This window comes from Balaenoptera borealis (genome assembly GCF_965194805.1).
Source record: "Balaenoptera borealis genome assembly, chromosome: 14".
Lineage (NCBI taxonomy): Eukaryota > Metazoa > Chordata > Mammalia > Artiodactyla > Balaenopteridae > Balaenoptera > Balaenoptera borealis.
Window position 1 is genome coordinate 13,605,602 of NC_138875.1, and position 112,026 is coordinate 13,717,627.

The window sequence follows — 112,026 nt, forward strand, 5'->3', positions numbered from 1 at the left end:
ATCCTCCCCTCCGCCAAAGCAGGACCCCGCCCTGCCTGGACCACATGAACTCTTAGGGGCAGCCAGAAAGTACCAGCGGTGACGCGGACCCAGGGCAGTTTCTGGAAACGTGACGATCTCGACTCCCCCCTCGCTCGGTCCCCAGGTCCCGAGCTGCAGACTGGTGCCCGCCGGCCTCTGCCCCTGCCTCAGCCCCGCACTCCTGCCGGCTGAGCTCGGCCTCCTTTCACACCTGATTCCAGCTCGGGTCCCACTCGCGCGCCGTGGAGGGGACAACGTCGAGGTCCCGGCCGAGGTCGGGCACTTGGAGGCAAGGCCGAGGGAGCGCGCGGGGGAGGGTGGGCGGCTCCTCAGCCCGTGGGTGGTTTGCGATTCAGGACGGACAGACAGAAGTCCTGGACCAGCGGGGAGGTGGGAGGGAAGGGGGGTGGGAGGTGGAGCCGCCGGGGAGGGGCGGTGCCGCGGGGAGCGGAGCCCGGCCTCTCGCCCCCACCCCTTTCGGTGCCCGAGTCTGGGCGGTGACACAAAAAGCTCCCGCTCCGAGCCGAGCGCCTGGCGGCGGTGTTCGACTGGGAGCGCGGAGGGCGGCCGGGCAGGTGGGGCGCCTCCCGAGGGTCCGAGCAGGGAGCTGAGGCTGCGGGCGCCGCCGCCGCCGCGCTCCCCGCGCCCGCCCCGCAGCCCTCGGCGCGCGTCTGGCCGAGCGGGTGGCGGGCGCGCCGGGACCCCCCGGCGATGCTGCTGCAGCCGCCGCCGCCGCCGCCGCCGTCGCCGCTTCTGTAGGGAGCGCCGGAGCCCGCCGCGGAGACAGGTCGGTGAGTTTCGGTTTCTCGGCTCTGTCCCTCCTGGGTCGCAGGCGGGAGAGGAGCGCGAAGGGATGTCTGCGCCCCCGCGGCGGCCGCGCCCGGAGCTAGGGAAGCTGGAAAGGGGAGGTGCCGCCTGGTGGGTGGAGGGGGCACCTTTTGGACTGTGGAGGAGGGTGGCGGGGCCGCAGGGGTCGCGGGGAGCGGGGCCCGGGGCGCGGCGAGGCAGCCCCGGGGCGCGAGGGAGGGGGTCCCTGGAGTTGCGTCTCTCGCGAACGCCGGCGGAGCTGCGCCCGCGGCTGGGGCTCGGGAGCGGCGCTGTCGGCGGCTCCGCCGAGTCCTCGGATGCCCTCTGGAGCTCCTGTCCGAGGGAGCCGGTCTCGTGCCCGCGCCGCGCGCGCCCCCCGGGATGGGGCCCCTGGCAGGGCCTCTGTCGAGCGCTTCCCCCTCCCCCTCCCCGGAAGTTGTCTCTGCGGTCCCCGGGCCCCTCCGGGGAGGAGAGGGCTTAGTGGAGGGCCAGATGTTGGGGGTCTTTTGTGCGCACCCACGCGTCCGGGGCGCTCGCTCCTGGGAGGGCAGCGGCAGCACAAAGCAGGCTGGACTCGTGGGACGCTGCTCCGGAGGCGGCGGTCCCCAGTCCCGCCTAGGCTGGGGGCAGCGCCGCAAGGTTTTGGAGAGAGTAGAGAAATCGGCAAAACAGAGTGACCGGGACTTGATGAGGTGGCGGACAGGGGCGTCGGAAAGAAGGATGCTCGCGGACGCAGCGCTGCTGTGTCTCTCCGGGCGCCCCGCGTTCCCACATAACCCGGTTTTCCTAGGGTATTTCGCCTGTGCTCCACGGTGCTATGCTGTGCCTTCTCGTTTTTCTTTCTGTCTGAGGGATTACCGTCGCCAGTGGAGGCTCCACAACCAGAGGATAACTTAGGGGCGGGGGAGACTGCGGAGGAGTCGGGGAGGTGGTGATTTGTCCCGTGGAGACGATTAGGAAGCGTTACGCCCCTCAGCGGCCCGCCAGCCCGCCACACCTCCGCCGCCTTCCTCCACCTCCCCGAGCGCACGCGCTCCGCCACCGCCGCGCTGCCCGGGAGGTCGTTTGGGTTTCTTCGCTGCGCGTATCTAACCCTCACTGCATGTATTTCACTGCAGGCTGAACAAAGCTCGGGCTCAGTTGTGCTGCCTGCTTGTCAGCCTCTTGCCTCCCAAACGCGTACCATTTCCACTTGATGTCATCACGCAGAAGGGGGTGAAAGGGACTCGGTGACAGACTCAGGTAACCACCGATCATCTGGGGAGCCTCCTGGGTGTCTCTGGGTCATTTAGGTCAACGGGCGTTTGCAGGGGGGCTGTTTGGGTGGTTTCTGCATCACACCATGCATTCCTATCTGTGTGGAGAAGGGGCTGCTGAAACTCCTGATTCAAAGAAAGAAATTGCAAATGACTTGAAACCTTCCTTGTGAAGAAGTCATTGAGGGCAGGCTGCGTTTGGGGTTGTATAAATTCCACCTGGTTCCCTTTGAGGGGAATTTTGATATAATCCACACATAGGCAGTTGTATCTGAATGTGGGGTTTGGATATGTGTCTGCTTTCTTATCTGTAGTAATACATTTTGGCTTCAGTCTGTAGGTGGGATACTATTTGTCGAAAAGGTATTGGTCAAATGTCCTAATTGTTCACCTTCTTATGAAACACTGTCTCTCCCCCCCTCTCTTTATTGTAATAGTGTTCACAGTATCAGGAGGGACGTGCAGAAGTAAGTTACTGGGAGGCGGGAGGGAGGACAGTTGGGGGAGCAGAAAATGGAGCTTCAGTTAAGCTTCCATTTATATAGCCATGAACCATTAGGCCCTCGGTCTGCATTTTATCTTTAGGTGTTGGTTCTTTTCCAAAAACTCTGGCCCATTATTCTTTTCTTTCCAAGGATAGTTCTGTTTTGATGGCAACCTAACCAGGTCTGGGGTTATCTTGATAAAGCTCAGTGAAAGCCTAACCTTCAGGTGGATCAGGACACCTGGTGTTGGTGTTGTCTCCTAGAGGACAGAGTCATGGTGTCCTACACGAGAAGCAGGGAAGAAGAATGTGTATGGACATAGACTCAAGTTTTATTTTGCAGGAAGAAGGGATGGCTGAGGACCAGAGGCCAGCGTGCTGTCTCTTGCACTATAGCAACAGCATGGTATCCGGGGCAGATTCTCCCTTCACCATTTTTTTCCCCAAATCCCTTAAAAAATAAAATTTAAAAACTTGAAAGATTTGTCATTCCCCTTTAGGGTAGTTTTGTTTGGAAACGTGACTTTTAACAAAACATCAGTGATGCTGGCATTTATTCTTCGACTCAGAGCATTCAAGTATCACTAGGAAAAGTAGATGAGTTATCAACCTGTCCCAGCTGAAACAAAGACCAGTGCTTTGGAAAGATCAGCTTTGTAGTGGGGCTAAGGTAGAGGTATTTTGACAAGTGGTTTTTATGTCAGCAATAATGCATGGTGTGTGCTGTGTTCCTGCAAGAGGGGAAGCCACGTGATGGGATAATAGGGAGTGTAATAATGCAATAGAAACAAAGGGTGTGTGTGTGTGTATGTTTTAAATAGAAAAAATAAATACCTCACTCACAAAATTCCACATGGGAAAACAGCTGCCTGCACATGTAAATGCACGTCCAAGAACAAAGATAGCCGTAGCGCAGGGCTAGCTTTCAATGTGGTTTTCAATTGTGTCTAGTAATAAATCCTAATCAAGTGTTGTATTGATGTTTAATTTGTTCTTTTAGGTGGATGCTCCCCACTCCCAGATGTCGGCAGTAGTGTGTTTTAGTTTTAGGTTGAAGGAGCCCTAGAGGTGATGAAACCGACTTTTTCCGCCAGAGCTGAGTCCTTTCTACAGTGTTCATTTAATTCATTTGGCAGATGTTTATGGAGCACCTGATAGACACTGGGTTCTCTGATAGCTGCCAAGGGGTGGGCTGGGGCGGGGTGTGGAGACACAAAGGCGAACCACCTTCCGAGAGCTTCTGGGGTGATGGAGAAATGAAGACCTGACTAATTAGGTGCAGTGGATGCTAGAGAGAGAGGAACAAAGAGGGGGTATTGGACTTCTGAGGAGGCAGCTTATGATCATCCCGCCTCTACTTGAATGCCTCTTTCATTAGGGTGCTCACTGCTTCACAAATGTCTGGACCTGTTGTCAGAAGGTGACCTTTTCTTCATAGTCTTTAAACTCCGCTGCTGAATTCCACATGAATGGGTAGATTTCACCGTTGTTGAGAGGTTATTCTGTTTTCATTCCTTATTCTCTCAGAGTTGTTTAGACCTGTCTATCCTGTTGGCGCCCTCTACATTTCAATGCATTATTCAGGCCCTGCTGCACTTGAATTTTGAAATAAATTCTGCTTTTCTGAATTAGAAAACAGATGGGAGGGGGACGTCTGCAGATTTCTCTCTTTTTTAAGCAGTGATGTATCAGCAAGATAGGTTAGGTTATACTGCCGTAACAAATAACCTCCGGGTCTCAGTGGCCCGGTTTCTTTCTTTCCCACACTGTGTGTCCAACACGGTCAGCAGGTGAGCCCTGCTCATCTTAGTCATGCAACGACCCAAATTGGTGGGGGTGTGATCTTGACGTGTGATCAAGGTCACAAGATCACTACAGCATGGGAGAGGAAGCTCCAGAGGATCTTGCTCCAAAATGACATGATCTGACCCGGAAGTGACTTATGTTGCTTCACTAGACTAGTCCTATGACCCCATTTAACCACAATCTGATATTTCTTGTACTGAAAAAGGGAAAACCGGATATAGGTGAGTAGCACTAATGACCTTCCACAAGTGATGTGGCCTAGTGTGTTCCTATGGGGTCTAGCTTAGCGCATTGAGTGTTATACGAGTATGGATTGAATGAACAAATGATACGTCTCTTAAAGAATCTTGTCCTACTCCAACCTGTTCGTTACTAATATGTTGGTATTATATTTGCTAATATGACCGCACACCTGTCATCAAATAAAAAATGATAATTATTTTCTCTTTTTGCCTGTTTTGAGTAGTTCTTTGTTCTGAAGTGATAGGCCAGGAGATGTTTCCAAGGCTGGTTCTAGGAGGTTCTGTGCTTAGCATTATATAATAGAGAGGTGTTGATTACACACTTCCTCTCCCTCACTGTCTGCCTCTTGTCTAAGACTTCCTGAGTTTGAGCAGCCCAGGGTAGAAAAAGAACAATGGTGGGCCTAGCGTCACCCAGGATGTGGCCTCCCTCAGCCAACACGGCAGATAAGACCTAGAGGGGGCAGGGGATGTGTGGGGTAGTCTGGGGTCATCCTCTTATTGCTTTGATATTAGAAAAAGGAATTTGGACAAGACGTATTTTCTGGTCATAGGGCTAATGGAACACCTGAGAGTTCTGGGACATTCAAACTTTCATCAGCAGCCAGGGTGGCTATGAGGGTGGTAAGTTTTAAAGCCTTCCTTGCCGCACCCTCCCTAAAAATAGTTGGGTTCTGTGGAATAGATGTTGTGAGGGGCTGTGGATTAAGCGGCTGGTGGCTTGTTGAGAGATTTTGCTGTGCAGAGTGCTGGTCACACAAATAATCTTTGTTGTGATAAATGCGTGCATGGATTAGAACGTTTAGGATTTGATATGTACCTTTAGCATAAGTATGGAATTGAACAAAAGAGTATGGCTTCTGGGTCAGTAATCACCTTGTTGAAGTCATTTTTACAGACAGCTCTCCGTAGGCAGGTGATATGGTAAACTGAATGCTAGCTTCTGAGTCAGTGACCAGAGGACCTCAGTGTTGGCCTAAGAGTCCAGAGGCTGCCCCCTAGTCCAGCTTTCTTTGAGTGACAAAGTATTGCACCCGTAGGAGTTCTGAGGTGGAGATGAGCAGCTGAGAAACCGGCAGAGAGATCAGATGCAGCCCATCCAAGACCTCCAGGTACTAATTCAGGGCAAGGCGCAGACTGAGAGAGGGAGAAAATTAAGCCCGGAGGGACTGGTCTTGAAATATCTTTGGGAAGCTCCAAAATACATGTCTATATTTTGTTTGGCCTCTGAGTTCTTACCATTTTACTTTCATAGTGAAGTTGGCCATCTAGATAGAAGACCCCTGTGGAGGGAACGTGGTTCCTGGCACTGCCGGTCGCTATGATGTGGTCGCAATGTCCTGGAAGCCGGAAGGAAGGAAGGAATGTGTTGGTTTTCCTGATCCTTCCCTCAGGGCTTTGGGAGCTACACTGTATGTTCCAGAATAAAACAAGTACTTGTTTTATGGTTAAGGATTTTCTATTTCCAGTTGACTTACTGTCATTGTGAGATTTCAGGGGGGAGGCCTCAAGTAGTGTATATGCGATTTGCATTTCCTTTGGGTAGCTCTTGAGGCCTGGGATTTCCTGGCGGAGACCTGATGTGGCTGTGCAGGCCTTGGAGCACATTCCTTGTGGAGTTGTGTGGGGGTGGGGCGTGGGGAGGGGGGCGGGCGGGTGTGGTACCTGCGAGCTGCTGGGAGTCAAGGGACTGAGTAGGAAAGGATGCCTTATTCACCACTTGATTTATTAATTCCTGCATGGATGAAACTCATTGCAACATCCTGCATGGTCAAGGTTATTATTGTAACATCACATGGGCTTCCTGGGGGAGCAGACTTCGTGCAAGGAAGGGATTGATCAAATGCAGATGTACTGCTGGTGGAGAGGAAGTCGTGAGGAAATGGAGTCTCCGAACACAGTGTTCTGTGCTTGTGTTTTCTCTTTCTGCTCCCCCATCCCCGTCTTACACCTACCTGTCAAGGAAGTGTAACTTTTCTGCCTCACTTTCCATTAATAAGTCCAGATAATCACACGCAACGTACTCCTCACTGAGGTTCTACAGGAACTGATGAGATTTTGGTAAAAGCTTTGAGAGATTCTGTGGAAATAGATACTGTGGAAATAGGGACCATTATTATTCACATTGGTGTTCCGCTTATTAACAGATTAACTGAGTATCTTTATTTTTTAAATTTTTATTTCTTTTAACATCTTTATTGGAGTATAATTGCTTTCCAATGGTGCGTTAGTGTCTGCTGTATAACAAAGTGAATCAGCTATATGTATACATATATCCCCATATTCCCTCCCTCTTATGTCTCCCTCCCATCCTCCCTATCCCACCCCTCTAGGTGGACACAAAGTACGGAGCAGATCTCCCTGTGCTATGCGGCTGCTTCCCACTAGCTATCTTTTACATTTGGTAGTGTATATATGTCCATGCCGCTCTCTCACTTCGTCCCAGCTTACCCTTCCCCCTCCCCATGTCCTCAAGTCCATTCTCTACGTCTGCGTCTTTATTCCTGTCTTGCCCCTAGGTTCTTCAGAACCATTTTTTTTTTTTTTAAGATTCCATATATATGTGTTAGTATGCGGTATTTGTTTTTCTGACTTACTTCACTCTGTATGATAGACTCTAGGTCCACCCACCTCACTACAAATAACTCAATTTCGTTTCTTTTTATGGAGAGTAATATTCCATCGTATATATGTGCCACATCTTCTTTATCCATTCATCTGTTGATGGACACTTAGGTTGTTTCCATGTCCTGGCTATTGTAAATAGTGAACTGAGCATCTTTAGTGACAGTTCCCACATCTTCCTTGATTTCCATCCCCACTGCCACATCTTAGCTGAGAACCTTATTTCTCTCATTCCTGGCTTTCCCAGCCCCAGCTTCCTGTCCAACTTTGACTTTTGCTCTGCGTGACTTTAAAACACAACATTAGCTGGGATGGTTAGCCCAGTAGTCCCCCAAAATGCTTTGCATGGCCCTGTTTCTTAATCCTGGAATATTCTGTGGCCTACAGTCTCCTGTGCCTCATGATACTCCATCATTAAAGGTGTGACTCAGCTCTTAACTCTCCTAAAAAACTTAACTCCATCATTTTAGCTCATAGCAATCCTTGATGCCTCCACAGTTCTCTGGCAAAATTACCTCTCTTATTTCGCTTAACATTCATTCATTCATTCATTCTACAAAGGGCACTTATCATAGATTGTCCTGTATTATCACCTAAGATTGAAGTGTCTTTTTCTTTCTGTTTAATTGCAAAGAATAGAAACCCACTAAAGCTAGTTCATGTAACAGGAGGTGTGTTGACAAGATGTCCCAGGGTGTCTTTTGCCATCAAGCCACATATCACAAGTCATTGCTCAGCTGGGGGAGAGGGTAAGGCGTACAGTTCTCTCCAAGGGGCCTGCAGGCTGGTAGATGTAGAGATTAAAACAGCAGGATCTCAGTTCTCTTGCAAGTTCCTTAAAGATGAAGACTGGAGGAGGTTTGACCTTATTCTGTATTCCCTACCACGTTTGTACAAATTAAGGGCTCCATACATACTCAATCATTGATAACACAGAAATGATTTTGACTTACTGTGGTAAGGGAATTATATATGCTTCTGGCCTGTAGAATTGAAGTTAAGAAGAGAGAAAATTATTTTTAAGAGCTTCCCCTACTCGCATTAATAATGAGTAAATGTTGAATCAGATTAGAGTTGCCAGGCTGCAGTGTGCATACCAGTGGTTGGGAGGTGAACGTTCTCATAGAGGGTCATCATTCTAACAAAATGAATTGTCACTGGTGGCCTGTTTTTCAACTTGAATTGGGCTGATTCTTCCAAAACAATAACAAAGCAAACAAAAAACCCCTCTTCTTGGTGACATACAGTAAGCAGCATCAGAACTGTACACTCCACCAAGCCAGCCAACAAACTCAAGGAGCAGATTGTGCTGTTTGGGTTTGACATGAGAGGGTGACAGTTTCCCACAACTGGCTACCACCCCTTCCTTCCTAATTAACTTCTGGCCATAAATGCCTTTGGGAGGGACATCTGGTTTACCTCACCTCTTTTGATTTTGGAATAATTCACATGATAGAAAGTCTTCTTTAGCCCTCGGAATGCTCGATCATTATGGATAGTGTTATTATGAAAGAGGAAATGTGTTCAGCTGCTTGGAGAAAATGGCCAGGAATACATTAACATTAAAATAATGTTCTCAGTTTGACGGATAATGAATGGAGCTGAGATAAATGTCTCAAAAACAAAGTATTTGGTGTGATGTTCTTTTGCAGTTGTGTTGCTCTGTAGGTTTGCAGATTGCTTCCTTTCAGGTTAAATGAAATTAAAAGTGGTTGGAGAGCAGGAGGATAGATCTCTACTATGCAGGTAGAGTGCCAGCCGTCCTTAACTGGGGTAAGTACCTGTCCATGTATTCCTGCTCCATCACACTAACCCTTCAGAAGCTTCAGGTAGGAGTTCATCTATTCACCTATGGTGGTGGGTAAAATAGCCTTTGAAACACTGAGCATCAATAACTTAAACCTCATATTAGGTATGCAATTGTATTTGTTACATTTATTCAAATATTGAGTGCCTACTGTTTGCCAGGCACAATTCTGCCCAATTCTAACTAAAATCCCTACCTTGCCTTAGCTTAATGTATGAGCTTAACTCATAATTGATTTGGTTTCTGCCTTTTTTTTTTTTCTCGCAATGGCAACACTAAAAGTGGAGAGAATAAAAGAAATGTATCTGATACTCTCCTCTCTCAGTTCTTGATGCCTTACTATATATGCTCACCTTACTTGAACCTAATTCAATTGAATGGTTGAAAACATGGAACTTTTGAAGCAAGATGGGTTGGGTTCAAACATGAGCTCTGTCATGATGACCTTGAGTAAATAAGGTCTGACTGAGCCTTGGTTTCTTCCTCTGGAAAATGGAGGTCAATCAACCTCAGTGAGTTATTGTGAGTGTGAGATCATTTATATAAAGTGCTTAGTGTGTTGTCTTACACATCGCAAGCCCTGCATAATGGCAGCTATTATTAACGTCCATTTTATGTAGTATTTTCCATCCACCAGTCTTGGTGCTGGATTCTGGAAATCTTGGGGTGAATAGTTATGGTCTAAACTGAAGGAGCTCTTAAACTAGCCCAGGAAATACCCACATCCAAATAACTCCAGCCTTCGGCATTTATGTGAAGATTTCTTCTGTATGTCGTGTCATTGGAGTCTTGTCATTGGAAAGTCTTTGTAAAGCTTAAATGGTGTGGCATTTTAAAAGGATAGGCCTTCTCAGGAGGAAGCTGTGAGGTTCTAAGACAGCCCACAGGCAACCCAGGCCTTCCTTAAAGGGCACCAGGCGCCTTTCTCCTATGGCCTCATTTCCCTCAGGCAAGTGAAGTAATGTACCTCCCTTTGCTGAGGTCTGGCTTCTTGGGGGTAGGGTGACCCACTGACTCAGCTTGTCCAGGACTAAGAGGGTACCTGGGTTGAGGGACTTGCCCTTTTAAAACCAGAACAGTCCCAGGAAACCCGGGACCAGTTGGTCACCCTACTTAGGGGCCCTGTCCTTGTTCTATGATTGTTGTTCGCATCCTGAAGCAGGCTTTGTAGACATTTCACATCGTTAGAGACACAGCCATCGTAAGACAGGAGGCAGGAGAGAATGGGGCAGGATAAGACTGGAGAAGGCAGTGTGGCTGTCAATCTATATTTGAATCTGCTTTTTGGATGGAATCTTTATTAGTATTAGTATTATTTTAAAGAAGAGAGCTCTTTAATAAAGGCACAAAAACTAGACTGTACAATGCAAAATGTAAAGTTAATGGAGTCTTTAAAAAGTTTCCCCTAGACAGTGGTATTTGCTATGCCTGGTAGGGCTGTTGAATGGAACTTGGTACATAGCAGACATTCAGTAAATATTTGTTGAAGAAGGCTGGAATCAATTTAATCTTCAGAAATAGCTTTGAGAGCTGGGTTCCAGTTCAGGCTGGATTTGAGCCTGGGCCTTTGATACCTAATTTGAAAGTGTGTAAACCCAGATCTGCTCTTGTTGCGAACAGATTCCTTGCTGTGCTGATATCCGGAGTGTATTTATGTAGGAGCTTAGGCCCTTCTCGACTTGTGTTTTTTTCTTCTCGGTGAAACCACACGACACCAGCAGACGGGTTGCCTTGTCTTTTGGTTGCAGCTAGGATGCTTCTGGAACGTGCCCGTGCTGTAAACGTGACGGTAGTGTGGGCTGTGATGGGGGCGCTTGTGTACACAGTGCTCAGTGTTTTCCTCCCAAAGGTATGGGAGGGATTTCCTGATGCGTCTGTGAATTCCAAGTGGGGGCTGGGAAGGGGACCAGGCCTGGCTCCATCCTGCTGGGTGGAGAGGTCCAGAGCCGGGCTCCCATTTGTCAGCGTTCCCTCTTCCTGAATCTTCGTTATTAACACGGAGGACTGATGGCAACCTATAAGGCTCTTAGATAAGCCACAGATTTTTCTAGTCTTTAGCTGAGGCTTCAAATGGTAATCCTTTGTCTTCTGTTTCTTCCTGAGAAGTGTTAACTGTTTATCCAGGGATGTTAGGACCTGCAACAAATTGCCAGAAACAGTAATTAGTTTGCTGGTTACCAGTTCTCTAAATCTCATGCACAGAGCACCTGAGGGCAATTGTCAGACATTTACATCACCCTTCGCATCAGATTCCCATGTCATCATTATGTATTTCTATACACAAAATACTAAATATTAGTTCAAAGAGAGTGTTTCTTTGCAGAGTCCATAGTTTACTTTTTTTTTTTTTTTCCAACAGTGGAGTCAGAGCTGTCAAATTTATTGTGCATACGCCTTGAGTTTATATCAAAATAATAACGTTTTTGAGAATTGCATCTCAGGGCGGTCGTACTTCCCTACAAGAAGTTCATTGACGTACAAGGAAAAATGTCTTTACTAAGAAGTTAAAAAGAACACGACAGATTTCATTCCAGACTTATTACACCTTTTACTTGTTGAAATCTGTCCATGCACATGCCAAACCCTCTCTTTAATGTGCTCCTTAAAATAACATTCTCTTGGGATCAAGTCCAGTCTGCAATGGAAATTGAAGAAGACACTGTCCAGACAATTTAGAATTCCTTGTAAATTAGGAGGGCAGTAATAATCAATTTTGAAGCCTAAGCGTGATTCAGCCTAGTTCTTCTGGTTGGCTTGACTTTTGTTTTATTCCTTGTTCTTGACTTATTGCAAAAGGCATTGCCATTCAATTTTGTTTCCACTTTTCATGAAGGTGGATGGGACTTGACTTAGCCTAAGACCCTAGATGTCTCCCCCTCACCATAGGAGGAAGCAGTTCGGAACAGGCTGACTCTTCTCCGGGTTCTGGAGGCTGCTTCCCTCTTTTTAACTTCTCCTTCGAGATTGACTTGTAAAGAAACAAATTTCTTCCTTTTATGAGGCTTTTTAGTGCTAGGTGATTAGTGTCGTTGGATACAATCTATAGTACTTAACAACTAGATACACTTTGTTTAACAACTAGATACACTTTGTTTTCCGGAAGCTGATCACAGTGAAAGTAAGAGTTAGAGAGAGAGAGAGGCAACAATTTGAGGGAGGAAGCGTGATTATGAGAATGATGGGGGTAAATAATTGTGTCGGAGTATGGTATTTTAAAAATTTTAATTTTAGCTTCAAAATTAAGAACCACCGTTGTTTACATGGTGATGTTGGTTTGTAATTAATAGCATCTGGCCCAAGCAAACTGAAGTCGCTATTAATAATATTCTACAAAACAACATGAAAGTTCATCAGATATTTTCCTTCCCTACTATGTCAGATTCCACAATGTATTTTATGACAATCGAAAGACAATTTTGGGGGGCAGAGGAGATGGCTATGGTACAAAGATAGAGATAGTGTTTATTATATGCTTCAGGTTCAGTGCTAAGAGCTTTAAGCACGTTATCTGGGAGGCAGTAGATCTTGGAAACTTAGGTAACTTCTTTAAGGTCACACACTGAATTTATGCCAGAGCCAGGATATGAACCCGGGCAGTCTGTGCTCACAACTGGAATTAAAGATCAGAAGAAGCAAAAACTTTTCTTTTTTAACCCAACAGGTTCAGTGTTACATAATTTAGGAAGAGATCTGACTTCTGCACTGTCCTGTCTTTGGGGAACAAAGATGGACGCGTTTGGTCAACCATCTGCCTGAATCAGTTTCATGTTGGCTTTGAGGTAGCATGGTTTGAAAGACTCTGTGACAGGTCCTGTTGGGAAATTTGCAGTGAGATTTCCAGCTATTACCTGGGCTTTGCCCTGTGCTAACAGGTTTCTATGAAGCCTGGTGGTGTGAATTGTTTCTCAGAGGGCCACTTGACTGAAAGCCAGTGTGTGTGGCTGGGAGCTTAAGACTTTCATGAATACACTGCTAAAAAATGTTTGAACCAAAAAGAGGTTTTTACTACCCCTCCTCCCCTAGTTCCTATTTCTTCCCCTAAACAAAAAGGGAATAAATCATATCCTTTCATATTGTTATTCCTTTTTACAGTTCCCTTTTCCTGGAACCACCTTTTTCTTCTCCACCGCCCTGCAAAAAAAAAACCCACAACATTTCGATGGAAAGCCATGACTATATGCTTCCTTCAAGACGTCTTTCCTATTCCACTTTCCCTATGGCTTCTCCAACTCTCTCAGCCGGAATTAATTGCCCTTCCATTTGTTCCTTTAAATCCCACTGACCCCCATGTCTGATAATTCTACATATGCTTGCCTCCCTTGCTCCACTGTGAAGTCTTTGACTTGTAAGACCTTGTCTTGTTTAGGAGCTTGGAGCTTGGATGAATGAATGGAGGAACGAACAAGCAAATGAACGAACAGACTATCGATACGTGGATTTGTTGGGATTGATTAGAGTGTATGGTAGTGGAAAATGGTGGTGGATCTGAGCATTGACATATGTGCGATTGTGGAGAGTGGCTAGATGCTTACCAAAGTCTCGGCAATATTGCCATTTGGGGCTGGTTAACTTTTTGTTGTGGGGAGACTGTCCTGTGCACTGGGGGACGTTTAGGAGCTTCCCTGGACTCTACCCACTAGATGCCAGTTACCCAGCCGTAACAATCAGAGATGTCTCCAGACATTGCCACCTGCCTCTTGAGAGTCAAAATTGCCCCCAGTTGACAACCACTGTATTGGACTACTTTCTGTATCTAGGTGGAGCCATGAGATTGGTTCTCACGAAAGGATGTGTGTGGAAATGAGAGGCAGTTAAGAGTGAGGGTCCTTTTGCACATCTGCTCTCTTTCTGGTCTGCTGGCCAGCTGCAGGGGGTGCCGGGGGAGAACTATGAAGCCCTGGGGTATGAGGGAGTCACAGGGTGGAAGGACCCCTGGTCCTGAATGACCGTGTGGAGCAGAGCCTCCCTTACCAAGTTGCATTGAGATGCAACGTGAAGAAATTAAACCACATGCGTTAGGCCAGTGAGATTTGGGGGTATGTATTTTGGCAGTCAGTCTACCTTCCCTAACCTTCCCTGATGCTTGGGAAGAAGGGACTTTGCTGAAGCAACCATGCCAGTATTCCAGGCAGTGAGTAAAATCAGACATTCTAGCCACGGCAAAAGAGAGAGTTTATTTGTTTATTTGTTTGTTCTTGTGTAGGTAGCATCAGTCTTATTGCTATAATTCTTTTAATTTCTAAAATTTATCAGAAAATAAGAGGATGATAAATGTGAATTTGCTGTTCCACCACTCTAATAATTCTGACCTGTGACTAACAGGCAGCTCTGAGCTATAAATACTTTTAGTAAAAAGTTAATAAAACATCGAATGTCCCAGCGGTTCTCATTTCACTGTGTATGAATATGAGTCTGCAATGCAAGTTCAAGTTGAGATACCTGTGGCAATTTATGTTTAATGCGTTTTCATATTTTGGGGGGAAAATGACAGATGTTGATACCCTACAGTCACAGCTGTTCCCCACACCATTAACAAATAAGTCACTCTATATGATGTGATGGGCTTTGAAACGGACTCCTATATGCTTAGTCCAGCTGAATGATGTGGATTAGTGTCCCTTAAAAAGCTGAACCCCAAAGCTTGCTATCAGACCAAATTCAATGCCTAGTGCTAGATTTCCTTTGCAGCAGTTAATTGGATTTGTGGTTAGGTCTACGCAGAGCCACTGTCTGCAACTCGTAAGTCAAACGGTTTCATTTGGCACTTCTCTGGATGACAACAGCGGGGTTGTTTGTGGGAGACAATGGCTGATTGTGGATGAGCCCTTCGTTGGCTGAAAGCTTTGTGTTTGAGTCAGTGGTCTCGGTGCCTGCCCCATTTGCACAGCGTTCAGTCCATTGTACAAAGAGCCACCCCCGGTGAATTTTACCTTACCTGTCAATGAAAGACTCCCTGTCAGCAAATAGAACAAATCTGGCCTGAGGATTTTAAGATGGTAAAATCTCTCTTTCTAGAAAAAATCCTGCTGGCATCTTAACTACCAAATATCTGATTCTTCTGTGTTTTTTTTTTTAATCCCCAGATAAAACATTTGCACAAGAATAAGAATAAGAGTAGCTAATATGGATGACACTAATTATGTGCCAGGCTCTAAGTGCTTTGCATACAGTATGTGCGTCATTATCACAATAGTCTTAAGGGGAAGGTACTACTAATATCTCTATTTTGATTTCTCCATTTACAAGAACTTGAGGCACAGAGAGGCTAAATGATTTGCCCAAGATCACAAAATAAGCAATGCCAGAGCTGGGATTAGAACCCAGCCATGAATGGCTCCGGAGTTTATGCTATAAGCCACTGCAGTATGCTGCCTCAGATTTTTCATTCTATTAAGGAGACTCGCTTTGTCTGAGATATCCTGTATTTTTATGACTTCGACTAACATCTGTATATGATGATTAAAGAGTTCATGATATTATTGCTTTATTTTTGCATGGGTTGAGGATAATTCCCTACTAAGCTGTCAGCTGATGGCCTTGTGTCTTCCATAACTCTTGACACAACGCTTCCTTGTAAGAAAGTGCTAATTTAGCACGTTGGTTTGATTATTTTTATATAGAGATACTCCTTTAGGAGGTTACCTCTGTAGGAATAAGAACACATGGACACAAGGAACTCAAGTGCCAGATGGTGTTGGATGAAGTGGCCTTGGAGTTCAGAGGGGGAAAGATGACTTCCTGCTAGAGGGTTTAGAATGGCTTCATGGAAGAAGTAGCAGTTGCCAATGCCCTGGAAAGGTAGGTAGTCATCTGGACATCTGGAGTGGCATTTCTGCAGCAGCAAGGTGGTAAGGGAGGGTGGATCTTGTCCTCTGGACAACAAAAAATGCTTTCTGACTGAAGCCTGGAGCATGTGAGAAGGACTTGTAGGAAAAGGATTAGAATGGTGGGTGGGAGGGGGACTTTGGCACTTATTTTGCAGGAAGCCATTGATGGTGTGGAGGCAGGAAAGATGTGGATGTGACGCTGTGCTTTCAGAAGCTTAGTCTGGCAGCAGTCGGTGTGGATCGGGGCAGGAAAGGACAAAGGTGGGGAGGCCAGTTGGGGTCCAGAGAAGATGTGGGGAAGACTTGGACTCCAGGGGAGGCCACAGGAATGGAAAGGGTGAATGAAAGCAAGATGCGTTTCCGAGACAAAGTTAGAATTTTGGAGACCGATTGAATGAGAGGTGAGAAGTAAACAGGTTTTCAAGTCTGAGCTACTGGGTGAATAGTGGTAACAAATATAAAATTGTAGAGGAAGGACCAGATTTGGGAGAAATCAAGAGTTCACTTTGGAAATGCATTTAGTAGCGAGGTCAGAGCTGTTCTTTCGAGAGTAATGCACATCCAGGTGGTCATTATAAGTCTGAGTTTTGAACCGTGTTACCCAGTGTGAGAGAGAACCTCTCAAGGGCTGGCTGTGAAAGGACATAGGTGAAAAGAATGGTAGGAACAAAGAAAAAAATTATCTGGAGCAGAGGAGACCTGCACGTATCGAAAACTCAAAGTGGTATGTGACCTCACATTATCGTGTAGCTTGATTTCTATTTATTGCTCCTAAATTGGTTATGATTTCTGCTAGATTTGAAATGTTTTACGGACCATGCATGAGAAGTGCTCCCTATGGGACCCTGCCTGGAATATTGGGAACCTGGTTGGAAGACCCTCTCCTCATCTGAGCCGGTTCACTCACCAGCCCCTAGATGTGCTCGGGACCGGCCAGCCTGCTCCCTCTTCCTCTGCCCTTCTGTTCAAATCATAACTCTTCCTTTTTTTTTTTTTTTTTTAAAGAAATTCACTTTCTTTTATTTATTTATTTATTTATTTATTTGACTGTGTTGGGTCTTCGTTTCTGCGTGAGGCTGTCTCTAGTTGCGGCAAGTGGGGACCACTCTTCATCGCGGTGCGCGGGCCCCTCACTGTCGCGGCCTCTCTTGTTGTGGAGCATAGGCTCCAGACGCGCAGGCTCAGTAATTGTGGCTCACGGGGCTAGTTGCTCCGTGGCATGTGGGATCTTCCCAGACCAGGGCTCGAACCCGTGTCGCCTGCATTGGCAGGCAGATTCTCAACCACTGCACCACCAGGGAAGCCCCATAACTCTTCCTTTAATTCCCTGCTCAGATCCCATCACTGAATCCCCGATAATCGCAGCTGAAAATGCCTTTGCTGCCTCCTCTGTCTCGCAGACCTTAATGTAGGTCCTGGGGACAGCCAGCTGCTGACCAAGGGCAGATCAGGGCTGAGGGCTGAGCCACCTATTCATCTTTGCACTCCAGGGACCTAGCTTATTATTTTTCTCACCAGTAAATGTTAGTGTGAACTGTTACGTCTCTAACTAGTTTTTAATCTCCTTGAGGACTGCAGAGATCTAATGCTTTTTTGTATTTCCCACACTCTTTTTTGGATATGGTATCTTGGTGGTACTGGTTGATTAAGGGCTGTAACATCAGAAAGTTTCCTTTCCTCGTTGGGGCCACTGCATCTTGACAGCTAAATCTTGTATCTGTAATCAGAAGTGTCATGTTAGTTACCACCTTTGACTTCGTTTATATTTGTCTACTATTCAAAAGACGTATTGACTATCTTGATTGATTCTTTTCTTAATGTGGTGTTAAGCAGTGGCTGCAAGGAGATAGTGTCGGGGCACATTGCCATGTAGTTTTGCCTTTGGTTTTTTTTTTTTTTTTTTAATTTATTTATTTGGCTGCATTTGGTCTTCATTGCTGCGCGCGGGCTTTCTTTAGTTGCGGCGAGCGGGGGCTACTCTTTGTTGCGGTGCGCGGGCTTCTCATTGCGGTGGCTTCTCTTGTTGCACAGCACGGGCTCTAGGCGCGCGGGCTTCAGTAGTTGTGGCTCGTGAGCTCTAGAGCTCAGGCTCAGTAGTTGTGGCGCACGGGCTTAGTTGCTCCGCGGCATGTGGGATCTTCCCGGACCAGGGCTCGAACCCGTGCCCTCTGCATTGGCAGGCGGATTCTTAACCACTGCGCCACCAGGGAAGCCCTGCCTTTGGTTTTAAGGTAAGATGTTGGGTTAAGTTTTCAGGAACCAAAATATACTCAGAGCCCAAATGGGTAAAAACAGTAGTAGAAGCCTGAAATTAGTTTTTATGTTTCTAAAATTAACTTAATCAGACAAAATTCATTTAGTAATGTATGAAAAATGGTTGTGAGTAAACAGAATGAAACTGTGCTTATTAAGATAGATTAGGAAAATACTTTGGGGAGTAAAGCAGCTTTAATTTTCCTTTCTTGATGTTTGTTTACCAATACAATCTCAGCTAGAATCTGCTGTCCTGGGCTCTGGCCTGTTCCATTTTCTCAGAAAACAAGTCCACTTTCTCTGGGTTATGGAAAAAGAGCTTTTCCTCCTTCAGAGAATTTTAGGTGGGCTGACGTTCATAACTAATTTTTGAGTAATGAGAATTTAGTACGTTGGCAGAAAAAAAGCAAGTGGTGGTGTTAGCCGCAGTGCCGTAAGAGGTAAGCCCTGCCAGTTTTTAAGTATGGAGATTGCAAAATTTGGGGTAAAATTTTAAGTATTAAATATCTTTAAATTGGACTCACAATTTTATAAGTGAAAAAAAATCGCTAATATGTACTTGGCAGTCACTAAATCCAAAGCATTTTGTAAAACTCTACATAGTCACCCAATGTAATTCTTACAATAATTTAGAAGTAGGTTTTTGTCCTCATTTTTCGGATGACCAAACTGAGGCACGGAGAGGTTTAGCAGCTTGCTCGAGATTATGCTGTCAAGTGGTAGAACAAGGATGGAAACTCAGTAGTAGCATTGGTACATCAGTTCATTATAATATAGTGATCTTTCAAAACTTTGCAGTATTGAAAAGTACTGATAAAAAGTAATTGCTATCAGAAACAAAATATACTGACAATAAGCATCTTCAATGAACATAATATTAAAAATGAAATGCTAAAAATTTTAGAGTTTTAATTTCAGTCACTCTGTGCCCTGGTCACAATAGAGTTGTAATTTATCTTATTGTGGCTATTTTGTTTCTATACCAGAAATTCATCCGGAGATTATAGTGCAAAGAGTAGCTGCTGAAATTATGTGGAAGTAGAGAATAGTGAGGTTATTTTGAGGGAAGTTCACTTTAATAGAATAGCCAATGCTTTTCGAATGTAGGACAAGCCAGGAGGAAGGGGGCATAATTATGGATTTGTAATATATATTGGAAATGAGTGAGTTTTCAGGAATGTTTTGGAGATCAAAAACCAGACCGCCCAGAGTTCATTCAGAGTTTTTGACCAGATAGTATCAAGGTCATTAGCAATATTTTTTGGCTCTGGTATTAAGATTTTTTAATAAACATTGTTCATCTCTAGCCTGTTCTATGAACTCCCCGTTCTGAATGTTGGGAGTAACCAACATCAGGTTTGCTGCCCTCCTGACCACAGGATCCTTTTCTGGAGCCTCCCTCATGAGAAGTTTTACCTTTTGCCATGAACACTTCCCGGTGTCAGGAGCTTACCACCTCCCGAGTAAATTTGTTCCCATTTTATAGTCGGGAAAACCTGAGACTAAATGAGGTGAATTGATAGACCGAGGTCTCTGCAGTTCAGAGGTAGGGCTTGAATCAGCCCGGAGAGAACATAACATCCTGTTCAACCCCAGTCGTGCTCCAGGAATCACTCGATGCGCACCCCAGCCGTCCAGCCTTTCCTTCTGATGGGGCGCCATCAGCATACCACAGGACCCGCTAATGCACTTTCACTCTGCTGGCCTGCAGTGTCCTTGGCTTTACCATTAGAGATTCATTCCTTGTGGTGTGGAGAAGACAGCATGAACTGTGGTTACTCAGTGGACTGAGGGCTGTATCCCTCCTCTGCTACTTATGTAGTAGCCTTGTGATCCTGAGCAAATCACTCTGTGTCCTCATTTAAGATGAGGCCAGCAGTACCTGTCTCGAAGGGTCAATGCTGTGAAGGTTAATCCTGATAACTGATGTGCACGGAGCCCTTGCAAGGTGCCGGGTGCTGTTTTCAGTGTTATATATATGTCACCTCACTAATTCTCAGAACGATAGTCTGAGGTAGGAATCAGAGGCAGGCCCAGAGAAGTTAAATAAATGATGTATCTGAGAGCTGGAGCTGGTACATAGACAATCAGTATAAATTAGTTCTTTTTGCTGTTCCTTTTGGGTTTTATATCCATGAGTCCTTTGCTAAAATGTGAGTGCCCTTGGGTAGGATAACACATTCACCTCCATAAGGGTATAGTAGCTAATCCTGTGAATCAGGTTTCTTTTAACCCCTCTGAGAAGCAGGTGCAGGTCCGATGGAGGGAAGGTGAAAAAGAGGACCACAAGCTGTAACGTGATCTGGGCAGGTAGGCTAAGACTTGAGGATGGTGTGGTGGGAGGGACCACGGGAGTGGTGGGAGGAGTAAGGTGAGCATCACAGTGAGGCAGGAGGCACGGATACGGATACGGATACGGATAGGGAAAGGCAGTGGGCGCTCATTTTAAACTGGACCTTTTTGCCTTGGATGGAGGTGGTCCCTTACTTTGGCTTCACTTTTCTCTTTCTTGGATCTGAAGAAGTGAGGTCTACAAACATGCTGATAGGAAGATAGGACTTTGACCCTTTTTCTTTCTTGGTTAACCTTAAAAGAACTCTTCTTTCCACATCCTTCAAAGAAGGGAGAGAAAGAAGAGTGACGTCCTGAAGCAGAACCTTCAGGGAGTGGGGTTTGGGGTCTGCTTGGTCAAGACACAAATATGGGGCGGGACTTTGGGGCGATGGAGCCAGCAGGGATGTGAAGTCTTTTCTCGGGGGCCACGCCAGCTGTGAAGAACCAGGGGTGAAGGGTCAGCCGGGGTTGGGGAGGGACCCTTTCTTCCTTGGGTAGAAGAAACCAGAGCAGATGAGAGCACTTAGTAGACACAAGCTCTGTGGGAGACAAGGAGATGCATGACATGAGGATTTTTAAAAAATACCGTTGCTTGTGCATATTTGCAATAATAAATCCCATCCTCAGACACTGTGATAAGTAAAGCTTGTTTGGAGTACACAGGCCACATCATGGCTGCAGTGAAATTTGGCCACTGAAGGCTTCCTGCTGTGTTTTCTACACCTACCCACCCCCCCAACTCCAGCCTCCTTATAATCCTAAAAGCAGGGTATTAGTGTTAGATACGGGTCCAGTAAAATAATATTTCTATATTTTCAATTATTTCTTTCCAAGAGAGGGGGAGGTTTGGGAGAAATGGAAGGATGTGATAGGACAACATATATGGCGATGCCTAACTTGAGTTGGTAGACTTGCCCATCTTTTCCCTCATGGGTTGAATTCAGAATGAAAGAGCTCAGCATGTAAGTCTATATCAGAAAATACAAATGCTTATCGTGAATCCTAATTACACAGTTACTGTCGTGGCTTCCTGTCCAAAGGTACCTCTGCTTTCTTATTTTGTCTTTATATCATTGTACCTTGTATTGTTAGCTGTTCAAATTTGAGGATAGATATTTCCCATTTCTATGGATTTCAGTAATTAGAATTTTGTGGTGATTGAAATAGTTAAGATTGGAGTTACTTTAGCTAGTCCTACTTACAAAGAAATGGAGTTCTGTAGGATATTCCCAGAACAAACGAGATTACCAAGATGTGAGAATGTTCTAAAGATCTTTTCTAAGAACCTCAAATGCTTATGAAAGATCTACATTCTTATGAACAATGAATGCTTTTTAGTTTTTGTATTTAATCATTAAAGTGGGAACCCTAAGAAACTCAAGAATAGGCAATTCTTTATCAATTTGCTTTTAAGTCGCTTGTGAAGAATCCTGTGTGCCCTTGACCTTTTCATGCAGCTGCCTTTGCAATGCCTGGTCCTGACTTTCCCGCACACTTTTCTGCTCTGCGTCTTTTCTCCACAGAGCTACACAGCAAAATATTGATGTATGCTTCTCATTCATTTAGTGGACGACTTTGAAGTTGCTTCTAAAGCCCATACTTATCCTTGTGCCCTGAGGCGGCCTTTCTGATGCCCAGGGCAGTGAGTACCCTGCGGAGTCAGCTACGGGTGACTAGGCCGGACTTCCCGCCGCCCTGTGGTCTCCAAGCTGACACTGAGCAGGCGTGGCTGCTCTTGAGACATTGAATAAACTGGGAAGAAAAGAGAAACATTGCAAAATATTTAAAAAATGCTTTTCCTTGGGAGAAACACCCCTGCACGTGGCGCAGATAGGTGCCATAAGCTGATAGCAACACTTGAAGGCCTGTGCTGGCTGCGAGGGAAATGGAGCGAAAGGAAAGCCCAGCTTCATGCGTTACCACGAATGAGGTTTTGTGAAGGAGGCACAGGGCATCCAGATTGTCCCCCAGGGGCTCATTAAGTTCTAAGAAGGGGAGTGAAATTGGTTTAATGTATTGTTTGTTTTAGCTAGCATATCAGTTGAAGTTGTATTTTTATGTGCATGTTGTGTGTTTTCACAGTACCGTGGGCTTCCTCGGAGAAATTGCGTGCCCTGGACATTGGTAACCATTCTAAGGGATTTAGGAACATTACTTTATATTTTAAGTGATTACCGCGAGTTACGGTTGTTATTTTTGCTTTTCATGCTGCATTGTCAATGGCATCTGGGTTTATTTGATGCCAAGTTCATGGTCAGGAATAGAGGCCTGAATGGTTCAGACTGGTGCTACAGGGAGTCCAGCCTTGTTTACATTGGTTCACCCTGTGGTAGGGTCCACAGAAGAGATGTACGGAATAGGTACCCTCCCTTCTTAAAATTAAAAACAACAACAACAACAACAAAATCCCCTTCTTCCAAATATCTCTTTGCTCTCCCTCCTTCTGCCAGGAAACAACAATAAAAACCAGGTGGAGTTGTGGATTCAGTTTGTCATCTCTTTGCTTTTGTAATGCATGTGTGACTCTTGAGTTCCCACTCTGAAGATTATCTCTTGCCAATTTAAAATCCGAAACAGGCTTGCTTCATAAACCCTTGAGCTAGCGAGCAGATAGCTAGGTGTGTTTGCCATCACGAGGTTGCCATGTTTGAAGGCTTGGTGGAAAAAAATGCCCTGACAGGCAGAGCTTTTAAAAAGGGCACATAAACCCTTCCCATCTCCTCCTCCCTACTCTTAAGGGTCCTGAGTCAATTTGGGGCAAGCCCCTAAGTCTGTTGTTTGGTTTTGCTTTTGCTTTGAAGACATTTGTCATAGCACATTCATTAGTTCCAAAGCTTTGAGGACCAGCTCACTGCGGCCCTGCTGTGGACACGCAGGGGCTGGTTGTGGAAGACCCAGAGCTGTCTCCTTGGAGAAGGTCACGGACTCGGGGGAGACACACGTGTGTCCCCAATGTCAATAGAAATAGTGAATGGTTGACGAAGGGGATGAATGTGGCACTGCAGGGGCATAAAGGGGGCTTGTGGGAGCCCTCCTGGGAAGAGAGGCGGAGGGAACAGCACGTGCATAGTTTGGAAAAGCCAGAGTTGGGGGAAGATGGAGAAGAGGGTGTGGGTCGGATGAGGTTGGAAATGTAACCAAATCACCAAAGGATCTTTAGCCTTAGTGAGCATGTGAGCCCCACTCCCTTGGTCATAAGGAGTAAGTAGAATATTCGAAGTTGTGGGAGGCATGCTCAGATGGTTCAAAGGATGGGAAATTGGGCAGAAAGTGTGGGTGTGAATCCTGGCTCTGCCATGTTCTTGCTCTGTAACCTGGGCAAGTGTGTTGAGTGTCTTTGCTGCCGTCTCTTGCCCGGCAGTATTGGGACCATGAGGGCAACTTCCCCGGATTGTCCCAAGGGTTAAGCCATCATCATATTAAAGCCCTGGCATGGGGTAGTGCTCCTGAGGGCTGCCAGGGATCTGACTTGCCATTTAGGACCAGTACACAGGGTGGTGGGAGTGAGGGGGAGATTGGAGATGGGGATGGACCTGGTTGGCAGGGTTTTCGCGGTGGTCTGGACAGCGGTTCCCAGTGAGGTGTGCCCTGTGGGACCTTGGTCCTCTGAGCGCCTTTGCAAGTGGTGGCCACATGGTCAGGAATATCCCTGCTTCTCCACCCTGGTCTAAGGTGTGGACCCAGGCAGTGGTTGTAGGAACAGACCTGAGAGAAATTTTAAGAGGCAGCATAACCTGGGCTTGATGAAACTTCGGAAACATTATATTATGTTGTCTTTTGGACCACAGGGTTTACTCTAGTTCCCAATCGTTCCAACAGGGAGATATGTAATTGAATCTCAGCTGGCTAGCTCTCCTTGCAAACTAAAAGGAAATTGCCGTTTTTAGAGTTTTATGCAGGTTTCTTTTGGGGGGATGTGGACAGATATCACGGAGATATTTGCCTTCAATTTAAAATGAGTTGCCCTGGAAATCCATTGCACTGTATGTTGAGAAAACTCTTTTCTGAGGCACAGAAGTATTAGTCCATTCTGAACCTCTCTCAGGCAATAGAGACACTAAGTACTAAATGCCACAATGAAATGGAGGCTGCTGGCAGGGGATTATCCAGGACTTGGGTTGAGACAGTTTGCAAAACAATTCAGCAAAGTCTATAAAGGCAGTGGGGGAAAATAGTATTGCTTTTCTGTGCTGCCAACCGGGTTTGTCACATGGATTAGTAATTTAGATAGGAACAGCCGTGAATCACTGCTTAGAGTTTCGCGTTTAATTTTATCCTGGAAGCAATTTCCCTTTCAAATTCTGGAGCTGTAGTTATCATTAATGAATTAAACATTATGAAACCCAGAGAACTACTAATTCATTTTGAAATAAGTAGACATTTAAGTCTGAAAAAGAAACCTTAAACTTCTTTCAGTGGTGTTTAATATTTTCAAGCTGACAAAAACGTGGAACGGCATTTCGCAGAGGTAGTTTCCCCGAGTGGTGAGCGGTAGGTCCTAGGGGTCTGTGCGCCTGACATCTTGGCTGCAGCTTTGGGGGTGTGAAAGTCAAGACGTCTCAGTGACCGGTGACTGGATGTTTTCCAGGGGGGGAAAGATGAAAATATATGGAAAAGGCAGCTGACTGCAGTCAGAGCTCTCCACCCAAGCTCTCATCCCCAGTGTTTTGCGGCTTAACCCTTTCAGTCCTGTCCTTTCCTGGGACGCCTGCCACCCCGCTGTGTCCCTGCCTTCCTTCCCCTTATCCAGTGTTGCTTTGGGAAAAGGTCCATTCAGTCATCAGAGGTTGTTGCACGTGAATCTGTGGAGTTCCAGCCTCTCAAACACTCTCTGAGGTCCAGCTTGTGCGGGGTGATGGCTGTGAAAGTTCCCTGTGGCTACACGGGAGTGCGTGAAGATTTGGAAGCACCGAATGAGACAGAACGCCAAAGGCCAGAATCCTTACATTTTCAACCCTGGAAAATGTGTTTGGGGTTTTCCCTCAAAGACACTTTAAAAAATGGTCAGAGAATCAGTGGATTGTGTCCAAAGCAATATTACCTGAACAACGACTGAAAAAGGTGAAGGGACTGCTTTTCACGGGCAACAGATTTGATTTGTTTTGGACTTGGAAGGCTTCTAGAACTTTTGTTGAACTCATCTTTTTTTTTTTTAAGACAAGATTTAGGGCTGTTTTTTACTCCCCACGTCCTACTTCCACTCCACCTTTTTTGAAGAGGCCTTTTGCTTTGTCAGCTGATGTTCTTTTCAGGATGGTCCTCTCATCTGTGATCTCGTGTGAGCCTCAGTTTCCTTGTGTGTAAAATAGGGGTGATACTTTCCCTCCTTCCCTGTAGCAAAAATGGTTGTGAAGATGACATGAGATCATGGCTATGAAAACACCTATTAGTACCTTTCTGTAAGCACGTGAGGCAGAGGGGGACTCCGGGGCTCAGGATGCAGGAGGGAGTACTTTGTATGTAAACAGGCGGCCACGGTGTGAAAGATGCCTGATCACAAGTATGTACAGATCTTCCTTGGCTTACGATGGGGTTATGTCCCAATCAACCCATCGTAAGCTGAAAATGTCTTAAGTCAGAAATGCATTTAATACACCCAACCTACCTCACATCATAGGTTTGCCTCGCCTACCTTAAACGAGCTCAGAACACTTCCATTAGCCCACAGCTGGGCAAAACCATCGAACACACAAAGCCTATTGTATTGACTATCTCATGTAATTTATTGATTACTGTACTGAAAGTGAAAAACAGAATGATCATCTGGGTACAGAGTGGTTGTGAGCGTATGGTTTTTACTCTGGGGATCGCGTGCTGATGGGGAGCTGTGCTCACTGCCACTGCCCAGCATCACAAGAGAGGATCGTACTGAAAATTGCTAGCCCCGAAAAAGATCAAAATTCGAAGTACAGTTTCTACTGAGTGCATATTACTTTCACACCACTGTACAGTCGAAAAATTCTATATCGAACCATCCTAAACTGGGGACCGTCTGTATTTTCTCTTTCCTATTTGATGCTGCTTCTCAATCAAGAGGTTTTTGTGATTCCTCAGTTGTTCATTTCCCCCTTGTGTTAATTTCCTAGGGCTACTGTAACAGAGTCGCACAAACTGGGCGGCTTAAAACAAGAGAATCTTGTTCTCTCACATTTCTGGAGGCTGGAAGTCCACATTGGAGGTGTCGGCAGGGCCATGGTCCATCTGAAACCTGTAGGAGAGGATCCTTCTTTGCCTCTTTCAGCTTCTGGTGTTGCTGGCAACCCGTGGCTCGTAGATGCATCATTAATCTCTGCCTCTGTCATCACATGGCCTTCTCTCCTCATGTGTCTCTTCTCTTCTTAAATTTTATTTATTTATTTATTTTTGGCTGCTTTGGGTCTTCGTTTCTGCGCGAGGGCTTTCTCCAGTTGCGGCAAGCGGGGGCCACTCTTCATCACGGTGCGCGGGCCTCTCACTATCATGGCCTCTCTTGTTGCGGAGCACAGGCTCCAGACGCGCAGGCTCAGTAATTGTGGCTCACGGGCCCAGCTGCTCTGCGGCATGTGGGATCTTCCCAGACCAGGGCCTGAACCCGTGTCCCCCGCATTAGCAGGCAGACTCTCAATCACCGCGCCACCAGGGAAGCCCCTCTTCTCTTCTTAAACACACCAGTCGTGTTGGACTAAGGGTCCCTCTAATCCAGTGTGAACTCACCTTAACTGATGAATGTGCAACAACCCTATTTCCCAATAAGGCCACGTTCTGAGGTACCGGGCGTTAGGACTTGAACACACCATTTTTGGAGGCACAATTCAACCCGTAACATCCCTGTCTCCCCCCCAACAGATAGTTTGATGCTCATTCATGCCACAGCGTCAAGCCCATTTTCAGAGAGCAGCATATGCCCCCCTGGAGAGGGATGCAGCTCCTGCCTCTTTCCAGAACTGCTGGCTGTGACATTGTGTCTCTAATGACTATGTCACGGAGCCCCTGGGAACATGGTCTGTGAGAGTTACGCAGCACTTTGGAAGCAACTTAGAGTTTGGATCAGCACCAAAACAGCCCTCTCATGCTCTGTTGCTGATTTCACTTAAGTCAACTAAGCCTGAAACCAAGAAGCTTAGATGGTACCGGTGGGAAGTACAAAAGTCCTTCCAGTTTTATTTGAAACAATTGATTTTATCAGAAGTACTGAAGTGGGAATTTGAGCAAGTGCGTACGCTGTCCCATTCTGCGAGGTAGAATGAGTCCGAGGTGGCTTCTGAATGGTGCGTGCAGGTGACTGGGATGCCAGGGGGCCCTAGCCCTCGTCAGTAATACAGGGTTGTGGCCAAGGGGCATCAGATCGCCCCACGTGGGTTAAAAAGTGCCTTCTCCGCCCTCCTGCAGCTGGTAATGGACATAACCTGGTGCCTGAGAAACATAGGGCTTCCCCAAGTAGGACTCATACAGTAAGAAGGAAGCCAGGTCAGCCTGCATTTAGTCCTGGTTTTGCCCCAGTCTTGCCAACTGAATTTAAGCACATTTCTTATTAAAATGGGATCTCAGGTTTCTCATCTCTGTGTGAAAATAGTGAAATTTGCTGCATCATGATGTCTGCAAGGCAATTAATAGGTGGCTGTGTGAAAGCCACTGGCAGATCTCAAGTAACTAGTGAAGGGTGATGATGAGGACAGCCTCTCTCGAGCTCTGTCTCCACGAATAAATAGATGTGAGGCTCGGACAGAGGCATTTAAGTAAGAGCAAGGTCTGAAATGCAGAGGGTTGATTGAGGACCTGCTGGTCTTGTTCTTGGGGTCTGGCCAGATCCGGAAGGAGTGCTATAGACTTGTCTGGTGGGGGCCATGGGTGGAGTCCACTTCCAGATAAAATGGAGGAGCTGCAGGAGGGCTGGGGAAGGGAGGGGGTCCCCTCAGGGTGATGGGTTGCAATAGGAGGTTGAAGGAGACAGAACTGAAGACTATTTCCAGAGGTGGCAGTATCTCAGGACAGGCTCCCAGTCCTGGGGTACATGGTTGTAGGGACAGCAGGTCCAGGTGGCTTGAGGGATGGAAGGGTGGCCAGGAGTCCAGGGAACTTCAGACCCGGAGGGCTAAGGAATCAAGAAAGGACTCAAGTGTAGGTAGAGGAGCCTGGGCAGGAAGTCACGGTCAAGCCAGCAGTTGGAGGGACTTGGGTGGGGTCCCAGAGGGTTGTACCAAAATTACTCAGACATCTCCACTAAGGTTAGGGCTGGTCCTAGAAACTGGGGTGGATGGGTGGGTGGCGGGGTTCCAGTTATGAGAAGAGAGGGTTGGGACAGACCATGTGTGGGACAGAGCATCCCCCTCCCCAGCCCTGCTCTGGGTCTTAGCCCCGCTTCATTTATTTCAGTGGATTTAGTAACAGTGAGGATCCCAGAAATGAAGCTAAGCTCATACCCACCACCTCAGCACAGACTAGAGCTGTTTTTGCTGCTGCTGTGTTGTTTTAGTTATTCGATCATTTATAATCACGGGGCAAATGCATTATTTTGGCAAACACTATTGAATGTAGATGTTTAAACACTTCCATGACAAATTTACTTTAAATGACTATTGATTAACAGGGCTGAGGCTGAGAGGTGTTTTGCGATATGGTATCATCCAAAAATAGAATGAACAAAGACCCACAGTCAGATTTCTGATTGCTGGCCAGGGCCTGGAAGTGGACTGTGGGATTATTTGCTACTTTTGTGCCCTTGTGTGATCAGAATACGGCCATGAACCATAGGCCTGGTCATTTAAAAGAAGTAACAGTGGGTTAGGAGGTGAACTACGGTAATAACGTCAGACTGTGAGGGACATGTTCTTACCTGCAGCTGCTTGTAAAGAAAACTCCATTTATGTGCCAGTTGGAAATTTGCTTCATTTTGCCAAGATTCAAACTAGAGTATTCTGAGGGCCTGAAAGTTCAAAAGCAAGGCCCAGGCAAAATATATGACAGTGTTTGATATAAAAATTATTTTGGTTTTACCATGCAGATGAAGTCACCGGGACACAGTGTGTGGTGTCCTGGAGGAGACTTTGAAATAAGAAATTTGGTGATCTGGGTTTTTATTGTGACTCAACTTTGGGCTTACCATTTAATATCCTTAAGTCTCAGTTTTCTCTTCAGCAAAATAGAAGAATTTCTACCCTCTCTTCCTCTTACAGTGTTGGGGGTTATCCAGCGAGTAATGCACACAACAGTGTTTGAAAACTGACTTAATTATACAACTGGTAAGTAGGAGTTATCAGCATAAAGGCAAAAAGTCAGATTCTCTCTCTTTTATGCCTGTTTCCCTGCATCGATTTTAATTATATTCACTCCAGAGTTTTGATTGAAAAATGCTGGTTTTTCTTTGTTTTACTACTTAAATAATTTAAAATGCTGTCCTGAGTGATAGCACTATATCTAGATGAGGGCTGTTCAAAGAGGGGGAATTGTGCTGAAGGACGTTTGTAAATAATGTTTCGGTGACACTATTGTGATAATTATGGCTTTTTAAAGATGAGTTTTATAGTAAGTCCTCAATTTTCCTGTCACTTTTTTTTTTCCTGGGCTTTCCCACTTAAGCATATTTGTTCCGTAGAGAGAGCTGTTGAGGGAACTAAATCCTGAGAGAGGTCAATAGCTCTTTGAATCCACTTTTCATTTTCTGTGGCTAATTTTGCAGGCCCTCAAGAGGGCAGAGTTTGCCCCCCTTCCCCGCTGCTAGTAAGGACAGGAGGACGAAGGTGTAGCAAATCCCCAGACGCTCAGTTTCCGGCGGCAATGAATCCCTGGATCAGAGTGACCTTGAAAGCTATGTTCAGTGGCCAGAAGGCCCCTAGCGATGATATTTGTGTGGGATCCGAGTCCCAAGGGTAACACCCCACCTCACCCATCTCTTCTGAGCGGGTACTTGAGAGACTGCTGAGCAGGAGGCAGCATGAATGAAGAGGACCCTCCTGCAGATAAGTAAAGCGCCTTCCGGGCGTTTTGCAATAAACTCTTGGGACCCCCAGGCTTTGTAGCTTTCCCAGGAGAGGAACCCGATGTGTATTTCACCATGTTGCTTACCAGCTTCCCAGTGTTTTCCAGCTTTTAGTTGTTAACAGTCTCAAACGTCAGCTTCCTTACCTTCTTTTTACTCACCAACTCAATCGGAATCTAATTTCAGATGAGTCAGTCAGTAAATTTTGTTAATGGATCTTTGCAAGCTTTTAGAGTTGGAATTGGAGGAGCCCTTGGAAGTCATCTTGACCAGCCCTCTCACCTTACAGATGAGAACCCTGAGACCCAGAGAAATTGAGTGACGGGTCCAGGTTATACAGCAAGTTAGTGGCGGAGTCAGGACAAGGACCCAGGGCTTTTTAACTATCTGGAAGCACTGCGTGGTCCTATAAAGTATGGAGTAAGGCGTCCTTAGCAGGTGTACCCTCTTTTAATTTAGCCAGGTTATCTGGAGGCTATGGTATCGCCAAAATAATGCATCACGTGGATTAGAACATCCTAATTTTATTAACGTGTTTATTGTTCACTCCTGGTAAACCAGAATTCCCTTATGATGCTACCCTTTTTGAAAAACTTAAAGTTTATTGGCTCAGTTTTCTGAAATAGTGACCCAAACTGACTCTTAGATGTCTGGGAATCTTGCTGTCCTTAGAATCATTCCAAATATTGGTTGTAAGTGTATAGGGTTATAGTTTCAGAGCATGGATTTGGCATGAACACAAGCCACAAAAGTATTCCAGCACCGCCCTCCCCCCTTCTCCCCACCACGTTAGCTTATTTAAAATATAATATTCTGGTTGCTTGAATTCTTCCGCATGACCTTTACAAGCCCTGTTCACTGTTATTTTATAGTTTTGGGGACTGAAACAATGAATTATCTTAGTCCAGGAAAACCATGTAACTTGCTGATATTATACCAGTTGCATTCTGATGTGGCACTGATTTTTTTTTTTTTTTTCTTCACTACCATTTTCACTTCAGATTGCACATAGACACAGGCAAGGTGTAAGCTTGGCAATGATATCTGCTTGGCTTGTTTATTTTCTCCCATTGTTAAAGTGCCTATGACTCAACACTGGGTTCTTTTCTTCTCCATGATGTTCAAGTGAGAGGAGGGAATGGCACATCCCAGGCATCAAGGGAAGTGTGACCATCGTATTAGAATATCCTTCATGTAGGAAGCCTTGCCCACTCCTTTCTGATGACCCCAGCTGCAACACACCACACGCCAGGGGACCACAGACTAAGGCTCTAAATACCACCCCATCAGCCCTCTCTAGTTCCCTCACTGGAGAGCAAGAGAGAAAGGAACCATGGAAAATCACTGAGAGGACGGTTTCCTATGTATTCTAAATAGATTGTTTCAAACATGGAGGATGGGGATGTCACCTATTATAAATTTTTCTTGAGACAGTTACTGGTATGTGTAGGTCTTCGCAAGTTCAGATTGTTTTGCTCTTTTAAAACTGAGAGCTGTCATTTCCACACCCCCTCGCCCATATACTTTCTTGTGTGACTAATCTGTCAGATAGTTGTGACACCGTAGTCTGTATAATGAATTGCTGCCTCAGTGCCTTGCTGCTTCTGCTGGACCGTAGGGAAGGGGGCTGACTTGAGACAGGGTTACCAGCAGGGGTAATAGAACTGGAAGTTTCCACTTGGCACCTGTTGGCTGAGGAACAGAGATAATGATTGGGGCAGAGTCGAAATACTTCTTGTTAACAGTATGGTGAGAGCCTGGAAAAGAAAATAATATTGCAAGCATTGCCATATCTGGGGAGGCAACAGGAGTGGCCGAAAGGAGTGGGGCTTGGAGTTATGAGATGGGGTTTAAATTCAGCCCCGTCCCAGACATGGAACCTGGTTAAGTCATGGCAACCTTGAGCCTCAGTGTCAATTGAAAAGTGACGGTGGTGGGCAGAGGGAATAGGCATAGTGGTGACGCTGGTGACGTTTGCCTTACTCTGTGACAGGCTGAATATTGGTCCCCAAAGATGCCCTTGTTCTAATCCCTGGAACTGTTGAATGTTACCTTAACGTGGCAAAAGGGACTCGGCAGAGGTGATTAAGGATCTGGAAATGGAAAGATTATCCTGGATTATCCGAGTGGGTCCAGTGTAATCACAAGGGTTCTTCCTTATAAGAGGGAGACAGAAGATATGAAGAAGGGGCCCTGAGCCTAGGAATGCAGGTGGTCTCTAGAAGCTGAAAAAGACAAGGACACAGATTCTCCCCTGAGAGCCTCCAGAAGGAACCAGCCATGCCCATACCCTACTTTAGCCAAGGGAGACTGATTTTGGACATCTGTCCTCAAGAACTATAAAAATAACTCATATTGTTCAAGCCACTAAACTTATGATAATTTGTCACACACAGCAGCAATAGGAAACGAATACACGTATGTTACATACCTCATAGTTCTTGTAATGGTTAAATGTGACTTTTATTTCTATATTTACAATCTCAAAGTGCTACATGGACGTTAGTACTTTTAAAATGAATTTTTATATTCATCTGGATTTCCAGGTTAAGTTGGTTAAGGTAGGTCAGGAAGACCCAGAGAACAAGAATCAAGACTTCTCAGTTATGCAGTGAACAAACTGTGTCTGAAAAATTAAATCCGTGTTATCAAATAATTCTTAATTGTGAAATTGTTCATGGTTATGAACACCCATGAGTCACTTTTTAGGTGAGCTTCTGGGTATGCGCCTCACTTTCTGCACCTGTGCGTCTCAACCTTGAATGTTTATTAGAGTCACTGGGAAAGCTTTGAAAAGTCCAATGTCCAGGCCACACCCCAGGACGATTAAATTGGAACCTCTGCAGGTAGAACCTGAACGTGGGTGATTTTTAAGGCTCCGCAGGTGATTGCAGCAGGCAGCCCAGACTGAGATCCACTGCAGAGGTGCTGTGTTTGCTAAGCAAGATTTTAAATCAGTTCTCTTTGAAGCCTGATGTAGCTAGATGTTCTTTTGAGTTTGGGGGAAAATGCTGTGCCGAGGACTCACTGTTATATCTTTCGATGATATTAACATATCAGTTTATGAGCTGTGGTGTGTTTCCAGTAGGAAATACACAAGTATTAGCCAACACTCCTGAGAGGTTCAGCAAACAGATCAGTGTGCGCTGATGGCAAACACGATATCAACAAGTACTTTTCTCCTCATCTCGCCCAAGGGTTTTTAAAAGCAATGGTTGTGGGGAGAAAAGGAAGACGTTGAGGCTTTCTCCTCAAATGGTCGAGCCCTTGAAAACTGATAAATACTGTTTTACTTGGACTGTATGTCCTATGTCTCCCGCCTGAAGGAGAAAATAATCATTTTGAAATTTCTTCCTTTGGAGCCATGTAGTCGGAAGCCTGAAGGAGAAAATAATGTCTCCTATGTCTCCCGCCTGAAGGAGAAAATAATCCTATGTCTCCCGCCTGAAGGAGAAAATAATCATTTTGAAATTTCTTCCTTTGGAGCCATATAGTCGGAAGCCTGAAGGAGAAAATAATGTCTCCTATGTCTCCCGCCTGAAGGAGAAAATAATCCTATGTCTCCCGCCTGAAGGAGAAAATAATCATTTTGAAATTTCTTCCTTTGGAGCCGTGTAGTCAGAAGCTGTGAAAGCGTTGAAAGTTGCCCTTGCTGTCTCCCTGTGTTCCTGGCTGCCGTGAGCTGTCGTGTGCTTCCAGGCGTCTCTGGGCCCCCTGTCACTGAGGGCACCCTGGCCTTGACGGCTGGTGACATTATCTGCCTTATGTATGTCACAGGGAGGGTATTACAGATAAAATTATTTTGATAAATCACAAGGTGCTATACATTGTTGCTATTGTATTTGGAGTGTGCAGTCTGCCATGAGGTTATAAAGATGATAGAAAGCCTGTAGCATAAGCTCATTCTATTCATGATAAGAACGGATGGGGTCCTTATTTTCTAGGGTCCTAAGTGACCAAGGAGAAGCACTGGCTCTAGTACCTGTGAAAGTCATGTGATTTCTTACTGGTCATTTAACCAGTTGGGTTTAATTTTCTCGTCTAAATGGAAACACTAATGCTTGACTGCTTAAGGCTGCCCTCGGTGAATTTGGGTGTCCAGACAGTAGGGTGGTACTTCAGTGTAGCTCTGCATTACATTGTCTCAGTTTAGATCTTGGCTCTGAAACTTACTGTCTGGGGGATACTCAGGAAGCTATTTAACCTCTCTGGTACCTCAGTTTTGGCATCTGTAAAATGGGCAAATAAGATACCTGAGAAGGCTGCTGTAAGGACTGGCTAAGGCATGTAGAAAACCTGGCACCCATCCTGGGTGTGTCACCATGGCCTACATCCTTACCCTTGAATTTGGGGCAGCTCAGGAGCATGGGTTAGTGTTTTCTCCTCTTTTCCTTCCTCCTTCCTCCTGTCCCTTCAATAAATATTTATTGGACACCTACTACTTTTAGGAACTATGCCATGGATACAATGTTTATGCAAAGTAGACACTCTTGTCCAGAGCTTTAATGGTTTGAAAGTTTGATTTAAAATGTTGGTACAGGGCTTCCCTGGTGGCGCAGTGGTTGAGAATCTGCCTGTCAATGCAGGGGACACGGGTTCGAGCCCTGGTCCGGGAAGATCCCACATACCGCGGAGCGATTAGGCCTGTGAGCCACAATTGCTGAGCCTGCGTGTCTGGAGCCTGTGCTCCGCAACAAGAGAGGCCGCGATAGTGAGAGGCCCGCGCACCGCGATGAAGAGTGGCCCCCACTTGCCGCAACTAGAGAAAGCCCTTGCACAGAAACGAAGACCCGACACAGCTATAAAAATAAATAAATAAATAAAATTAAAAAAAAAAAAAGGAAGGGGATTCTGACTTGCTACAACAGGGATGGATCTTTTTAAAAAAAAAAAAAATGTTGGTACAAAGTGGTGATGGGGTAGGATTGGGTGAGTAAAACCTGTTTGTTTCTGATAGATCTGAAATGTAAGACTTCAGATGGTTTATCTGCACCAACCAGAGTAAGGTCCTAAGATATTCCTTGTAATTACGGGTATCAGTTGATGGTCCTAGGGACCAGGGCAGAGGAAGGTCATTGGAATGATGCTCCAAGTGGTCCCCTGGGGAGAGGACATGGTTCTCTGATCCGATTGACCATATGGTCAGTCATGTGTCAGAGCAAACATGGTGATTGGGCGTTTCTGTTTGCCCGGTGCTGTGCCAGCTCTTGAGGGTCTGTGGTCCCTGTCCAAATGGAGCTCCCTGAGCACCAGGAGATTTCACAGTTGAGGGGTGGAGTACTTACAGTGTGGATGCCAGGTAGGAGCTTTAGGAAGATTTCACCAGATCCCTGAGCTCAAAGAAGCATTTGGGTATTTTATGGTTCATGAAATTATTTATTTTTTAACTTAGTTTTTGGGTACCATTCACAAACAGGTTTCCCTTACTGTCGCAAATTTATACCTTTTTCATAGAAAATTTTCCAAAACGAAATCCTCTTTTCCCAAGATTTCTCTTAGGATGAATTTCTTGTGCTATAATCACATCTATGTAGCTTGGCCCTGCTTTTCAGCCACTTATGTTTCGTTAGTGATTAGAGCTATTAATCAAGTTTGGTGGTGATCATAATAACCGTTTGTGTTATTTTCAGCTCTACTTTTCCAGACTAAAAAAAGAGAATTATTTTAAGGACATAGAAAAATTCTAGAGAGTGCTCAAAGAAATTTTGTGCTTTCACCAATCCCACTTAGAATTGCCTATGAAAAATGATAATGAGAATGATAATGATGGTAATGTCTGCGATGATTGCATTTTGCTTTCAGGTGGTTATTCTATGCCAGACAGTGTCCTGAGGGCTTTGCATGCATACTCTCATTTAATCACCCAGCAGTTGTATGAGGTCGTACTTTCTTGGCTTTCACTTTTTACAGAAGAGGGGCACTGAGGCACAACAGGGTTGGATACATTGTCCAAGTTCAAATGTCTCATCAGTGAAGGGTCTAGCATTTTATTTCCAAATGAGTCTGACTCAGATGTGCTTTCCACACTACGTTATTATCTCCTTGGGCAAAATCCACAGTTAGGAGGTTGGGTGAGAAGAGCCTCTGAAGGAGACAGGAAGGATATATTAGCTAATTCACCCCAATAGGTCCCTGACAGGTTTGGATGAGGAAGCATCATATTTATCTTGGAGTTAGGGACACTGAGCTGCTGAGAAACTGCGGATTGCCTGAGGTCATAAAGTAAATCATTGATAGAACTTAATCCAGAAGCTGGGTCCTCCTCCACCTCATTCGATGGAGAGTCAGTTTACACAATTGCACAACCTACAGCAATTCAATTGCATGGATGGCAGAGAGATCCATTATGTTTTGGATCATCTGAAATCAGAGGTTTAAGAATTTTCAATTTGGATTCAATTCTAAAACTTCTTTTCTTTTCCTATTTTAGAATACTGCACAGGCTTTGGAGTCTACTCAGAGGTCGCTTTGGGCAGTTACTTCTTAAACCCAGCAACGAATCCTTCCTTTGTGTGGCTGTTGGGAGGAGTGGGTGCTAATGGCACCTGGAACTTTGTGGGTATTTGCTATAATTGCTCAGTGATTGGTCACTTAGTCTGCATTTGAAATAACTTTGGAAGAGAGAGCAGGGCTCTCAAAACTGTAATCATGGGTCTAGGGGAATTCTTCAGGGTCAACTTCAAGGTAGCAGAAATGGAAACTCTGCCATACCACATAGCAGTTGCATCTCAGTTTTTGTGTGTTGGGCACTAGAGACCATCAACTTTGGACAAGGGACTTAGTACTTAGGTTATGAGCTATTGACCCCCCCTGGGCAGGACTTCCCTCCAGAGACTCGGCTTCCAAGTCCTAGTGCATCAGCAGCTCACAGTGAGAGGAGGTAAGGAAAGCTCATGGCCACCTCCAGGCCCCCCTTCCAGGCTCTTCCCTGGACTGGACTCTAGGATCTCCATCGGCTAACAAGGGTGTGCTGGACATTCTCCATTCATCCCTCCAGATCATTCTCCCATCTTCCCAGACCTTCTTGGGCTGCATCACCCTGGCTTCCTTGCCCTCTGGCTTCAGATTGGGTTGTGCCACTGGCAGGAGATGGAAGGACAAGAGAAGAGAGAAGTCAAAACACATCCCTGTTCCCTCCTTCCCTGAGCCCCATTTCCCTACTTCTCTCTTAGCTCCTCCTGGTAGACTGCATGACTACTTTTACTGATTCTGGTGACAGCACCCTTCTTTTGCCCTTCAGCCCTGGAGGTGGTGGGGTCTTCCACTGTTGCTAATCCCTGGGGGTCTTGATAGGACTCTCAACCCTGCACAGCCCCGCAGACAGTCCCTTCCTTATCTCTCTTCAAATACTCCTTAGGAAAATGCAGCTGACATTTGATCACAGGCTTGAAGGAGGCGAGGAGGAAAGACACATCTGTATCTGAGAGAAGAGATTCCAGGGAGAGGGAAGAGCAGGCCTGGAGCAGAGGCAGCAGTGGGGGGCAAGGGGAGGGGGCCCTGGTGTACAATGGGGTCGGATGGTGCGGGGCCCTGTGGGCCATTGCAAGAACTTTGGTTTTACTTCTTGTGACACAAGTGGCTCTTGTAGGGCTTACAGAAGGTGGTTATCGTAGCCTGCTCTGACTTGGGTTGTCACTCCATCACTCTGGGTGCAGTACCGAGAGTAGACGGTAGGGGCGTAAGAAGGGGACAGGGAGCCAGACCGAGATAGTGCCAGTGTGCCTGGTGAGAGGGGTGGTGGCTTGGACCAAGGTGGGGGCAGTGGAGTAGACAGAAGTAGATTTAGGAAATTTTTTTAAAAGCTGATGGGGTAGATGTAATATGAGGTATGACAGAGAGAGGTGACCCAGAGGCTGCTTAGGGTTTTGGCTTGAGCTGCTGGAAGGATGCAGTTGCCAGTAGCTGAGATGGGGAGGACTGTGGGGAGAGCAGGTTTGGGGGTGGGTTGGGGGAGGGGACCAAGAATTCCATTCTGGACCTGTTAACTGTGAGAAGTCTATGAGAAACCCCAGTGGTGATCTCAGATGTGTGACTGTTGTCAATGTTTGAATGGTAGTTTTTAGTTTCCAATTATATCACCCTTGGTGGCTGGCTTTCTCTGAGGTGAGTTTTAGGAAAAAGAAATATTTACAACCGTGGCTGTAGTGATTTTGAGAGTAAGCCTCAAGGCAGAATATGCAATGCCTATATTTTCCATTGATGCAAAACCGTCTTTGCATAGTTAACAGATTCAGGACTCTTGTGGGAATTTATTCTGAGCCAAGAGACTTTGGGCACTGTTTTACCAGCCTGGCTATAACAACACCAAACCTTTTTAGAGCAGGGCTGCGTGTTATGGCATCATGCAATGAGGGTTTCAAGCCAGCCACAAAAGCAGACCTCATGCAAATTGAAAGCGCACATTTACCAAAGCCCCAATTTGCTGGTGTGTTAAAGCTTTGCTGCCCTTTTAGGTATGTTTTTGCTTTTCAGTGTTATTCTGGTATCTTTTCCTTGTGCTTTTCTCTCCACGTCTTTATTTCCGAAAGTTCTGTTTTCTTGTTGGCAGTGTCACTCTTGCTCCCAAATTGAAGTTAGACTATGAGTCAGGGAAAGAACACCAGTGTTTCTTGAGCAGCTATTATATGCTGGCCCTTGGATACCTTCCTAACCCATTGAATCCTCAACACAATATTTGGAGATAGGTATGTCTGTTCCTCCTTAACAGGTGAGGAAGCTGAAATCAGTGAGGGTAAATGACTTGCAGAAGGCGGGAAGCTAATTAGTCACAAGAGATGAGTTTTCAGTTCCAATTAGTGAATTTCCAAGGTCCCGCGGGCTTCAACTCTGTCCAAACAGAGTTCTCTCTTCCGGCAGTTTAGTGCTTCTGGATATCAGTGTGTTCACTGCTTTGTCTGGCTCCCTACTGATGAAGAAGAGGTGAGCAGTAGTAATATTTCTGTGCCTCATGCTTCTTTCATAAATGTTTCTACAAGTTTACCGGGACGTATGGTGCATGCCTGCTGTGTGCTCGGTGTTGGTGGGAGGTGGCAAGTCCTCAGGGGGCTTCCACTCCAGCAAACGTTATGTAAGGAATTACATGGGAGAAGTGTGGGGGGGCAAAGGAAGGAGCCGTGCTCTGCGTGTGTGTATCTGTGTTTTGGGACCACCTTTCACCCCACCTCAGCCTCTAAGCCGAAGAGTTGTCCAGCCAAAGAGATAGAAAAAAGGCTCTTTGCTGCAGGAACAGCACCAACCAAAGCCTGAGGTCGGGCCGAGATTGGATTAGATGAGATTGCACAGATGCAGTGGGTAGAGAGGGAGAAGGGGGCCTGCAATAGATAGAAGTGGTCCACTCTTTGGTACTAACTGACTCTTGTACTTTTGTCTTTTTTTTTTTAACATCTTTATTGGAGTATCATTGCTTTACAATGTTGTGTTAGTTTCTGCTGTATAACAAAGTGAATCAGCTATATGCATACATATATCTCCATGTACCCTCCCTCTTGCGTCTCCCTCCCACCCTCCCTATCCCACCCCTCTAGGTGGTCACAAAGAACCGAGCTGATCTCCCTGTGCTATTCACCTGCTTCCCACTAGCTATCTGTTTTACATTTGGTAGTGTGTATATGTCCATGCCACTCTCTCACTTCGTCCCAGCTTACGCTTCCCCCTCCCCGTGTCCTCAAGTCCATTCTCTACATCTGTGTCTTTCTTACTGTCCTGCCCCTAGGTTCATCAGTACCATTGTTTTTTTTTTAGATTTCATATATATGTGTTAGCATATGATACTTGTTTTTCTCTTTCTGACTTACTTCACTCTGTATGACAGACTCTAGGTCCATCCACCTCACTACAGATAACTCAATTTCGTTGCTTTCTATGGCTGAGTAATATTCCACTGTATATATATGTGCCACATCTTCTTTATCCATTCATCTGTCGTTGGACACTTAGGTTGCTTCCATGTCCTGGCTATTGTAAATAGTGCTGCAGTGAACATTGTGGTACATGACTCTTTTTGAATTATGGTTTTCTCAGGGTATATGCCCAGTAGTGGGATTGCTGGGTCATAGGGTAGTTCTATTTTTAGTGTTTTAAGGAACCTCCATACTGTTCTCCATAGTGGCTGTATCCATTTACATTCCCACCAACAGTGCAAGAGGGTTCCCTTTTCTCCACATCCTCTCCTGCATTTATTGTTTGTAGATTTTTTGATGCTGGCCATTCTGACTGGTGTGAGGTGATGCCTCATTGTAGTTTTAATTTGCATTTCTTTAATGATTAGTGATGTTGAGCATCCTTTCATGTGTTTGTTGGCAATCTGTATATCTTCTTTGGAGAAATGTCTGTTTAGGTCTTCTGCCCATTTTTAGATTGGGTTGTTTGTTTTTTTCATATTGAGCTGCATGAGCTGCTTGTATGTTTTGGAGATTAATCCTTTGTCAGTTGCTTCGTTTGCAAATATTTTCTCCCATTATGGGGGTTGTCTTTTTGTCTTATTTATGCTTTCCTTTGCTGTGCAAAAGCTTTTAAGCTTCATTAGGTCCAATTTGTTTATTTTTGTTTTTATTTCCGTTTCTTTAGGAGGTGCGTCAGTAAGGATCTTGCTGTGATTTATGTCATAGAGTGTTCTGCCTATGTTTTCCTCTAAGAGTTTGATAATGTTTGGCCTTACATTTAGGTCTTTAATCCATTTGGAGTTTATTTTTGTGTACGGTGTTAGGGAGTGTTCTAATTTCATTCTTTTACATGTAGCTGTCCAGTTTTCCCAGCACTACTTATTGTCTTTTCTCCATTGTATACTCTTGCCTCCTTTATCAAAGATAAGGTGACCATATGTGTGTGGGTTTATCTCTGGGCTTTCTATCTTGTTCCATTGATCTATATTTCTGTTTTGTGCCAGTACCATACTGTCTTGATTACCATAGCTTTGTGGTATAGTCTGAAATCCAGGAGCCTGATTGCTCCAGCTCAATTTTTCTTTCTCAAGATTGTTTAGGCTATTCGGGGTCTTTTGTGTTTCCATACAAATTGTGCAATTTTTTGTTCTACTTCTGTGAAAAATGCCACTGGTAGTTTGATAAGGATTGCATTGAATCTGTAGATTGCCTTGGATAGTATAGTGATTTTCACAATATTGGTTCTTCCAATCCAAGAACATAGTATATCTCTCCATCTGTTCGTATCATCTTTAATTTCTTGTATCAGTGTCTTAGAGTTTTATGCATATAGATCTTTTGTCTCCTTAGGTAGGTTTGTTCCTAGGTATTTTATTCTTTTTGTTGCAGTGATAAATGGGAGTGTTTCCTTAATTTCACTTTCAGATTTTTCATCATTAGTGTATAGGAATGCAAGAGATTTCTGTGCATTAACTTTGTATCCTGCTACTCTACCAAATTCATTGATTAGCTATAGTAGTTTTCTGGTAGCATCTTTAGGATTCTCTATGTATAGTATCATGTCATCTGCAAACAGTGACAGTCTTACTTCTTCTTTTCTGATTTGGATTCCTTTTATTTCTTTTTCTTCTCTGATTGCTGTGGCTAAAACTTCCAGAACTGTTGAATAATAGTGGTGAGAGTGGACAACCTTGTCTTGTTCCTGATCTTAGAGGAAATGGTTTCAGTTTTTCACCATTGAGAACGATGTTGGCTGTGGGTTTGTCATATAAGACCTCTATTATGTTGAGGTAGGTTCCCTCTCTGCCTACTTTCTGGAGAGTTTTTATCATAAATGGGTGTTGAATTTTGTCGAAAGCTTTCTCTGCATCTATTGAGATGATCATATGGTTTTTCTCCTTCAATTTGTTAATATGGTGAATCACATTGATTTGTGTATATTGAAGAATCCTTGCATTCCTGGGGTAAACCCCACTTGATCATGGTGTATGATCCTTTTAATGTGCTGTTGGAGTCTGTTGCTAGTATTTTGTTGAGGATTTTTACATCTATGTTCATTAGAGATATTGGCCTGTAGTTTTCTTTTTTTGTGACATCTTTCTCTGGTTTTGGTATCAGGGTGATGGTGGCCTTGTAGAATGATTTTGGGAGTGCTCCTCCCTCTACTATATTTTGGAAGAGTTTGAGAAGGATAGGTGTTAGCTCTTCTCTAAATGTTAGAATTTGCCTGTGAAGCCATCTGGTCCTGGGCTTTTGTTTGTTGGAAGATTTTTAATCACAGTTTCAATTTCAGTGCTTGTGATTGGTCTGTTTATAGTTTCTATTTCTTCCTGGTTCAGTTTTGGAAGGTTGTGCTTTTCTAAGAATTTGTCCATTTCTTCCAGGTTGTCCATTTTATTGGCATATAGTTGCTTGTAGTAATCTCTCATAATCCTTTGTATTCCTGCAGAGTCAGTTGTTACTTCTCCTTTGCATTTCTAAATCTGTTGATTTGAATCTTCTCCTTTTTTTCTTGATGAGTCTGGCTAATGGTTTATCAGTTTTGTTTATCTTCTCAAAGAACCAGCTTTTAGTTTTATTGATCTTTGCTATTGTTTCTTTCATTTCTTTTTTATTTATTTCTGATCTGATCTTTATGATTTCTTTCCTTCTTATAACTTTGGGGTTTTTTTGTTCTTCTGTCTCTAATTGCTTTAGGTGTAAGGTTAGGTTGTTTATGTGAGATGTTCCTTGTTTCTTGAGGTAGGATTGTATTGCTGTAAACTTCCCTCTTAGGACTGCTTTTGCTGCATCCCATAGGTTTTGGGTTGTTGTGTTTTCATTGTCATTAGTTTCTAGGTATTTTTTGATTTCCTCTTTGATTTCTTCAGTGATCTCTTGGTTATTTAGTAGCATAATGTTTTGCCTCCATGTGTTTGTATTTTTTACAGTTTTTTCCCTGTAATTGATATCTAGTCTCATAGCATTGTGGTCGGAAAAGATACTTGATACAATTTCAATTTTCTTAAATTTACCAAGTCTTGATTTGTGACCCAGGATATGATCTATCCTGAAGAATGTTCCATGACCACTTGAGAAGAAAGAGTATTCTGTTGTTTTTGGATGGAATGTCCTATAAATATCAATTGAGTCCATCTTGTTTAATGTATCATTTAAAGCTTGTGTTTCCGTATTTATTTTCATTTTGAATGATCTGTCCATTGGTGGAAGTGGGGTGTTAAAGTCCCCTACTATGATTGTGTTACTGTCGATTTCCCCTTTTATGGCTGTTAGCATTTGCCTTATATATTGAGGTGCTCCTATGTTGGGTGCAGAAATATTTACAATTGTTATATCTTCTTCTTGGCTTCATCCCTTGATCATTGTGTAGCGTCCTTCTTTGTTTCTTGTAATAGTCTTTATTTTAAAGTCTATATTGTCTGATATGAGAATTGCTACTCCAACTTTCTTTTGATTTCCATTTGCATGGAATATCTTTTTCCATCCCCTCACTTTCAGTCTGTATGTGTCCCTAGGTCTGAAGTGGGTCTCTTGTAGACAGCATATATACAGGTCTTGTTTTGTATCCATTCAGCCAGTCTATGTCTTTTCGTTGGAGCATTTAATCCATTTACATTTAAGGTAGTTATCAATATATATGTTCCTATTACCATTTTCTTAATTGTTTTGGGTTTGTTTTATAGGTCTTTTCCTTCTCTTGTGTGTCCTACCTAGAGAAGTTCCTTTAGCATTTGTTGTAAAGCTGGTTTGGTGGTGCTGAATTCTCTTAACTTTTGCTTGTCTGTAAAGGTTTTAATTTGTTGAGATCCTTGCTAGGTAGAGTAATCTTGGTTGTAGGTTTTTCCTTTTCATCACTTTAAATAAGTCCTGCCACTCCCTTCTGGCTTGCAGAGTTTCTTCTGAACGATCAGCTGTTAACCTTACAGGGATTCCCTTGTATGTTATTTGTTGCTTCTCCCTTGCTGCTTTTAATATTTTTTCTTTGTATTTAATTTTTGATAGTTTGATTAATATGTGTCTTGGCATGTTTCTCTTTGGGTTAATCCTATGTGGTACTCTCTGTGCATCCTGGACTTGATTGACTATTTCCTTTCCCATGTTCTGGGAACTTTTTGACTATAACCTCTTCAAATATTTTCTCAGACCCTTTCTTTTTCTTTTCTTCTTCTGGGACCCCTATAATTCGAATGTTGGTGTGTTTAATGTTACCCCAGAGGTCTCGGAGACTGTCCTCAATTCTTTTCATTCTTTTTTCTTTATTTTGCTCCCTGGCAGTTATTTTCACCATTTTATCTTCCAGCTCACTTATCCGTTCTTCTGCCTCAGTTATTCTGATATTGATTCCTTCTAGAGTATTTTTAATTTCAGTTATTGTATTGTTCATCACTGTTTGTTTGCTATTTAGTTCTTCTAGATCGTTGTTAGATGTTTCTTGTACTTTCTCCATTCTCTTTCTGAGATTTTGGATCATCTTTGCTATCATTACTCTATTATTTTTCAGGTAGGTTGCCTATTTCTTCTTCATTTATTTGGTCTTGTAGGTTTTTACATTGCTCCTTTGTCTGTAACATTTTTTTTTGTCATTTCTTTCTTTCTTTTTTTTTTTTTTTTTTTTTTGATGGGTGGGGCTGTATTCCTGTGTTACTGGTTGTTTGGCCTGAGGTGTCCAGCACTGGAGTTTGCAAGCAGTTGGATAGAGCTGGGTCTTGGTGCTGAGATGAGGACCTCTGGGAGACCTCACTCTGATTAATATTCCCTGGGGTCTGAGGTTCTCTGTTAGTCCAGCGGTTTGGACTCAGAGCTTCCACCACAGGAGCTCGGGCCCGACCTCCAGCCTGGGAATCAATATCCTGCAAGTTGCATGGCGTGGCATAAAGAGAAAGAAAGAAAGAAAGGAAGAAGAAAGAAGGAAGGAAGCAGTACAATATCAAAGAATAAAAGACAAAATAAAATTAGAAAGATAAAAAATATATTAGGAAAAATAAAAATATAATTGAAACAACCAGTTGCTGTGGGTTCCTTCCGTCCCCTTAGGTGTCTGTGTTCCCTCACCGGTGCATGGTAGGTGCCCTAGTTGTGTGGAGACGCGAATTCCGTGTCTTCCTAGTCCGCCATCTTGACTCTACCCTCCTTTTGACTTTTTCATTTCATGATATTGTAGCCACTTTCCAAAATAATCTTTGAGGATTTTTTTTTAAAGGTTAGGAAGAAGCCAAGGACAGGAGCCAGCATGGCTGGACTGAGACTTATGAAAGTGTGTGTTGGCTAAATTTTTGAGCGGGCTTACAGTCAGGTCTACCACATGCAAGTGATTATTAGGAGATGGTTTTAATTGGGAGGACTGTAAGCCGAGCTACCTCTGTTATGGGAAGTACAGTTTCTCGAAGAGTGGGGAGTGTTTAGAGGGTAGTCACCTAAACTGGGCAATGTCTGAAAGTACAAATGAATGTATCTATCCATGTGAGATGAGATGATAGAAAAACTCTCAAAATCTGCTGTAAGGGAAGAAACTTTTGTGACTATAAACGTCAAATCTTAGCACCTAATTAGATGAAAGGTGGGTGTTTTCTAGCACAAAAGCTTCTGCGTGGCCCAGCCAGTTTGAGTGGCGGCCTGAATGGCATGCACTGTATGCCTAGCTGGTGTGGGGCTGGTGTGCGAACTTGGCAACAGATCTGGCACTCTGAGCCATCGTCATTGTTTAACCGAGTTTTATCTTACCTCCCTAGCCTTTTCCTTCTTCTAGAGCACAGCCAAAGCTGTCACATCTATAAATGAATAAGAAAATCGTCTTAACCCAGCTTCTCTTCTAGCATAAAAATCCTATAATGTTACCAACATTTTTCTACTCTCAGATCCACTTATGGTCCCTGGGAGGAACAGAGGGAATAAAATGAATGAAATAGGCACTTTCTTACTTGCCCTACATAAATTGTTTGTCACTAGGGTGAGTAGGTGAATAAATGCCTTTTTGCAAGGCCATTGTGAATATCTAAAGTTCATCAGAGCCTTTAAGAACTAGGATAAAATGCATTTTGCATGTTCCCTTGAGAAATCAAGTTTCACTGCATCTTATTGCCCTCGTTGGAGGTACAAGTTTTTTTTAATTTTTATTTTATTTTATTTTTTAAAATTTTTATTTATTTATTTTTTATTTATTTATGGCTGTGTTGGGTCTTCGTTTCTGTGCGAGGGCTTTCTCTAGTTGTGGCAAGTGGGGACCACTCTTCATCGCGGTGCGCAGGCCTCTCACTATCGCGGCCTCTCTTGTTGCGGAGCACAGGCTCCAGACGCGCAGGCTCAGCAATTGTGGCTCACGGGCCTAGTTGCTCCGCGGCATGTGGGATCTTCCCAGACCAGGGCTCGAACCCGTGTCCCCTGCATTGGCAGGCAGATTCTCAACCACTGCGCCGCCAGGGAAGCCCGGAGGTACAAGTTTTAAGCACATATGGCCTACAGACCCATGCTTTCGTTACTCTTCTTCTCTCATAACCCTCAGAGTTACTGGATAGATGCAAGATGAATAATTTGTTGGATCATTTGTGCTAGTACTTAGAAAAAGAAGCTTACCTTCTAGGTAAAACGTGCTGTTTATGAATACACTACAGACCCGAATATACTTCTCACACACGAACGAAACGAGTACACGGAACCCACCAGAGCGAGTGTGGCTTACTGCACCAGATCGAGGTGATGGATGCCCTTTGCCAGGTGAAGGATGGCAGTAGGTTATCATTTTTATGATTTCCAGTGTTCTGTTACTGATAACTCTTCCAATTAGTTGGGATTTTATAAAAGAAGTTTGCTCATCAATTTGACTTTGACTCTCATACAAAATGATACCATTTGTGCTCTGTAGAGTTTCACTGTGCTTTTTTAGACACCTAGAATACCATATAGGGTTTTATACCATAGCTGCAATCCTGAAGAAAGTTGACGTCTAGTTTGGTGAGGCTTGATTGAGAAACCAGTGGAAATGGCTAGAAATACACCGTGGACTTAAATCATTTCGAGCTGGAGCTGGTTTTTCTGTGAGGGTCTGCATGAGTTGTAAAGAAAATAGTTTTCCCAATCACTCAGAAGTGGTTATCCACGTTCCCCTGGTACAAGCCCACATGGGCCATTATAACATCCTTCCCACAGAGCAGGTCGGCAGGCACGTGGACAGGCCTGAGCTTTAAAATGCAGGACACTTGGGAGGAAAACCGATCTATACCACATCCATTCTGGGGCGTCAGGTGGTTGTGGTTGATGGGTACTGCCAGAACCCAGTCAGGAAACAGAAAGTGACTGGGTGACGCTTGCTGACCCAGGAAGGCACTTGGTAGGCAAGCATTTGACCTTTTACCATGAAGGAAGGATTAGCCAGAGGAGAATCTCCTGTGGGTCCTAATTTTTGTGAAAATAAGTCTCTAGGGAAACAAAGCCCTTGTGACTCTTGGCCTGAGTCTGACAGCTGCTAGGCTTGTTAAAGAAATGACAGCGGCCTCCAGAAGAGACATAGGCGGCTTGGAACACGAAAGATTGTGTTCTGCTTTTGCATCGTGTGTGTGGTCAGCTGTCAATTAATAAAACTTTGCTGAGAGTCAGAAAACTAGGCTGCAAAAGCTCTTTCAGGAAATGTTTATAACGTGGAATTATTCTGATCTTCATTGTGTTGGTTGAAAAATGGAACAATGGCTTGTTCATAACAAATTGTTCAGTAGGAAATAATGCAGTAATGGGAATTGCTGGGTAAGTAAATAACAGAGTGAATATGACAAAATTTGTGGTAAAAGTAAATGTGAGCCCTTGAAAATATCAGAAGTGAGCTGAGTTTTGTGATTTGCTATTATAGTCCTTGTGCTGACTTTGAAGTTATACCTTCCAGAGTAGTCCTTGGGCCAAATCCAGCCTGCCTCCTGTCTCTGTAAATAAAGTTTTATTAGAACACAGGCACGTCCATCCGCTTGCGTATTGTATATGGCTGCTTCCTGCTACAATGGCAGAGTTGAGTAGTGGTAACAGATACAGTAAGACCCACAATACCTAAAGTGTTTACCATCTCTCCCTGTACAGAAAAAGTGTGTTAACTTCTATTCTAGAACTTTGCCACTCAAAGCAGCATTGGTGATTCATTGGCACATTAAAGTTTGAGAAGTAATGGCCTAGGGCATTCTTCATCTGGGGCTTTGGTGATCAAACTCCATGAAGTTATAGGCACAATTCTGTTTGTGTGCTTATGTGTATTTTTCTGCATCTCTACCCTCTCAGAGATGGAGGGGTCTGTACCCTTCATCACTTTCTCAGAATCTGCTTTTCTGTTTTTCTCAGAATCGCTGAGAATCATTAGGCTAGAAAAGGAAGGCCTTGACTCAGAATTCATGGATTCATGTTTGAAGTGATGGTTACGAAGATCTCACTACTTTACACCAATAAAAGTCAGACCCAGCTCGTGCTCATTTATTTATTTATGCTTAAATAAAGAATATAAGATTTGCAGCACAGCCTAGCTATAGGATATGACATTTTGTAACTATTATTAATGGATAAGGGACTATTTCATGGATATTGGTTCTTTGAGCCTTAATAGCTATTGTCATATCACATTGTGGTTCTGGAGATATTTATTACCTGCCTCTCCCACCTTGGAAAAATGAAAGCCCAAAGGTCCAAAATTATAGGACTTTGTAATGACTTTTTATGGGTACCCACTAGAAATCACTGCTAGTTAGCCTGACAATGTTATTAAATATCCATCATGTATAGAACCCTGTAAGAATTTCTAAAAGGCAGAAGACAGAATCTAAAATGGACTGAGGCTGACTTCTGATCGCCTTTCTTATGAATGGCTGTTTCATGTATTCTGTGGTTATTCCTTACCCTCTATCAGACTCCTACAGTAGGTATTAGGACCAGACGATTTATATGTCATGTCAAGTTTACCTAGATGGACACATGCTTCTGGGGATGGAAGTTGTGCAGATCAGTAGAGGGAGGAATAACGATGGTGCTTTTAGAAAACCGTGGTGTCAGAGGTAGAGAAAGAAAAGCTTAGAAATGCAGGACTGTCTGACCTTGGGACAGATATTTTGCCCTTGGGACAAAAATAATCATCCTCACAAACCCAAAAAGGTACAGATCACTTTGCTTCACAATCTAAAACTATTTTTTAATCCATTAGAGATAAATGTAGGCTAAGATGGACTACAATTAAGGATTTAAATACTTTTTGGTGCTGATTTTCACTGGGGGTGTTCTCCACTGGAACAAACAGGTCCCTGGGGTCCTGGGTTCTGGGAGCTGGAATGGAGTTGTGTTCAGGGCAAGCCTGGCTCTTGGGCTGCCTGGGACCCAGGGACTCTGAAAGTTCACCTATGAAGCCAAGAAGTTAGAGGCAAACAGTATATGGCTAGGAGAGAGACCAAGGAGGACTCATCAGATGGAACTAGGAGCTTCCAGACCAGAGTGTGAGGCTTTGGAAGAGGAGGAGGAGGAAGAGCTGTGAGAGACAGGACCCCACTCTGTAGGCTTAGCTCCTTGGGGTTGTGGGTTATGAAGAAAATACAGACCAGTTCAAGTTGCAGGATTCTAGGAGATTTTACTCATGTTGAGGCTTGTCTACTTCATAGGAGCAAAACTTTGGACATTCCAGGGGAGCTCAGAGGTTACATATATTTCCTAGCTGTGTCCACTTACAGGGCCTGGGAGTAGCAATATCCAATGGCCATGAGCACATCTATAAGCCAGATCTTGGTTTCTAAATGCCATTCTGCAACTAAAAGGGATGGGCTCCTTGGAGAAATCTGATTCTGGGCCTGGGGAAGGGGAACTATAAGATGAGCCTAAAACACCTTTTTGTGCCACAAAGTAAGGAAGTGCTCAAAGAATGGCGGGGACGTGTCAAAAGGACGTAGCAGCCAGGTTGACGAAGCTCCCAACAGCCAAACCTGGGTTGTTTTCAGCATCAAAATAAATATAGCGGTAATGGATCATAATTCATCGAGTAATATAAAATCAATGAACCCATACGAATGTGAATAAAATAAATAAGGAAGAGAACATTCTATCTTCAGTAGAATGTCCACTAATAAATGTAGAATAAAAGGTAGAATTAAAAATCATCACTGGCAATCATCATGTAATGGTTAAATCAGGCAAGAAATGTTAAAGTGTGCTAAAATTAGTGGGTGAAAGCTTGATAAGGAACAAGATTTACATAGCCTCAGGCTATCTCCACAGAAATATTCGGTTGGCCAAAAAGTTCGTTCGGGTTTTTGGTTCGCTGTTACAGAAAAGCCCAAACGAACTTTTTGGCCAACCCAGTATTTGTTAAATACAAAAGAGAGAGGGATTAAAGAGTAACTTTACCTTGGAGAAACCTGGGAGACACAAGTGATCAAGTTACTGTAACACAATCACTTGCTAAGATAGAAGGAGGAAATTACAACATTGTTTCTGTAATATCTCCCCTCTCCCCTGCCAAAAAAAAAAAAAAAGAAACCTGAATCTCTTCATGAGAAAACATCAGACAAACTCAAATTTAGGGATATTTTACAAAATAATTTATGGTCATCTTCAAACTGTCAAGTTTATGAAAGTCAGGGAAGACTGAGGAACGGCTCCAGATGGAGGAAGAATGAAGAAACATGACAAGTAAACGCAGCATGTGACTCTGGATTCTATCCCTTCGCATTATTAGGATATTTGGTGAAATTTGAATGAAGCCTGTGGTAGTGTACAGGTGTTAAGTTCCTGATTTTAATGGTCCTACTGCAGTTAAATAGGAAATACTTTGAGTATACAGGAGTAATGGAACCTCAGGTCTGCAACTTACTTTCAAGTGGTTTGGGGAGAGGGGAAGTTATTTGTTTTTTGCAACAATGTGAGGTCCTATGGGTAATCATGTTTATTGATGTTGTGTAAGATGGTGCAAAGTTCAGCTCGGATTGCAGACAAGTGAGGAGGTTGAAGGTGGATTGGGACATTGTGTTGTCTTTATCAGAAAAGCAGGTTCCAGTAGGGACAAGGACGAAGGGAGCAAAAGGGAAATTGTCAGTTTAGGATAAAGGAGCATCAGCCTATAAAAGGCTATGTAATGCCAAGGGTTCCCCAGGAGGGGAGTAAATGGGAGGCAAGGAGTTGAGTCCTGAGAAAAGGGTGCGTCTAAGACTTTGATAGATCTGGATGTGGAGGTGAAAGCAGGGACCTCGAGAGGGGCTTTGAACAGCAGACGTGCATCAATCTATGTGCTGTCCTTTGCTGGACCCTCCAATGCCATACTGGTAAATGGTGGCTCTTCCATCTCTTCCTCGCCATGAATGTCAGTGCCATTTGGGGACGCTCCGTGGCTATCCACAGATGCTTTGGGGCCAAGTTGGGCAGGAGAGGTGGTTTGTTGGGGACTTCAGAAGGATTACAGCAGTTTATTCTAGAAAGAGAGGTGGTTTTAAGCTCACATTGAGGTACATTTCACTTAATCTCAGTTCTCTGAGACTCATTTCTGTTAACACTAATGAAAATCTGGCTGGCTCCAAGTACAGGCTGATGGGAGGATTTAAGTATTACTCCTCTGCCTTTGGTGACAGGGCTGATCTTTCGAGTCCTTTTTGTGAGGCTGCTCTGGTCCCTTGAACATGCCAAATAAGTGAAAAGCCAAAAGAGTCTGAAATTGACTGTATAGGATTGTTTGTATTTCATGGTAACTTAATTCACAGAAGATACGAATGCCTAGCACGTGCTTAAATGCTGTGCTTTACAAAGATAAAGAACACGTATTTCCTGCTCTAGAGGAACCAGAGTCTTGGGGTGAGCATTGTGAGTGAACAAGTAGTTTTAATGCATCATGGGAAGGAGCTTAATAGGGGCTGACAAAGGGCCTTGGAACTGGGGAGGAGGGAACCTTCAACTTTGTAAGGGTTGTGGAGAGACACCTTCAAGTCAGGAGGAACAGTGTGTGTGTTTCTTCAAAGAAAGGCACAGAGGTGAGAAACCAGGAGTTGGAGGGTGTCCTGGAGCCTGGGGGAGGGGGTGGGGGTGGGAGATGGGGCCTGTGTGATTAATGGGGGCCAGATCGAAGGACCTTGTGTGCCACCTCTGAGGAGTCCTGGAAAGAAGAGTGCATCTGGGCAATGTGAGCCAGGAACTGTGCCTGGCAAAAGAGAAAATTAATCAAGCAAAGCACCAAGTCAGTGTATGAATTTGCTCAGGCTGCCATAATCAGAAGCACCGATTGGGTGGCTTGACCAAGAGAAGTTGATTTTCTCACAATTCTGGAGGCTAAGTCAAAGATCAAGGTGTCCACAGGGTTGGCTTCTTTGGAGGATTCTCTCCTTGGCTTGTAGGTGGCCATCTTTCCCCGGTGTCTTCACATGGTCTTCAAAATATCTGTCTGTGCTCCAATTTTCCCTTCTTCTGAGGACATAGTCACATTGGATTCGGGCCACCCTAATGGTCTCATTTTACCTGAATCACCTCTTTAAAGGCCCTGTCTCCAAATACAGTCACACTCTGAGGTACTGAGGATTAGGACTTGGACGTTGGAATCTTGGGGTGGGGTAGGGAGGTGGGGAGACACCGTTCAGCCCATAACAGTCAAGGAGTTTTATTTTTGTAGGTCCTCATGCAAGTTTTTAAAGGGCAGTTGACAGCTTTTCTAGAAGTGTGAGAGACTTGCTTTAGCTGTATTGAGGCTTTCTCTCACCTATAATCTTAGAAATAGAAGGACTAACTAAACAGGTGGAGTGGAGATGAGTTTTACCACGTTTGCAGCATCATGACCCTTCACCTTGGAATACTTCCAGCATGTATCTCCTGAGAACAAGGACATTCTCCCGCAAAGTCACATCATCACACTTAAGAGATTCACCATTAAGTCAGTAATGTCATCTAATATACGGTCCATGCTCAAAAATGTCCTTTATCACGGTCGAGTTTTCCCCCACCTCAATCCTGGATCACATCAAAGATCATGCACCAGATTTAGTTACCATGTCTCCTTAGTCTCTTATAATCTGGAACAGCCTCCTTGCCTTTGTTTGCCTTTCCACAGCACTGACAGTTTTGAGGAGCCCGTACCAGCCCTACATGTCTTGTTCCCTCATGGTGAAGTTCAAGATGAACATTTTGGCACAGCAATATTTAGCAATATTTCACTGCGTCACTGCAGGAGGACGATGACACATCAGTCTGTTCCATTATGGGTGTGCTAAATTAGACTTTTGGTTAAGGTGGTATCTGCCTGATCTGCACATTGTAAGGATGACTTTCCTCTTTACCGTTTAATAAGCAATCTGTGAGCCGATACTTTGAGGCACGTAAATATCCTGCCTTTCAATAAGCTTTCATCCAATGATTTTTAGTATCTCTTGATGATCTTTGCCTAAATCATTCCTACATTGGAGATGGCAAAACAGTGTTTTTTAAGTTTAATCGATCGTTTTTTTCGTCTATAAACCAGCATTCGTCAATTTAAAAAGTACCCCCCCCCCAATTCCTCTCTTAATTTCCCCCTTCTCTTCCTGTATGTTTTTCCCTTTGAGTGTCACTGTGGAGTCACAGATCCTTTTTATAATTCAGTGTCTTATAAAAATACTACCTTTGTCTTAGTCATCTTGGGCTGCCATAACAAAATACCATAGACTGGGTGGCGTAAACAAGAAACAATTATTTCTCACAGTTCTGGAGGCAGGGAAGTTCAAGGTCAAGGGTTGGGCAGGTTCAGTTACTGGTGAGAGATCTCTTCCTGGTTTGCTGGTGTCTGCTTTCTCACTGTGTCCTCACTTGGTGGAGAAAGGGCTCTGGCCTCTTCCTCTTCTTAAAAGGGACTGATCCCATCATAAGGGCTCCACCATTATGACCTCACCTAAACCTAATTATCTCCCGAAGGCCTCACCTTCAAACACCATCATATTGGGGGTCAGAGCTTCAATCTCGGGGAGACACAAACGTTCAGACGATCATTCTTTTCCGTGTTCAAATGTTGCCAAGTTTGGTCAGTGCAATTTGAACACCTTCAAGCTGACTTCTGTGACCTCTGACATGTCCCCATCATTCTCACCTGATGGCACTATAGGATGATCCAGGCTCACTTTGTATTTTCCCTGCCCCAACCTGGAATCAGCCACTTCCCATGGATTTCAGGTTCTTTTTAGTGAGAAATAGTATTTAGAAACCAAGATATAGGAATGAAGAATGCTCATTGTTACTGGACTATCATTGTTTCTAAACTTTTTCAGTGGACAAAACTTAGAAATACATATCTATTATTTTAAATCATGATTGTATTTTCATGGTTCCAATTAAAATTCAGCACAACTAATTCCCTCTTACCTTCCCTGATTTCAGTATTTTTTTACCTCCCTTTTCCCACAGTGGGAAAACCCTGTTTCCTAACAACATCAATATAACTGCTTATTTGTTCTAGCATGTAGTATATATTACAAAATAGTTTCAGAATTACGACGGCACTGGCACGAATACCAACCATAAACCAACTAAGTAAAGTTCAAGATTGCTTGGCAGGGACTTCTCTGGTCCAGTGGGTAAGACTTCGCGCTCCCAGTGCATGGGGCCCTGGTTCGATCCCTGGTTGGGGAACTAGATCCCGCATGCCACAGTGAAGATCCCAAGTGCCACAACTAAGACCCCGGGGCAGCCTAAATAAATAAATAATAAATAAATATTTTTAAAAAAAGATTGCTTGGCAGATATCATTATTATTAAGAAATGTATCCCACTAAGCGTGTGTGGAGTGTTCATGCTCAGTAGTTAGATGAATGCAGCTATGTTGTCCATCTGAGTTCAGTTCACTTGTTTCTGTTTATATTTAATTTTAGGGTTGATTTTTTTTTTTCTGCTTCTCTGATTTAATTATTTTGGGGGATATGTAAAATGTTCACAGGACTCAAAAGTCACAACTGTATAAAAGATACACTGAGAGAGCCCGCACCTGCACATCCTTCCTCTCCGTTGCCACCCCTCCACTTACTGATGACCGTTTACATTAATTGGTTTATTCTTTTGAGTTTATTTTTGTAGAAATAAGCAAATATATATTCTTACTCCCCTTCTTAATCTTTCACCTTGCTTTCTTTTCACCTAACAGTATAATCTGGCTGTCATTCCAAAGCAGTTGATAGCCGTCTTTCTCATTCTTTTGTACGACCACATGCTACTCGTTGGGGGAATAGAAATCAATTAGTTTTGATGAATGGGGATTTAGATTATTTGTTCCCCAGTATATTGCTATTGCAAATAATGGTGAAATGAATGAATTACCTGTGAACATGTTATTTTGTATTTATGGAGGTGTATTTTCAGAGTGGATACTTAGAAGTGGAATTACTGGGTAAAAGGTAAAATCATAAGTAGCTTTATTAGATAATGACGCATTCCCCTCCTACTGATATGTTCTCTCAAGAGCAGTGTTCGAGAGTGCCTGTTTGGGGGTAGATTATTAGAGCCCTTTTTAGTTAGAATAAGGAATTATCAGTGGCTCTCAATCCTCAGTTGACATGACAATCACCCAGGGAGCTTTTTGCAGATATTTACCTTGGAATCAAACCACCCAGGCACTGATTTGCTCAGCCTCCAGTGGACTTTATGAGGCATAGATTCAAATTATTTTGTCGAAGTACTAGTTTAACGTCTAAGTTTAGTTACCAACATAGTAACTCTTTCCTTTAATGAACTTACTGTTCTGGGAAGAGGTAAATGAAAGCATACTGTTAAATGCATGGATCTAATCATGCTCATGATTTCTGAATTGCCTACAAATACTGGTGACCATATATCCTTAATTTTTCAAAAATGACCTGGTTTCTATCAGTTTTCATTCATTCTACAAGCATTTATTGAGCACTTACTGAATGCCAGTCATTGCTTAGGTACTAAGGAAAGACTACAAGACAGACCAGATCCTGTCCTTAGGGTATTCATTATGGTTGGAGGAGACAGCAGGTAAAGAGGAGGCCACTGAACCCCTCGGTTGGCCAAATATGGGGTGTGTGTAGGTTTTTGCCCTTAAGGAACTCACTTTCTAATGGGGGAGACACAAGTAAATAGAATATGACCATTATAGAAAGGGGTCCTTAGAGAACATACTAGTGGCATCTAACCCAGCTAGAGGAATGAGGGGAGCCTTCCTGGAGTTGGTGATGGACATTTGGGCTGAATTTTTCCATACTAAAAATGGGAGGGACAGCATCCCAAGCTAAGAGAATGATGTGCGTGCAAAGACTTAGCAGTGAGAGAGGCACATTGCTTTTAGAGAAGTGTAAGTGCCTCAAAGTGGCTAAAGTGTAGGCTTCGAGCCAGGGCACGACAAAAAGAAGATTGGATAAGTAACCACAGGCCACATCATCTGCTCCAGTGCCTGGCGCATAGTGGGTGTTAAATAAATCATTGGATGATTGATCGCACGAATGATAACTTGCTGATTTGTGGAATAGAGCAGTTTTGCATTAGTGTTTTGCTAACTACATTCAAGATAAAAGGAATTGGTGTTCCCAGTGTATTTGATATTTTATCTTGTGGATAAAGCTGATTTTTTTTTTTAATGTAAAAGGCAATCAGATTATGAAAGTAGCCATAATGGGGAAGGGTCACCTGGATGATGTATTGCCCCATTCTGGATTGATTGATGGACAGAAAGAAAAATCTCTTCAAATTGTTTTCACAGTGTTCCTGTCTCTTTATCTGCTTATTATAATCCAGCTTCAGAGATAGATGGCATTTTAAAAATGCGTAGTCCTTTTGGCCCTGAGAGCCCTCGGAATGTTTCCCATCAGCTAAAGAAAAACAAACGAACTAGACTAATAGACAGCACTTGTGTTCAGTGATGTTAGCTGTAGAATGACTTCCTCAGGAAATTGTGTTGTGTGTGAGTCTGGTTCTGTGGTTTCATTGATATTCCAAATTAGACTGGAAAACGGAGGAATTGCGACAATTCAAGCAATCATTTGAAGGACAGGAGTTCTGGTGGAAGCTGGAATTGAATTTGCAGCTGTAGCAGTGGGTCACTGTGAATCACCTTAGATTTGAATTTCTTTAAGGCTTTGCTACCTCTTCCCTCCTTTAATGTAGGTTAAATTCAACCTTGTTTCATTTTAAGTTGCTCAATATCTTGAGAGCGTTAGAGAATTATTTTCCGAAATAGACCGGCTATCTCAATAAACCAACGTAATCTGATTCCTGTGACCTACATCGGCTAATGGCTGATGAGACATCCATTTTCATTTAAATCTGTATTTGTTGTTTTATTTCTACTATTATTATGTCTCTATGAAAAGTGTCATAATATGCATAAAGCAAGGAAACAGCTATTTTCTCTGTTGGTAAGAGTCATTGAGTTTAGTAGAAACGTAGAACCAGGAACAAGGAAGCTTGCTGCCATAGTATAACTGGCATAGAGATTTGAAATATGATTTACCATTTCTTCTGCTAAAATATCTTGAATTAAGCAGACATAGATTAACCGTGTTATTAAAGGTACTCATAAAATAAGAACAGACTGACAAAAGCTCAGCAATGTGAGACATAGAAAATTAGCATTTGGTGATTGAAAACACATGCTTGATACCAGGCATGACCTAATATAGGTGGGCTCCATATAAGGGTGGCTTCTAAAATCCTATCAGTTTTATTTGCTGGCCTGACTCTATTTTAATTTGTTTTCTATCAATACTTAAAAAATGAATGCTTGTTAAATCAGACTGTTTTAAACTCAAAGATAGAGTTTGGGTAATGTAAAAAATATTAACTTCCTCTTTTTAGATACAATTTATGACTATTCTAAGAAAGATGAGTTATTGAGAAATTTTTTCACAGATGAAATGAAAGCTGAAACTCAGTAAGTTACTGGTAGATTAAATAGACTTAAGTTAACAGGGCAGTACATGGCTATTTGGGAAATGTATTTGCCTTACTGAATTGGGATAGCAGTTTTCACCAAGTAAGACTTATCAATTATTTTATTTAACTGAACTGCTAGCTTTGGAAAATAAGTATTCTGTACTATAAAGATACATATTTTTATGTTTTAAGTAGTTTTAGTTAGGTAATGTGTCTATACATGTGTACTTAAAAAAATTAAATATCCACATATTGTGAATAACAATACCAACTTTCCTACTTATTCAAATCCAAAATACTTTAGGATGACTTTATTCCAACCAAAAAAAATATCAAAAGGATATTGCAAAAGGCGTTGGTAGAAATTATTCTTAAGTGTTGGTCATTACTGATTAATTCAGATATTCTGACTATCAATTGTTTAAAAATATGACTTAAATATTTTACTTCGGGATTCCCTGGTGGCACAGTGGTTAAGAATCCGCCTGCCAGTGCAGGAGACATGGGTTCGAGCCCTGGTCCGGGAAGATCCCACATGCTGCAGAGCAACTAAGCCCATGTGCCACAACTACTGAGTGCGTGAGCCACAACTACTGAAGCCCGCGCACCTAGAGCCCATACTCTGAAACAAGAGAAGCCACCGCAATGAGAAGCCTGCACACCGCAATGAAGAGTAGCCCCCGCTCGCCGCAACTAGAGAAAGCCTGGGCACAGCAACGAAGACCCAATGCAGCCAAAAATAAATAAAAATAAATAAATTTATTAAAAAACTAAATATTTTACGTCCCCTAAAATTGAATGTATTTGATGTGATTGAGATAAAATTGTAATAATTCTATAACAAAACCAGTTTAAGATGTAAGAATTGTCCGTCTCTGTTATTTTCAAAAAAATGAATTGGATCTTATGTGGCCTATATATAAAAATATACTAACAGATCATGACACATATATACCCCCCCACACACATGCTATATTTAGAATATGTATTAATATTCTAAAAAGGTTACATAATTTAAAAAAATATTTTGGAAGTAAATTGTTCCTTAGTTGATGATGGGACCTTTAAGCTTTAATATTAAACAAGAAAGCTTTTTTTTTTTTCTTTTAACAGAAGTCATTTACATGTAAAGTTTTTAAATAAAATGAATCTTTTTTTTTTTATCTGACATAGAGCCTGTATTTTTACAGTGTTTTTTGCGTTGAGGGTACTTGGTGAGAGTAGGGGGGACATTGTGTCCTAAATTGCTTAATTTTTTTCCTTGCAGCCAGTTTAAATGCTTTGTGCACGGTCTTGGATATAAAGATTTGGATAATCCATAACCTCACATTTCAATTTGGGGCTCCTTGGAAAGTTGAATTATTTTAGTTGAGATAAAAAGAGAGTAAGTGTACACTTTAATGTGGTGTCATTTAATAAAGGAGTGCCTGCCATGAACCATCTAAAGATGTGTCTGTTTACAGAGGAGGAAGGCGCTCCGATGAATAAGTAGCCAAGGGAGAGGTGGTGAATCTAGCATTTCCCTGCGTTGATTCTATAATCACAGCCCGGTGTTGATTGAGAAAGGAATTTACGAGGCAAGAAATGGCTGTGGGCCCAGAGACAGTCCTTATTTGACAATGTGATGATCTAATAATAATCACTCTGGCCCCGCACAACCCCTTACAAGTATTTTACTGTAGCTTTTCAGAGGTGCGAAGAATGGGAACACTGCTAAGGTTTAATCTCTAGAAACTTAAACATTTGTGATTCATAGTTCTCTTCCCCCACCTTCATTTTTTCTAGAGGGCCTATTAATGAAAATACCTATTTCTTTGTTGTCTAATAATTGGCTAGGTGAAATATAACTTCATATAAATAAAAGTATGCAGTAAAGCTAGTTTCCCAATAGTTGTCTAAGTTTCACGTGGAAGTCAGGACTTCAGTAGTTAGAAAATTTCAAGATGCAGAGAGTATAGGGCCATCTCTGTAACCTCCAGACCCCTTGCTGCTTTTCATTAGAGCCACTCTCCTCAAAAATGCTACCTCCATCCAGTGGTCTGAACCGGAGACTGGGAATCTTTCCCTCATTCCTCCCTTGGTCTCCCCTCTCTCTCTACTTCCATCCTATCTCCAAGTCCTCTTCATTTTCTCTTCCCTTTTCCTCCATCCTCATGGTCTTCATTCCAGCCTTGCCCATCCTTCCCTTTCAGCTGAACCCCTGCCAATTCATCCCCACTCTGCTGCCAGGGGAGCTGTTAAAAATAACACACAGTGGAATATTACTCAGCCATAAAAAAGGGATAAATTCTGATACCTGCTTTAACATGGACAGACCTTGGCACACATGCATAATGAAATAGGCCAGACCCAAAAGGACAAGTATTATATGATTCCACTTACACGATGTACCTAGATAGGTAGTTCCTTGGGACAAAATGCAGACTAGAGGCCACCAGGGGCTCAGGGGAAGGGATGATGGGGAGTTATTGTTTAATGGCTATAGAGTTTCTGTTTGGGATGATGAACAAGTTCTGGAGATAGACAGTGGTGATGGTTCCACTACATTATGTATGTACTTAATGCCACTGAATTATAGTCTTTAAAATGGTTCAAAATAATAATGATAATGCAGTTGTGATTGGGATGCCTCTCTCCTGTGAAGTCTTCACGAGCCCTATCACCTCCCAGATAAAATCCAGGCTCTGTGTAACAGGAAGGGAGGGGCCCTTGTTCCATTCCTTGGAATCCCACCTCTTCCTACAAAATAAGAACTCCCACTTCTGCCTTCTCCTCGGGGCCTCGGCCTTCCTCCAAGCCCCTTGCTGAGAGCGGGAAGGAGGAGGAGACGGGGCCCTGCTTGGCCTGTGCTGCCCCCACCCCACCCTTCCCCCTTCCTCCGCCTCTCCTCCCTCTCCCATCTCTCAGACCTGTTCACCCTCCTTGGGGGCTTGTGTTGCTCGCTGCACCTGCTGCCACCTAGTGACCTGGCCTTTTCCAGCCTGCGGGGACAGCTGCTCTGATCGTTAGGACCAGAAGGGGAAGGAGGAAGAAGTGCCTTTGGGCTTTGGGGCCCGGCTGTTTCCTCCAGTCTTGCTTTAGAGCGATGCGGCCGAGCTCATGTTTTAGCCCCCGCCTGCTTCGTCATCTGCTTCTCCACTGAGCTCAGAGCCTGGAGGGGGGGAGGACTGTGCTTCATCGGTTGACTAGTTAGCACTGCTCCAACCCCACCACCCTGCGTGGGACCCAGTCTTCTTCTTCCTGCTTCCTGAGATGGCGATCGTACCTGGAAGAGCCAACCAGATGCCAGGCACTGTTCTAAGTGCTCTCCGTGTGTTAATGTATTTCAGTCCGAACAACCTGTGAGGTAGGTGCTGTTATTATCACCTTTTACAGAGATACTGGAGTCACTTGCTGGCGGCTCTGGCCTCTGGGCCCTGTTCTTAACCACCCCTCATTCTGTCACATCTAGAACTCTGTGCTTTTGCATATGCTGTGTCCTTACCTTGGAGTTGAAATGCCGTCTTTTTCTGAAAAAAATCTTTCCTGGCTTCCCCAGACAGATAGAGGTGCTCCTTTTTCCATTTCTGTTGGATCCCCTGCCCACCCCCTGCATTAAGCCCAAATCACACTTGTGCTGTAGTTATGTGAGCATGGTTGTCTTTGCAGTGATGGGCCCCATCTTTTTCTCTTTCGATCCTTCAAACCTAGAACAGTGCCTCTTAATACATATTTGAATGAATGCATTTGTAGTAGTATTTGCTACTCTAGGGTTTTCTCTGTGAAGTTGAATAAACACCTTATATACAAATGTCATGGTCCTGGGACATCTGAAAGGAACCTCGGAGTATTGCTATTTTCCCCTAAGTCAAAGCCCACAGGTAGGGTTTTAAATACACAAACGAATTCAAAGATAGAGAGCAGAGCAGCGGCTGGGAGGGACGGGGGTCTGGGGTGGAGGTAGGAAGGATGGACTGGATGAGGTGCAAAAGGGACCTTTGGTGGTGGAAATAGCTTGATGGGCACAGCGGTTACACAGCTGCACACATTTGTCAAAACTCATTGAACTGTACCCTTAAAATATGTGTGTTTTATTATTGATAAACTTTACCTCAAAGTTGACTTAAAAATATAAGAAAGCAAGAGGAAAAATCTTTTGGATTTATTGTTTGGTTAGGAAAGATGAGTTAATGATTGATGGCCTTTGGTTGCAGCACTGTTCAATATCTAATTTGGGAGGTTGTACGTTTTTTCTTTTCTTCTTACCTTGCCTAAATGGAAAATCAACCCTCATTGAGTTACTGCAGCCGGAAGTAAGAAAAAGCAGAGGTAATGAGCCGACTGACAGCTGACTCCACATGGCACTTAATTTTAGTACCGATGCCTTTAGGAATTCTTTGCAGCTTCAGTTTGAGGCTTAACTCGTGCGATGAATCATCGATATTGAGGGTAGGTAGGGAGGTTGAAGCAATGAACACTCTGCTCAAAGAAAATAATCTCACGAATGCCTTTTGAATAGGCTTATTTGAAGTGATAGCTATAAAACCCACCAGTTTTTAATGTGCCATCCTTTTTTCAAATGTTTAATGTAGAATATTCTCCAGGTAACCTGAAGAACTCTTAAGAAATAAGGAAATCCAAAAAAGAGGGGATATATGTATACGTATAGCTGATTCACTTTGTTGTACAGCAGAAACTAACACAACATTGTAAAGGAACTATACTCCTAAAAATTAATTTAAAAAAGAAATATATATATATAAATTTTTTTTTAATGTGTGAAAGTAGGTGAGTCTTAACAATTAGGTGGTTTTTAAAAAATTGAGCCAAGACTTTCCTGCCCTTCCAGCCTTAAGATGCCTCAAATTAATGAAGTTCTCATTGTAAATCATCCACGTTCTGTGGCACTTTGAAGGAATGCTCCACATGTTTGGGAAATGTACCCATTGTCCCTTCTTGGTAAAGGTGAACCATCAGAAGATGCTTCTGTATAGGGCTGAGATTCACTTGGCCAAATCTAAATTTGTTGAGCTACTGAATGACTATGCAGATGAACACAAGAATTGTATCCAAAGTTCAGACCATCAGGAGGCATTATCATGGTGTCCTTGTGACATTCCATCAGATGAAGGCTTGTCTTCAATCTGGTGCTGTCATAATGACTTCTAGAATCATTGCTTATTTTGTTGAAGCAGTAGATCCATATTTTTAAGTGTGAAGAAAGTTTGGAACCCTATCTGTATGTTCTCACTAATGGTACCTGCTGTTGGTGAGACAAGCAAATGTTTGTCATTGTTAATGTTCTTTGTTCAACTCTCTTTCCTCCTGTTGTCTGGGAATAGTCATTCAAAAAGACAATGCATCTGTAAAGCTGATATTCCCTTAATGTCTTCCCAAATAACTATGAAAATATTTTGCATTCTCTAGCTTGACAGAAAACTCAGTTAAGATAACTCATGTTAGAGCAATAAGATGATTTGAGGATGGGTATCTCTGGAGTAATACACTGAATTTCTGGGATTAAGGACAGAGATGATGAGAAATGATGTAGATCTGAGGTCAGCAAATGATGTCCTATTGGCCAGATCCCATCTGTGGCCTGTTTCTATAAAGGCAGTTTTATTGGAACATAGCCTCTGCTGCTCCTTGACATATGACCTGACTGCTGTCACGCTTTGGTGGCAGAGTTGAGTTTTTGCGGAAGAGCCTGCATGACCCGAAAAGCCTAAAAGCCTAAAAGATTTATCATCTGCCCCTTTACAGAGGAAGGCTGTGGGTCCCTGAAGTAGATGAAATATAATGGGAAAACATTAAAAAACAAATTGCCTTAAGATTTCAGTGGTTGGAATTTGTGGAATTTGTGGTTGGGTAAGAAATAGGAGTGGGGATGCACGTGTGTGGTTCATATTATGAAAATGCAAATATTTACATAGGAAGTTTGTCAGGGGCCTTCAGAGGTTCTCTGTCCCCTGCACGTGAAGAGCAGGGGCAAAGGGGACCCTCCACAGAGAGAGGCCTCTGCTCCCCAGAGCACTTGCCTACTCGGACAGCCCCTCAGTCCTTAACTCACAATCTTGGCCCTCAAACATCCCCCCCCCCAGTGATGATTTAATGTGCTTCCCTGGCATTGGGCTGTCTTTAGATATCGCAAGGTATCGCTGCCTTGCGATACCATCTTAAACTCCTGCATCTCTTGAGACTTGTGAGTTCAGAGCCACCTTGCTGTCTGGGATGATGCTGACATGGGTCAGATGGAATGCTTAATCAAATAAAGGAAATTTCAGTGTCCTTCCCTCTGACTCTTCTTGCTCTCCAATGTCTCTGAAGTGGAAAGAACAGTGGGCCAGCTTAGGCTCCTTGGGTTCCAATATCCTTTCTGGCTCTAACAGGCAATGATAGTTTTCTGCTTAGTGGTTCTGTCTAAGCCCTATGCATGATCAATTGAATTCATATGATCACTTGAAGAAGAGTCTCCCTTTCAGTGCTTTGTCTACCCTTCCCCTCGCCTTTGCTTCTCTTTCCACAGATCAGGTTGCACAGTCAGGGTCCTTGAGGGCAGAGACTCTTGTTGCCATGGTGACCCCAGTGCCTTGAGTAATGCTTGGCACTTGGTGGATTCCCAGTAGATATTTGTTTACCTCCTACTACATATTTTATCTTAGTAGATGTCCAGCCATTGGGAAGACTTAGGATTTTTGTTTGTTTTCCATTCCTTTACTTTACTTATGTGCCTGGCTTGTCAGTTCCTTCAGCTCTACTCAGAATTCTAAGAGTTGGGGTAATTGATCTTTTCCCCTTTGCTGTGCCTGTCTGTCTGATGGCAACTTTTATCATCTCCTCTCTCCAGGGAGTCTGGGGATTCCCTGACAGTCCTTTATATCTCTTCTCTACCTTTATGACCGTCTGCAACTTTTCTCTTTGCTGTCATTGGGTGATCAGAGCAAGTGAAGGTGAAGCTGTGTGTCTGATTGATTCCAGCATTAACCTTGGCCTCTCTATGAGCCAGACAGTTATGCAGGCTTCTGCTCAAGGGACAGTTGGAACCACCTTCACGGAGTAGCAAGTTTGGATAATGGGAATATCTTGGCTTGAGCTGAGAGGGTTATTGATTAAACATAAATAGTTATTCCTTTGACAGTTGCTGCAAATAGAGGTTGTGGCTGTTTCTTTTAGGGTGTTAGCTCTCTTTAGACTCATTCATTAAACCTAAGGCCTAAAGGAAGAAAATTCTAATACGTAAGATGCTTCCCATTTATTTTAGATGCCCACTGTCTCACGTAAACCTGCATGAGATCATTGACAATTAATATATATAAATGATCTGTCAGATGTAATGACTATAGAACAAACAGCCTGACAGCTCTGTCATGTTGTTGAAAACCCAGGAGTGTGGTTAGCAGTTATTTAGGTCATAGAACTATTGTTACTAGAAGGGACTCTAGGGGATCATCTAGTCCAGTGTCCTTGGAGGTGAGGACACTGCAGCTTATGGAGAGGTGATTTGCCTAAGGTAACCCAAGTACTTATAGGCAGAATTAGAGCTAAAATCCTTACCTCCTGATTCCTAATAGTAATGATTATCTGATAGATATTAAAACGAGCAAACCAACAAAAACCAGTGGTTATTATCAGTTGTGGCAATAATGAAATTTGGCTTTAATTCCTAAAAATGTCTTGGTTCCAATATACTTTGATTTTAAATATTCATCACCAAGCTGTGGATAGGTCAAATGCATTCATCTTTTCCCTACCTTGACTTAAATGAAATGCTCCTATGTAAATACATCTCTGGAAACTGTGGTTCGGTTTCAGCTGCTTGGTTAGTTGCATTTTTGCAGCGAAAGGATTGGCACGTGCAGAGGTATGGCCCCTACTCTGTGTCCAGGTCCATCGGGCTCGTGGTTGTCCCATTGGGCAGTGCTGGCAAGGCTAGCCCTTTGTGTGGCAAGTCCCCAGGCTGACCATGGCGTTCTCGTCTGCTGCTCTTTGCCCATTTAACCAATGACCTCTCTCTCTACCCTGCCTGCGTCTGCTACCGGGGCCAGTCGGCCTCCAACACCGTCACCGTCCCCCTTGGTCACTCAAGACTTTTAAGTAACCATTCTCACTTTCCAGAATTTTTGCATCTTCAAATACACAAACCATGATGCTCATAGGAGAAAACAGGGCAACTATTAAAGCTTGGGCCCATAGAATTCTCACTTGAGATTTGTCAGTCCTGGAATCCACTGCCTTCTCCATGAAAACAGAGTGTAGTTATACCAATTGGACTTTACACGTATTAGGCAACTGTGTCCTGAAAGGGTTGCTCTCTGCTACCAGAGGACCAAAAGTCAGCTACACATCTTGTCACTGCCAGCCATTCCTATTCTTGCCATTAATCGGAGTGTTTGTCAAGATCCAATATAACTAAACGGTCTTGCCAGCTGAAATGCCAGACTAAATGGAATTGTAATTAATTTCTTCAATCTCAATTCAAATATTTACATTTTCTTGAAAAATTAAGTAAGTGACCTGCGTCAGAAAGACATGCTATTTTAAGAGAATAAGAAGAGCAGTATAGTGACTAGTTTAGTCTCTGACTTAGAGATTTTTCTCAACACAACCATTGAATTTAAGATCGTTGTGTAGACCATTAAATGGAATGATTCAAGGTCAGCCACATGTAATTAATATCAGTTCGTGTCACAAGTGGGGAGAGGCTTCATAGTTGATGTCACAGACGCGGATCTAAATCAGAACGTATGAAGAGTCTTTATAGTATGAACAGAGTAAAACTACCTGCATTATAGTCGGCGGGTTTCATATTCGAGAATTTCATATCCCAGGATACAGAGGGCCAGCTGTCCTAGGCCATTTTAAATAAGGGGCTTGAGCAACCTTGGATTTTGGTATTCGAGAGGGGATTCTGGAACCAATTCCCCGCAGATACCAAGGGACGACTGGATATATTTCATCAGCTTTTCTATCCTCATGTGCTGAGACTTCTAAAAGCAACTGGAACTATAAAAATTCAGTGTTGGAGACCTTTGCTTTTTTACCACCCACTAAATTCATGGGAGCACTTTATCACACCCACACCTTTAATAAAAGTGCTTAAAATTATACAGTTTTTTAAAAAGAAGAAATTTTATTTTATGAAAATATATCGATGTGGTAAAGCAACAAATGTCCATTGCCCCTAAACAACAATTACAATATACACACCCCTCTGGTTTTGGCATTTTCCCTCCAAGTCACACCTTCCTCCATTTATACAAATCTCAGTTTTTTTAACTATTTTAAAACCAGGGTGTGCATTAGTATTGAGTTCAGTGATGATTCAAGGCCTTTAATTTGTATATTGTACAATTGACATTATTTATGAAACTACTGGTTTTTTTTAATTTTAAAGTAATTTTTAATTAAGGTCATATATATTGTCTTTTTTTTGGCCGTGCTGTGCAGCACGCGGGGATCTCAGTTCCCCGACCAGGGATTGAACCCGTGCCCCCTTCAGTGGCAGCGTGGAGCCCTAACCACTGAACCACCAGGGAATTCCTGAAACTACTGTTTTATGAAGATACGTTTGAACATAAATTCTAGATCGTAAGCCACAGTTAGTTTGAGAATGTCCTCCCTTAGCTGCTATTCCTCTTTTTGTAGTCTGTTTTTGTGTGTGTTTTTTTTCTTAATTTTTACTTTAGGTTCTTTCAAAATAAACTGTTAAAAATCGTTCCAATATATTTCAGTTTACACCTGTTCTTATGCGTTCTACCAAAATACTCCTTTCTTTTGAATTTGAGTATTTACTTAGAGCATCATGTCTTGCTCCTGTAAGGAAACTAACTCCAAAGACAGATCTCTAAAGCAGCTGCCAGTGTGTGCTTGTGTATCCTGTGTTTGACTAGGAACTCCGAGTTTCTTTTTTAGCTTACGTGGACCTTGTTTCTCCTGTAGTTGACTCATATCTTTTGAGTTTATGATGAAAGGGAGAAAGAAGATTCATCATTACCTTTGGTCCAGAGCCTCATAAATTGTCTTCTCTTTACCTAAATAGTCATCATCATTACTAATTATGCTACAGGAAATAAACTGGAATTCAGTATGGGCAGAATCAATGTATAAATCAGAGAGCTGCCGTGCTGTCAAAATGACTTAAGTGGCTGAGCACAGAAGATAGGAACTGTTTTCCCCTTCTGCCTCTGTGTTCAGCCTGTGTTGTAAGGCCTACACTTACTTGGATAGAGTTGAAAATTGAGTTGTATAATCTAATTTTAAGGGAACTCAACACCAATTAAGTGAACATTACTTGGAACATAAATTCATGAATACAATTGCATGTTGGTTTTGTTGAAAAATGATGGTGTGGCAGGTCTTGGGGCAGGGCCAAGAGGAGTGCTTGCCCTCCTCCGCCCAAGCTGTTGCACACGGCCATACTTTGAGAGCCAGGAAGTGCCTCTGGGTAGACCACACCCGGCACCCTGTGGAGTCCAAGTCAGAAGGAAGGAGGGATTAGCTCCAGGGCTCCCTGAGCCCTTCACTACCTGGCAGTGCCTGAACACACTTGACCTTCAGCCACAAACTCTATCACCCCTCATTAGCCAGTGAGGAAGCAGGCTCTAGAAGCTTTAGGACTTGTTCCAGGGGCACCGCTGGTGGTGACAAAACAGGGATTTGACCCAAGATTCTTTGAAGCCAAAGCCCCTATTCTTCCCACTCTGCTAAGCTGTTTCCCACATTTTTCTATGGAAGGAAGGTAACTAATGTGGAAGTAGAGAAGGGTAAGAAAGGAACTGGTGGTCACTGTTTCTATATTGGTATCACAAAGTATTTTTTTGTTCCCAGCTCTCTTTACATAGAAGGTGGTTGCCCTGAGTGCCATTGTTAAGGACAGCTTTCTCCAAATTCATAAAATGGCAGGAATCTGTGCTTTTTTTTTGTACCCCTCCCCAATGTTTTTTTAATTGAAGTATAGTTGATTTACAATGTTGTGTTAGTTTCAGGTGTACATCAAAGTGACTCAGATATATATACATATGTATGTATATATATATTTTTTTCTTTTGCAGATTCTTTTCCATTATACTTTATTACAAGGTATTGAGTCTAGTTCCCTGTGCTATATAGTAGTTCCTTGTTTATTTTTTATATATAGTAGTTTGTGTCTGCTAATCCCAAACTCCTAATTTATCCCTCCCCATCTCTTTCCCCTTTGGTAACCATAAGTTTGTTTTCTATGTCTGTGAGTCTGTTTCTGTTTTGTAAATAAGTTCATTTGTATCATGTTTTTAGATTCCACATATAAGTGATATCATATTTTATTTGTCTTAATCTGTCTGAGTTACTTCGCTTAGTATGATAATCTCTAGGTCCATCCGTGTTGCTGCAAATAGCATTATTTCATTCTTTTTTATGGCCGAGTAATATCCCACTGTATATATATACCACGTCTTCTTTATCCATTCATCTGTCAATGGGCATTTAGGTTGCTTTCATGTCTTGGCTATTGTATACCCCTCCCCAATTTTGTCATTTCTGCCACCCTAGTTCATTATGATCAATCTCTGCCCCCCACCCTCCCTTTAACATTCACATCTTCCTATGATTTATAATATTATGGCCTGCTCTCTGTCAGCGGGCTTTAACAGTGAGGATAGATAAGAGCATTGGTTAAGATTCACCAGCAAACCCTGCGTTCGGTTTTTATTTTCTAAGAAAAAATAAATTCAGTACCTTGGGTATAAAATTAGAAGAATTCCACCCTCATTGCTGACACTTTGGGGATTTCTGCTTCCGTTCCACATTCCCCACCTCAGTGTCCATACACGTTTTCCTTTCTGAGCTTCAAACACTACCTTTTGCTTGGACCTGTGGCTAGCGGACACCGTATTGAACAGCACAGACCAGACCATCTGGCTGTGAGCCCTCTAACTTGCTTGCTCTGCCCCTCTTTTCTCAAATTTCTCTACTCTGAAAAGAAAAAGAACTGTTCCTTGATGCTCTTCCCTCTAAGCTATCATCCTATCGCCTGACATCACTCTGCATCACAGGGAACTCTGCTCCTCACACGCCAGTATCCCGCCAGTCTCCATCATACCCCTGGTCCCCTGCTGAAACAACACCCCCAAAATGCTAGTGACCTCCTGGTCGCCACACCTCAAGGTCTTTTCTCAGCGTCCACTGCTCATGGCCCTTTGCTGCCTGGAACTCTTTCATCTGGGGTATGTGCTGGGAGGGGTTCCTGGGTTTCCGCTGATGTCTGCCCCTATTCTTCCTTTTAGCCAGGCTTAACGATAAGTGCTCCCTAAGGGTGTCTCTCTGCTCTGCCTTGTCTGTCTCTGGTTGATATCTGTGCTCTGGAGATGCCACCTAGATCTCTGAGATCTGGTTCTGACTTTGCTCTGCAATATCACAACGCAGAGTACTAACCACTGCGCGATCACGGTGCGCCATAGTCCCTGCGGCTGCTCTGCGGTATCAGATCCATATATTCAGCTTTCTTTTGACTCTTTTAACATCTTCCTGAATAACTGATTTCTTTTATCTTCCTAGCCCCTCAAATGGAATACGGCCCAAACAGAACTCATCATCTTTTTCTTTTGCCATCCCTATTTCTCTTAATAATACCAGCCTCCCCTCAAGACTTGACCTTGGACTTCTTCCCCCTTACAGCCTCATTGTCACATGTGGCCAGATCCCACTTGACCCCTGTAGGACCTGTCAGCACTTTTCAGCTCTTCATTCTCATCAACACTATTGACTTCAGCTACTCATTATCTCTTGTCTCATATTATAATAGCTTCCCAGCAGGTCTTTCCAGTCTTTCCTGAATATAGCTACCTGATGAATCATTCTCATATTCTTAACCTTTCTGATGTTTTCCCATTGCTCACTAGAAAGTCCCACATCCTTGGCACTCGAGGCTGTCCACGGTCTGTGGTCTGTGGTCTGTGGCCCGTGCCTGGGTCTGATCACCTCTCCCCTTCCTGTGGGCCCTGCTCTCCCTGACTGGGCCTGTGGGAGGGTGCTTGCCAGTTCTGTGAGAATTCTGTTTCTTTAGAAGGCATCTGTATCAAAGACCTAAACTTACAAGCTAAAACTGTAAAACTCTTAGAGGTGGAATCTATAAGTTACTCTTGGATTAAAAAAAATCTTCTAGCCGGTGTCACAGCTAGAGTATAAAAATAATTCTGTAATTGCTCACCCCTTTTCCTTTGCTCATGCTGATTTCTGAACTTGAAAATAACCTGTCCCTGATTTTACATGTCTGAATCCTCTCCCTAATCCAGATTCTTCACTGAGCCGTCCTTTATTCCTCCAGCTCCAGTAAGACATGCATCACTGTATTTCTATTATAGCTATTTACTCGCATAACTATTTAAGTACCTCCAGGCTGGGAGTTTCTTATGAGTGGTGACAAGGTCTTTGTTACAAGGGACAAAAATAAATATCATAATGCTTGACACATGGTAAATATTCAATGAGAATTTGAATGAATAAATGAATGGAAGAGAAAATATATTCACTAGTTCATTCTTGCCTAACTTTAAATTGCTTAAGAGTAGTATTTGGGTCTGATTCATCTTAATATCCTACCATGGCTAGCTTTGTGCATAACAGATACTCAGTAGATATTTCTTTTTTATTTTTATTTCCTTTTTCAGCTTTACTGAGGTATAATTGGCATATTAAATTGTAAGACATTTAAAGTTGACATCGTGGTAATTTGAAATGTGTCTACATTGTGAAAGGATTCCCCCATCTAGTTGATTAACATGTCCACCATCTCACATATTTATCTTTTTTTTTTTTTGGTGAGAACATTTAAGTTCTACGGTTAGCAAATTTCAACTATTCCATAACTATTTCTTGAATTAGTGGATAGATGAGTAGTTGATTATATTAATAATATGAGCTTTCTGAATGCTATGTTACTATATTTTTACTTTCAGTAATTTAAGTGCTCTTACTACAGCTAAAATATTTTAAAATGTTTCTCTTTTGATTGTCAACATTAATTTTTATCAGTGATTATTTTTGACTTTAAACTTTTTCTGCATGTTTAATTTTGATTTTAACAAATCGTAATCATTGGGGAGGGGTGCATTTTTAATTTCACAAAGGAAATTGGAAAGAAAAAGTAGGTTCACTTTTTAAGAAAAATGTGAAGGAGGTTTTCTGTGTTATTAGCTCCTGCTTCTGGGTGTAGGTGGGGTTCTAGGACTGACAATTATTTCTGCAATAGTGGTTGAATAGTTCTTTCCAGTGTCATCATGGCTCCATCCAGAGACACATAATTTGGATGCTTCTTTGGTGGCATCATTTTAATTACCTGTGAGAGAGGAACAGTCCTAACCCACATCAAGTGAGCGAGCTAGTTACATGAAATACCTGGATTTGTAAAGTTGCCTGTATCTGGCAGTGAATACTTACAGGAAGATAAGTAGAGTCAGAAAAAGAAGGTCAGAGGATCTAAGGAAAGAAATTTACTTTTAGGAAATGCTACAAACTTATTGGAAACGAGAGAACTTCTGCAGTGTATTTAGAAGAACAGTCCAGAAGAACAGCAGACTCCCTCTGTATACCCCATAGAGATACTTGTTTCTTCAGAAATAAGCAAAGTATTCGCGGAGACAATTCGTCACTGCCCACTGGGCGTTACGGGACTCCTACAGTCTCACAAGTGGGAAACTCTACCCTTTTGACCTGGTGTCAAGACTTTTGAGCAGTTGTATAAATCCATCTCAACTTGTTTGAGGTAATTAAGTTGGTTTGCATTTTTTGTCTCCTTCAGAAATGAACACGCCTGAGTATGCTAGATGCCTGTGAACTCCCCGACCCCCCGGCGACTTTGGAAAGACTGGAAGAAAGAAGCTGGCGGAGTGGTGGGCTCTGAGAACAAGCTCCTTCCCCTCGGCCTTGGCCTTCCTGCCCGCAGTCCACCATGGAGACGCTCTCCCAAGAGTCTTTGCTGGAATGTCAGATCTGCTTCAATTACTACAGCCCCCGGCGAAGGCCCAAGTTGCTGGATTGCAAACACACGTGCTGCTCGGTGTGCCTTCAGCAGATGAGGACGAGCCAGAAGGACGTGAGGTGCCCCTGGTGCCGGGGCATCACCAAGCTGCCCCTGGGCTTCTCCGTGTCCCAGCTCCCGGACGACCCCGAGGTCCTTGCCGTCATCGCCATCCCGCACGCCTCCGAGCACACCCCAGTCTTCATCAAACTTCCGAGCAATGGGTGCTACATGCTGCCCCTGCCCGTCTCCAAGGAGCGAGCGCTGCTGCCCGGAGATGTGGGCTGCCGTCTGCTGCCCGGGAGCCAGCAGAAGGCCGTCACCGTGGTGACCATCCCGGCAGAGCAGCAGCCTCTGCGGGGCGGGGCTCCGCCCGAGGCGGTGGAGGAGGAGCCAGACAGGCGGGGCGCGGCGAAAAGCTCCACCTGGTCCGGGGTGTGCACTGTGATCTTGGTGGCCTGCGTCCTGGTCTTCCTTCTCGGCATCGTGCTCCACAACATGTCCTGCATTTCTAAGCGCTTCACTGTGATATCCTGTGGCTGAAGAGGGCCGCGCGGAAGTCTCTTGTGGGTGCCAACTAGGGGTTGAGCAGGTGTTGGTGATGGATCGCGGTGAGGAGATGGGGGGCCACGCTGATCATTGGGTGCCGAGTGCTGGCCTCTGGGCTGCCACTTGATTAACCCACGACAGACACGAAGGGCAGAATGTGAGGTCTCAGCAAGATACCAGGCAGAGCGCTCTGATTATTGGTGGCAACAGCTTCCAAGACGATCGCATGCATCCTCATAATCATGTATTAAATGGACTGTAATTGATGATTTCTCAAAATCATGTTGCCAGATAGACCTATTCTACTTAGATGTTAAACTGTGGAAGTGCATACAATGTGATCTTCTCTAAATGTGGTAGATTAAAACAAAGATGCTATGTATACAAGTAGAATTAAATCTGAGAATCCATGTAAAAATTCAGTGATGACATGCAGTGCTGGTTTCTTTCCTTTTTAAAAAAATGAAACCCAGTCTTCATTTAGTGGCTAAGGCCTTTTATACTTTTTGAATGGCACCCAAATTAAAATAAGTGAAGTGGACAGTTGTTTTTTCAGGAGGATATTTGAACAAGGGTTTCCAGTGTGTTGTGTTTTGTCACGTACCTCCATTTTTCTTCCCTTGTAATTAGAGCTCGCTAAGTGTTTATTAAACTGAAAGCCCAACAGGGGAGCAATAAACTGAGTAATAATGAGAAATGCCTAATCCCACAGGAAACCTACATGCCAATTTTTCTCAAGCCATCTCACAAAATAAGAATTTTAAATGTAAATATTGTGTATTTGTGTGTGTGTGTGTGTGTGTGTGTGTGTGTGTGTGTGTGTAATTTGATTTACCTCAGGTTTTGAATCTTTTCAGAAGAATCCCGGGAGTAAGACTTTGTGGGCATGAATGAGTCCGGGGTCTAAAATGATGGCCACCTCAAGGGCACCGGTACCCACCCAGCGAGGTGTCACAGACACGTCACTTCCAAACTTGCTCCTCTTCTGTGTATTCAAGTCCTGTATTCTGTAAGGCACTAAGGGAGAGGAACAGAAGATTCTGTCTTTTCTCCCAGTTTTGATGTATTGTAACAGCCATGAGTGTTGGTAAACAGTAACAAACTTGGACTGGCATTTTAAGACAGTCCATGATTATTTTTTGAAAGAGATTGTTCCATGAGAGTTAACTCATTTTGAATTCCAGTTTCCTCTTGTTGGTACAAGTGAGACTATCTCTTGTATTTCAAAATATGTTTTCATTGAGAAAAATGGCAAGGTGAAGTAGCAACTCACATTCCCAGTTTAAGTGGACCAGTTCATCATAAATTCTCAGACGTTCTTAAATGTGTAATGGCCTATAGATGCTCATGAAGAAAGATCTGCTGGTCTTAAATGATAAATTTCTATCCCTGAATGTGTGTACGTTCAGACATAGCTGTGAGCTTTACAGTTCCCTTCTAGTTTCTCTTACGGAATTCATGAAGCAAGTGGTATGTGCCAAGGTCTCCGCTCATAAATATGTCTGTTTATGTTCCACTGAATCCCTGAAAATAAGGGACAGAAAAATAAGCAGTGACTGGCTCCAAAAAGTAAGGCTAGAAAAAGCCCTTAAGACTGAGATAATTTAATTTACTTATATGCTAACTGTTACCTTCAAGCAGCACAAAATATGCACATTAAAGTGATGGAATTAATGAGATAAAATGACAATATAATGAATAGAATCCCAAGCTAACCCTGTTCATTGACATGAGGATTTGATATAAAAATATGAACATGGGTTTTTCAAATCTTTCAAATTTGTCATTAGACCTTTAGGAAATGTATTTGAAAGCTCAAACTAGAAATTAGGTTAAAATGCCATTTTATTGTGTAAGCTATTGGGCATTATACAACAAATAATCTAGGATTTATTTGGTATTAATAATTTAGGTATCCCATTAGCTGAATGCTATCCTCTATTATGTAACCTAATATACTGTTGGGTTAGTTTCAATTTCTCAAACTCTCCCAGGCTGCCGTGATGCATGTCTGACCTAATTTCTATTCCTCTTGGAAAAAAACCCCCACAGAAATGTTACATTAAGAATTCGACATTTCAAATGGACTTTACCCTTGCAATATTAAGTCATGCCATTTTCAAATTAATTTTGTGAATGATGTCTACATATGTTTATGTCCGGTATGAAATGACCAGCCCTGGAGTGTAGTGTGTGATAGAATTCTACATGGTCTGTAGGTTATATATAGACACTAACACACGTGATGATACAGTGCCCTGTGTTTCTTAGTGCAAAGCTGTAGAGTACAAATGTCCATGTACCTTTTTTTTTTTTTCACACACACACACTGTATTTTATTTTTACAAGAGATAAATCGACTGACACCAAGCATTGTACATGTCCATGTACCTTTTACTTAAAAACAACCCTGTGCTAGAGCTGCAATTAAGCAGTGCAAAATTAATCGGCTCTACGATAGATTCTTGACGTTACATTTTAAGGTACAATAACAACCAAAATCAGAATTTTTCGTGTGAGTCTTACTGACGTAAGAACAATTGTTTATGTGGATTCTGCCTGCAATTATTTATTTGTGTACCTGCTTATCAGGGTGTGCAATCCTGTGCGTGCACATATCTATGTGATGTCTCAGCCTGCCAGGTAGGATTTTTATAGGCTTAATGATGTTTATGTTTTTGGCATCCCATTGCTCTGGCCTCTTTGGCCTTTACCCATGATACTAACAACTCATCTACCCCATGTGACTCAAGTCCAGTGACACAATCAGCCAGAATTCACAGTTGCACATCAATGAAAAAACTCACAACTGAAAGCACAGAAAGAGCTGAAAGCAACCTCTGGTGGCTTCATTTTGTAGTTGAGTCTGCTGGGGCCCCCAGAGGTGCGAGCCCGTTTGTCATTCTGCAGCAAAAGGGGGACCAGAACTTTGTACTGCAGTTTCCTCCTTCCTAGACCTGTCGACCTCTCTGTTGGTCTATGATCTTTTTCAGGGAGGATCAATACCCTTTACTAACTCAACTATTAAGTTTTTTGTTTTTGTAGATTTATATATTCACTTTAGTTAGCATCTACCTCTCTGGGAAATGAAAGGAGGGCTGATTTAGGGATGAGTATAGACAGTTAAAGAGAACCATGTGATCTGAATTTTTTTAATTGCAAAACATTGGTCCCCCCCTCCCACTTGAGCTATAAAGGACAGTGAGTGTTGTGTAAATAGTAAACTATAAGAAGCATGAATTTTCATCTTTATTAATGATCTTGACATAAGCAAGAGAATGCCAAATATGCTAAGTAGAGCCAAGTATGCTGTCAAAAAGCATTGTCTTTGGAACATTTTTGTATAATGACCTGGGGCGTAAGTTGTGAAAATGGGTTGTGCAAATGGGTTCTCAGTTCCAGTCATACTTTACAATCAGAAAGCTATAAGGCATTTCCTTTAGGAATATAATTAAGTTTAATCTTGCACATGACTTGAGTGGGTCCCTTGAAGGTTAAAACCGTGTGCTGGTGCAACCTTGGGATCTTCTAGATTGACGCTGTTCAATAGAACTTTCTGTGATGATGGAAATGTTCTGTAACTTATGCTGTCCAATACAGTAGCCACATTGGGTGCTGGGCAACTGAAATGGGATTAGTCTGAGTGAGGAACTGGATTTTGTATTTTATTTAATTTAAAGTTATTTAAATAGATGCCACTCACATGTGGCTAGTGGCTATTATATTGGACAGTGCACTTCTGGAGGGTTGTGCAATGGAATCTAGCATCAAAATATTAATGGAGTAAACAGAGTAAGGCGAAGAAGACAGTTTGTGGTTTAGTAACATGCAGTTGGCTTCAAAAATATATGATCTCAAGTATGACAGTAAAAATGCATCAATTGCTCTTCAGGGTTATTACTTAGATACTCTGGGCCAAGGAATAATCAGTGAAGCTTAAAGAGTGCTCGATAAAGCCCGCTTTTCTGGGATCATTAGCTGCATGTGAATCTATTGTCCAAAAATAGTAGTTAGACAGTAGCTCTAAAACGTTTGACTTGCATGACCTGTACTGTAAAATTGTGTTTAGGGTCTTGTGACCAAAAAGTAAATGTTACAGAAAAAAAAAAAAAAAAAGCCTAATGAAATCCCTCTTCACTTTCAGGGTCTTACCCAAACGCCATCATTGCATTAGTAAGGTATGAAATAAAAGAGCAAGCAGGTTTTGCAGTGTTCACGGGGAGTGTTTTGGTTTGCCCTTGAAGTCTGCCAGCTCGTCATTGTATTTGAGGTGGGCATAGGTGGGCATCATTTTTCAGATGCCAGACAAAAATATAGGTACTATTTTTAGAGTGAGATTTGACATTGTTTTCGTCCTGTTTGTTTTTTTTAGTTATCACTGAAAGAATCGAAGATTTGAAGCCTTGCACAAAGACACTTTGTTTTACATTAAAAAAAATTGTCCATGGAATTTAAAGCCTTGAAGGCTATTAAAGTTACTAAAATTGCTTTTTAAGTGAATAAAGGGAAGCAGAAAATTGAATTTGAGATATATTTCATAGAAAGATCAGATTTCCTGATAGTCCAGTATTTATTCCAGTCTAGATTTGGTTTTATAGAGTTCTCATAGTTTTATTTGAAAAGCTATGCTGTGTCTAAATTGGTTAGTCTGCTTTTCATTGTCTAAAAATACTGTGAACCAAATGCATTTGCTTCAATTTAGCAGAATTGGGTTGATTTTTTTTTTTATATATAGAGAACTCATCAATGGGCAGGACTCTTTAGTTCATCCTTAAAAATGATTAAAATTTTTTTTGCCCAATGATAGTTTTTCTTTAGACTTATGAGGAAATTAGAGGGCTAAAGGTTATTGGTATGAGAGGAGTGATATGCCAATGGTTTGAATTACTATCTTCTCTTAGAAATTATGCTGCCAACTAGTCAGCATTTTGTTTTCACACAAGTGTCATCAGTCAGTCAATCTGTCATCCTTGACCTAGAAGGAGAAGCTGTTCCTTACCATTTCCACCATTCTCAGTAAAACATTGCCCACAAAGTAATACGTACTGAAAGAGAAACACCAAAGAAGAATGAGTCAAGATAATTCAGCAACTGTTTTGAAAGTGGTAGTCTATTTCACAAGTGATGACAAGTTGCTGAATTTTGTTAAACATGAAAGTCTTCTAAAAAAATAAGTGGAAATTCAAGCCATTGATTTTCCTGACACAATTGATTCACTGTATATATATCATCTATATCTATACATATAGATATAAATATATATGTAGACATACGATTTAGCTATAACTGAAGCTAAAAAGATCAAGTAAAATGTTTTCCAATGTGGGTTATGTAATGGTGAATTTAGATGTTAATTTCTCAACAAATGTTATAGGCTGCATCCATTTTGTCAAACCAACTATCTTTGGGAGTATCTATATAACTAAGCTCTTGAGACTTTTCAAATATATGAAGGGGTGGGTTCTACCATATACATTTTGTTGGAAAGCCATTGACCATTAAAGAATATTAATGGGTGGGGCATTTAATGTCTGTCTTCCAAATGACTTATTTTTTGGCTCTGCTCAAGTGGTCAAGGGTAGAGCACCATTATTCTTGAACTCTTGCAATATGGCTCCGATTTTTCTGCACAAGTTTCCTTGCACAGTCGGGCCAACAATTTTTTTTTTCAGGGTTCACTGCCTGGGGTACCCTACTATATACAATCTCACTCATGATGTAGTGGTGCTTGAAAACACTCATCTCGTTAGCTGGACTTTATTATTCTAGTCTACGGTTTTTGATACTATTCATATTATGATCTTTTTAGAGACAATCAGTAATATTTGGGGCAAAGAACTGAGGGGTCTCTTGAAGTCTGCAACAGCATGTATTTTCTTTGTTTTTCTGGGGCATGTTCTCTTATGGCTGTCCCCGTTCTTCTAGAACACTGCTCTAAATTCATCTCCATGGGATGTAGGGCTAGTAGCCCGTGTGAAAGTCTTCTGTGGTCTCCCTGGGATATGTTAATTGGATTATTCTAACAAGAGTTTTCCAAAGGGAAGCTCAGTTTTTAATTTGACATTTGCTTTTTGAGAATCCAGAGGTAGATGGTTGGATGTGATGGTTGTGAAGGAGCATGGACTGTAAGAAGGAGGAAATAGATGAGGCAGATGCCCCTTAAAGGGGAACAAGTTGAGATATTTAGGTCATCCCTATTTAAAAAGTGGGAGGACACAATAGTTGGTGTCTTACCCTGTGCTTCAGAAAATTCCTGGTTGGATTTTCCTGGCTGAGAGAAAACCCAGCTCTTAGGTAGATCCTGTATGGTAGAGGTGGAGATGTGGCATTGGGTCTATGGCAACAGATAGGAAGGTATCCCCAGAGAGTGAGAAAACACTTGCATAAAGGGAGGGAAATCCGTAATGAGATGATAACTCCTGAACAAAGTAGATAGAAGATGAAGGTCAATCGTGGCAGAAACCAGCTGAAGAAAGAAACCCAGGACAACTGGGAATAACTTAGCCAAGCACAATTTGTCATTCCAGTATGGCCCACCAAATTCGATTCAGGATGTTTAAACTGAAGACAAACAGGGAATATGGTCAGCTGATGAGAGGGTCCAAGGAGGCCCTATTGGGTGTCAGCACACAAGACAATTTCAGAACCTGCTCTGCAGCTGGTTGCTGAGTCATTGCAGACAAACTCTAATGACATCCTCTTAACCATGGAATGCAACGCCCGTGCCTGTGGATGTATCCTGGCTTGAGTAGGTTAAGACTATTGGGAAGACTCATTCAGAATATTTCAGTTTCTATCCAGGTTGTGGTCATTTATTATATTTTTTATTCCACCACTTGTTCCTGTTTTGCTCCCTTGGCAGATGCAGGTGGGGAGGCTGGTTTCAGCTTGGGGTGGTTACAAACTCCCATCACATGCCATGCAGCTGCTGCCCAGGGTCCCTGCCATTCGGATGGTTCCACTGGTGGGTTCCCTGGCCCTCTTGATAACTAGTACTCCAGTCAAATGGCTAGATTAATGCTGCTCAGAGGCTGTTAACTTAAGTCCTTGACATGTTTCATTTACAGTTATGTGGATTATTTATTTTAGAATCTTTTCTTTTAAAGGGCCAAATAGCCCTACATATAAATGAGCTGCTGGACTGTGTAGAAAATACTGTCCAAATGTTGCCAAATATTGACTTCGTTAGGGGGGTATCAAGCTGCTGTTTATAAATCTGAATGTCTTAAAAGCATTCTTGCTTGCTCTTTCTGTTGTAGGTGGTGTCTTAGCAAGTCCTGAGTTTTTCCAATGAACCCGATTTTAATATATGGTATTTTTGTATGCCAATCTGGTGTCTTGTCCTTTGTATATGTGGTAATGTTGATTTTATGACTACTGTTAAAACACATTTGCTATGATTAAAATTCATAAAACGATTTCAAATAGACTCGTGTTGGTTTTTTCCCCCCCACCCCATGAAGAGAAAAAAATTGGCTGGAATTTTCATCATCAGAGACTCTAAGAATTTTAATAGACTTGGGTCATAAAGCAACAAGCTGCTTCTGAGCCAAGGATTTTAAGTGGAGTTGACCTTCAAGTGGCTCCTCTGAGAAGCCAAAGAACGCATTGGTAATGAGTAAGTCCAAGTGTGCTTTTGCAATTTGGGTTTTTGTGGCTTCTGGTGGCCCCAACTTTATCCTCTACCATTTAGAAATGATGCTGTGTGGACCATCTCTAAGTACCTTGTGCAAAACAATTTCTCAGGTCCCTGTGTAGTGAGAAGTACCATGACCTGGTCTCTTGGCTCTGCGTCTGGAAAAGAATCTTTTAACAAATGTTTTTATCAGCGGGACAGAAGGTGTTGGGGCAGCCTTTTTGGGTAAAAGCATTCTGTCTTTCAATAACTTGGGATCACATCAGCGAATTGCATTTCAGTTGAACAGGTGCCCTAATCCTAATTAAGGGGTTAGCAATGATTGGATATGCATGAACGCTAGTGTTAGTGTGCTCTGGCTCTCTCTGGGAAGTTAAAAAAATGATCCCTATAGTTTTAAACATGAGAGGTTACTGTGCTTCAATACTCATTTCTTGTACCAAAAAAGCAGGCCTTTTTTAGGGAGTCCAGATTTTTGAAAGTGTGAAATTTATTTAGTATTTTTTAGGATTTCTGGTGTGGATTTCCCTGATCTCAAATAGAGGGTGTGTGTGTGTGTGTGTGTGTGTTGTGTGTGTGTGTGTGTGTGTGTGTGTGTGTGTGTGTGTGCGCGCGCTGGGGGGCCAGGGAGGGATTCCTTACTGTTAGAGCAGAGCTTTTCTGTCAGCTAGAGGAAGAGTTGACTCGAAGAAGGCATTTAAGGCCTTTAAATGGTCTTAGCTCCTCCAGGAGCTTAGCCAGGACTGGATCCCATGTATAGTCTGATCTCGAGGCTTCTCTGTAGACTTAATGGGGGCCAGGGCGAAGGAGAAGGAAATCACGGGAGAGCCCTACACGCCAGTCTTGCCTGGGGATAACCCACGTTGGCAACCTCTTCAGACGACACAGTTTGGATGGCACAGGTGGTCTGCTTGTAGTGCAGGGCTGGAAGGAGAGGGTGAGCCTGTGTCAGCTCCAAGATCTTTGCCGTTCTGGCCCCTCCCTGCAAAGGGGGGGCTGAGTGTGAGTAGTTGAAGGTCCCATGGGGATGGTGCAGGGTGCACACATAGTGAGTGGAGCCAGGCCCGGTGTCCACTGCAGTCCACCCTCACCCTCAATCCTTACATACACACCCCTCCAAATACCAGCCAAATTTCCTGACATGAAAGCCTGTCTATCTGCCAATGCGTTGTCTTTCTTAATGCTTTTGTTTCCAGTGCTAATTCTGGGAAGAGAAACCCATGTCCAGTGTCCACCATGTAGCACCAGGCTGGGGTAAATAGTGGCCCGGGAGGGGGTGGGGGGAAGGAACTGATCCAAGAATTAGACTGAGCCTCTGCTTTTCTTTATATAAGTTTGAAAACTTTTGCACAATTTTACTTGACCCAGAAGTGATACAGCTGTAATTGGGTTCGGTCTCTCTCATTCCCCAAACCTACTGCTCCCTGCATTCCCATCTCTCTTCACACTATTAGACTTGGTAAATGATTGTTTTGATTTTTTTAAATTTATTTATTTAGTTATTTATTTACTTTTGGCCATGTTGGGTCTTTGTTGCTGCGCGCAGGCTTTCTCTAGCTGTGGCTAGCGGGGGCTACACTTCGTTGCGGTGCGCGGGCTTCTCATTGTGGTGGCTTCTCTTGTTGTGGAGCACGGGCTCTAGGCACGCGGGCTTCAGTAGTTGTGGTTCAGGGGCTGTACAGCACAGGCTCAGTAGTTGTGGCGCACGGGCTTAGTTACTCCGTGGCATGTGGGATCTTCCTGGACCTGGGCTCGAACCCGTGTCCCCTGCATTGGCAGGCGGATTCTTAACCACTGTGCCACCAGGGAAGTCCCAATGTTTGTTTTTATTATCATTATTATTCACAGGAGTAAGTGGATGTATAGATGTACGTGTGTGCATGCAAGCTTGTGTGTGTGTACACACATATATATGAATATTTCATAGACTCTTGGAATAGTTTTTTTTTTAAGGTTGAAAGAGTGAAGATCTTTCAAGAAAGATCAGAGTAGAGAAAAGTACTCAGATTTGGCTACAAAGAAAGGCTAGTCTGGGTAGAATCATGAGAGAAATTAGGGAGAAGGAAGCTCCCCTGCAATCCCTCGTTCCTTTGCTCCGAGTTCCCACTGACTGATCGCCACGCACTGGGGCTGCTGAGACAAACAAGATGGAAACGGGCCCTGTCCTCGTGAACCTCACAACCTTGTAGCGAAGACAGGCATTAATAAATAACGTTCGTGTCCAGTGCAAATGTACATGCTGTAACAGGGAAGCAGGTGGGCTGACCTGGTAGGTTCATGGTAGGGCATGTAGTCAGAAAAGCCTTTCTGGAGGAAGTGTCTTCTAAGATAAGATCTGAAGGATAAATTGGGGTCAGTGAGGACCATTTGTGGAAAGACTTTCAAGAAGGGACAATAAGGGACAAAGGAGGTATGCGGGTTTTTATGGAGACAGAGTTGGCTTTTCTTGTTAGGCCCCCTGCCATTCATGCATTGCCTTGTGTCGTGTTACACTGTGATTGATGATATTTCAGTATGGCTCCCCAGTCCCCGAGAACGTCCACAAAGGAACATTTGACAAAAGCACAGCTATGGGGTCCATTTCACTGGTAGATATTTTCATCTGTCATCACCGTGTGGAACAGGTTCCACAGTGGACATTTCACCTCCTTGTGCCCACACAACACGCAGTTATTTTCTTCTGCCTTCGCCACGTGCAGAAGAAGAGGACATGGAATCTTATGTCCCAATACTTATTCATTTCAGAATCAAACAGGTTCAGAGCCTGATATTGCTGACAACCTGTCTAAAGTAAGTGTTGAGAAAAGCATTTCCCAAGTTATATTTTGAGAGATTAGTAGGTGTTATATGAAAAATGTTTTATGATTTGAATAAACGGGGAAAATACTGGTTAAGCAGGGTTTTTTTTAACTGTAGAACTTTTCAGAGACTTTAACATGTGTATTAGTTCTCTAGAGAAACAGAACCAGTAGAGTGTGTGTGTGTGTGTGTGTGTGTGTGTGTGTGTGTGTGTGTGTGTATGTGTATTCTCTCTCTCGATATAGACCCTTGAACAACACAGGGGTTAGGGGCACTGACTCCCCACTCGGTTAAAAATCTGCCTATAACTTTACAGTTGGCCCTCCATATCTGCAGTTTTCCCATCTGTGGGTTTAACCAACCCTGGATCACCGGATCACATAGTACCATAGTATACATTTATTGAAAAAAATCCGTGTATAAGTCGAAACACTTGCAGTTCAAACATATAAGTGTGTATGTATCTACATGAGATCTCTCTCTCTCTGTATATATATACACACACATAGAGAGAGTGTATATATACATATATCTATGCATATAGATTATATATACAGATATATCATACATAGTATATACACATATCTGCAAGTATGTATGTACCATCTAGAGACAGATTTATTTTAAGGAATTGCAGAGGCTATGGCAAGTTCCTAATCTTCAGAGCAGGCTGCAGACCCAGGGAAGAGTTGATGGCGCAGCTTGAGTCCAAAAGCTGCCTTCTGGCAGAATTCCCTCTTCCTCAGGGGTGGTCAGTCTTTTTTCTCTTAAGATCATCAACTGATTGAATGGGCCCACCCACATTACATAGAACAGTCTGCTTTACTCAGAGTTTACTGATTTAAATGTTAATGTCATATAAAAATACTTTTGCAGCAAGATCCAGACCAATGTTTGATCAAATACTTGGTTATTGTGACCTACCCTAGTTGGCACATAAAATTAACTATCATAATATGCTCAAGACCCTTGCAAATCTGTCAAAGGGGAGCATAATGCACATCACTTTTCCCCAACTTCTCTGAGTAAAAAACTCATTGTTTGCAGAATACCTATTAACATCTGGTAGAACACAGTTTGGGGAATATTGACCTTGAAAATGATTCACAATTATGACTTACCCCACATCATCAAAATCTGGCCTCCAAAATGCATTAAGTGCTTATTATTATGTAATAAAATTAAACTATTAGCTCATGTTTGCTTTTTTATTTTAAATCAACATCATGCAAATGTAAAAATAACCCAGTACCTGTATTAGAGTTACCTTGATGGTATATTGTGAGCAGTTTGCATGCTAAAATTCCATGTACTGCCCACATTACCAATGAAATATTCTCACATTGGCAAATCACGGGGGGTGGGGGGAGTATGTATACATCTGCTGTAGTCATAAGGGTATGGATGGTTCATACTTGAACACGTTGCATAGAGACCAGAGAGGTTTTGGAAAATTATAGCCTAAAAATTCATAAATATTCATTACTACTTACTGTGGGGTTAAAAACAACCCACAACAAACTAAATTGATAATGATGAGCAAAACCAACAATAATTTGCTATTAAGAAGCAAGAAGAGCAGCAATTAAAGAACATGATCATTCAAGGCAGTGCTGATAATGAATACGGATCCTTCCCCCAAACTGTAGGAATTCAGCTATTTGCATATGCACATGTGCAGTAGGAGCCTTGCAATGTTAATAAAACACTGAATTAGTAAAATACTAAATTGGAGGCAGACATAAATTCTCTCAGCTCTCAAAAGCACTAATTTTAGTTTAAAAATACTGAACTTAGCAAAACATATGTAGTCAGTTATTAATGAGTTGATCTCATTCAGGCAGGTAAGAAAAAGTTTTGGGATTGGAGAGTATGCCCCCAGTGGGCAGAGGGCCATACCTTGAGAACTACTGCATAGAGAATTAGGCAAACAAAGGAATTTACAAGCATATTCAAAACACATAAATTAAAAAGAAATCTCTTTTCATTTCATAGAACATCATTTTAATAGAAATATAAATTTCATGGAATGAAATCAATAGTTGTAATAGAGCAGTCCCTGACTATCTGCGGGGAATACATTCCAAGACCCCCAGTGGACGCCTGAAACCATGAATAGTACTGAACCCTATATATACCATGTATTTTCCTGTACATACATATGATAAAGTTGAGTTTATAAATTAAGCACAGTAAGAGGTTAACAACAGCAACTGATAATAAAATAGAACAATTACAATATACTGTAACAAAAGTTATGTGAATGTGGTCTTTCCCTCTCTCTCTCAAAATATCTTATTGTACAAAGTTAATGCCTTTTCCATCTTAACTAAGAATTTATCAAGCACTGTGGCCGTAACTTTTGCAGTTTGAGGTACGACAACAAAACTAGCATGAATTTCTTTTTCCTTCTTCACAATTTCACGGACAGAAGATTTATTCTTACTGTAGATCTTAGCAACCTCAGCATATGCTTTTTTCTTTCCTTATGAAGTTGCGAATTTAAAGGAAGCACTTTATGGCTTGATTTTGACATATCTGAATTGCCAGCATCACTACTCTTGGCCTTTGGAGCCATTATAAACTAGCATAACGGTTACCTGAACACAAGCAATATGATACCATGACAGTTGATCCCATAACAGAGATGGCTCCTAAGTGACCAGCGGGCGAGATACGATGGACAAAGGGATGATGATTCAGGTCCTGGTACCACTGACAGAGGAGATCCTGTAGATCCTGCCTGGGATCTATCCCTGGTAGGCTGGGATCTCTCCGTGCTTTGCACTCGCCATTGCATCCAGTGCCTAGTGGAGTGATGGATGGTCTGTAAGGATTCGCTGAATGAATGAGCGTATGTGTCGTCCTGTCTGCTGAGATAGTAACGCTAGGCTCTGGTGCACTGACAATTCTGGGATATGCGGAGTGGTTGGAGCTCTCTTCTTTGCAGATCTCATCACTTCCTGGACTTAGATTCTTGCTATTGTTGTGGGGAATAGTTTGCTTCCTCCATCATGTCCATCAAACCCACTCTAACGAGTTGTTCCTGTTCAGCTGTCTTCCTGCAATGAAGTCATTTCCTCCTCCTCAAAATGTTCCTGCTCAAGGCTGACTGGCTTGGCAACTTCGCTTGTTAATCAGAATTCACTGATGTGAAGTCTGCACCGACCCTCTCACTCTGATCACTTATAGATGTTGTACATTCCTCATAGTCTGTTTGCTTGAATGCATGAACTCGCTCTATTTTGTTGTATTGAATTGCAGTACACGGTGTGTGCTTAAGAAGGAGGGGACAAGACCTGGATTAGGGTGATGCAAGTGAGACCTCTAGGGCAGACTGTTTAAGGAGACACTCTCTGAGAGGCCTCCCTCTCCTCACCCTAGTCCCAGCTCTGGGAGGAGGAAGGGTGTGTGTGTGTGTGTGTGTGTGTGTGTGTGTGTGTGTGTATGTGTGTGTGTTAGTCTTGACTGTGACTGGATTGAGTGTAAGATCCAAATACACCTCACTTGTTTCCCCCACAGCTGCCAAGGTAGTCTTCCAAGCAAAGTACGTGCTCAGTTAATACTGCATATGACGATGTAGAAAATAATGCAAATTACAAGGTCATACTTTATCTTCCCAGTTGAAAGATCTAAAAAAGAAAAATGCAATTTAGGCCAACTTGAATATATAAACTTTTATAAGCACAGATGTCAAATGTTTACTTTAAATGTAATTTACCTTAATTGTACAATACATTCGAAATCCTAGGTGATTTTTCTCTTTTGCCTCTTAAAAGAACAGTTCTATTGGGTGACCTCGGTAAGAATCTAAAACTAGCAGTCTCCTCATCTGATAATAATAGTCCATGATTTATAGGATTGTTGTGAGGATTAAAACAGTTAATGCAAATATTGGACTTAGAACAGTGCCCGGTATATTGTGGGGTCTCAACAAAGGATGGTTAGGGGCTTCCCTGGTGGCGCAGTGGTTAAGAATCTGCCTGCCAATGCAGGGGACACGGGTTCGAGCCCTGGTCCAGAAAGATCCCACATGCCGTGGAACAACTTAGCCCGTGCACCACAACTACTGAGCCTGCGCTCTAGAGCCCGCGAGCCACCACTGCTGAGCCCACGTGCCACAACTACTGAAGCTGGCGCGCCTAGAGCCCATGCTCGGCAACAAGAGAAGCCACTGCAATGAGAAGCCCACGCACTGCAACGAAGAGTAACCCCCACTCGCTGCAACTAGAGAAAGCCTGCGTGCAGCAACGAAGACCCAACGCAGCCAAAAATAAATAAATAAATAACAAATAAATTAATTAATTAAAAAAAAAGAAGGGTCTTCTCATTCCAAGTGCAAATATTCAACCTAGATTGAAAAAAAAACACAAAACAAAGGATGGTTATATACGTGTGAGTGTTTCTAGCTCATGTGTCTAACCCAAGTAGAAACTTGTTATTCAAAATATATTAGGAAAGACAATAAGGATGTGAAAATTTGGGCTACTTCCTCCTTTCTGAGGGGTAACTTTTTGAGGTGTAACAACCGTATTTTCTCTTTGGGCACATACAGTAATTGTCAAGTAACTGTCACTGTCACTTTTAAAAAGATCCGCATTCAAACCTCAGTGGAGGGCTCTAGAAATATAAGGTGAGTTGAAGCTATGGAAAAAAGGCAGTTGGGAGACAAAGCCTCAAAAATAATAATGACTAACTCTCTGTGCAAATATGACTCCCTTTATTTCTTGAAATTTTTCATGCCTTTTGAGTGAGGTTTTTCTGCTCTCCTTTTTCTGAAACAAAAAGCCTGTCTCTCATTTCATTACCGTCTCCACTTTGCTCTTCAAGACTGAGTGACTTTAGGTGCGTCTAATTCAACTGGATTTATTTGAGAAGCTCAAGCACTAATTTATTTGTTCCATTTATTTTTACAGCATGCCCGTTACCCAGGGATTCTCAGCACGTATAGATGATCTGCTTGGGATCGGCAAACAAGACCTGGTGATGGATGGATAGTGAGCAAACAGTCTAAAAGCATTCGTCAAAAGGACTCTTCCCTTCCAGAAATGCTTGGTTAAGCAGGTTAGTCTTGCAGTTTTCTTGGATCCTGACATTTTAGGTTCACACTGCTTGCCTTTTTATTTGACATACACAACAAGAGAAGTTCCTGGGTGAAGGTGGAGCAGTCAGAGAGGGGCCCCGTGCAGGGCAAAGTTGGGGACCCGGAAGTGAAGGGTGTCCCCAACCCTTCTACAAAGGCCTGGGCTCTGTCCCTAGAGGTCTATTTATTTTATGATTCACAAATGGAAAGGCTCTGGGGTGGATGAACCTGTGTGCCTTTGAAGGGTCTCTAGTAGTTTCAATCTGCGTTCAAGGAGGGAAAAAAGAAAGATGCTGGTCCCCACTACAGGGGGTCAGGAAGGAACAAACCAGAGAGAACCCAAATGCAAGCTCTACTGAAGCTTCCCATTCAGGAGAAAACCACTGACATCAAAACCATCAAAGAGGAACCAAGATGCTGTCGCTGTTCCTCCTTTTCAGTCCCTCCCTGGCTGAGGAGACGGTTAGGACAGCACGCTGTCCCGGCCACTTGCTGTCAGCCTTTGAGCAGGTCATGTCATCTCTCTGGACCTCCATTTTCTTATCTGTAAAATGAAGACGTTGACCTGCAGTACAGGTTTCCAAAAATGTTCCCTGGGACCCTTGGGAGCCAGCAGGGGAGGACCAAGGGGAGGATGGCCACACTCACCAGCAGGCGTCTGTTTTGTCAGGTAAAAGGAGTTCTGCTGGAGAAATAAACCTGGAAATCACTCTTCTGGGTGATTTCTAAGGTGCTTTCCAGTCTTTGGCTACTTTTTCTCCAGCCAGGCTTTTCCCACTAATTCCGTTGACTCTGATTTGGGTCTGAACTCAAGGTTTTGGCAGTCTTTCCCATGGGGTTTCAGGACATAAATCGCCAAAATAACCTTGTTTAAGGCTGTTTCCTCTGCCAGCTGACTGGGGCCGGGGGGGGGGGGGGGGGGGGAGGGGGGGGTGCGCCTGGAGGCTATTTGTCATTTTCACAAAGTTTGACGATAAAGCGGCTGGTTTTAGAAAAGCAGCATCAGAACAGCATGCCTTCGAATGGGGCTCTCAGCCCAAAGTGCTCTCTAAATGGAAAATATTATTACAGCAGGACTAATCCCTTTTCACAGCAATAAAACACAGACCCACTCATATAAATACACGGGCGCAATCAGCCAGATTTGACTCCGAATGGAAAATATTTTTTGACAGGTAGGTCTGGGAGCCACAAATAAATGACGAACTGAGCAAGAGGTGGAAGATGTGACTTTGCCTTTTTGAAGGGACTCATGTTTGGGATGCAGGTGAATGGAGACACCAGACACAATTAGTGTGTATAAATGGGCTGAACCACAGCTCACCTCCCAGCTCTGCAGATGGTAGAGGAGACTGAAAGCAAATTAAGCCTAAATGGGTCACCAAATGCTTTTTGGTTTTCCTTAGTGATCAAGACAGATCTTCATGGCCTGATCAGTCTTTTCATCTAACGCAGAGATTTTACAGATTTTTACCCCTACCACAAGGAGGAGGTGACGGCATCCTGTCAAGCACACCATAAATTGTCGTTATTAACTGTGCCAGAGGTGTGTGTGGGTAAGTGGATTCACTGCTTATTTAAAAAACAAACCAGAAAGAGCTCTGCATTCCTTCCCATTTGCTGGGCCATTTGTGTCTAGATCAATGACTTAGAGAATTCTACAGACTGCTAAAACTTTCATCTTCTTTGAAGTTTTCCATTCCCCTGAAGGATAGCCCATTGCCAAGTGGACTTTCATTTCCTGGGGATCCACAAATAATAAAATTGTTTTGGACTATGATGTCATGGGATGGGGTTGGAGGGTACACCTGGGCCAGAGTAAGAAGATTTGGTTCTAAGCTGGGGCTTTGCAGCTTGCTATCTGTGTAGCCTTGGGAAAAATGAGTTCACTTCTTTGAACCTCAGTTTCTTCATCTGTCAAATGGGGATGATAAAACTTATTTACTACCTCACATACTTACCCTGAGGATCAAACAAGATAATGAAGTTTGTGGAAATGATTAAATAAGCTTAAAAATAGGTCATGTATTAATGAAATACTTCGGTTACTAGTGAATGCTCAATAAACACCTGTTAAGTGAATGACTATAAAGACCAGAAAGAATGATAAAAGAAGCACCACATTTGTTTATTTTTCTTCTACATCCTTGCCACCAATGCCCCAGTTTAGATGCTTTTCAGGAGATTCCAATCGACATTAGCCAAGGCTAAAGTCCCTGTCTTCTGCTCTATCTCTGTCACTAGCTTTGTATCCTCTTCACTAAAGCTAGTGTGTTCTCTGAGCACGCCCCTCTCCTGAATAAGCCCTTCACCGGCTCCGTCTCATCATTAAGACCAGGGTCTCGGTACCCGAGCATCACACACAGGGCTCCTCATTCCTCTCCCTCCCTACTTCTCTAGTCTATTTTTAAGGTCCAGCAGTGTTAAAGGATTTTCAGTGTTCCCTGAATGCAATTGTCCACACACTGTCTCTCCCTCCCAGCCATTCTCGTCTGGCTAGGAAACTCCCACTCAGTTTTCCAGTGTAGATGTTATGGACACAAGGAAGGTTTCCTGACCGTATGAGAGAGGGTTCATCAATTCCTCCTCTGTGGTACCAGTATCTTACGTACTTCTCCTCTGTGCTCATCACTCTTGTAGAACTCACTGGCTTACACACCACTCTTTCCTAGGGATGGTGATCGGTCTGTATAAGGGGTCTGTAGAGAGGGTTCTTACTTGTATCTTTTGTCTCACCTGGACTCCTTGTACAGTGCTTGGCTAGTGGAACCGTTGATGCTCTCAGGGGCTAATAAGAAGGATGTCAGGGTTACTGCCCCCATTCAATGGATTGGCTTCCTCCTTTTTTCCCCTTCCTGCCTCTGTTCATTTTCCCCTCCTTTTCTTCATTCCTTCCAAGTATTACTTCTGACTTTCTTACTGAGACTTGTCACTGTGGTTTTGTTGTGTACCGTATCCTCCGCTCCCAACCTTCCGTCTATCTCAGAGGGAGATGTGCCTGGGCTCTTTCTCTACTTCTAGTAGCCCTGGATCACCTGTCAGTCCCTGGTTAGTAAATAGTATTTACTAACAAGGACTTATTTAAAGAAATTATTTAGATTATTTTAAAATTGTTTAGAATATACATATGATGTATATACATAACCAGTCCTAGTTATGTTTCAAGAAAATTAAATTACTAAAAGTTTTCTGAATAAATGGGTGCTACTGTGTTCATGTATACTCATGTTATATATAACATTAGATATCAGCATACGTACGAATTATTACTATCCTGGTTTTTCAGATGAGGATTCTAAGGAACAGGAAGGTCAAATAACATTCCTGGAGCCATATGAGTAGTTAATGGTAGTGCCAGTGTTCAAATCCGGGCAGTCTGAAAGCCATAGATTTGGATAAATCAGGATCCTTTCTCTTTAAGAGAATTAAAACTTCGAATTTTTTTAAAAATTATTTATTTATTTATTTATTTATTTATTTGGCTGTGTTGGGTTCTTCGTTTCTGTGCGAGGGCTTCCTCTAGCTGCGGCAAGCGGGGGCCACTCTTCATCGCGGTGCGCGGGCCTCTCACTATCGTGGCCTCTCTTGTTGCGGAGCACAGGCTCCAGACGCGCAGGCTCAGTAGTTGTGGCTCACGGGCCTAGTTGCTCCGCGGCATGTGGGATCTTCCCAGACCAGGGCTCGAACCCGTGTCCCCTGCATTAGCAGGCAGACTCTCAACCACTGCGCCACCAGGGAAGCCCAAAACTTTGAATGTTTTATCCTTGGTGGTTTTTATGCTAAAGCATTATCCTTTTTGTAAATATTTACCACTAAAATATGAAAAGGGGTGAAGGAAACATGAGGAAAGGAACAAAATAAAAAGTAGATGGGATATTTGCTACAACACAGATGGATCTGAAACCCTTTTGCTTAGTGTAATAGGCCAGACACAGAAGAACGGATATTGTCTGATTCCACTCACATAAGGGACCTAGAGCAGTCAAGTTCATAGAGACAGGAAGTTGAATAGAGATTACCAGGGAGTAGGGGGAGGGAGGAATAGGAGTTACTGTTTAATGGGTACTAGGTTTCTATTTGGGATGATGAAAAAGTTCTGGAAATGGATGCTGGTGATGGTTGCACCACACTGTGAATGTGCTTAATGCCACTGAACGGTACACCTTAAAATGGTTAAAGTGGTAAATAGTGTGTATATTTTACCACAATAAAAGAATAAAATAAAAAGTAAATGGGGGGCTACCCTGGTGGCGCAGTGGTTAAGAATCCGCCTGCCAATGCCTGGGACACGGGTTCGAGCCCTGGTCCGGGAAGATCCCACATGCTACAGAGCAACTAAGCCCGTGTGCCACAACTACTGAGCCTGCGCTCTAGAGCCCGCAAGCCACAACTACTGAGCCTGCGCTCTAGAGCCTGCACGCCACAACTACTGAGCCCACGCACCTAGAGCCCGGGCTCCGCAACAAGAGAAGCCACTGCAATGAGGAGCCCGCGCACCGCAACGCAGAGTAGCCCCCGCTCGCCGCAACTAGACGAAGCCCGTGCGCAGCAACAAAGACCCAACACAGCCAAAAATAAATAAATAAAATTAATTAATTAAAAAAAAAAAAGTAAATGGGGAGGAATGCCATAACAGTTTTATAATCCTGGGCAAGAGCTTCCTCTGGAGGCAGCTGAAGGGGCATTAAGCATGATTGAGGGCACTGCCATTTGCTCTCAGCAAACAGAGTTTAATTAATCACAGCCAACCCCTCTTCCACAGCTCTGACCGGTGGGCGTGGTGGCTCAGGACGATTACTGTTGACAGAGCAAAATCATGGGGGGCGGGGAATGCGTATCTTAAATGTCCCCTTCAAAATGAAGGAATTATGCAAAGTCAGCGCACTACATCTAGTATCAATTTAACCAGGGCTAAATATATTCTGCATAGAGTAAAATGAGTCACTTGAAATGCAGAGGCTCGGGGGACAGGAGAAGAAAGAACTTTCCTCAAGCTGCCCACCTCGCTGACTGGGTCAGAGTGCACAACAGTCATCCAGGTCAGCCAGAAACTGTTCTTACCGTGTGGCATGTGGGGTCATAATTCCCCGACCAGGGATCGAACCCATGCCCCCTGCAGTGGAATCGCAGAGTCCTACCCACTGGACCGCCAGGGAAGTCCTCAGAAACCGTTTCATTTGACCTGCAACCCTGTTTATCTTAGTTGTCAATATTTTAAAATCTGGTATTTCTTACAAATATCTGGATTTCTACCTTTTCTTGAATAATCTGAAGGTCCAGTAACCCGGGCCCCACACTCCCACACAGCAGGTGGACATGTGGAATTAATATTTCTCGCCTGTGCTAGTGTCACTCAGCTCACGTTCTCTGCTTGGCCCTGTGGACGTCTGAGTTCCTATCTCAGATGTAAGTCTTAGTTTTCCTTTCTGTCTCCTCCTTGATAAAATTTTGCCCAGTCCCTCCTTTGGCAGCTCTTCATTTCTGTACCACTTACTGTGTCCACACTACTCTTGGATTATCACGTGTTACCTTTTATAATGTAATACTGACATGACAGAAAGTTCCAGACTTTCTGAAACAGAAAATTATTTTGCACAATTCTCTCTTTATTTCTGCTTCAGAAGACACAGTCATTTGGACCCCAACTAGACTGTAAGACCCTCAAGTACGTAGACTACACCTTAAAACGTCTGATTTTTCTAACATCAAGGATGGATTGGATTGGTGTCAATTATGAATCAATAGGTTTGGGAATGTCTTTAAGGGTGACTCATAAGTTCAGCTGGTTAAAGCATCAGGCTCATGTAGCCAAGGACATGGACTTCATCTTTTGGCAAGTCAATCCATTTGCCATAACCTGTGGTCATGGATCATGTCTCATCTTCTGGCCAATTATCTGTTCTTGCGAAAAGGGCAGAAAGTATTATGGATTCATGCAAATCCATCCCTCAGTCCTGGTGAAGAAGTCTAGGTGCTGGGATTCAGCAATAATCAAAACACACAGAAGAGGCTCTGTCCTCTTGAAAGTGCATTTTTGTGGGGAAGATAGACAATAAAATTAACAAATCACAAAAACGATAAGTATATACTATAACTTCAGATGATAATGAGTGTCATGGGGAAATTAAGGCCCACTGAAAAGATAGTGTGGCTGGCGTGTGGGGTAGGGTGCCTAGGGAAGGCCACAGGAACCATGATTTTGAATAAAAATTTTTTTGAGTACTAGTACATGGCAGACGCTGTGGGAAGTGGGACAGGGTGGGATTATGATATCGATTGTACTCCCCCCAAATTTTACAAGGTTATAATGTGATTTTTATAAAATAGGAGTTACTATTTGCTGACTCTCAGCCATGTGCCAGGCTTTGCGCTAAGCACTTTCTATGATTTAACTTATTCAACTTTCACAATCACGGGCTACCTCAGTTTTCAAAAAGACAAACATAGGTGGTGTGACTCAGAGAAGGTAAGCGATTTGTCCAAGGTAACACAGCTAGGAAGCAGCAGAGCTGGGGCTCAAACCCAGTTCTCTGCCTCCAAGGTTGTGCTCTTAACCGCTGTGCCCTGTTGACTTCTCTAAATGTTATAATATCACAACAGAGTTGTAACTAAAGGGTGAGTCTACTACTTAGGAGAAGGGAAATCAAGGAAAGCTTCTTGGAGGGAGCGGCATTTGACCAAGGCCTAGATGACTTACAGTCAACCTTTGAAAAACATGGGGGTGAATCTGCATATAATTTATAGTCGGCCTTCCATATCTGAGGTTCCTTCACATCCGTGGATTCAACCAGCTGAGAACTGTGTAGTGTTGTAGCATTTACTCTTGAAAAAAAATCCAGATATAAGTGGACCCATGCAGTTGAAACCCATGTTATTCAAGGGTCAACTGCACTAGGATTCAAGGAGAGGCATTTGAGGAAGTTCTAGTATAAACAGGTGTGGCGTCAAAGAGGCATAGGCCATGTCTGGGGAGGACAAGACATTTGTATTTGGCTAGAATTGCTGAATAGAAAGAATAGAAACAAACTTGGAAAGAGAACTTGAGGTCAGATCACAGAAGTTCTTAAATGCCAGGCAAAAGAGTTTGAATTTGCTGAAAGAAGCAATAGTAGCTATTGAAACTTTTGAGCAAAGTAGAAAGAGGAAAGGCTGTGTCTTAAACAAAATAAACCAGCCAGCTATGTGAAGATTAGATGAGATTGGGGCAGTCTGGTCAGGAAGATGGATTAGGAGCCCTGACAATGGCAGTGTCAGTGGAATGGAAAAGCATGAAAGGAGCTGTCATTTTAGGAGCAGAATGGATAGCATTTGCAATGAATATGGGAGGGAAGGGGAGGGGATCGGGAGGGAAGAATAAAAGATAACTCAACCTGGTGAAAAGTCTAGATAATTCTTTATTTTCTTAAAATTTATATTTTGTTTCTTCTTTTAACACTTATCTTTGATCGCCAGACAGGAGTCAAAAAAGGAATTTTACTGCAGACTCTTTTTGTGAAATTCAGCAAATGCCAGTGGAACAAAGCTACTTAAATTATGAGCTGCAAAGCTTCAAATCTCTTCTCCCAAAGAAAATCTCATTAGCCTGCCATTTGAAAAGTAGTGCATTCAAATCTGACTTTGTTTGGCTTGTACGGTTTGATCCCTTTAAAGTGATAGTTTTTTAGGAGTGAGGCAGGAAGCCTGAAATTTCAATTAGATAAGCCAGAGGTTTACCTGTTGGAGGAGAAAAGTATTATCTTCTTGTTGCTAGGTGATGGGTCTCTAAAGCAATAGCTCAGTCTTAAAGGATCAGAGCTCTTTTTAAATTCCTTTTCTTTTGAAAATAAACATCAATTTAAAACTAACCCCAGGACTTCCCTGGTGGCACAGTGGTTAAGAATCCGCCTGCCAGTGCAGGGGGACACGGGTTCGAGCCCTGGTCTGGGAAGATCCCACATGCCACGGAGCAACTAAGCCCATGCGCCACAACGACTGAGCCTGTGCTCTAGAGCCTGCGAGCCACAACTACTGAGTCCACGTGCCACAACTACTGAGCCCGCGCACCTAGAGCCTGTGCTCCGCAACAAGAGAAGCCACCCAATGAGAAGCCCGCGCACCACAACGAAGAGTAGCCCCCGCTCGCCGCAACCAGAGAAAGCCTGTGCACAGCAACGAAGACCCAACGCAGCCAAAAATAAATAAATTTATTTATTTATTTATTTAAAAAAAACAAAAAAAACAACAAAAGAAAAAAACAAAAAACTAACCCCAAAGGCCCTGTTCTGGTTCTGTAAGGAATAAAACAACCTGTCATAAATCCACCAAACCTCGTGCTCACTCCTTCTTCAAACTAGATAGCCCCGACTTACGTGAATGACCAGCCTTTACTGTATCCATAGGATATGGGCAAGAACAGTGATGACCAAGGTTAATGATAGCAGTCATTCTCCCTGCTTTGTATGCTTCTTTGCGTCACAATTCTATGATGTATGTACTATTTTTCTACCTTTTGATGGGTGATATGATAGTTAATTTTATGTGTCAACTTGGCTAAGCCATGGTGCCCGGTTGTTTGGTCAAACGCTAGTCTAGCTATTGCTCTGAAGTTACTTTTTTAGACATTTAAACCAGTAGACTGTGAGTAAAGTGGGTTCTTCTCCATAATTTGAGTGAGCCTCATCCAATCAGTTGAAAGCCTTAAGAGCAGAAACTGAGGTCACCCTCGAAGAAGAAATTATACTCAAGAGTGCAACATAGAAAGCTTGCTTGAGTTTCCAGCCTGCTGCCCTGGGGAGCTCTGACTCAAGACTGCAACGTTGACTCATCAGAATCCTGCCTGCCAGCCTGTCCTACAGACTTCAGACTTGCCAGCTCCCACAGTGGTGTGAGCCAATTCCTCAAAATCTCTCTCTCTCTCTCTAAAATATCTGTATCTATACCTATATTTATATCCACATTTCCATATCTGATACAGATGGAGAAACTGAGGCTTCCATGGACTAACTTGTTCAAGGTTACACAGGTGATAAGTAGTCATTGGTAGAAGCAGGACTCCAGGGAAGTCTGCCCCCTACCGAGTAGGCTATTCTCCTCCTGCCCAAGGATAGAGAGCTACTCATGAAAACTATATTCAAACTCAATAACAAAGCCCAGATGAAACACAATTCTTAATGACTTTTCCAAATTAAGAGCTGTAGATGCTAAAAGAGATTCTTTGGTTTTCCACCTTGTTACACTTGCTCTCGTCTCTGAGGGAAGAGCTCTAATCTGAGTTGGCCCAGGAGGTATATTGTTCTCTTTTTCCTGAACCTCCTTTTTGACCTGCTCCCCATGAGTCCCAAGCCTGCAATCCCCTACAACTGGTTCTAACAATGATTCACTCGTACTTTTGGCTTAAGGAAGAGGAAGATAGTGTGGCTTTGAGTCCTGGGAGAGAGAGATTCACAACAGTATCACAAACATCTTTCTCTTCTCTTAAAGATGCAGGGGTTTGGTCCCCATGGAGATTAGGGGTATATATGAAATTTATGAGGCCACTTTAAGATAGGAAAGCATAGCCCCCAGAGGTAGAATGTACGTAGGACAGCCTAGAGGATGAAGGAAGTGTGCATCTCCAGGTCCCAGAACTGCATGATGGGTAGTGATGCAGCAAGGTGCCATCTTCCCTGGACTTCATTCACTGGGAACAGTCAGATCTGAGTGTATGTGGAGCTCGGGACCAATGGGGAACTTCTCTTATAAAATAGCAATTTCTGGAGGATTCTCACCTAAAAACCTGTACCCCAGTAATGGGATATTGGGGTAGTTGTTTGCACAAATAATTTCCTTCTCTTCCCTTGAGTCATTCCCTCTCACACTGACTCTGGGCTTGGACATGCGAGTTGCTTTGATCAATGGGACACAATCACAGACTCGAAAAGTAGTTGAACACTGGCACTTGTTCCCTATGTTTTGTGGAACCCTGAGACCTTCATGTGAAGATGTCCAGGCTAGCCTACTGGAGGATGAGAAGCCACATGGAGAACAGATGCACCATCCCAGCTGCAGGGCCCTAGACAAACCATATTGCCAACCACCAGTCTTGTGAGTGAGGTCCTCTCACCAGTTGACCCCAGCACATGTGAATGTCCAACAAAGATCAGCTGAGCCAATCAAGAAGAAACTTCCAGCTGACTCACAGAACTGTGAGCTAAAAAAAATGGTGGTTGTTTCAAGCTACTTCATTTCAGGGAAGTTTATTATGCAGCATAAGCTAACTGGTAGATACTAGTCCCCTTCAATAAATAAAGATACCATTTCCTCCTAACAAGAATCGCAAACATGTTTATCAGCTTAAATAGACCCAACACATGCATGAGCTGTTAACCTTATGAAAGGAACTTGAATTTATTTCTTTTCTATACTTTATATGATTTGTGATTTATACTTCAACAATCCAATTATTACAACATACCAATATCAAAGCATAGTAGCTTTTTCTAAAGTCAAAATTCAGCAATTAAGCGTATTTCATAATTTAGTTTCCTTTGTATCTTGATGTTAGTGTGATTAAAGGCCATAGTGATGTCAATATTAATAATGTTTAGAATTTACATATTTCACATTTCCAAAAGTATCCAACAGTTGGATAATTAGACATTTTCAACAATACTTTTGCAAGTGGAAGAGAATATATTCTAATACGCCATCAGCAATTCTATTCCTGTTTGGTTCATTATTTATCCACAGCACCTAGAACCTGGAACATAGTAGGTGCTCAATAAATATTTGTTTAATGAATGAATGAATGAATATGGACCCAAAAGACTTGGTTAAGTGCATAGCTGCCTTTTGGATAGTGTAAAACATTTTTTCATATTTTCTATTCTCTATCAAATGGATTGTTGCCTTCACTCTACTTAATTATCTTTCCAGTAAGACTACTAATGTTAAAATATTTAAATAACTTCTTTTTAGAAGTAATATGTTAATTTTCCTTCAGTTCTGCAAATCATCAACCATTTTCAAAGAGTTCTAGATTGCCCACTGTATTATCTCTGTTGTATTATCTCTTTATATTTCTTTTAATCTAACAAGGAAGAGAGTCCTCCAAGGCCTGTAATAACTGATAAGGCCATTTGTTATGCAATCTGAAAGCACAAACCACAGTGGTGAGTGGAGTCATTTTCATTTGAGTGAATGCCAAGCACATTCTCAAGCTTGGGCTGTTACATTAAGGAGAGGTGTTGAGAAGACCCGGAAGTGTTTGGGTTGTGGTTTAATCAGAAATTATTTTTTAAAAGGCTGTTGAATTCCAGCTGTGTAGGCAATGATAGCACTACAACTGAATCCTTAGCCCTGCCTGCACATCTGAATCACTCAGGGCGCTGAAAACATTCTATATGGTTTATGGGTACGGGTATCTGGGGGACTCTGGACTCTGCTCGGTTTTTCTGTAAACCTAAAATTGCTCTTAAAAAAATAAAGTCTATTGATTGAAAGAAAGAAAGAAAGAAATAACACACACACACACACACACACACACACACACACACATACTGATGTCCTTATGCGTGGTCCCCAGACCAAATGAATCAGAATTTCTGAGGCTGCGGCCTGGGTATCTGGATTTTTTAAAAGTTCCCTAGAGGTTTCTAATGTGCGACCAGTTTTGTAAAGAATTGCCTTAAAAGTACTGCAGTTTTCTGGCTAATGCAAAGAGCCCCTTGATTGCAAATGGGTAAAGAAACTTGATTTTGCTTTAAAATGTCTATGAGATGTTGAGTGGAAATACTGTAGAGAGATGTTACAGGTCCAGAATTGAGCTCATGTCTGGAAATAGGGAAGCACTATTAAGTGATGCATTTATCACTGTTGGGCTTACATGCCAATCGTCTAAAGAAAGCACGGTTGAAATCAGCGATCTCCTTTTTTTATAATATTAGAGTCTCAGCTGCCTGTTGGTACAAGATAATGGGCTTGAATTTAGCAACTATGAGCACAATGGGTTCAAGGAGACGGTCCCCCTCCCCCGACACGTGTAGCAGTGAGATAGTGGTGGCTGAGGATCCTAATTACGTTAATATCCAAGCATCCTTCACAATAAACTGCAGGCAGGATCCTAATTAATGAGCTCAGGTCATCGGAAGCAGAGTCCACCCTCTGCAAGAGGGACGCATATCAATCAAGCCCAGCAAAACGCGGGGCCTGTAGAATGTGTTCTGTTAATACCATTTAACGTCTCTTATCAGAGGCTTTCAGAGCACTTTATAAACATTAACTCTCACTGCACTCTTGGGAAAGTTACTGATAACACGCGGGCTATAGAGCCAGCAAGCGCCAGGGAGGGGCTGGGGATGGAAGTGGGGTGGTGGGTGAAGAGAGGCTGGGGGGAGGCCTGGGGGTTGGTGGGGGAAGAGAAAGTGTAGGAATTGGTGTTTCTGGTCCAAGTTCTGACTTGCAACGGGGACCTAAAGCAAATCTCAAATTTCAGTGTCTCCACTGACAAATAAAGATGATGTCTCTTCTTCCCAGTTTCGAAGGACTGTTCCAGATGGGTGCTCTGTCTTTTTTAGGGGCTCTGCTTGCTCCTTTGAGCCTTGAACTGTGGTTTCCCCCCAGGCAATACAGTATAGAGTATAAAGAGGCAGCTAGACCTGAGTTCAATTTCTAGCTGTGTGACCTCAGGCTAATTACTCAACTTCCCTGGGCTGGAGGGTCCCCACACTCCCACATGAGGTTTATAGTACAGCACATCACAAAGGACTGTGGCGAAGGTTAAGATGATAGAGGATTAGGATCCTCATTAGGGTCCTGCCTACACTTGCACACACTATGTGAACTCTTCAGACAGTGTCGAGGACACAGTTCTCAATAAATGTGGCAATTCTGTAGGGGTTTCCCTGATGCACTGGTGTAAGAATAGAGCAGGGAGACTGGTCAGGAGGCCATTCTGGAATCCAGCCAAGGGGGCATGATGGCCTAGTTCAGAGAAGTGGGTGGACCTGAGAACTATTTAACATACACTGTGTATTGGTTCGGCTGCCGTTTACATCTGTGGTGAAGGTCTTGGAGGCCTCCCTTTTGGCTCCTGTTTCTGTCCCATCCAGGGATTCCCCAGTGTTTTCATTTCCTAAGCTTGCTGCCTCAAAGTACCACAAACTGGGGGTTTAAAACAACAGAACTTTACTCTCTCACAGTTCTGGAAGTTAGAAGTCTGAAACCAAGACTCCCTCTGAGGTTTTAGGGAAGAATCTGTTTCCTGTTTCCCTTCTAGCTTCTGATGGCTGACGGCAACCCCTGGCGTTCCCTGTGGACACATCACTCCAATCTCTGCGTCTGTCTTCACATGGCCTTCTTCCCTGTGTCTCTCTGTGTCCAAATTTCTCTCTTCTTATCAGGACACCAGTCCTTGGATTAGGACCTAATGCAACGGTTTCATCTTAATTTGATGACATCTTCGAAGACCTATTTCCAAATCAGGTTACGTTCACAGGCATGGATCCTAGAAACACATCTTTTGGGGGGAAACATTTCAATCTCCAACACCCTCTAAGAGGTTTCAGTCACAGCACAGATTATTCAGTAGTCGACAGTGTTGTTTCACTTTCATGAGTTTTATTGCCATCACCCCTAGATGCCTTCTTCCCTCCAAGCAGTGAAGGAAGGAGGGTCTGAGCAGGTAGGATGATGCAACTTCCCACAGGAAGTGAGTGAGCCAAGTGTTTGAACTTCAAAGGAGCTCTGAAAACCTCCAGCAGGCTTCAGAGGGAGAGCCAAGGACTCCTCAACCAGTCCTTCCTGGCAAACGTCAGCTGACTGCCTCCTTCCTACATATCAGGGTCTTGGGGCTTTAAAACTGATGCCTTATCATCTAGCAAGAGATGCTCCTCCCAGAGCTTCTAAAAGTAACTTATCATGCTTGCCGATATTGAATACACACTTTTTACAACAAATACAATTCCAATGCTTCAAAAGCAGACTGTAGAGAGCATCCTCAGCACGGGGATTACTACATCCTTGTGAAATACCTAATACCAATGATTGTCAATTCATTCGAAGATTCAAATCCTTTCTCCAAATACACAGATCAGACCACCATTAAAATATGTCTTTCTGGCACACTATTAAACTTATCAGTGACCTCCCAGATGGGCAGAGCATTATAAAGTTTCTTCTCAGGGCCACTGGCCTACCTGGGGATTTTCTGATTTCCCTGGATAGGTGAAATGGACCTGATTATAACTGTTGAGAAATGGGCATGAGAGAGTGGGAGAAGTGAAAGATGATGTGAACTTTCTGGTTGGGGTATTTAATGGTAATTCTGCCATTTCAACCAATGGCATATTGGAGGAGAATTGGTATGTGTGTGGTGGAGAGGGGCCAAAATGAGTTCAAATTTAAACACACTGAGTTTGAAATGTATGTGGGACATCCAAGTGGAGAGGTCCAGAAGGCCAGGAATTATGGGTGTAAAGTTCTGGAGTGAAATCTCTACTGCAGACGTGGACTTAGGCATCATCAGCATATGATGAGAAAAGGCCAGAATGGACGCAACCACCCAGAAAGTGTGCAAAGTGCGAATAAACAAGTACCCAGGATGGGACTGGGGGTCGGGTGTCCAGCTCTTATGCACACAGGAAGAATGGCTACAAAGGACCTTGAAGAGGAGGGAGGGGAGTGAGACCTTGAGGTAGCAGATGAGTCTGGTGTGACACCAGAGGGATGGAAACAATTTAAAGGAAGAGGAGGAGATTGATAGGATAAATGGCTGCTCAGTGGTCCAGCCAAGTAAGAACTAAAAAGCATGCATTGCATTTTAAGAGAAGGGATGATTGTTGACTGAGTGGAGAGGATGCAAGTCTGAAGATAGTGGTTGAAGAATGAAAAAATAGCTTCTACAAAGTGTACAAATAATACACTTATTTGAATAATATTGGTTGGAAAGTGGTGAGAGAGAGAGAGAGAGAGAGAGAAAGAAAAAAAAAAAAAAAAGCCCTTGAAAGTCCCAGAGAGAGAGAGACAGGATGATGAATGGAGTTAAAGTCCTGAGAAGACTGGAGATGTTAGGATTCAGAGCCTTGGACTAAGGTCACGTCATCTTTTTTTTTTTTCCTCTAAAAATAATTGTAGTGAAATACACTTAATATAAAAATTACCATTTTAACAATTTTTAAATATACAGCTCAGTGGCAGTAAGTACATGCACACTGTTGTGCAACTGTCACCACCATCCATGTCCAGAACTCTTTTCATCTTGCAAAACTGAAACTCTTCTTATTAAACGATAACACCCTCCTTCCCCCTCCCCCTAGCCCCTGGCAACCACCATTCTACTTTCTCCCATTAAAAATATTACCAATAATTGTATTCCCTAGGAGACAGATAGCCTGCTATAAAATAACAAATTCAGCGCTCTTTATTAGTGGGATGAGACAATTTTATATCACACTAGTTAATAATATGCACTCTTTCTTTAAATGCTTTATTTCCAACCAATCCCCTCTCCTCCACCAAATTATCACAAAATCTTGGTTATCCCATGGAAAATTGTCAAGATCCTGCTGCTATTGACACTGCCTCTCAAATTACAGCACACAGGCCATTTGTTCTAATCCCATTACTCATAAACTTGATGTTATAAATTATATGTAGACCATAATTCATTTCTAGAAATTGTTGTCGTAAAGTAATTGTCATAAAGCAAGTTATCTTTTCCCTTGGGAACCATGTTATAATTAGGGGTTCCATCTCTTATCCAGAACGCAATATCAAATAAATAATGGATACGCAAAATATGTGCCATAAAATCAAATATACAAAACTATTAACCTCTTCAATTAATTAAAATAGTAATGCCATGAATTGGTCATAAATGCACGGTGCACATTATTTTTACAACAGGCTCTCAATGGGCTATAAAGTACACAAATAGCACATAAAAATTATGAGTGGCCAAATCAGAGATGTGAGCTAAAATAGAAGCTGAAATTCACTCTAAAGCATAAATTAACAATATTTCTATGTGTCTTATTAGGTTATGGAAAGAAGTTTCTCTGGGGGATGTTTGTATTACAAAGCCCTTATAGCTTCAGAGAGCAAGTCTTGGGTTGTATGAATATTCGCAGTGGCGTGTGGAGGAAAGAGATTGGGACTGGGGTTCAGGCAACTTGAATCAAACCAAGTTGCTTCCTATGAGCAAGGCAATGTACAAGGTGCAGATTTAGTCCCAGCTGTGGTATTGGAACCTCCACTTCCTTAGCTATTGAATGAGATGTTGAAGTAACAAACTCCAACTCTAAACCTCCATGATTTCATAACGTAAAGGGGCTTTATGAGGATGATTTAGTTAGCCAGGCTTCTTGAAAAGCTGTCTAAAGCTGTTTAGACTAGTGGGTCTGGCAAAAAAAGGTGTTTAGATTAGTATCTTTTATATTTTCATAGATAGATTCATCTCTCGCAAAGCAATGAAATTCAAAGTCATTCCATCCACGTTAGGATGTCTGAAAATATCTTAATAGTTCCTCTGTGTGGGGATGGATGGGGGATGAGGCTGAGGAGTAAGAGTGATGTCTTATTAAAAGTTTACTCAAGATGACAAGAAAGCACAATTGAACTCTCTTTCACCTTTTGCATCTTCTTGATTTAGAGCTACACATGCAGCTGCTTGAGATCAAACCATATAAAGGTCACGAGAAAACAATAAACTTGCTATGGGCTAAATGTTTATGTCCCCCAAAATTCATCCATTGAAGCCCTAATCCCCAATGTGTTGGTATTAGGAGGTGGGGACTTTGGGAGATTATTAGGTCATGAGGATGGTGCCCTCATGAATGGGATTAGTGCTCTTATTGAAGAGACTTAGGAGAGGTTATCTTTCTCTGCTTTCTGCCATGCAAGGGAGGACACAGCAAGAAGTGGCCATCTGCAGACCAGGAAGCAGGCCCTCACCAGACACAGAACCTGCTGTTGCCTTGATCTTGGACTTCCCAGCCTTCCAAATTGTGAGAAATAAATTTCTGTTATTTAAGCTACCAAGCCTATGGTATTCTGCTATAGCAGCCTGAAGTTACTAAGGCAAAGTCTTATGAATTATTTTATGAGATACATGCGTGAACATTGTCAAATTAATTCCACTTCTTTGGAAACCTGTAAAAATTAAAGGAACCTTTCCATTTCTGGCAGTATGCTGGACTTGGTACCATAATGACTCTGCCTCTGAAACTATTAAAAAATTATTTTCAGATGCATCAATGAGCTAGCAAGAAAAAGGAATACTCAAAATCTAAGTAGAAACTTTAACCTATAGAAGTAGGTGGAGCACTGATTCAACATTTCCTGTTGAGTGAACTTGAACTTGGTTTTCAAAGCCTTGTGGGGACATTTGACAAAACATTTGACAAAAGCTGGGTCCCACCCACTGGGTGTTTGAATAGAGGTCCATACATAAAGCTGAGACTCAAAGGGCTATGTCCTGAGGGTAATGATGAATTGGAAATAAATTTACACCTCGATTAAAGGTGTACCCAGCTGACACTGCAATCAGACAGACGACAAATCTGCCTGCTGTCCTGAGAGGCTGCTCTCCACAGATAAGGCTGTTAGTCAATGCAGGCGTCCCCCTTACTTTCAGACCAGGCCAATTAACATGACTCATTTAGGAGAAAACCTCTTCTCAGAATTTAATCTTTCAATAGTGAGCTGGAATAAAAACAATTTAGCAGAAGTGATTTAGGGCATAAGCATTCAGCAAGAAGCAGAGATTTCTGATGTGGTGTGTTTACTATAACTTTTGCAAATGCTTTTCCCTTTGGGCAGGGCTTACTCTGTATGGAATGTTGTCAGTAGTTTGCATTTTCCACTTTCCTCTCCCTCTGGGGCCGATTTTACTTCCAATGACCGCCTCTCCTAAACTTCCTTTGCACGGAGGAGGGGAGGTGTAACATTTCCCAAAATCGTGGCCTTAACACACTTAGGTTTTGAAATGAGACTTGTGAAATATTCAGTGTCCAATAAATCTTCCAAGGAGCTAGTCGCCTACATTATCTGGGTGGTAAAATCCTCAGGTTCTATGGTTCATGGGCCCTCATTTCTACTGTCTCCTAAAATTTCCTTCAAAATAAAACAGCCACTTCATTCCCTAGATCCGAGGTGGCAGTTTGGTGGCATTCTTAGTTTTTCAGTCTGTAAGTCTCATTCTCCAAGATCTGCTGACTTCCCAAAAGCCATTTAAAACTCGGTTCCCTCACTATCATTCCCCGCCGCCTCCCCCCACCAACAAAAAGCATTGCTTCACTTTATTCATTGCTTCACAGCATATAATTGGACTTCCTGGATGAGAAGTTGCACCTCAGACGTTTAGCCATGGTTTTCACAGTCAATAAATGAATAAATTAAGAGCTCCCTGCCAGCTGTGGTTTCTGAGAATAAGAATCATTTTGCCTCAGTCAGCTGACTCTTTTCACACTCTTCCCTTTAAGGCTGAGGTCAACTTGGTGGGTGGATGCAGTTTCCTTTTTTTCCTATTAGAATTTGCAAATTAATATTTATAGCTAATCAAGCAAAAATAATTTCATCATAGCAGCAATTTCCATACTCAGAGAAATTAGAGAGTTAGGACCCAATGGAACTGTGAGGGTTTCTCAGGCCCAGCTCATTTTTTTTTATTGTGATAAACTATACATAAAATTTACCATTTCGACCATTTTAAGTGTAAATTCTGTGGCATTAGGTATATTTACAATGTTTTGTAACCATCACCAGTAACTAGTTCTAGAACTTTTTCATCATACCATACATTAACTCTGTATCCACTAAGCAATAGCTCTCCATTGTCAGGCCCACTCTGTCCCTGGTAACTACCGTTCTACTTTCTGTCTCTATGATCTTGACTATTCCAGGTACACCATATCAAGTGTAATCATAGGAAATTTAATCCTTCTCTGCCTAACTTATTTTATTTAGCACATTTCCAAGGTTTATCCATGTTGTAGCATGCATCAGAACTTCATTTCTTTTTATGGATAAATAATATTCCATTGTGCATATACACCACATTTTGTTTATCTGTTGAGGGACACATTATTTACAAGAGCCAAAAGATCCATTCTTTGGCTCTTGTAAATGCTGTTATGAATGTTGGTGCACAGATATCTGAGTCCCTGCTTTCAATTCTTTTAAGTATATACTTAGGATTAGAATTGCTGGATCATATGGTGATTCTATGTTTAAACTTTTGTGGAACCAGCCTCTTATTTTTAAAAGTAAGGAAGCTAAGGATGAAAAAGGACCAATTGTTTTTCAAGATCATACTTACTAAGAATGTTTGATTACTATACATTTTAAAAATATACTTTTTCCTATCTTAAAATGTTTCTTATGGCCTTTTAGAGGGCAGGAGGCTTAATTCATGTTTGGATTTCCAGCGATTAGCAGTGCCTGGTGCATGATCAACTTTCGGAAAATATATTAGGTTTTACACATCAACATTTTGAAATGGGACTCTTTCAAAGACTCAGAGCAAAATGAGATAAGTACCCTCATGTTCCTAAGTGGGGTGCTAGACCACTTAACACTGGACTTGCAAATGAGGTTTCTATAAGCCTATCTTGTGACCTTAAGCAGAGAAAAAGATTGAGGTCGAAGATGCCAAGAGAATTTCCTTGATGTGCTTGTTGACATGCTTTGGCATTTTTCCCTTCACCAACGTGGCACTACTGGGAGAAGACTGAGCTTCTGCTGGTGGCAAGGCAGGGGTACACTGTAGGCTAAATATAGGTCACAGAGAAATGGCATCCTGCCAGGTGCACTTTTGGACGCAGAAGCTGATCGGAATGTCGTAAGAAGACAGCTGGAGGAGAGACTTCACATTTTCAGTCAAGAGAGCTGCAAATGGATGTTTCTAGTAGGAGCCCCATGAGAGGGTCAACAAAGGAATTGCCCACAGAACACGTGAGTAGATCTTGACAGTAGCTGCCAAGTAAGTTCTTTCCAGTCTTTCCCCACCCCCGCCCCCCAGTATCTGGCCCCTGAATCCCACCTTCAAGCTACAGTCCTGAAGGATTCAGCCATCTAGGCTGCCCAACTAGGGGAGAAGAAGGGAAAGGCAGAGAAACCAGTAAGTAGTCAACCCTGCCACCGCTTCCCCCTGCAGACTCCCAGCCAGAAACAAAGCTCATCTGCAAAGGCGGTAACTTTTAATCAAGTTTGTAGTTTTATTTGTTAAACTGAAGAGAGAATTTTAGTTACTGAATGGAGGCTGTCCTTGGTTCTAAAAGTGACCGGAGAACTTTTTCTTATCAAAGGGTGCCTGACAAAGACATGGGATCTAGCCAAGAGTTCATCCAAGAGAGTGCGGGCAGAAAGAGCTCAAACAGACAGTGAGGAAGAAGAATAGAGCTGTTTTCTGCTTCCATCTTATTGAGTTTCTCCTTCTCAAAGCTAAATTTAAAGTGTGTTAAAATAGATTTTTGTTTTGAGAAAATTATCCATCATAAGCTTATCCAGGCTAACCAAAATGTTAAATTTATTTGCTTCTGATTATAACTTAATTGACTGGATGTGGTAACACTGCATATTTTATTGAAGTAAGAATACTTTCGACTCTCGAATTCAGTACATATTTTAGTAATATGCCTTCACGTGCCTTGTGGGAAATTATTTCTCCTCCATCGAATATAGTTTGGCGAGACTGTTACTCAAGTTGTCCAGTCTTCCCCAAGTCGAGGGATGGGATGGTGGCCCAAGCCACCCTGGAGTTTAAATTTTGAGTAGAATGAAAAAAAGACATTGTTAACAGCGGTAGCACTCTGATAATACTGTAAATAGTGATCTAAACTCTCTGACCCACCATCCCCACCAGATCCAAATTTCTAGACTTGGTTCTCTAGTATCTGAGCCACCAGATATCCTGCCAATACATGGCCAGAGTCATAATTTCTATTACTTATAACCAAAGGAACCTAATTTGTACTTATTAGAGGTTGGTATACATTTATTTATGTCAGTGATTAATACATACAAAAAACAAAATAAGTTTTCATTTAATATTTGCAGTTTGCCTTTCAAAATGGAACATGAATGGGGGTGAGTACTATAGATGGTAAGTGGGATTGGGGCAGACACTGGAGAAACAGTGATTAATAAGACAGATATGTCCCTGGTCACATGAGGCTTGTAGTGTATTGGAGCATGCACGGTCATAAATAGCCCTTGTTTCATTGCATGTTAATTGACTACGATGGGGAAACAAACACGCTATAAGAACACATAAGAAGGGAGGGATTTCTGGAGCTGAGGGGACCTGTAAGATAAGAAGTAGGAGTCATTTAGCAAGTGAAAAGGGAGTGATGACAGGAGTTAGGATGGGCAGGACATAGTTTTCCAGGTAGAGAGAAAGAAGTTCAAAGTCTGGTAGACCACAAAGTGCCTGGTACCTTCCTTCAGGTCTAAAGGAAGGAAGATCTCTATGGCTTGGTTGTGGAAACTAAAAGCCAAGAGACTGACTGTTGACATTGACTGAGAGGATGGTAGATGGAAGATGCCTTAACCTCAGAGAATGAGTCTCTCTTTTGTGCAGGGAAATTTATAATCCCAGGCTAGCTGGTGAGAATAAGGAAATATTCTTTCGTGAGGTGGGTTGGAGGGAACACTTCAAAGAGCTGTAGTCATTGCCTTTTTAACCTACGCTTAAAAATTGTTCTGCCAGACAGTGGTTAAGAATCCGTCTGCCAATTCAGGGGACACGGGTTCGAGCCTTGGTCTGGGAAGATCCCACATGCCACAGAGCAACTAAGCCCATGCGCCACAATTACTGAGCCTGCGTTCTAGAGCTCGTGTGCCACAACTACTGAAGCCTATGCACCTAGAGCCTGAGAAACCCACGCACTGCAATGAAGAGTAACCCCTGCTGCAACCAGAGAAAGCCCTCACGCAGCAACGAAGACCCAACTCAGCCAAAAATTAAAAAAAAAAAAAAAAAAATGTTCTGCCAGGCAGAGTACAACCAGAAGCAGAAACTGCAATTATCCCTGAATAATAGATCCAGCCATTTTGTTTTAATTCAATAAGTTTGGTTACGAGCAGGATAGTAATCTAGGTTTGAGGAGATGATGAGGCATGCACTCGGTTCTACAGATAGAAAATGGCAGATCTGGGATCCCATGATACCGTCTGGTGAGTCTACTCACTGACTTGCCCAATGGGGGAGAAAAGAATGCATAAAAGGAACGAACAAATGACATCATGATTCCCAAATTTCTTGCTTCCATAGATCCCTTCGGAAACCCAAGAGCTGAAAAACTCAAGGTGGGAACCACTGAAGAATGTGTGTCTTATAAATATTGATTTATTTGGGGGATGCCATGTAGAGCTAGTAAAATGGAACATCTTAATGTTTTGAGACAAACTGACCAGTTTCCACAAATAATTACTGAACACTGCTACGTGACCAGCACTGGGTCTGACACTCTAGGGGATCTGAAGATAAGTAAGACATTTACCATGCCCTTCAGAAGCTTATGTCATAGAAGGGCAGTTGAGACCATTGTAGATCTCATTAATTCTTTTGGACAAATTACTTACTGTATAATGGTCTACACTGTCTGTAAGTAAGAATACATATTGTCAGCCTATATTATAATGAATGGAATACACTAATTGTTGATGATATGGCATAAACCTGATATACCATTATAACAGGAATTCAAGAGGAAGAAAAACAAATGTTTATGGGTCAGGGGCTTGATGAGCCTCATTTCATTTAATTCTCCCTGCAGCCTTGCAAAGTATACATTAATGGCCCCATTTTACAGAGATAGACGCTGAGGCAAAATTAAGGAACTTGCCTATAGTCAACCACACCAGTAACAACTGGGCTGGATGAGGAACCTTTGTCTCT

The 112,026-nt window shown here is 42.8% G+C and overlaps 1 protein-coding gene and 1 long non-coding RNA gene across 15 annotated transcripts; one reads left to right on the plus strand and one right to left on the minus strand.

The window, feature by feature from the left end:
* The first annotated feature begins 242 nt into the window (after positions 1-242).
* Positions 243-74,075, plus strand: RNF152 (ring finger protein 152). Of its 14 annotated transcripts, none has more exons than XR_014233835.1 (4): positions 322-812; positions 1,947-2,070; positions 2,522-2,551; positions 3,569-4,818. XR_014233835.1 is itself a non-coding variant. In XM_082353010.1 (3 exons), exon 3 carries the CDS (start codon positions 73,036-73,038, stop codon positions 73,645-73,647), a length of 612 nt encoding a protein of 203 aa, XP_082209136.1. In that variant the 5' UTR covers positions 390-822; positions 1,958-2,070; positions 72,886-73,035; the 3' UTR covers positions 73,648-74,075. The 14 variants fall into 14 exon arrangements, 10 of the variants coding, with proteins under 10 accessions (XP_082209141.1, XP_082209136.1, XP_082209133.1 ...); XR_014233836.1 differs by lacking the exon at positions 2,522-2,551 and adding an exon at positions 2,912-2,974; XR_014233837.1 differs by lacking the exons at positions 2,522-2,551; positions 3,569-4,818 and adding an exon at positions 2,912-3,562.
* On the minus strand, positions 73,713-81,851 carry LOC309610314. The gene is made up of 2 exons (XR_014233840.1): positions 76,045-81,851; positions 73,713-75,956 (listed from the first exon to the last, which is right to left on the minus strand). It is a non-coding gene; the product is annotated as an uncharacterized lncRNA (long non-coding RNA).
* Between the last annotated feature and the right edge of the window lie 30,175 nt (positions 81,852-112,026).

Bases quoted from the DNA above. Each gene is read 5' to 3' on its own strand.
- RNF152 (XM_082353015.1), top strand. From the start codon at position 73,036: ATGGAGACGCTCTCCCAAGAGTCTTTGCTGGAATGTCAGATCTGCTTC.